The sequence below is a fragment of the Lissotriton helveticus genome, chromosome 7 (assembly GCF_964261635.1).
Source record: "Lissotriton helveticus chromosome 7, aLisHel1.1, whole genome shotgun sequence".
In the NCBI taxonomy this organism is placed as follows: domain Eukaryota; kingdom Metazoa; phylum Chordata; class Amphibia; order Caudata; family Salamandridae; genus Lissotriton; species Lissotriton helveticus.
This window is the reverse complement of record NC_136068.1, coordinates 1918449442-1918571337: the sequence shown is the minus strand read 5'-3', so window position 1 is coordinate 1918571337 and position 121896 is coordinate 1918449442. Positions and strand designations below refer to the sequence as shown.

Sequence of the window (121896 nt, the reverse complement as noted above, 5' to 3'; positions counted from 1 at the left end):
TTTGGTTCACACACTGGTGTTTGAAAAGGTCGGTTATCGCTTATTCACTCTCTTAGCATGCATGCTCACGCATACCTTCTTAAATATAAATTGACGATCTTAACCACTCCATAGAACAAAGGGGCATATTATCAAGGCGGGCAATGAGAGATTAGACAGCTTGCTAATAGGGCGATGAAATACCATCGCTTTGCGGCTGAAAACGGCCGCAAAATCGGCGATAATTTCATTTCGCCTGCCTTGATAATATGCCTCATAGTTCGCCACAAACTTGTATTTTCTTACCGGGACCAAACGAGTCCCCTGACGTGCTCCTTCCTTCTGTCATAACAAAGCAACAATTGGCTGAGGCGGGCTCAGCTCAGTGGTCCTCAGGTGTAGAGCCGACATGAACTCTGGGGACAGCCGAAGCAGCCTCGTCCAAACTACTTATGGTAGTAATAAAGATCTATATTGCATTCGGTGCTCACAGCTGCAACTTTATAACAAGCATGTGCAATGCAATAGGTCTCGCATTTACGAGAGTTTGAGCCTTTGGCATTCCCAATGACAATGCATTTTATTTATGTTTTTTTTAAACAAACAAAGGGCATTGCCATTTACAATGCCAATAGCATGAACTTTCGCATATGCGAGACTATTGCACTACAAATGATAGGAGAGAGCGTGTCCTACCCTTTTCTGTCGGCAAGAGCAGGCAGGACAACGCTCGTTGAGAAAATAGTGCTCGGGGGCTGTAATTAAAAGGTGCCCAGCAACAACACAGGTAACAGGGGGTGTCCTCATGGGAGGTTACAAAATAGGAAAAGGTGCTATTAAGGAGGGACTACTAAGCCTATTGACCAATGAAAAGCCACAGTTTACAATAGACAATGACACAAGCCAATGAAAAAACTGGTCAGAGTAAGCGGAGCTTCACGTCCATACCTTAACACAGCATGCCTTGCTCCCGGGCTAGACCTAAAAAGCTGACCTAAGCGCAGTGGTGTGTTTGCTTTAACAGCCAGTCTCCCGCTTTCTTCCCAACACCCAATCTCGCAAGCGGGCCTTCTAGCCATCTTATTTCACTTCATAACTCACTAAATGGATGGGTCATTACACTGTTGGCATTGTCTCTTCATGTCCTGTACACTGAAAGCTGCTATAAACATGCATTGGCAATGCCAATCCGTCTTGCTTGTACATAAAGGTAAGTGTGACCTATTGGCTTTGCCATTAACTGTTAAGACACTTTGATTTGGGTAATTCAATACTAAGTGCTTTGCTTCACTACATCCTTCAAAGGGTGAGTGAGTGAATTATTTGTAAAGCGCTCTTATGCCGAGGCGTCTTGGCGCTATATCACAGGAAGGAAGTCAGAGGAGATTAAGGCTTTGTGAAAAACCAAGTTTTTAGTCCTTTCCTAAATTTGACTATGCTGCTTTCCCGGCGTAATGCGATGAGACATAAGAACAGTGTGCTCGTGCCTTTCATGGCACGAGGACACCGAGGCCCATGGTTTTTAGCATCATCTTATCTCTGTTTGACTTTCTGAGGGTAGCGGACAGTTTCTAATGACCCAACACCTGTCGATGCGTCTTCTCTTCCTCTGTGTGACCCACCTGCAGCCACTTCGCCCCGCCTGCACCCCAACCTGCACTCACTGGTTCCTCCCAGGTCTGGTCCCTGCTCCAATTCTTTGCAGCAATGTTTGCACTTGATAAATACCCCTACACAGGAGGCTGGAAAGTATGCTAGGCCTATACAGTATGTAGATTCACAGTTTAGGAAAAGGCTTAAAACACATATAAAATAAAACAAACACAAATAAGATAAATATTAAGCACAACAATATAAAATATATAACGTCACTGAAGATGGCGTCACTGGCATAGACCCTCTTCGAGAGCAGCTAAAGGATTCAGTCTCTGTTCCTTTGAAGGGATTCCCATCTGTGCTGTGAAAGTGTATAGCAAGGTGGCTGAACTGACAGATATACATGTGTTGTTGGGCTGTAGGTCAGTGTCCCTCCTTTGTGCAGATCCAGTGCCTTGAAGTCGCGCAGTCCAGCGCGCCGAGCCTTTCCGCGTTCAAGTAGGCGCAGTCCAGGCCGGGGCCGCTGTTCTTCAACTGGATACTGAGGGAAGAACAGAAACACAACATCAGGATTTGGTCTGAGCCATCAGTCGCTCACTGAAGTCCAGTGGATTCGAGATATTTCTGCTTCTTTCACTGTGAAAATGTTCTGTGTGTTCGGGATACACAGAAAAGAAGGCCTAGAGCAGGAAATACAGTGTGAGTGAGCATGAATGCACGTGTAGATAAATGAGTGAATGAATAAGATTTTAAGTAACTACAGGGGATTCTGGTGCCAGGATGCTGGAGGTTGCTACAGCTCACTAGGTGGCTGCAACCCACCCACTACTGCTGCTCACCCCTCAGCCATCCATGTGCCCAGTCATTCACTATTCATCCTTCCATGCACTCAGACACTCATCCCTTTTTCCTTCAATGCACTCACTCACTCCTTCATCCATGGATGCATGCAGACCCTCACCTGTTCATCCACCCGTGGACTCCCGACACCCGCCCTTTCATCCATTCATCCACTGACGCCTTTTCTCATTAACTCATCCTGCGTTCGCTCAACCACGCATACACGTACACATACCTGTGAACCAATGGAAGAGCAGTTCCAGAGATTAAAAGAAGATGGATGAGTTGGCTATGGCAATGCTTGTTTAATAAAGTGGTTCCAGATCCACCTGGATGTCGCAATTGGAAAAAAAAATGGCGATATCAGCAGTTTTGTAAAAAGGCCGCACTTTATACGAAACGGTCGCGAAATTTGGAGAATGCAATCTGATATATATATTTTTTGTTGGCGAGGCTGACAGTGTTGTGAAATAAAATGAACAGATATTTTCGCCTCTCAATTCCCAACTTTTTGGAAATGAGGATATCCAGCTGGCAATGCTGCTCCAGGTAACGAGGCCCTAGAGGACTAGTTGCTGCTTGGTTGGGCATAGTTCTAAATAAACTATTGCCAGAAGCTAGAGGAGCCATCAGCCACACAAAAAGTACATATCTTAGCACAGCATGAAGAAGGGATTTTAGACCAGTGGTTCCCTGTTGACGCCAACTAAAATGGCGGCTCAGAAGGCAATCCCAATGACAAGGCCATGCTCCTGATAAATTGGGCTTCAAGTCCTCTGGATTCAGTATCCTCGTGTTTGACCAGATGCCATGCCTCACAGATGCGGGACGCAGCGGTGCCCGGGCAGGGGTGCACACATGGGCACTAGAACACCCCAGGGACAAACACGCCCCCTCCGACGAGGCTAGGATTGGAGCTGTGCTTCCGTAGAGCTGCAGATTGTTTAAACATGCCTATTTCAAAGTGAAATACTCTGCCAAAACAGGTTCCATTGATTTAAGGCTGAAAAGGAATGATTACAAGTAAAATAAAGTGCCACAATAATGCTGCCAAATTTTCATTTCTGTGCTCAAAAATTTAAATGTTTGTGCCGCAAAATGTGAAAATCCATGACGCAGTATCCTGGGGGCACTGGCTGTCTAAAGATGCACGTCATCTACTCGTATATATTTTTATGTGGGAGCACTATTTAAAGGTTTGAAATATTGCTCTAAGTGCTAAAAATAGGAGACTGATAAATTATTGGTGACCAAGTAATTTAAAGGGGGTCATGTCCCATCCCATGTAGTATTTAAAATCAGACATTGAACCCTATCCCTACGGGGCCCTATATCCACGTCCTTAACTTCCATGGCCAATTCACTGATTGATTTCTTTGAGTATAGAAAGCTTTATTGAACAAGAAAAGAGGACATGCTACAGAGATATAATACTAAGAATAAAGTATAAATCCATCTAGTGACAAATAAAACTACTTATACAGGTAAAAGAGAAAAATCTATTACAGCATATATGACTGGATGACAACCCCTATAAAGGGAAAACATAATCACAGAGTACCATACATAAAATAGCAATTTTTGATTTTGCTTTTTTTGGGGTGAGAAAAAAAGAAAAGGGGAGAGAAAAAAGAAGAGAGGAGAGAAGTAAAAAAAGAGAATAGAAAAAGAATATCATCAATTATATACTGTATATATTATATACTCTAAACATTAGTAAAACTTTCCAGTGACACGTAATATACAGAATACAGAAAACGCAATAGTGAAGCAAGAATCCTAGAACATGCAAAACATATATGTAGGAATAATCAAAACAATTCATTGTAGTTGAAAAACAAAATTACTGGCAATGGCAAATAGTGCAGAGGAAGAAACATAGTTTGTGAGAGGGGACCAAAATGCATCTTTACGAATAAGCTGCTGAGATGTGGGTACAAAGGCTCTATCTAGCCTATGATACTGACATAATAAATTCCACCAAGCCAAGAAGGAGACTTTGGAGGCGTCCTTCCAATTCGAGGTTATGACCTGAAAGGCAATAGCAATGGCTAAATCTATAAAAGGGCAACGTTTTCGTACACCCACCCAGTGTGTGTAAGAACTACCCCAAAAAATTGAAATGATATCGAAAGGGAAAATGAATAGAACACATTGAGGCAATAGACTTGCAGACTTTTGTCCAGAAAATAGAAATGCTAGGGCAAAGGAAAAAGGAATGCAAAAACGTACCAGGAGTTTTTTGGCACGACCAGCAGTTAGGAGACAGGGAAGGATTGAATTTGGAAATGGCCAAAGAAATTAAAAGTCTCTGATAAAAATAAAAAAAAAGTTTGAGTAATATAAGCATTGCATGAAGTGTGATTTATCCATGCCCAGATGGAGTCCCATGTATGTGTAGGAAAGGTGTGCTGCAGATCCGTTTCCCATAAAAGTTAAATGTTACTTTTGGGACGGGGAGATAAGAGGAAAAAAATGAATTTATTGATGTAAGACGCTTTAGCATCAGGAGAAAAAGATAGCGATCAAGTAGACAAATCTGAAACAGAAGAAGAGATATTAGATAGAAGAGAAAGCTGCTGGTTTACAGACAGTCTCAGAGACTCAAATTTTGAAAGAGATGTAACAGGTAAGTTGTATTTAGACGGAAGTTCCTGGAATGATAAAAACTGCTCATTATGCAATAAGTGTCGAACCTGTAAGACACCTTTAATAAATCCAGTCTTCCCAGAAAATAGTATGATTGGAAAGTTTAATAGATTTGTTGTGCCAAATAGAAGAGTCTGGAAATAGCTGAAGCGAAGAGCAAGATTTACTACGAATCGGATAAAGAATAGATATAAGATATGAAATAGTAGGGGATTTAAATGAGCGAGGAGGGTGAACAAAGGTATCAAACGAAGAGAAGGGGAAAGGATAAATAATTGATTCCTCTAATTTATGCCATACTGACATGGGAGGGTATTCACTTGAAGAGAAATAGGGCAGGATTTGACTAAGTGAAAATGCGGAATGATATTGGCGAAAATTGGGGAAATTAACTTTACCTCTGTCTTTAGGAGCGGAAAGAGTAGAAAAAGAAATACGAGCTTTCCGATTGTTCCAAAGAAATTTACTCATTATACTATTTAGGTTTTTGAAGAATTTTAAAGGGAGTTGTATCGGTAACATAGAAAGATAAAAGTTAATTACCGGCAACATCATCATTTTAGATGTATCCAACCTACCCCACAAAGACAGGAATAAAGGAGACCACTTCTCAGTCATGGCGGAAATTTTTGCTAAAACGTCATCCAAGTTCAAATGAACAGTTTTAGCTATGGACGCTGAGTATTTAATCCCTAGACAGGTGATGCAATAAGAATTCCATTTAAAGTCCATCCCCTCAAACATACTTCTCTGGTAATAATTATTGAGTGGAAGAATCTCAGATTTAAAAAAATGTAACTTCTATCCAGAGATGGCAGCATAAGAAGACAGAAGATCAACAAAAGCGGGCAGAGAAGTAGAGGGGTTAGATATATATAAAAGAATGTCATCTGCATAAGCAGTAAACTTTATTTCAATAGATTTATGACTAAAGCCGCGGAAAGTAGAATTTCTAAGAGAATGAAGGAAAGGTTCAAGAGACAGAATAAAAAACAAAGGAGACAAGGGGCAACCTTGACAAGTACCTCGTTGAAGAGTAAAATAAGAAGAAGATTGAGAGCAGTTAACAAAAACCGAAGTGGTGGGCGAAGAATACAACAAACTAAGAGAGGTAGAATAGCAGGACTGAATCCATGCCATTTAAGGGCACGTAACATAAAAAGCCTGTCAACATGGTCAAAAGCTTTCTTCGCATCCTACTGATTTATTTCTGAACAATGAATGTCAAACACGTTCCGGTAAATCAACGGGAGTTGGGGATAAAGGTACAGCGAGTTTCCCACAGTGCTTTCATTGAGTCGGAAAAGTCATGCTCATCCAATCCTTGGCCTCTCTGCAGAGTGCACAGAGCAATATTAATGTATTCCAGATGCAATTGTGATTCGGTGCAAATGTGTTGAAGGAGGTACACAGTTGTCAAAATATTGACACAGGTAAAAGAAAATGCAGTGCTCACAGGTGAGTGTGTGGTGTGTTTGGTAGTGGGACATGAAGGAGATGCAAGGAGGTGCATTCAGGGGAGGGTGAAAAGAGCACTGAAGAGGAAAGAAATGATATGTAAGATATGCAGACGGACGAGAGGTGGGACGTACATAGAGTGAATATACGGGAGTGATTGAGAGACTCTGAACAGCACTCCCCCTTCTACATGCCCCAGTAATGTGTCACTGTCTCGTAATTCCAGAACTAAAACATTCTAAATATTAATTATTTACAACACAATCACTGTTACTCATTTATCTAAACATCTAACAGCCATTGACAATGCCATTAATCCTGGCTGGTTTTAGGTGTATGTCAGCTGTTGTGTTCTATATCTGAATGCAATGACTGCAAATTTAGAAAGGAACTAAGATACCGGTCGAGTGGCACACTATAGGAATCACAGAAATGTAGTTTACGTGTTTAAGCCACACCCTTAACACCAGAGGCCAAGCCCCTTTTACAGACCCACACACACACACACACACCTTTTTCATGGTAATGGCCTCGTCACGATTTACTTACTGCCGTGAAGTTCCAGCTCAACCTCATTTAAAATATACCAGTGCTGCAGAGATAGTCTGCAACTGTCCCAGTAAAAGCACAGCAGACTTGCAAAGAAGTGGCTACCTGTCCTATTAAAAGTATGGCAGTACAGCAGAAGAGCGCCAGGACTGTCCCAATGAACATATACCATCTATGTGGCAATAGCATAGTGTTGCCAATCAATATAATATACAAGTGGCAGCCTTCCTGAAAGTGCAAGTGGTGTCCCACTTTAGGTGTAAATAGCTCCAATGGAAAGTGCTGGTACTCTTCATTCTTCATGTAACAGCTCTGCTGAGAAGTGCTGGTAGTATGCCTGATTAATAGCAAACCAGGTCAGAAGTGCTGCTACTGTGCAGGACAAAGATATCCGTTTTGCTGAGAAGTGCCGGCATTATGTATGATCAATATAGTAAACCTGCCCTAAGTGTTTGTACTATGCATTATAAGGATCGTAGCCCTGCTGAGAAGTGCTGCTAGTAGGTTTGATTAATACTTCATACTTGGTCTGAAGTGCTGCCACTGTGCAGTGCAAAGATATCAGTTCTGCTGAGAATTTCTGGCATTATGTATGATCAGTATAGCAAACCTGGGCGAAGTGCTGGCACTGTGTATTAGAAGGATAGTAGCCGTGCTAAGAAATGCTGGTACTGTGCATTAGAAGGATAGTTGCCATGCTGAGAAGGGCTGGTACTGTGCATTATAAGGATTGTAGCCCTTCTGTGAAGTGCTGCTAGTAGGCTTGATTAATATTTCATACTTGGTCTGAAGTGCTGCCACTGTGCAGTGCAAAGATATCAGTTCTGCTGAGTAGTGCCGGCATTATGTATGATCAATATAGCAAAGCTTGGCGAAGTGCTGGCACTGTGTATTAGAAGGATAGTAGCCGTGCTAAGAAATGCTGGTACTGTGCATTAGAAGGATAGTTGCCATGCTGAGAAGGGCTGGTACTGTGCATTATAAGGATTGTAGCCCTTCTGTGAAGTGCTGCTAGTAGGCTTGATTAATATTTCATACTTGGTCTGAAGTGCTGCCACTGTGCAGTGCAAAGATATCAGTTCTGCTGAGTAGTGCCGGCATTATGTATGATCAATATAGCAAAGCTTGGCGAAGTGCTGGCACTGTGTATTAGAAGGATAGTAGCCGTGCTAAGAAATGCTGGTACTGTGCATTAGAAGGATAGTTGCCATGCTGAGAAGGGCTGGTACTGTGCATTATAAGGATTGTAGCCCTTCTGTGAAGTGCTGCTAGTAGGCTTGATTAATATTTCATACTTGGTCTGAAGTGCTGCCACTGTGCAGTGCAAAGATATCAGTTCTGCTGAGTAGTGCCGGCATTATGTATGATCAATATAGCAACTCTGGGAGAAGTGCTGGTACTGTGCATTAGAAGGATAGTAGCCGTGCTGAGAAGTGCTGGTAGTATGCCTGATTGATATCCAAACCTGATGAGAAGTGCTGGCAGTGTACATGTGAAGTACATAAAGGAGGTACAAGGGAGAAAGACATGCTAAGATGTACTTGTAAATGTGTTAAAGAAACGTGAAGCTACCTTCAGCGATGACCCCACATCCCTGGGCCCCAAATAACAATGCCCCCCTTCCCCCCACACTCCCCCTTACACCGAGATGGTGAGTGCACAAGGGGGCATATTATCAAGGAACGGCGTTAAAATTATTGCCGGCCTTAGCGGCAGTAATCTGCCGCTAAAACGGCGATAATGGGCTTGATAATATGCCCTTGAGAATTCCCATAGAAGCCCAGGTTCACACCAGAACATGGGCTTCTATTGGAATTCTCAAGGTCAAAAGTGTTCTATTTGCAGTTTGATCGCTGAGTGGGATGCTTGTGGTTGTTTACCATCTTTGAGACCTGTCGGTAGGGGACTTTCCTGATGCGGAAGTGGACATCAGCTTTAAAGTTTGCGTACAGAACGTTTAGTGACGATGACTATATGTTCTACTATCAATGACCTGCTGGTGTGATGGAAACACAGTTTTGATTGCAGCTCAAATGAAACACATGTAGAGAACCACCTCGAGCCTGAAGCTACAGACGTGCTCACGCCAGCTGCCGTTTATTTATCTACCTACTTGTTCACCAGTCTGTGGTACGAGAACTGCTCCACTTAGACAATATTTTCTGTCATTTAAAGCTGGAAAACCTGGAAGTTGTCATTTGAAAACTTTGTGACGTGTATGGCCTGATGCAGTGCTTACTTAATTTGAGCTGGTGGCCTCTGGTGCTTGGCACCAGCACTTTATTGTCAACACTGGCTCTTATAAGAGCCTACCACATGGTGGCGCTCTTTGTTTGATTTTGTAACGAGCACAACAACAGTTGTTTAATAATTAAATATACATTAAAATCTCGAATACCTACCACCCAAAGCTATAAGAATAGCTTGGGCGGCATGTGTTAGTCATTTGTAATGTTTGTTAAAGTCTGAATTGTCACACGTGTATGAGTGTGATGCTAAGTTGTGATTCAGAAAGTTGCAGAACCTCTTTTAAGACTCTAAGGGCCACATGTATGAAATAAGTATTTTGCGATTACCAAATAGCGATTTTTACTGAATCACTATTTGGTAATCGCAAAATGCTATGCATATAGGAATCGCCAAAGATTTAGCGATTTCTTTATATTACCTAATATAGATTCGGTAAATAGCAAATCACTATAAGGTAATATGACTCCATTGGTTCCTATGGGCCTACAGGCCCATCGGCACAAATGGTTTTGCTTTAGCTAATTTACGATTACCTAAGTGGTAATCGCAAATTAGCAAATGCAAAGCCAAGCGTGCCCAGGGGCCCAAGGCCCTCCTTAAGCACATCAAAAGAAGAAGGTGTGCACATGTAAAGCACACACATGCCCTAGGGGTATGTGTGCAGTACATGGCACTTGGAAAGGTGCAGTTTTGTGCATTTTTTACAATTTGCATTTAGGAAAGGCTTCTTACATGTGCATTAGGGTGTCGCAAATTGAGATTCCCTGTTTGGTATCGAAATTTAGGTAATCACTAAATATTGCGGTTACCTAAATTGTGAATTCTAAAGCCTTTCAAACATAAGCAAAGGCCATTTTGCATTTGCAAACTGCAGAATTTAGCGATTCGCACAGTTTGCAAATGCAAAATACTTTGATACATGTGGCCCTAAATTACTTTTCTGTTTGTTTTGTACATTGCAAACATTCTTTTGGAGTCGCAAACTGTGTGATTTTGTAAACCGCAAGGTTTACGAATGTAAAACCGTTTGATACAATGAACCAGCGCAGTAATATTTTCAAGTGTCACCCTCACTACACAAGTGTAGTGGAGGAAAATACATTTTACAAAAGAACAAAATGGGAAGATATACAACTTTTTAAGAACAACAAACTTAATTTTGGCAAAATATTGGGAATGAAGGTAAAGTAAAGCAAGCCTTAAGAGAAGGTGAAACTGATCTGAAAATCTCATCTCTCATCAACACAATGTGCCAGACCTTGACTCCTGCAACCCCTTTATATGCAGAAAGGTCAGATGATAGTTTCCTTTTTTCCTATTAGTAATAATTTCCTTGACTCTATGTCAAGGAGAGATATCTCCTGCGCGCGCTCTGCTCCTCTCACTTTTGGTTTCCTCTACATTCCTGCCATGCTGAATCCTAGATTCATCGTATTTCTGCAACCACCCGCTTGCAGGGTCTTGGTTCATATCTGTATATGTTTCTCACGTCGTTCCAAGTCAGAAGAATACCAACTATACAGTTCTAGTCTTCCAATCAAGAAATAGGTGCATTCTGGGACTTGTAGTCTTCAGTTGAGCCAACCGGCCTGGTAAATATTTGTTAAAGAAAACTCAAGAACCGGATACGCGGTGCACTCCTGATAAGGAGTGATCACCACACCCAATATGAAATACTTTTGCCTGACTCTCCGAAAGATTTCAGCCACTTGCCCTAGTCCACTCTTTAAAAAAAACTGGGCAAACATGCAGAGGCGAAACGCAAAATAATGCACCTCCCCCTCTTCAGAATGTGATTAGAGGCCCCCCGAGTCTAACATATCTCACAGATATACATTAGCAGTGAAATAAATTGGCAGTTGGCCTGGTTATTGAGATAAAAATGGCTTATTAAAATTATTAAAATGAGTAAGCAAGGTCCGATGCACACAACAAATAAGTGTGATTTAAATGATCACCAACAAGTAACAAGGATGGAGTCGCACAGATGTGTTCTTTTTGTGTCGTTTTATTGGAATACATGTATTAGGAACATGAGACCAGCCGACACGTGTTTCGTCAAGAAGGGTGATAACCCTTGACTCTTCAGGGCTGTTAAATGATCATGAAGGGCGAGGTCGGGGGACCGGTGATATTTCCAACCCGGTCCTGATCGGGTATTTCGCAAAATATGAGCGTAATAGAGGTACGTCTTATGTGTACCGATTTGGATAATGTCGGATCAAATCCTGAAAACTGGGCTGGCGGCGTGTAAAGCCGTCTTTGGTTGCCGTGGTTATATAAAGCTGGGGTTCGCAGGAGATACGGGTATCGTTGATGGCGGGTCTCGCCCAACTTAGCATGTGTGCAGAACCCTTCCAGTACAAATCCTATGCTAGACTCGCACGCATACCCATGCACTACAGTGCAAATGTTTGTATGAGGCGCACGGCTGCCTGATTGTGTGCCGGCATTAGAGAGAGGAGAGGAGAATGTCATAGATATTACGCTTTCTGCTGCTCTCGCTGTAATGCAGTGAGGTGGGGCAACTTGAGGTGCTGTGGAGCGATGCCTGCAAAAAGAACAATTGATGGACAGAAGGCAGAACAATGTCATACATTCACCCCAGTTCAGAGATCTGGGCCTAAATCCATAGTTTTTTTTCTCACCATGCCATTCCAGTTTGGACCCAGCCATATGCTAATCAGTCTTGACCCTGCGCCCAATGGGAACAGTCCAGTCCAAACTGCCAGGCCATGTCCTCCCTGGACCAGTAACAAGCATCCTAGGACCAGTTTCGGTGATTCACCCCTCATCAGCCAGGCTAGCTTGACTCCAGTGGCACAGTGAGCCCATGACCTATATCTGGGCATACTGGCGCACTTCGGGCAAGAAAGCAAAAGACACACAAATGATGGACGGAATGCAGAACAAATCAAAACATTCATCCCCCGTCAAGAGATCTGGGTTAAATCAATAGTTTTTTTGCTCACCAAACCAGTCCCAGGCATCTTTGTAAATATGGCCCTTTATAACCAAAGCTCACTGAGGGTTCTGACCTATGGCCAGGGCCACTGGAATTGTGATTGTGCAGCTGCGTTAATTTCTGCATAATTATATATTTGCCGCATTTGCCATATGACCCATCATCTTCCTCATAATCTTCAGATTTTAAAAACAACATAAATGTTTTAGCTCAAACGGTTCAAAAGTTACTAAAACTGTGTTGCTACGCAGTGAAAAGGCCCTTTGCAAAGCTGGACTGGCCTCCTTTCTGTTACTTTTTGCTATATTTGGATGTTAAACTGGTACTAACGAGGTTCAACCAACGCCCAGTTACCAAGATTAAAAATGACAAAATAAGGAAGTAATACTATTACAAAATGTGCCACAATATGCTGCATAATTTGCCTTTTCTTGCCGCATAATTTTCTCAACCCCAACACATAATTTGGCCTTCTCCTGTCACATTTTTCCAGTGGTCCTGCCTATGTCCTAGTTGGACTGTATTCAGGTCCTATGTCCACATAATGAGCGTATATGTAAATTCCTGCACTTTTCAGAAACGGTGGACTGCTGAGATTGTCAAACGGTAATGGACAAGTTGGGCTAGTTGAGAGCAGGTCATTGGCCATGGAGTTGGATTGGCCTGGAAAGGACCACAGAGGCTAATTTAGATAGCTTTAGAGGAAAGACCAATGAAGGCATCTTACATGTCGGGCCTTAAACGAGAGCCGTCCGGCCATCTCCATCCCCCGTCCTTATTCCGGAGTCCAACCCAATAATCCTTGGAATCCTTGAAACGGGTAACGATGGCCTGCAACCAAAGATCAGACTGGTTAATGACGGTGGGCACTCAACACAACGGCAGCAGAACAGAGCATTGATACAGCCACCGGCCTGGACAGGAGGGAGGTGCAGGTCTTAAAATCACAAGAAAATCTCCCCGTTCAATACAGATATAGAGGGGTGATTCTTTCTATGACCATGAACTTGCCATGTAAATTTTCCTTCCAGGGCATCCATAGATGGTCTCAACAGTGTTTAGAGTCTGAAGATTCCACCTCCAGGGAGGTGAGACTCTGCCTTCGGGGAGTCGGCGGGGTGATACTCTGCCCCCAAGGTGAGACTGCGACTCCCCGGGGAGGGGGGTGAGACCCTGCCTCCAGTACTGCCTCCATCAACACCAAGAAATGTTTTATCATATAAGGGTCTTTGTTTTTTTTTATCTGCTGCAGCTTTAACAATATGTGTAACATATTGAGAGTTCAAAGGTCAATTATTTTAATTTTTATCCTCCTGGATGTTTTCTCTTTCAAAAAAGTTATTGCATGCTTCAAGATTCTTTTGATAGTCCAAGGTTTTCTGATACAGGGAGTCAACAACCAGCACTACAGATTCATAGTAAAGAGAGGCAAAAAGGCTAAGAGAGCTTTAAAACACTAATTCCTTCTACCAGGAAAAGAGCAGAGACACCTAGATGAGTGATGCTGTGTCAATGCTTACTCATGCCTTGTGGGATGATATAAGGCCCGGTCTGACACCACATACATTGGCCAATCATCTGTTTTTGGGTAAGTGCTATTTAATGGTTCATTTCTGTGGGCTGATTCACAAGGACATTGACATGTGTAAGTTCAATTTTGAGGGCAAATTCACTTTTCCAATTCATACAAAGAGAATTGACACCATTACAGAGATACACTCCTGCACAATATTATCCCAGCATTATGCATGTGTAAATCCACTCCCAGAGATTGTGGCTACTCCAAACTTTATCCCCAACCCAGCTCTGTGCTGAAACAATTGGATATTTACTCTGGCAAGGGCAGGTGTAAATCCATTGCCAGGGTTGGAATTTAAAGAGAAGAAGCCCACATAAGTGCATTGGTGTAGGTGATGGGGTTTATATTGAGGGGGAAAATACTAAAAATAAACACATCATGATATGCCCTGTGGTTTGCACTTACATATCTTACAGCCACAACGCTGGTATCCATCATCATCCTACCTTGTCCTGTAGAGTTGCTATCGTAGACATGTTTGCATTTTGCGAAGCACAGAACGCGTGACTTGCATCCCAGGACTTGGTCTCGTTGGAAAACAGGTAGCACCTTCCTTCGTACCACATCCACTGACGCGGGCAGGGGGGGTCCAGACCTCAGAGGGGATGGAAAGTAGATTATTAGGACCATGAAAGATGGCGCTTTCTTTTCAGTCATGAAAATGTGGAAACATTGATGTAGGAAACCCTCTTCCATGGACCATTTCCTTACAGAGAGATGGAACTGAGGAGCCTGGGGAACAGTGGAGAAGTGCATTGTGGGTAGGGCTGTGGGCAGACAGCAGCAGCAGCTATCAGAGGAGCTATATGAGGGGTGAAAGTAAAGTTCTCTTCTTTTAAAACTGTGAGCGGTAGGGGCTCAAAATAATCTTGTAGTTCAGGAAGGAGGGGGCAATCTCTAAACAGCCATAGCAAATGTAGATTTGGTTTGCGTAGGTATCGATAAAACATAGTTACTTCATAAATCCGAGTAAGAGCAAAATCCGTAGACAGTATATTTGAAAGCCTTGTGTGTATGAAGTGGGCGTTTGGTAGCAAAACATAAGTAGTGGTGGGCGGTGAACTCCGCTCCGTACCAACTCCGCGTTCTTTTTGGGTACACAGAGTTTAGGCAGACTGCTCCTGCACCCACATCCCTTTGGTAAAACAACTTTACCGTTACAAATGTGAACTTTGAAACATTTCAGGCAGTGAGAGAGGTGATGATTTTGGGGCCCCCCTAACCTAGGGAGAGGACCAAGCAGATCTAGAATCTCGTCCATAATGCTTTGCGGGGCCTTTGGTGGGATTGTATTTTTGCCCATTCCTGTGCTTGGGGTGTTCCTAGGAGGATGGGACCACCACCGAATCGTTCAACATCATGTGCTCTTTGTGTTCAAGGCATCTGCTTGGTCCTCTCCCTAGGTTCGGGAGGACCCCAAAATCATCACCCCTCTCACTTCTTGCTATATTTCCAATTTCACTTATGTGAGATAACTAAATGCTCTCTAGCATGTAATGGTAGAGGGGTTTGTTGCTTTACCTAAGGTGTGTGAGGTTTCTGTGTCCGAGGTTTCCATGGAGGGGAGCAACAGAGATTTTATTTTCAATTCTGAGAACGTAGTCGCCAACTCTGCCCACCCTTAAACATAAGTTGGTAGCCTGGCAGCATTCGACAACACTGTGGGCGCTAGGGGAAACTATTAAATATGTATTTATGTACATTAGTTAGGTATGTACACATTTAAGTTGCACAATGGCACTATAGGTCACATGTTTTACTGTTACTTTCGTGACATATTTACAATTTATGTGTAGTTAGTTAAGCGATTTGCCCAGAATCACAAGGCTTTCAGTCAAGTGCTGGAGCTAGGCTGGAATTACAGGTCACGAGGTTCCAAAGTCAGCAGCTCAGCCACTAGACCACACATCTGCCTTAGTAACCCTACAACAGATATTTAGGGATTTGCTCGCATTTGTGAGAATCTACGTATTTATTCAATTAATTTTAAAGTTTCTTTCAGAGACAATATCATGTAAAGGAACCAGAGCTGCAAACAACTGGATTTCAAATAGTAAATCTACCCCTAAACATGCACACTTTTCCCAGTTAAAATCAGGCTGGAGTTAAAATAGTTAATTCTCAACTCCCCCAAATATAAAGCACTTTCTCCAACATTTGAAGACCTGGTTTTAGAATAGTAAATTCTTCCTCACCCAAGAATAGGCACTCCCCCCCCCAATGTTTATGGGACTGGAGTTAGAATGTAATATAATCAATGTTTGGTCAGTGTAAGAAATATATTTTTTTAAGTATATTATTTTTAAAACGTTAATAGGATTTATATGCTATGAATAAATTTTTGTGTTCCATGTTTTTATGTTTAGAAAAGTCAAGATATGTTAAATTAATACACTTACTTTTTGAAAAGATGTTCTTTTCTAAGGAGTTATTTTTAAATATTTAATAGTTTACGTTTGTTAAGGTTTTTAAAATGTTTCTTTGTCCGTTTCATTTAGTCATGCATTTAACGGTAAAGATTTAGGGCCTCATTTCGAAGCCAGTTGGACGAGCGTCCTAACGGCATCGTGTCAGAAACAGGACCGCCTGACAAGGAGTAGGCAGTCCCACTTCCCAAATTACAACACGGCCGCGTTCACGGCGGTCGGAAAGCGTCTATTTCCTATTTCGGCTTGGCTTCAGCACAAGCCGCAATAGGAAAAATACACTTTTAAACATTCATGTTTAGGATGTTTAGGGAGCATAGGTGCCCCCCAAGGTTCATAGCTGAGGGTCGCAGGGACAGGGGCCCAGCTAGGTGCCCCAAAATACCCTTTCCTCCCAGCCTTTTCATAGTTGAAGAACCAACATGAAAAGGCTGACGGAAACATGCATCGTAATCCCCATGGCAGTGCCTCCATTTTGGGGATTACGATCCACGCTCCTCCCAGACAGGCTCCTAGAGCCTGACGGAGGTGGAGCAGATTCCCCCCGCAGGCAGCGGTCGCGCATCCATCATAATACGGCAGTCGGACTGATGCCGCAGATGTCGGGCGGACCTGCACCCATGAGCTGTCAGATGGCCTTCCACCTAAGATTGTAATAAGGCCTTTAGTTTTCACCTTTTGGAAACTGAATTTTAAAATAATATTACAATAAAATGTAATTTTAAATTGAAAGAAGGTATTGTAATTAAAAGTATAGAATATACATTTTTTAAATGCAAGTATGTTTCTATGATAATATTTAAGGTATAAGACATATGATTAGACTGATGGTTTAAATTAAAAATGCATTTCTAAAATATTACTAAAGATATTTTTTATTTAATATTAATTACATAAATACATTTAATTTTATCAACTAGAATCTTTTTCTGCAATATTTTTTCAATATTGTTGTTGAACTGTACATTATTGCAGCCAATATTTTTGAATTTTGTACATTTATATTTCCAACAGTTTCGTTATTTTAATTTTAAACAAGTTGAATCAATATTTTTGTTAACAGTATCTAGAGAATCATATTTTTAATTGCTCCATATGAGTTACGCCAGTGCATCTAATGGCTGTACTCACCTTCTGAGCCAGGTAGTGGATACCCCGGGTGCCAAATCCATTAGCATACCCTTTTCCCAAATCTCTCATGATTCCTGCCTACACTCGGGTGACCCAGTGTTCACCAGTCAGCTTGCCCATTTACCAAGCCAGGGGGCTTACAGCGGAGTTAAAATGACTCCTTATTCAATTACTATTACATCTAAACAGATCTATTAACATTTGCTGGCCTTGATCACTTCACTAATAGACATGAAACAATGGTGGCCATCACAAATTTCAATATTTTTAGAATGTAACTAATTAACTAGATTTCGCCAATTGCCTACATCTGAGTAATTTTCTATCTGCCTATCCTATCCCATCCCCTCTTGGCCCATTAAACTGAATACCCCCTTTTGTTAACCTTGCTCCATTCTTAGATTGTAATACATCTTCTGCATGTTAATGTATCTCTCTGGGCAGTCTGTCTTACTTCTATGAACATGTGCTACAAATAGTGCATTAACTTTTGGCTTGGAGAATCTTCTTTTACCGTCTTAAATAATCCTACACTTTTGCTACTAGTCTTGATACCCAAGCCTCTGAAGAAGGTTTTGGTGTCTCCAGAGACGAGTGGGAATTTTCACAGTAGAGCTAGCCCTACCCCCTTAAGGAAGTCCCAGCCGGGCGTCTCTTTTTAATAAAGGACCTTCCAGTTTGCATTAATGTGATACTTACTGGAAATAGTTTCTGTGATGCGATCTCTCCTTTCTTGTCCAATCTGCTTTACTGTAGTAGCAAAGAAGGCATGTGTTAACTTAAAGTACTCTGAATTATTTCTAATGCAATGCATCACAATATACTGCTTAGTTTATCATATCACCCCACCCGAAGGCCGGTACAATGAAGATATCCGAGGCTACAAACCTCCAGATGGCCACCAACACAGACACTTCTCAATTTACTATCAACATATTGTTACATTAACCCATGTTAGGTAAATTTCTAGGCCAGGGCTGCCCTTTGTCCCTCCCTAATTGCGGATCAGAAAGGTTAATGGCAACCTGGTGCGCATTTGATTGTGCCCAAATTGTGAGGACTCCTGCTTGAAGCCCAGATCTGCCCCATGCTGCTGGTCAATGGAGGATTTTAATGGACTCCAACACTGCAGATCCCAAAAAGCTACATACTATGGCCATATTTGGACAGCTCACAATGACAATCAGACATTGGAACATATTAACAAAGTCCCTCCCAGCAGATCAATCCAATCTTTAGCTTCTTTGCTTTTGCCAATGGTTTTTAGACTCACTGTACAGCATCCCCAATGTACAGGTAGGTGTGCACACCATGTAAGATGTGGATTGGGAAATAAATAAAATAAGTAGTGCTAAAGTGTTTTCTTTATCAGACGTGGGGGACAGCGCGGAGGACTGGGGTGGGCTAAAGCAACACTGAAGGCTGGGGTGAAGGAAAGCAATACGGAGATCCAGTCTGGGGGCAAGCAAAAAGGATGGCAGGATGGGAAAGAAAAGCAACGTGGAGATGGCAGGGAAGAAACAAAAGGGTGACAAAGCAACGGGGGTAGAACATCAGGGCGACTGCTGCATGTAGATTGGCAGGGAGAAGCACAAAGGTGACAGATAGCAACACGGTTTGCAGGAGGAGAGAAGTAACTTGGAATGGGTAAATATGATGTCAACAGCAATACCAATAAATGCGATGTCAATGTATGCCATCACCTGTGCCTGCATACCCATGTCAATACCCATAAATGCAATGCCAATGTATGCCATAAGCTATGCCCGCATAAGAATGTCAAAACCAATAAATGTGTTGATCAACGTAAGCCATAATCTATGCCGGCACAACACCGGCAGTAACTATGTCAATGTATGCCATAATCCTTGCACGGACAACAATGTTTTTATCAGTAAAAACAATGTCGATGTACGCCATGATCTAGGCACAGATAATTATGCTAATATCAGTAAAGACAATGTCAATGTACGCTAAGACAACTGTACGCAAAATGTTCAGAACATCGATAACAAGCATTTGCAATGCAATAGGTCTCGCATTAGGAAAGTTTGAGCTATTGGTATTGTAAATGACAAATATTTTATTTATATGTTGGCTTTGAAAATAGCGAAATTAATAGCTTTGTCATTTACAATGCTAATAGTTTTAACTTTCGCAAATGTGACACCTATAGCATTTGTAATGCAATATGTGTTGTATTTACGTGACTTAGATGTATTGATATTACAAATAACAATGGCTTTTAATTTTTTTAAATGATTAATACTTAAATAAGTTATTGTAATTTATAATGGCAATAGCTTGTGAAGATTATGTTCAGTGTATTTTATTGTGACGAAAATCCAAGAACAGAAGTGAAATATTAACATCTTTTTGTGACATTTGTATTAAAGCTTGAAACATTGAGAGAACATATTTGAACCAGTTTTTATTGATTGGTTGTACAGATTGATGCTGTGGTGGCGCTGAGTGATGTGGTGGCGACGAATGATGCTGTGGCGTTCAGTGATGCTGTGGTAGCGCATAGTGATGTTGTGGTGCCCCTTAGTGATGCTGTGGTGGTGCTGAGTGATGCTGTGGTGATGCGACATAGACTGCGATAGATAGATAGAGGGAGGGGGATAGATAGAGTGAGGGCGATAGATAAAGTGAGGGCGATAGATAAAGCGAGGGCGATAGATAGAGTGAGGGCGATAGATGGAAAGAGTGAGGGCGATAGATGGAAAGAGTGAGGACGATAGATGGATAGAGTGAGGATGATAGTTGGATAGAGTGAGGATGATAGATGGATAGAGTGAGGGCGATAGATAGATAGATGGTTGTGTGTGTGGGGGGGTTGTGTGTGTGGGGGGTTGTGTGTGTGGGGTTGTGTGTGTGGGGTTGTGTGTTTGTGTTTGGGTGTGTGTGTGGAGCATTGGTGTGTGTGTGTGGGGGGGGTTGTGTGTGGGGGCTTTTGTGTGTAGGGGGGATTGTGTGTGTGTGTGTGTGTGGGGGGGTGTTTGGGTGTGTGGGGGGTTGTGTGTGTGCGGTTGTGTGTGGGGGTTGTATGTGTGTGGGGTTATGTGTGTGTGGGGTTATGTGTGTGTGGGGTTATGTGTGTGGGGTTGTGTGTGTGTGGGGGCTGTGTGTGTGTGTGGGGGGCTGTGTGTGTGGGGGGCTGTGTGTGGGGGGGGCTGTGTGTGGGGGGGGGCTGTGTGTGGGGGGGCTGTGTGTGGGGGGGTTGTGTGTGCTGACAGAGGGGCAAGGATCTTCTGAGGCATTCCCCTGAGAAGGGCATAGTCTGGCTGTGGAAGACCAAGTGATAGCTCTGCTGTTTTTAGGACTTCAGATGGCAGAAAGTGTTTGCAGATTTAGATGAATGTACATAGGAACTGTAAAGTGCTGCTGTCTAGGAAGTGATGCCTGAATACAGATGTTTAGTAAGACATGGAGCCTTGAGGCAGCTATGACTCTGGGAACTAGAAGGAAATCTCCCTGGGCTACCAGAAGGCAAGCTGGCCTCCAAGTCCGACAGACCTTTCAGAAGTGAGCACACCTGTATTGTTGCCTTTGCTAGATCAGCAGCTTGGACTTTGTGCCCGTCATGGATCCTGGATTATAAAATGCTGCAGTCTCGGTTATCTCGTGTGTTCTTTAACATAGCCCATTACAAGGAGTCAACCAGTGAGTGACGTCACTTCCGCTTGTCACAAGAGTTTGGTGAGATTACACCACTGGGTGAGCCGCTAGCAAACCATTGACGTTCAGACAGAATCCTCCAGGAAAAATCTGCATAAGCATGGTGCACCGCAGAAGGCATGTGTTAATAAGCGCTACCCTCTGAATCCGACACTCTTCTAGACCACGGTCATGACACACTTTTGCGGCCCTTCACACTTCCGGCAACGAAATAGGCAATGGCTTCACAGCGCCTCATGCTCACATGCCTGGAAGCTAGGCGTATGTACACATTGAATGATTGCTGACGTATGTTCAGTGGCGCAGCCATGGTGTGTGTGTATACGCGCGTTCACAAGTTGTGTGTGTGCGTGTGTTCTAAAATAATGCAATTGCCGGAGGCTGACTTGCCTCGGAAGCGGGACAGGCGATGTGCACAACGCGTGGCTGTACGTGCGCGTACACCTGCGCAAAATCGCCAAAAGCTCTGTGCGTGGCCATCTTCTGTGCCACTTTCGAGGCAAGTCCTTAACAATAAGCCTCGCTGGCGACAGCGCTTCGTGCTGCGTACGCCAGGCTCGACCTAAAAAGTGACACTAGTGCCTGCCATATTATTTTTATCCAGTGAACCCGTATCAATTCTGTCGCATTTACCCATGAACTCTGATTCAGAGATACACGGTTAGGCAGGTCCAGTGACCCACACATGAATATGTAGGTTTACCCCACAGTCTTTCTCCCCGCAGGGAATCACAACGCGGTCGTTACCACGACCGCATTGTGATTCCGCATACCATTACTCCGCAAGTCGGAACAACGACTTGCGGAGTTGGGGCGCTGGATGTTGGAAAAGTATAATTTACTATTCCAACTCTAGTCTGTGCGGACCCTAGGGAAGGTGTTGGATTTAAAATCCAACACCCCCCACCCCCTCTGCAAGTCGTTGTTCCGACTTGCGGAGTAATGGTATGCGGAATCACAATGCGGTCGTGGTAACGACCGCGTTGTGATTCTCTGCGGGGAGAAAGTTTTGGGGTAAACGTTGTTTACCCCACACATACACCTATGAAATGACAGGTCAGAGATGTGGTCTCACTTACCAGAAAGACAAAACCCTGATCGATCCCACAGGCAGCTAGTTGGTCCACAAAGAGGTCCGAGGAAATTGGCCCCAATTAAACAGGTTTAGCCAAAGGCACAGGTTCCCCAAAAAATACCAAAACGCGAGATACCATATCTAGAAAAAAACCCTCAGTGAATCAGGACACGACATGCATACGTAGTGATCACGCGATCCTCATGCCGGACATCTTGACACATACACACTGGCTCACTCTAGCTCACACTAGCTCTTCCTGAGATCGAGAGCCATCTGCGTCCTTAACAGATGACCAAACTTCATTTATGACGGAGATGTTTTTTTAAGCATGCAAAAATTACTTTATTGTAGCTCACAAGAGGTATATAATGTCAGCCAAAACTTTGTACACCGAGAGACTTTCCTCATATGGGTAAATGCGACAGCAGTGATACGGGTTCACTTTCCTCATATGCGTTCTGTTGAGACTCTCCCGGTGCTGTGTTTAATTAAACTAACTTGTTCCTGTTTTGCCAAATGCCTCTTATCTTTTAATTTCTTTATGGTAAATTCATATCAGAGGAAGAAGCACACAAGGGAGACAGCTGAAAAACACATGCACTACCATGGATTGATTAACCCAAAACAAAAACGTAGTGCTTGAAAAGCAAATCAGTGGAAGCATAAAAATCAGCCAATCAAAAGAGACGGTAAAGAGGCTATGTTCGATGGGAGGGACTAATACAAACTTGATAAGCTGGCACAGAAAAAAAAGTAGGCAAATGGCAGTGACAGACATTACTTGGTTTTGAGACAGTGGTTGCTGGTACAGTCCACCTGCACTAATTTTTGGGGACCGACACTTATTCTTCCTCTTCAAACTTTTCCCGAGAGAGAAAACCATACAAAGGGGAAAGATTGAGGAAGAGAAGCTTCGGACTCAGCTAGGGAATCTTTTTCCACCTGTATGAGAACCGTCTTCAACTGGTTGAAAACATTGCAATATAATTCAGAGAAGATGGAAATCTTTCTCTTTGGGCCGATTTGGTCTCCTGGTTGGTTGGGTTGTTGGCCTATGGTTGGCTCCACCCCTCTAACACTCATGGACACTGCAAGAAATTTGTGTGTTTTATTTAACAATTATCTCCCTTTCAAAGGCCAAATTCACTCAGTTGTCAGGGTGTGCTGCTGGTTAATGAAGACCTGAAATGTTTAGTTTCAATTCCCTGGAAGGCCCAGAAAATAGTTGTTCAGGCATCCATTCTTTCTAGATTGGATTACGCCAATGCATTACACTTCGGCCTCCCAATTTTTCTGGCTCAATGCCTGCAGGTACTGCAGAGCATAGCAACGCACCTCTTATTCAATACTTCCAGGCGCACTTCTACACATCTTCTTTCCTAAAAAAGCTTCACTGGCTGCCTGTCAATAGGAAAATTACTTTTAAAGCTGTGCTGCTTGCTCACCATGCTGTGCGGGGTGCTGTTACTCTCTATCTGACTAAAAGAACCTGTTTCAAAGTCATTCTTGTGCCCTGGGTGGCACCCCCCTCCCCCCCACACTTTTTTGCTATCCTAAACTGTACAGAAAAGAAGTTGTCTGTAAGGCCAAATTCAGCCTACCAGTGATCTTTCCTGATTGGTCAGAGTTTAAGTGGATTAGCCAGGCTGCTTTGATGAGGTGATAAGTAGCCCCTGGGGTTAAACAGCTATTCTGGGAGGAGAGGTTTCTGCTCCATATGAATGCCAGAGTCAGGGCGAGGGGGTCATAAACAAATATCTTCAATAGAAGAGGGAGACACGCAGAGAAACCAGTTGGTTTAGCCAGCTCTTGCCTCTCTGCTGGCACTTCACCCATATTGAATTTTGGAATAATAGTGTTTTCTGGGAGACCATAGTTCCACACTTTGGATAGAAAAGTCATGCTCTGGGGTGTTGTCCTGCACCTCATTTTACAGGAGTGCCTACCTGTGTGACCCCAGAGATCACTGAATAAGTTTCCGAGTGGGGCAGTGCCTCAAAACTCGGCTGCTTGAAACTAAGAGAAGGATTGCCAAGTTGGAAACTTGATTTGCACCATCAGGCTCTGCATTCCGTCTGACTGCGCCTGCTACATTATCTGGAAATACAGCCCTGTGGATGTGCCTTGTTGCAAGAGGAATAAAGAGTGGGTTCCCTGCGAGCTACAGGTTAACAGATCTCACCTGCCTCAGCTCCACCAAGAATCCTCTGCCTTGAGTGTATCCAGTGGTCTTTAAAGGGTGTTGTCCAGGTGCATTGTGGGAATTGTGGTCCTAACCATTCAAGGACCATCTTGGAGATTCCAGACCCTTGGGTTCTGTTTTTGACACGTTGGACCCTCAAGAGGAACTTCAGGAAGATATTTCAGAAGTTTGAGAAAGTTTGGTGAACTTTTGTTAGAAAGCTCCAGAGGGTGACCGGGCTCTTACAGAAAGGCACTCCGACGAACCCTCACCAAATCCAGCCTGCTGGAGGAGGGTGCACAACATCTGGTGAAAAATCCTCCAGAAAAGTTTCTAAGTGTAAAGGTAAAATCTTATCCGGTGCCTCCTGCTTAGTGTATTCAACCAGGGCTCCATTGTGGTGAGCCTCAAACTTTGACTTTGTCCTGGTCAGAGGCGACCAAATGTCCAGAAGCGGCACTATTGGTTTCTAAGCACTACCCTACAGTGGATTTGTTTTCCGCTTTGTCGTAATTTTAGATAAAAGTATTTCCTATTTTTATAAATTGGTGTTGGATTTTTATTGTGTGCTGTGTCTTAATTATTTACTGAATTGGTGTTTTTAAATGCTTTACATACCTGTCTCTGAAGTTAAGCCTGCCTGTTCGTAGCGAAGCTACCATGGGTTGAGCATGGGAATCATTTTCTGAGACCTATTCTGAGCCCTGGACTGTTAGTGGACTTATTGCCAGTGGCAGATGCATATTTGTCACTACTGATAACACACTTTCCAACATAATCCTACTGTACTCTCCCGGCAGGATTCTTCATTCTGGGAAAGCCCAATTCATTGCCATCCCAGGTTGTAAGAGATCCAGACTTGGGGGTACCTCTTTTTGTGTGTGTGGCTTTCATCTGGAATCAGCCAACTGTTTGTCTCAGAAATACTTCAGATGAGACTGTTTTCAGTAAACGCCTGAAACATACCTTTTTAGCCTCTCTAGGGCCTACTTTTCCCTGCAAGCACGATGGCGCCGGGAGAGTCGCCAAGAAGCTGTGCACGATACAAGACCCTCCATTCATTCAAGAGCAAGACGGAAAACCCATCACAAAGGGGAAAAGCAGAAACCTGCAATAGGGATATGCAGGGGCAGGGAGTGGGACAGTGGATTAAAGAAGCCTTGGTATATGGTGTTCTGATGTTCAATTGCAGCTACCGCGGGCTTCTGAGCAGAGCTTTGGACAACGGTACTCATTTTACAAATTAAGCACTGGATAGAGAAGCCACTGTATCATACATACCTTATCATAATTGTCAGGCTCCAAGCCCCTGTATGTTTTTGGTAAGCCCACAATGTCTTGCAATAGAGCACGTGAACGGTATAGTAGACTCAACCTAAAAGGACATGTATTGTGGTGAACCTAGTAGGAATCTTTGCTTTACAAAAACATATACGTTCATACGTTTGTATATGTGCTGGAGAAGTGTGATAATACACTCCCACCAACTGTCAGCGAGAGACGTCAGAGCCGACATCTACTGTTAGACACTGTGTTAGAACTTTTGGTCATTGTTAGTGAGGTCTGTGGTTAACAAGTGGTGTAAGGGGGTTACGCAATAGGGACAGACCCCAGTAATGCTTCACGTTGGGCCTCTGTTGCCTCGAATTTCGACTATGTGTAGACCCATATACATTGGAGCGCTCCGTTGTGGACACTCTGGGCATGATTTACAAACTGTGTATATAATATAGATTCCAGCAGTACCATTTACTTGCAACAAAGTGAAACTCACAATCGTTTGGGTGGAGAACTTCACCTCTATCTCTCCCGCCTATTCTGGTAGCAGAGATCTCCACACATGTAGTAAATGTGGGAGGGACCAGTATGAGTGGTGGAAAAATGGAGAATAATTGCTACAAAATGGGTGGGGTGGGGTTAGAATTAAATAAATGTTAAATGTCGTATACTTGTAAAGCGCACAGCTGCCCCAGCAAAGGGGCGTCCCAGCGCTGGATACCGCTGGGGAACCCGTCCCTGTGGGATGGTCCCTTGCTGGGAGTCCCCAAGGTGGAGCCAGGCATCCCCAGCGTTAATGGGGCCGTTGTGGAGATTAGGCAAGCTAATGCCCAGAGTTGCCGAGTGGGATCCCAGGTTAGAGTAGGCACCAAGGCGAGAATTGTCTGCTGACCCTGGTCCACGACCCTGCCGCGTCGGGAATTGAACCCTGGTCCCAGGACGACTTCTGCTCCCGGGTCTGCCGCCTCTAACCAGTGAGCCACACCACTCCACAAAGAGGGATTTTAGGAGAGACATGCAAATACAAAATAAACACCCACAAAAGAGTGAGACAACTGCAAATTAAAAACTACATTTAAACTTGCTGCCACCGTAATAATGTAAAGACAGCTTAAAGAGACTCCAGCCCACCCTTGGAGTAAGTAAAGTATCATTATACAAAACGTGAGGGGCTGAGAGGTGTAATTGGTCCATCCCACACCCTCCCCAGCTGAATATGAAACCGTGAAATGTGAAGTTTCCTTTTCTCTTTGTAACATTTTTTTAAATCGCTGATCTACACATATTATTCATTATATCTGTAGGTGTGTGTGATGAAAAGTGCTATGATCCCCTACACTGGTATGAAGAGCAATAAAACAAATGAAATATATGTGAGAGGGGATATGGAGAGATGAGGCACTGTTGGAAGGGGATAGTAAGGGAATCATTGAAGAACCCCATAAAGATGGCCATAACCTGGTTCACTGCAAGGTCATCATTTAAAAACAAATACAATTGAATATATAATAAAAACTGTGGTAGGGTATGCCATTTTTGCCCAAATGTTCATGGAAGGGGGAAAGAACCCCTCCCTCAGGCTCATTTTCTGAGCTGGCTGAGCACCATATGGGAGCTGGTCTGACAAAGTTTGCCAGGGCTGCTTTGGGTTCCCAGTCCGGCCCTGGTTAGGAGGCCACTGCTGCTTGCGCCAGCGCATTGCTCCGGTCAGTGCTGCCTATGACAGAACCAACTCAACTACTAACCATGAAATCCTTCAGGTGTGACAATTCAGACTATTTCAGGCCACCAAAGCTGTGGGAATGGGTGGGAATGGATTGGAAGGCTGGTAATAGCCATTTTGAGGTATATTGATTTAATTAACTGTTATTGTGCTTGTTTCTATATTAGACAAACAGTGCCACCATGTGGGAGACTGTCATAAACGCCGGTGCTGACAATTAAGTGCTGGTGCTTAGCACCAGAAACTACTGGCTCGAATTAAGCACTGTTGCAGCCCTCTCCTGCAAGACAAATATCCAGACATTGAATGGTTATGGCAAATATTCTCATATGCACTATTTGGTAATTCTACATGTGCCTTGAAAGAACTGGTGACATACTTTACCCAATATTCCTGCGAGGGCGGATACCACCAGAAGGACCCCCAATGGTGCGGCGAGAAGAGCCCAGCGAGGGATGGATACGGTACCGAGCATGTATCGGCAGTATCCTGAAAAGAGAAAGGGGGAAACAGATTAATGACTCACAGTGTGCAGTAAAGGATGTGCATATGGGAAAATTGAGTAATTTATAGCATAGTAGCCAACGTTACAGAGCGCTAGGAGAAGAGTGCAGGACAGCGTCCCATCTACTAAGATATGGTGCTGCGCGCTCCTCCCTAACGCTCCTTAAGGCTGCCGAGCGCCACGCATACACCTTTGCACCAGAGCGCAAGGGTGTATGCATGATATCCAGCATAGGTTTTGCCCTAGAAGGGTACACTTACAGTACAAAATACCATGTTTAGACTAATGTTAAAACTCTCACTACATTGTATGTGTGCAATGTCTGAAAACTTTGAAGAAAACATTTCTTCCAGCTAGCGCCTGCTTCAAGGAGGGGTCATGTTCAGAGACGAAAGCTGCCCTGACTTTCTTAGACTTTATGGGCTTTGCACATAAACCTCTGGATGTCTCGCACATGTCATACCCACATAGCGCTCCCTCGGCGCAAAGCAGAAGAAAGCGCTATTTGTGCTGAGAAAAGGGCACATTTACAGAGCAATCCACTGGACCCTTGAATCCTTACCTTAGCAGCCGCAGTGAGACCCTCGGCCAGTGACCAAGTGTTGCACTGAAGCGTCAGCAGAAGAAAGCACTGAAAGCCTTCTTAGCTGTGCACATGCATGTAACACTTCCTGAGCCCAAGGTTCCGCCTTCCTCCCCATACCCCTTAGAGTGATCCAGTGTAGGAGGGGATCATAGTGAACCCAGAAGCCAGGGTCTTTTTGGCACTGGAGGTTCCCGATAGCCATCAGCTGGTTTGGGGGCACAGCCCCCCTGAAGTCTGTAGCTAGAAAAATATTTATCGCCTTGATCCGAGACGTCGATAGAACCGCCTGGCTTTCTGGGTTGTGTTTTGTTTTTGGAGTCCTGTGGAGCCTTATTGTAAATTAGGATTGATTAGTTCTGGCTGAGACTGTACATTGAATGTACTGTGTGAGATGTCACATTGCATCAGGGTTTCCAAACCTACTCCCACCTCTGGAAGTAAGCCTGGAGTCCTCGCCTCAGGCTACTGATGGGGAGTACAAAGGTAGCACTTCTTTGCCAAAAGGAAAATAATGGTACTCACAGTCACAACCATGGCATACCAGCTGTAAAACACAGCAGGCACAAGAGGTGCAGGCCAGACACTGCTGACTGCCACAGGGCCCACAGAAAAGGCCTCACAACATGTCTACGTGTTGGCCTGTGGCAGTATATGTGGATGCCTGTAGGTCTGTGTGCATGGGGGCCTCTAGGTCAGTAAGCCTGTAGGTCGGTGTGCATGGGGGCCTCTAGGTCAGTAAGCCTGTAGGTCTGTGTGCACGGTGGCCTTTAGGTCTGTAACCCTGTAGGTCTGTGTGCATGGGGGCCTCTAGGTCAGTAAGCCTGTAGGTCTGTGTGCATGGGGGCCTCTAGGTCAGTAACCCTGTAGGTCTGTGTGCATGGGGGCCTCTAGGTCAGTAAGACTGTAGGTCTGTGTGCATGGGGGCCTCTAGGTCAGTAAGCCTGTAGGTCTGTGTGCATGGGGGCCTCTAGGTCTGTATGCCTGTAGGACTGTGTGCATGAGGGCCTTTAGGTCTGTAACCCTGTAGGTCTGTGTGCATGGGGGCCTCTAGGTCAGTAAGCCTGTAGGTCTGTGTGCATGGGGGCCTCTAGGTCAGTAAGCCTGTAGGACTGTGTGCATGGGGGCCTCTAGGTCAGTAAGCCTGTAGGTCTGTGTGCATGGGGGCCTCTAGGTCTGTATGCCTGTAGGACTGTGTGCATGAGGGCCTGTATGTGTGGATGCCTGTAGGTCTGTGTACATTGGGCCGGTAGGTCTGCATGTGTGGAAGTCTGTAGATCAGAGTACATGCTGACCCGTCGGTCTGTTTGCCCGTAGGTCTGTGTGCATGCTGTGGGACAGTGTGTATGGCTGTACGTCGGTGTGCATGGGGGCCTGGAGGTCTGTATGTGTTGGTGATGGAGCAAGGATTCAAGAAAATTAAACTTGCTCGGAAAAATCCCTCATTAATAGTACTAATCGTTAGAAATAGAAAAGAAAACGAAATGAATATGTGCACATTTACATATGCGAAGAAAGCTTTACGCATGCTTAAGTAACAAAGAATTAAATGCAACTCGACTAAAACCCGCTTTAAACTGGAAAACGCTTTTGCGCATGTGCGAACTAGGATTACGTAAATTGTAACGTGACTAACTCGTGTTGAGAGGGAAAACTCTCACACATGAGCAAGTACTATTAACATGAAGTCTTGAAGCACCGCATGCTCGGCATAGGCTTGCTTGAATTTTAAAAGCTATTGCTGCTAATGTTTTTGTCTAAAGAAAGAGATAATAACATGGGATAGAGTAGAAATGGGTGGTGAACAGTAAGAATCATGTATTTGAGAAATAAACAATCTTTTATGATTCCTTTATTAATAGTGTACGTTTGGGCCTATAATCACATGCAGTGAAAGAAAGATGGTGGCAAGCTACGCATGAGCAAAGAAGTTGTGATGTGACCTGTTGCCCGTGTGGCTGAACGGCTGCCAAGATTCGAGGACAGGAGTCGTGTGAAATGTATTCTCGGCTGTGGAACTGTATTGAGAAATTGTATTTGATTTGCAACATTAGATAAATGGGAATGAAATAAAATTAAGTCATGGATGAGCTAAAGGGGAAGGGTTTGTCAAACAAAGGAGAATTATTAAAAAGAAATATGTCGGCACGAGGTGACGACAACTCCCCTGCCCAATCAAAGTCTGTATTCCATTTTATTTGCAACTTTTGAGGGCGTGACATGCAGACAAGAAGACTATAAGTAGGGTAACTTAAAAGAAAGGGAGTAGACTTCGATGCAGAGAGAGAGAGAGAGAGAGAAAGACAGAGAGAGAGAGAGACAGAGAGTGATTCGAGAGAGGCAAAAGCTGCTGCTGAATAATAACCTGATTAGATTGAAGATTCCGGAAAAATATTGAGGAGGGAGAGGGTGTAATAGAGGGATGCGCCCTGGTGCGTCGGGTTTGTAGAGGAGTTTAGTAAGTATTGCCCTGTCCTGATCCTGTCCTATAGTCTTAGTCACCTGATTCTTAATCAGGGGACCTCCACCCGTCCTTTGGCCAGAGGGTTGGTTTTCCATTATCAATATTGGGTAACTATTATTCTGTCTTAAAATTTGCATATCCTTTGCAAATGTAAGATTTATTATGCCTTCTGTCTCTTTATCTATCCACTCTTGATGCATTGATTTGTTGAATGAGCCTGTGAATTGGAATGTTTATTGTTTATTGAATTTTCTCTCCCATGAAATGTGATGGAGTTTGCGCTGTGAATTTGTACTAATGAGCGTTCATGACTGAGATTTGAGATCAAATTCATTGAATCCTAATCAGTCTGTGGTTATTTCTCTGAGACCTGTAAACTAGATAGTTAATTGTTAATATCACCATCAACTACTCAACTAATGGTCCATCGTCCAAAGGAAGAGTGTTGATCTGTGAAGACTAGTTAGGTATTTAAATAATTCCTTAAATGATTTTATGGTCATAGTAAATTAACTAATCAGAAGCTGAAGAGGAATTATAAAACTTGACCCCCCGCGGGGCCTGCAGGTCTGTGCGCGTGGGGGGCCTGCAGGTCTGAGTGCGTGGGGGGCCTGCAGGTCTGAGTGCGTGGAGGGCCTGCAGGGCAACGTGTGTGAGGGCCTGCAGGGCAACGTGCGTGGGGGCCTGCAGGGCAACTTGCGTGGGGGCCTGCAGGGCAACGTGTGTGGGGGCCTGCAGGGCAACGTGCGGGAGGGCCTGCAGGGCAACCTGCGTGGGGGCCTGTAGGGCAGCGTACGTGGGGGCCTGCAGGTCTGTGTGCTTGGGGGCCTGTAGGTCTGTGCGGGTGGGGGCCTGCAGGTGTGTGTGCATGGGGGCCTGCAGGTGTGTGTGCATGGGGGCCTGCAGGTGTGTGTGCATGGGGGCCTGTAGGTCTGTGTGCATGGGGGTCCTGCAGGTCTGCGTGAATGGGGGCCCGTAGGTCTGCGTGAATGGGGGCCCGTAGGTCTGCGTGAATGGGGGCCCGCAGGTCTGTGTGCGTGGGAGCCCGCAGGTCTGTGTGCGTGGGGGCCCGCAGGTCTGTGCGTGTGGGGGCCCGCAGGTCTGTGCGTATGGAGGGGCCTGCAGGTCTGTGCGCATGGGGGGAACATCCATGACAACGCGGTCAAAACACTGCGCTGCCATTACCACGCGTCTTTTATAACGCAAGTCGTTACGACGACTTGCGCTGGAGGGCGCTCTAGACTAAGGAATAGTAGATTTACTATTCCAACACCTTCCCTACTGTACGTAGGCTGGAGTTGAAATAGTAAATCTTACTATTCCTAAGTCCAGCACCCTACAGCGCAAGTCGTGGTATCAACTTGCATTGTAAAAGATGTGTTGTGATGTACCGCGATCTAAAAGATCGCGTTGTAACATCATAAAACCACATGGGGGCCTGCAGGTCTGTGCGCATGGAGGGGCCTGCAGGTCTGTGCGCATTGAGGGGCCTGCAGGTCTGTATGAGTGGGGGCCTGTAGGTCTGCGTGCGTGGAGGCCTGTAGGTCTGCGTGCGTGGGGGCCTGCAGGTCTGCGTGCGTGGGGGCCTGCAGGTCTGCGTGCGTGGGGGCCTGCAGGGCAGCGTGCGTGGGGGCCTGCAGGGCAGCGTGCGTGGGGGCCTGCAGGGCAGCGTGCGTGGGGGCCTGCAGGGCAGCGTGCGTGGGGGCCTGCAGGGCAGCGTGCGTGGGGGCCTGCAGGGCAGCGTGCGTGGGGGCCTGCAGGGCAGCGTGCGTGAGGGCCTGCAGGGCAGCGTGCGTGGGGGCCTGCAGGGCAGCGTGCGTGGGGCCCTGCAGGTCTGCGTGCGTGGGGGCCTGCAGGTCTGCGTACGTGGGGGCCTGCAGGTCTGCGTGCATGGGGGCCTGCAGGTCTGCGTGCGTTGGGGCCTGCAGGTCTGCGTGCGTGGGGGCCTGCAGGTCTGCGTGCGTGGGGGCCTGCAGGTCTGCGTGTGTGGGGGCCTGCAGGTCTGCGTGCGTGGGGGCCTGCAGGTCTGCGTGCGTGGGGGCCTGCAGGTCTGCGTGCGTGGGGGCCTGCAGGTCTGCGTGCGTGGGGGCCTGCAGGTCTGCGTGCGTGGGGGCCTGCAGGTCTGCGTGCGTGGGGGCCTGCAGGTCTGCGTGCGTGGGGGCCTGCAGGTCTGCGTGCGTGGGGGCCTGTAGGTCTGCGTGCGTGGGGGCCTGTAGGTCTGCGTGCGTGGGGGCCTGTAGGTCTGCGTGCGTGGGGGCCTGCAGGGCAGCGTGCGTGGGGGCCTGCAGGGCACGTGGGGGCGTGCATGCTGTTTTATTAACAGAACACGCAATAGGCCATAGGCGGTCGCATAGCTCCGCCCATGGCTTATTGGTGTCTGTTACGCACACCAAAGCCCATATGTCTTCAATTATTGTGCCGACAGGGGCGCGATAATTGAAGACATATGCTGGCAGTGACCTGCACCAATCGTGAGCTTTTTTTTTTTTTGGGATCCATTTCACGGCGAAGCGCTGACGTCTTGTTTCATTTACTTCAACCCCTGGAACGCACTGGGAGAATGGCGAGACTAATGATGCTAAATATTACCTAATTTCCATGAGTAGTGTGCTCGCACTTTTCAGATGTCTAAAATCACTGCAGCTATTACAAGTTTGAAGGTGCATTAATGATCCATTTCAGAAAGGTAAACATAATTGGCACGCCTGCTGGTCCATTCGAAAACACACTTGGAAGAAATGGGTGTCTGCAGTGTTTTAGCAGCAGCGATTTACAGAGCATATTTTATTTACACAATACCTCAAAATGCTTGTCGTGGTTTCGCAAAACATTGCATATATGTTGAGAGACTGTCACTCGAAGTAGCGTAGCGCCTATTCATTCAGCTGCCCTGTCATTTTCCTGCCCCGCCCCCACATTCTGCAGGACCGGGCTGCTGCACCCGTGCGCTGGCTGTGTGGTCTTTAGGGCGCGCGCATTCGGTACCTGTCAGACGCTCTGCGTTCCCAGGAAGTGCCGCGTGCTGTCCAGTTGGCATGCCATGGACCCTGGGCACAATTGTCACACAATGTCCTGAAAGGTAAAAGTTAGTGGACAGTTATGAATAGCATGCACATAGCATTGCTGCAGTGGACAAGAAGGAGATTATTCAAAAAAAATAGTAATCTCCTTCTTGTCCACGGCAGCAATGCTATGTGCATGCTATTCATAATTGTCCACTAACTTTTACCTTTCAGGACATTGTGTGACAATTGTACCTTCCTACCCAGTCCTGACTTGGTCTATGGGTTATACTCCTGTCTTATCTACAACAATGGACCCTGGGCAGCATCTAAATTGCTTCGATCCTAATTAAAGATCCCCAGGGGGAAGCGGTCCTGGCCTGTGTCCGGATGGTCAATGGCTTTTAGTGGCAATGTGTTGGTGTGTTTCTCCAAGGATCGCTGTAATTGAATATAAATAGCAAATGCCAATCAGGCGACGTGCTAGACGGATGGAGGGGCCCTGTGCTTCAATCACGATTAATTCACGCCCCTCTGAAGTTGGGGGCTACTTCGAATGATTCTTTTCAGGAAGGTGGCTAGAGTTGGGGCAATACTTAAACTGTATGCCCCGTACACTTTGAACTCACACTTTACTTATATATTTTTTTTATCAGAGCTGGTATTATCTATGCAAAGCTCCCCTCCCCAAGAAAATTCTGCTAGCCAACTGCTTTTTGTTGGGAGGTTAACACTGCTCTTCTGATGCCAAAATATCAGCTCGACTTTCCTCATTGTGAGGATTACTAAATTCATAGTTTAGTTGTGGAGCTAACTCTGAGAGGCATTGTCACTGTGTCTACCTCAGATTCTATCTTGTCACTTCCAGGTCGCGAAAAGTAAATGGGGGAGCAGGATCTTCACCTTTACCACTACCAGACTCTGGAACTCCATTCCAGTAATACTAAAAAAAGAAACAAATCCGTTAAAATTCAGAAAGGGTCTAAAGACTTGGCTTTTTAGAAGGCGAGTCCTAGTTAACCCTACCCAATCCTATCGATCTGATGGTAGCGCCTGGACACCTCCGGGTATATGCAGCACTGTATAAATGCCTCATTTAATTTCATTTTCATTTCATCATGTGTGATTTCCTGACATGGGGACATTTGTTGAAGCACAGACCACACAAACCTGAGCACACCACACTCAAATCACCAAACCCACCACAGACGTGTAACGTGTTCATCATCTCTTCTATGGTGAGAGATCTGACTGGCGGTTCCCACGAGTGTATTTTTATCCATTAACGTTTAGAACAGTCTATAAGTAATCTGCATGCTACAAGCGAGTTATCCCCTCATCCCACTGCATGTTTGTCTCTCTGTGTGCGTTTGTCTCTATGTGTGTATTGGTGCATGTGTCTCCCTGTATGTTTGTCTCTGTGTATATGTCTACTGTTGGCCTCACTGGCAATGTAAACATGGCATGGGAACGCTATAATACACATACTTACTCCACAGATACATACAAACCTGCCATTCCCTAACACACACAGTACACAAACCACCAAACATATCAAGCTAAATATAAACAATGCCAAATTCTTTAACTTTAGCTGATGTAAGACCTGTTGCATTGCAAATGCTTGTTTTAGCTTTCCTGATGGTTATTGTTAGATATTTCACAATTTGGCTTCCACCCCCCCTCTCGAAGGAGCAACATTGTTACTAGTGTGGAGTGCGGATGCGGTTCAATCCGAGTACACAAACCAGAATACTGTGACGAGACAGCGCAGCGCTACATTGCTTCAGATCAGTCAATGAGCAGCTGTTTACAGCGCTTCGAATGTGACCCCCGCCCTGGGTCAAGCATCCATTTAATGGGGGTCAGTGTGTGACCACTCTCAGCAGAGCGGCCACACCAAGCGCCGCCAGGAGAAAGTTGCCGGGCTTCTGTGCTCTTCACCCTGTATGTGCAGAGACACCCAGTCTACAGGGTATACACCCATTACAACGCATTTTTTACAACGCACTACCATTACAACGGAACTTTTACAACGCAAATACTATTACAACGCATTTATTTACAACGCATGTTTTTACAACGCAGGTACTTTTACAACGCATACCATTACAACGTAAGTATTGGTAAGTATATAATTATATTTAAAATGTTATATGTTAGGTTTTTTTTAAAGGGGTATTTTTAGGGTTCAGGGTCAGTTTTGGGTTTTTGGGTAAAGGGGTATTTTTAGGGTTCAGGGTCAGTTTTGGGTTTTTGGGTAAAGGGGTATTTTTAGGGTTCAGGGTCAGTTTTGGGTTTTTGGGTAAAAGGGTATTTTTAGGGTTCAGGGTCAGTTTTGGGTTTTTGGGTAAAGGGGTATTTTTAGGGTTCAGGGTCAGTTTTGGGTTTTTGGGTAAAGGGGTATTTTTAGGGTTCAGGGTCAGTTTTCAGTTTTTGGGTAAAGGGGTATTTTTAGGGTTTAGGGTCAGTTTTCAGTTTTTGGGTAAAGGGGTATTTTTAGGGTTCAGGGTCAGTTTTCAGTTTTTGGGTAAAGGGGTATTTTTAGGGTTTAGGGTCAGTTTTCAGTTTTTGGGTAAAGGGGTATTTTTAGGGTTCAGGGTCAGTTTTCAGTTTTTGGGTAAAGGGGTATTTTTAGGGTTCAGGGTCAGTTTTCAGTTTTTGGGTAAAGGGGTATTTTTAGGGTTTAGGGTGAGTTTTCAGTTTTTGGGTAAAGGGGTATTTTTTGGGTTCAGGGTCAGTTTTGGGTTTTTGGGTAAAAGGGTATTTTTAGGGTTCAGGGTCAGTTTTGGGTTTTTGGGTAAAGGGGTATTTTTAGGGTTCAGGGTCAGTTTTGGGAATTTTAGATAAAGGGGTACAAGAAAAAAATAAAATAAAAATAAATATAAATTAAATTAATTAAATAAAATTAAATTAAATTAAATACAATTACATTAAATAAAAATAATTTTAAATAATATACAATTAAAAAAAATATATATACTTACCAATACTTACGTTGTAATGGTATGCGTTGTAAAGGTACCTGCGTTGTAAAAAAATGCGTTGTAAATACATGCGTTGTAATAGTATTTGCGTTGTAAAAGTCCCGTTGTAACGGTATGCGTTGTAAAAGTATGCGTTTTAACGTCATACATCCGTCTACAGGCTCAACCCCTAATGCACCTGTATGATCCCCGCCCCCGCTCCACAGCAAACGAAAAGCTGTTGTGTGCGGAATTGTACAATGTGAGAAACAGTGATACGAAGCGGCTTGTCAAGAATCACACGGGTACGAACCAGGATTTTAAATTTGAGTTGACACATGCGAGTTTGATAACATACAGTTTCTTTAATGGGTATTAAACGGGGTTATTAAGCGGTGCCTTTTTGTTTGCCACATGCAGGGCTGGTTCGATGATTTGCGAGGCCCTGGGCCAAAAGTGAATGAGCGAGGCCACTCTAATTTACTTAAGTCACCCTATTCAGAGACACCATTGAGGCAAGAGGCTCATTGTACAGGATTTTAGCGCCCCCACAGTTTTAACTTTCAGCCCACAAACAATTCTCACACCTCCAGCCTGATAGATGTAAGAATTGCTTGAGGGCTGAGAGTTAACACTGTGGGGGGCGCTAAAACCCTGTACAATGAGCCTCCTGCAGTGTCTCTGAATGGGTCTCCTTGCAATTGGGACAAGGGGAAGAGTCTCCCTCTCCTAGACCTACAGACACCATCACTGAGAGGCCCGGGGGGGGGGGGGGAGGAGGCTCCCATAGACTCTAATTGCAAGGAGACAGGGAAACAACAGGGCACACGATCGATGCGGGGCCCCATGCTGGTAGGCTGAGTGCGAGGCCCTGGGCAGCTGCCCACGCCTAGTCCCGACCCTGGTCTCATGCATGCCAGCCTCCAAGGGCACGCTGCACCTTGTGCCAACACCCAGCTGCTGTCAGCCATGTGGCAGACATCGGTGTGTTACAATGCAAACTGGCATGATGTGAAGTGAGGGGGCGGGAACGTGCGGTAAATGAACTCCACCAGGCAGGTCAGTCAAAATAAAATCGGGTCAATAAACCGAGTTTTGGTGATTCTCAGTTATAATAACCAAGCGGGTTGGTGTGAGCGGCTAACCCACCTGTACATGTAGCAATGTAATTCGTTTGACCACATTGCACTTTATATCTTCTTGCCTGTTTTTAAAAGAAGTATTAAACTCCTCTTGAGGGATATCCGATCTTGACTATATTAGGAAGTCTGGAGCAACAGAGATTGTTATCAATTGTCTTTCAATGTAACTTTTTTACCTAGCTCTACTAGGTTGATTTTTAAGAATTGTATACGAATATAATGTTTACTGATACTGTGCTTTTGATATACTGTATTTGTGTTTCTGTTTTTGAACCTTTGGAGATGAAATACCATTTGTGAATTTGTATGTTAAACTGTATACTGTTATGATTCTCTTGAATCGAATAAAGTTATTTATGATGAAACCGGGTCTAGAAACAACCTATTCCCTGAGGTTTGAAAAAGCAGTTGAAGGCACCTGTGGCCAATGAGAAGCCATGTGATGTCAGAGCGGCTTGCCCTGTGCTCCTCGCCACTGATGTATCCTCGTGATGGCACAGACTGCAAGGAGGTCTCTCACACACCGAATGCATGGGTTAGGGGCAGGGTCGGATTGGGATCACAATTTGGCCCGGGCACTGATGAAAAAAGTGGCCCACGTTCAAGGGGCGTGGCCTACAGTTAAGGGGCGTGGCCTACAGTTAAGGGGCGTGGCCCACATTCAAGGGGCATGCCCTTTCATGAAACACTATTTGGTTACTCTTTGAGGTCTAATTCGTAGAGAAATATTTAGTAAATTAAGCCTTTTAAAGCTTACAGAGCAAGTAATATTGGTAAAGACTAGGAGCACTGCAGGTCTGATAACTGAATACTTACATGCAGTCTTAACGTCCTGCACAAGGTCGTTAGATACTCTTTCCCAACCAGCTAATCATCACATAAATCAGAAATCTAGTACAAAGTCAAGGAGAAAGGGTAAGACTGGAATCTCTGGGAACAGAACATGTAATAACAAAAGTAAGAATTCACAAATGAGGAAAAGGCAGTCTGGGGTGTAAAGAATGCTGAAAAAATGTATCTGTACAATCTAGTCATAAATTTATTTCACAGCCAGCAAGTGATGTCTATATACAAAAAACACAGTTTTATTCACATCTGTTGCTGCCTTCAAGTCTGGGCCATGAGGAGACTGAGGATTACTCAATTAACCATGAAAATGATATAAAATCTGCAAAAAGGAATTCTAACCTGAACATGCTAGAAAAGTTAATTCTTCTGCACAGAGAAAGAAGTGCCAAGTTTGCAAATTTTGCTTAGGCCTCGAACAAGGCCTAGCATAGAATGAGGCTAAACAGCTCTCTTTTGAGAAATCACATTACACAAAGTCTTAGACATGTCCTGAAATCAACACACAAGCATGTTGCCACATTCTGGCCTAGGACCTAAAATAGAGTGCAGTCAGACCTACACACTACAAACAAAAACTAATCAAAACTTACTAATTAATATTTTTGGCATATAGAGAAATATGCCCCTTGTCTGCATTTTGGATGAGGCCTTTAAAATAAAGTTACATTATTAACTGGCACACAAATGAATCAGTAAATTGTGCAAAGAAATGGTAAACAAAATGGTTCCTACCGGTTCCTTCTTGCTTCAGAGGAAGGGATCGGCTAGCAACACATTGCATTTCTGGGTGCTGGATGTGGCAAGTCAAGTAAACCTTTGAGGAAGACCTACTGCACTGAGTCTAGTGCAGTATTTTCTGGATTCGGTGGGATGACAATTGAGGCACACTCGATGTAGCTTTGAGTACTGCTTTACTCAGCCTACTTTGGTCAGCCCTGTGGAGAGTGGGATGCCAAGGGGATTAGATGGCCCCTCTTGAGTTAGAGCTTGGCAGTGTGGTGCATCTGGTTACAAGAGTAACCAAATAGAAAAGGCAGGGTGAGCACTCTGTAGTTCTGTATGGGAGTGTCAGGACTAGGGTGACCAACTGGCATGGGTGCAAATTCAGGATGGGGAGTGTAAAAATTCAGGACAAAGGGTTAAAATTCAGAACAAACCTTCTGGACAAAAGGTACGTTTTACAGACCCATCAGAGGAGGTTGCGCATTTTTATGTAAGTAAGTAAATAGACAACCATTTAAGCACTAGTCAAAATAAGTTTATATCAGGTTGAACCAATCGTGTACTTGTTATGTTATGTTATGTTATTTATTTATTTATATAGCGCTCGGCTACTCAAAAAGAGTGTCCCGGCGCTTTATTGGAGAAAGGAAACGCTGCAACATAATAACATAACACCAGATAAAAAGAAAAGAAAACAAAGATGCCAGACAAAAACTCACAATAAACAGGCTACTGAGTAAACAGCCAAGTTTTAAGGCCTTTTCTAAAGGCCAACAAGCTAGTGGCTCCCCGCAGAGCAAGCGGCAAAGAATTCCACAGCCGTGGCGCCAGCAATCCGAAAGAGCGGCCTCCGAGGCGCGCTTTCTTTACACGAGGAACAACTGCCAAGTACAGGGATTCCGACCTCAGAGACTTCACGGTTTTTCAGTATGCACGCAGCTTTGATCAACTGTGCAGGTCTTTTTGTGATATTTCATATGATAATAATCTATATAAATGGTTACAGCACTGGGTTGTCCAGTCTGATATTTTGTTTGCAATTCATGTTTCTGAGCAGGCATGTTTGGTGAGAGAAATGGTCGGGAAGATCTGCTTGGATAGTCATTGTGAGATGTAAAGTGGCAAACATAAGATGCCGCTAATCCAGCTCCAAACATATTCAACCATTTGCAAACTTATTTATCATGTATTCTTCCATCCATCATTTCACTCATCTATCCCTCCATCCAACCTTTTACTCATCCACCCATTATCCACCCATTCATCCACTCTTCCACCCATCCATCCATTCACTCATCCATCCATTTACCCTTTCACCCATCCAGCCACCCTTTCACTTACTCATCCATCCACCCAGTCACTCACCCTTAGACACATTCACCCGTTCAGTCATCCACACATCCATCCTCACTTTTTCTCTCCATCCACCCTTTTACCCAATCCATCTCTTCACTCATCCATCTAGCCATTTGCCCTCTCACCCATCCAGCCATCCTTTCACTTTCTTATCCATCCACCCAGTCACTCATCCTTCCACCTATTCACCCTTTCAGCCATCCATTCTCCCTTTCTCTCTCCATCGACCCTTTCACTTAGCCATCCATCCTTCCTTCCATCCACCCAACTATCCATCTACTCATCCACTCATGCATCCATCCATTGACCCTATCACTCATCCATCCTTTCAATCATCCATCCATCTTTTCTCTCATCCATCCTTTCACTCCTTCACTCATCTATCCAATCTTTTGCCCATGTACCCTCCCTTTCACTCACTCATCCATCCTTACGGCCACCCTTTCACACATCTGTTCATCCATTCACACTTTCACTTATCAATTAATCAATCCATCCATCATTTCACTCATCCATCCACCCATTCTCTCTCATCATCCATCCATTCACCCTTTCATTCATCCATTCACCCTTTCACTGATCCATCCAGCCATCCCTTCACTTACTCTCTCACCCACCTTTTCACAATAATTGTGAGCTGAGCCTTTGTACGCAGAGTTGCAGACAGAAGAGACTCATCAGGAACTCACCCCTCGCTGTAGTTCCTAAAGCAAAGGGAGGCATTCAAGATGCCCCTGCACATAGTCAATCTGAAACCTTGGAAGTCATGAGTCATGCATGATGCACAGTGCCCGGCCCTGAGGTGTCTGTGACATGGTGTTGTTTCCAGGGCTTTAAGTGGGATGACAAAACTGAGGGGTCTCTCCAAAGGGGTGTTCAATGTAATTATGGGCGTAGCTTAAAACACCTAAGCTACAAATCTGTGCTTAGCATAGTGTGCCGCCCGACTGGTATTTTGCTGCTTCTGTCATTGCGTTCAGATATATAATACAGCAAGTAATGTTACACCTACAACAAGCCAGAACTATAGGTTTTGTCAATGGTTGTTAGTTGCATAAAATAGAAAAGCTGCAAACATGACTTCCTTGAATGTAATATTGAAAATGCATCAGTTCTAAAATGATGACACAGAGAAAGAACTATAACCCTTTTTTTTAAAACTTCTTGCACGGGGGGGGGGGGGACGGGGGAGGGGGGGGGGGCTAAGGTGAAGATTGTGCGCTTTCAACACATCACCTGGCCCCCACAGCCAGACCCATTCTTGCTCGCACACTGTCACTGTGCCCTGAATGTGAGGGGCTGTGGGCTAGGTGTTAAGACTATCACTGTTTCCGCGGCGTGGGCCCCAGGGGGGCCGAGGTCAAAATGGCTCAAAAGGCCTGAGAAACACCTGGCCCCCAGGGAGGCCGATTCTTGTGAACAATCACCCCCTCCCCAGCCACCCTCAGCGTGATTGCTTTGCAGGGCAGGGGGTGCAGTAGAGGCCACAGCTGATAATCGCTGTATGGCCTGCACAGTGAAGCGCTTTCATTTCTGTCTCTGTCTCCGTGCTGTGGGCCGTTTTTTTCTCCCATTTCCCAGTCCACAGAGAGCAGACAGCAGAGAGCACTCTCTGTGGACTGGGAAAGGGGAGGAAAAAAACGGCCCACCGAGGGCACTGAAACAGCGGCCCTTCTGCCGATTCCCGAATGCCCGCAGTGCCAATCCGCCCCTGGGTAGGGGAGGAGTGCTGCTCACCTCTCTCACACCGCCCTCGTCCTCCTTGCGGGGGTGCGCTCCGGCCTCCCTCACTTGCGTGACGTCAGAGCTGTATGCCATGTGCTCGTCGCCACTGTTATATCCTCATGACAGCACGGATGGCGGTTACCCTTAAGCATCGAACCCATGGGTAGGGGCTCACCTCTCAAGCCGCCCTCGTGCTCCTCGCGGGGGTGGGCTCCGGACCCCTCACCTGCGAGCTGTATATATTACTCGTCGCCACTCATATACTTATGACAGCACAGATTGCCCGGGGGTCTCAAACATTGACTCCATGAGGTGGCTCACCTCTCACGTGCTCCTCTCGGGGTGGGCTCGGCCCCCTCTTGCTGGGTCTGTTTTGGGGTGACCAGCTCTGCTCCTGGACTCACGGCCACCCTCACGTCTTCACCACTGGCCCCGCGGGAGGGGCCTTTGGGGCTGTTAAAGAGCCTCCGATGCGGCCCCCCAGAGGACGGAGCCTGGAGCAGAGCCCGGAGGGTCCCATCTCCCCCGGGCCGGTCCTGGCTCTCCCCGGTGCCCCCTCTGCGTGCCCCTGTGCCCCCGCGGCATCCTCCACAGCGCCAGGAAGAATTTGAACTGCCCGGGCTTCGCGGGGCGAAATTCACAAAAGCGCGGGCTGAGAGGAAGCGTTGCCAAGCACCCCCCCCCCCCCCCCCCCCGATCACCACAAGCACAAAGAAGCAGCCAGCCACGTGCATCTCCCACTGCATCCAAGGAGCAGCTGGAGGCCCTCTGAGGGGGGCTGACCTTGAACCCCGATCCGTGGGGCGCGGGGCGCACCTGACTGCAGGATGGAGACAGAGCCCCCCTAGTTTGAACAGAGGAAACATTTCACGTCTCTATTTCGAGGTGACTGAGTGCACGTGGACTATGCTATGCCACCTAAAGCACAGATACGGGGAGAGGATGTGGTCTAACGGCTACAGCTGCGAACCGCTGCTCGTGTAAAGCGCTCTAATACCTTCCGGGCGAGTTCGCGCTACATAGAATCTGCAACAACAACAAAAAACAAGCATTGGCATAGCCTTTAGGTCTCGCCTTTTGGATGTGAATGCAATGTTTTGTGCCGATATCGTTTAGCATCAGCAGGTGCGATGTTGCGCGTGCGTGCACAGCTCATTTACAAGCTGGGGAGATGGACGGAAGAGGAACGAGGAAATGCAGCACTTCAAGAAAAAACACAGAGCACATACAGGCGGTTGGCTTTTGGGTTGTCATGTCCATACCTTGTAGCCATGGTCGAGTGGCCTAAACATAAACACACCTTCCAGTGAGAGACGATTGACACATTGAATAGGAGTAATATATAGACTCGTCAGCTCTAAGTTGCATATTCGTGTATTTGGGGTTTAAACTAGTGCTAATAATGAGAACAATTTGTCCAGACAGTGTTACCATAAAATTTACTGTAAATTGCACCGCTTTCCCCTATTTTTTATAAGTTTTTCTGGAACGATACCATATTTTGCTTGCCCTGTGTAATGTGGGGCTGGAATTCATATTTTTCAGGGCATATGTGCATATGTGGCTTATAAGGTCCAAACCATTGCTTTGACTTTATATATTTTCTATTACATGTTTACTTTGGGAAAGTTAGCTGATTTTTTTTGTTTCAAGCAGTGAAATATTCATTGAAAACAATACAAGAAATACTGACAATATTACATTGGTAAAAGAAGACATTGCTGAAGCTGTTCTATGCAAGGTGCAACTAACAAAAGGCACTAATTCATATTACAGTTTTCTTGTACTGGTCACCCTTCATGAGTAGAATGTTGATTGAGCAAAGCACTGTATTGTGATTTAGGTCTGGCAGTCAGTATGATGATAAAGTCCATTATTTTACAGAGATAGCTGAAATACTTCCCATATTTTTCAGTAGTTAGATAGACAGACAGACAGACAGATAGATAAACGGACAGACACATATATTTCAAAATGCTTTCTTAAGCGCGTGCCTCATCTTATCTGTTTTCTTTTTTTAGAAAAATATGTTTAAAAGTGGAAGGATTTTGGCTTGGCTTACCTGGTTTAGACTGTAGATTCATAGCATGTGCTTTGAACATGTGTAAACCCGAACAGAAGCTCTGACTTTTTTTAGTCTAACCCGTAATGTTTTTTGGGTGTTAAACAGCTTAGCAGCTACATACTATTCGAGACGGCTAGACAAAAAAAAAAAAAAGACCCCCAGAAAATATTCTTTGGATATTTTTTCTGATCGAAAAGTACTTTTTGGAAATGTATCGAGTCAGGGAAGTGTTATATATGGTGGCATATGCGTGCAACACTGTAAATAGAATATAACACTAGAAAAAAAGGAAAAGAAATGTGGGGGAGCAGTTTGAGGCTTCACACGACCCGTGGGCTAGATCGACTTACGGTATCCATTTCCAAACAGATGTCTGGAATAATCAAGCAACAGATGCAGGCCAAATTATGGCTCCCTGTGCCTTCGAGCTTTCAATGTTTTCAAAGAAAACCTTGCCTCAAGCAGACCCTTTGCCTTCTCGCCCGCCTGCAAGGAGAAAAGCCTCCTTGCTGGGCTGTAGGATAAAAGGCACATTTCTTCTTCAGGAATATCTATCCATAACCTCAAACAGTTATACTAAATACAAGAGCCAAGGTGTTCACCCTCTTTAAAAAAAACTACTTTACCTTGTGAAGCTCAAGCTTTCACCTGTTCTGAAGTGACCGGAATGTTTGGCGCTTTACAAGAGTCTTACCTAAAAAAATTAATCAAGGCTACCAGTGTCTTAATTTAGGTGGATAAACAAATCATCCGCTTGGGTAAAATTCCTCATCTGATAGTCTCCGGTCTACTCACAACACCAAAACAAGCAATGGCAAAGTCAGCAAGTCAAGCTGGTGCCTGCTGAAATATTAAGCATTGCACCAGTGTTGCTGCAAATGCTGAAAGTTCAGCGCACACACAGGGGCAGGAAGGCAATGAGGAGCAAGCTGCAAAGCTGGCAGAAAAAAAGCAGAGATCGGAAGGGACGTGGCCCCTAAAATTAAAGAGTGCCTAACGTGAACAAAACAAATAAATACATACATATTTAAAGGAGCAACTTGCAAGGAAAAAAAGGGGGCGTGACAGCAATGAGGAGCAAGCTGCCGCGCTGCCTACGGAACAAGACAGTGAGGAAGTGGCCGAGCCAGGAAGGTTTGGAGGGCTGGGTCGGCGACAATGTGGAAATGAAGCACTGCACTCGTGCTTGTGGTGGCATCCAGCTGTGCCATATGTTTGTAATTAACGTGGCTGCGCCACTGCTCGCTCCTGCAAGGTGGATGCTGCTCGCTCCCGCAAGGTGGATGCCACCACAAGCACGAGTGCAGTGCTTCAAAAGTGGAGACCCATTGCTAAAAGCCCTCTCCTAGAGCAGCGCATGTGCGCTGCCTAGGCGAGACCTAAAAAGGACATGGGGAAACGTGCCTTGTGGTCTTTGGAGTAAACCACAAATACAGTGTCCTTGTCTTTACTGAGCACACTACCAATTGCCTGGCCCAGTGTCTCATAACTATAATAGCTGCTCCCTATCCCGCTGTGCTTAGGTGACAATTTGTTTAACTTGACACTTTTTTTATATTACACATTGGCATTCTAATTATGCATAGTTTTGCACATCAGGACCTGCACAGGGGGAAAAACCATGGTCCATTTAGCCTGGTACGCATACCCGCTTTGGTCCTGCAAACAAGCACTTTAACTGCCTATAATGCTTTACTTATGTGAATTCTAACCGTCCATTTTTATCTTTTCTTCTATTCATTTGAAACCTTTTGAATTGTATGTCTGAATCGTGTTTATGGTTTTAATTGACTAATACACTATGTACTAATTAATGAAAAAATCATAACACAGAACAACTGGCGAAGGGGGCACGTCCTCCTACCTGGTCTGCTGTCCCGTGGCTGCCTTCGCTACTGTGCTGCGATTCCCAGGGACAGCCTACCCCATTGGTCTCTCCTTGTTGGCGGTTCCGCCTCATGTGGGCTGACTGCATCCTGGTGACGGCTGCGGAGTGGTTTATCCTGAGGCCCTGCGCTCCTCCTTTTTGGGTTTCGCCTGCCGAAGGCTGCGCTCTGCGCAGCTTTTCAGCGCAGGTGAAATCCTATGTTGACAATAAGCACTTCGGGAACGTCCCCCGGCTCTCATTGGCTAGCTCCATAAATGGAGGCTAGCCATTGAGTGCCGGATCTGTCCGTCAAGGCCGGACCAGATTCGGGGGCGTTCCCGAGATTTTTTCCCAGGGCGGAGTTAAGTTTTTTCCCGTTCCCTCCCCTTTCACTGCAAGTCTGTCCATTCCCGCCCCCTCCGTGTGCCTTTCCGCCCCCCCTCGCTGTCCCGCCCCCTCCCGCCGTCCGTGTCCTCTCCCGCCCCCTCCCGCCGTCCGTGTCCTCTCCCGCCCCCTCCCGCCCTCCGTGTCCTCTCCCGCCCCCTCCCGCCGTCCGTGTCCTCTCCCGCCCCCTGTGTCCTCCTAGGTGCTTGTTAAAGCATTGCTCTGTCTGTTTTAATAAGACATGATTCGGCTAAGCAGCCAGTACTTCAACGTATGCAAACAATCGTGAAGACCCCATGAGCTGAGTCTCTCTTTGTTTCCCTCTGCATACGAAACTGTAATGATCAACGGCTAAACTATACAATATATCCCGCCAACCCAAGAGCAGATGCTTGCGGGACGCCTACGTTATTGCAGTTCCATATAATGTGAGGAAACGTTACGTGATCATTTAACCAATAAAGCCATGTGTTTCTTCAACCAATAGGAAATTGGTTCACATCAACCAATAGAAACACGTTTCCTTTGTTGTGATTGTAGAGAAAGTCGGTTGAAGTTTTGGCATAGCTCTGCAGCATACAAATTCCAGACCGTGTGCAAGTGAGACCACGTTTTTACTTCAACCTATAGGAAAGAGCTTCCTTTACCCAATAGGATGGCAGTGGGCATGGCTTGGACAGCTGACTTGGTCTTCCATGCAGCCAGTGAGGGACTGGTGGCGCGGCATGCTCTGCTCTCAGGGCTCCCTGGAAGGTGCTTCTGACTTCGGATTTTCACTTCTTGGACCGGCAGCGCCGCTTTGCTTCCCCGTTTTTTTTTCACGGTTTCAGAGGATTGACAAACCAGAAACAAAGTGCGAGGCTTTCTCCAGTGCCGCGGACAGAGAGCCCGGGCAGTGCAAGCTTGGTGAGTTGCCTGGTCTGGACAGAGTTGGCAGGATATGTTCTGCCGTTTAAAAAGGTGGGAAGCCGAGTTAGTGCTGGGCGCCGGGCACAGATAAATGGTATTGCGAATCTGCGTCAGGGCTCTTTGTTTCACTTTTAAGAGAGTTTCGGGGACAAGGGCACACATGCTAGTGTTCAGCTTAGTGAGAATGGTATGTATCCCTGCAGCACGGACAGGCTCAGATAAGCATGCACCTGCAGCCCAGTGCCCTTTCCCTTACTCGTGCTTATGCCACATTTGGTAGCGGGATCTATTATGTTTCCTATTGATGCATTTACTGGCTCTCTGACTGTTGCAACCGTCACTGCTCCCCGTCTGCTGCAGCCCTATCTCTACCCCCCCCCGCCTCCCCCCACCTCGGCTGCCCTTTGCTTGTCCTGCAGCAGCCTCATGACCCTGTAGCTTAAGCTCCACTGTGGCTCCAGACCCATTGCATGTCGCTATTCTGGGCCATTTTCCCGTCGCTGTCCCATCACTTGTGCCTGTCGTTGTCCAGCAGGCTGCCACCTTCATCCGTGCCCCTAGTGCTGAATAGAGTTTGCTTCCTGCATGTAGCACCACAGGCCTGTTGTTGACCCAGCCCCCTTGTCTTCTGCATTGGATGCTCCAATCAGCCACCCTACTTTCTGAATCTGCATGCCAAGTGCCTGCCCCCTCCTGCTGCCCAGTACCACCCAGCTTTTTACCTCCCTTGGACCCGTTTCTTACAGCTCCAGCCAAGTCCCCCTGCTCGAAGCTGCACCTGGCTGCTGTAGGCCCCTTGCGTGCACCATGTCCCAATCAGCTAAAGCCCATTGCTTGTGTCTGCTGCAGCCGCTTTACTTTACCTGTGAAATTGAGGGACGGACTCTTCATCCGCTTTGTTTTTAAAGTTGACTTTCTTTTGATAGTACATGTTAATTCTTTACTAATGTATGCTGTAGGTTGGCCATTTTTTGTAGCTTGTATGCATTGGCTGGTTGGTGTGCAGTGGTTGCTGGTTCAGACTGTGAAGTGTGCACATTTCCGAGTATCAACAGATTGGCTGTCAGACTTGTTGAGGTGGTGCTGTACTCTTTCAGCAAACCTACACTGGCCCAACCCCAATTATAGCCCCATGTACCCTGAATCTTGGAGTCTTCCAGTGCAACAAGTTTGGAAGTCTATACATTTGAAGCATTATGTGGGCCATTTTCAGTTCGCAGTAGGAATCGGGCATAGCATACACATTCCTAGCAGTTTTGCTTTTCTTTTTATAGCAAGGCAAGGGCCTAGAGGTACCAGCTTGCAAAGACCTGTTGCCTAAAAAACTAGCGATGGGTGAAGACGTCACACATGACGTTTTAAACACTTGACAGGTAGAGAGCAGATGTGTGCATAGAACTATAAATGGTATTCTGCTGTCAGGCTCCAACTCTGCATATTAGCTCACCGGGCTTAATGTTTCAAAAAGCACCCTGGATTTCTGCGTGTTAGTTGAAATTGCTAGAGTAACATACCTGTAAGGTGAACGATTTGCCGTGTTGTGTGGTAATTTGGGGGCTAGTTACTCACACTTACTAAAGATAAACAGCGCCAAGGGCAGGGTGTCCCTTATGAAGCACATAGGATGAAACATGTTGAGTCTGAGATGTTTTGGGGAAATCTGGAAGAAGCTAATGAACCCATTGGGGTTGACCAGCAGGATCGAGGAACAGTGCTGTCATCTATATGTCGCCTTGACTTGGAATGCATGGAGGCGATAGTTATGCAGAGTCATAGACGACAGCGTTTCTAAAAGCTTCTTTATCCTTCAAGTATGAAACAAGCAGGCCCACATACAATCATCACAGTAAAGCGACCAGTTCTAAAGCATTCCTTCTCCAACACTGACACGAAAATTTTGTGACCTCATATAAATACTGTAATGACATTCTATACGTCAACATATTAATCAACACACGTTGGACAATACAACGCATAAATAAACAATTTGTCATTTACAATGCCAATAGCTCTAACTTTGTCAAAGGCGAAACCGTTGCATTGTAAATGCTTGTTTACGGTGGGGTCGCTGCTGATGCTGCCTTCCGTCTGCCTCCTGTTTACATTCATCGCGGACGGCTCTCCATGCTCGCAGCACCTGTTTTCGCTCTCATGACGTTAGAGGCGTGGCTGTGATCCGCCGCGCATACTGCGAGCTCCTCCTGCTCCCATTTGGTAACCCCGGGGGTGGCGCTCTCCAGCCTATCGTCATATCGGCTGTCCATGAGGTGAGCCCCTCCCGCTGGTTCAGCTTTACGCTCTGTTTGCCAGCAGAACGGCCGGTACATGTGCAGACCACCAGCTGCTCCACGTGGGAGGTCCCAAGAGGACACTGATTTGTCTCTACCTTCTCCATTTGCTTTTTCCTCATTCAAAGCAGTGTTGGCTACCTGAAACTACCTCGTGTTCCTTCATTTCAATTTTAATGGCATTGGTGTTTTACCTCATCGCCTAGATCTGGCTGAACCTTCAATGGGAGATTAATATCATCAGGGGTTAGCAGTCCTGGTTACCAGATCATTCTGTCAGCAGTCACATGTGTCATAAATTAGGAAAGGCACCCAACTCCCCGTAAGGTGAATACAATGGCTAACAATCATTATGACTACCTCCTATGGTATATTCTTTATTGATAAATTAATTAAAATTGTTACAATCTGCTGCCTTTTCGTATGTAGAGTAAAAGACAAGAAGAGGATAAAAAGGGAAAAAAGGATAGAAAAGACAGTTCTAAAATTCATAACCATCATGCGGGTTCCAGCTAAAATGTCTGGATTCGCTAAAGTTTATAAAATTGTTAAAACAGTAATTCAGGCTGAATCTCAAGTGCAAGTGCATTGAAATAGCCACTGCGTCTATAGTTCCTTTAGATCTTGGGACTTTGGACAGGCCCTTTAGCGCAGTAGATTAATGTTCGTTTTAAAGCCCACCTTTAATTTTTCCAGCCTACGGTTAAGAGTGTAAATGGTTAAAGCCAGCATTTGCGGATATTGACCTTGGTTCTGTGGGTTCGGATGGTCTGACATGCATGGTAAATATTCTAAACTTGGTTGATTGTATTTCTTTCGTTATTTCCTTCGTTACTGTGCAAGCCGTGGAATTGCTGTAATTATGACTAGATGGCCAGCTAATTGCTGCTGGTGGCTTGGTTATATTTGTAAGGGTGTCTGTGAATTTTCCTAGTCTGTCTGCGGTTTATGCTGTGTTGGCAGAAGAACACAGGTCTGAGACTTCTCTGCAGTGTCTGAGACCATGGGTCCTGCAAATGGGGATTACCAGGTGATGGCGCTCACTAACCATCTTTGAACTGCAGCACAGTAGGTGAAACCAAGATTTGCTTTGGTAGCTACATAGTCGGCAAGCGATTAAGTTATCCAGCCAGGCCCAAGATGGATTTAAGTCTGCAACAGGTAGTGCAAAAAGCCTCGTGTATTATAATCTCTTCCGAGTTAGAACTATCAAAGCTTGCTCGAATTAAGGCTGGGATTTGCCCAGGATATTCGAGGCATCCAGTTTGGAGAAATTAGAGATGCAGACACTTTCCACACAACCGACCCTATGCCCCACCTCTACACAAGTGTTCACGTCTGGGTCCACTACTCCACTTGCATTGGCTGGAGTGTTCACTACAGAAATCACTCATGAGTCTCGGACCAAGGTGTATGTCACCAGAGGTGGGTCAGGAATGCTACTAAGCTGCCGAACTGCTGAGCTCCTGCAGTTGGTTGCCTTTGCCTTCAGCGTACATCAGGAGAGTGTGGAAGGCCTGCTGGCAGAATTTGGACCTCTATTTGGAGGAATAGAATGCCTGAAAGTTCACGTGATACATTTTCACATCAACAGCTCCATCCAACCTGTTGCCCTGAAACACCAAAAGGTGGCTTTTCATCTGAGGCCAAAGGTGGAGGAAGAGCTGAAGAAATTGGAGCGCGCCGACATTATTGAGCAGGTGGATGGTCCAACTCCATGAGTGTCCCCCATCGTAGTGGCGCGAAAGCCCAAACAGCCGGGAGAAGTGAGAATATGTGTGGACATGAGGGTACCAAACCAAGCCATCAAGAAATAACCTCATTTGACGCCCACAGTGGATGACATTGTGACAGAGGTGAGCGGCTCCCAGTGGCTCTCTAAGATGGACTTGCGACCTGGATATAACCAGCTACTGCTGGACCTGGAGTCGAGGGCCATCACAACCTTCTCCACTCATGTTGGTCTAAGAAGATATAAGGGTCTCAGAGTGTTGAGTGTAGCAGAAGTCTTCCAAGACACCATAAGAGGTTGGATAGCCGGCCTAAAAGGGGTCCTCAAAGTCAGTGATGACATTTTGGTACATGCACCTACGCTGGAGGAACATCTTGATCGCCTAAGAGACACATTTGAGCGCCTGAGAGACAATGGCCTCACACTCCATAGAATTTTTCTAGTGTTCCTTCATGAGGAAATAGAATTCTTTGGATACAAATTTTCCCAGCATGGAGTATTATCTGATACTGTCAAATGGAGGAGGAGCTGGGACAGAGAGTGCAAGTGAGTGCCATGGGTGCTGCTGGTGCTGCGCTCGGTGAACCTGCAGCCTGCACCTGGGACCCCTCCCACCCTCGAGGGTGGGAGCTGCGTCTGGCAGTTCGACAGTTGGCCTACTGTGGTGGAACAGTAGCAGGGGGCAGCAGCTATACTGAAGGCTAGAATCAAAGCTCTGCTCGAACTGGCGGAGGTGGCCGGCATTAGGCCAGTGCGGTGGTAGGGCCCAGCCAGAGACACCAAGGGACCCCCAGGACCCTACACTGCACCTTGTTGGCCTCCCCCGAACCCTGTGGAACAAGACGGGGCGGGGCTGAGGTGGAGAGAGACCGGACCGGTTTGGACCGGACCTGATTTTAGGGATTTCTGGGATTTTAAGGACTATATGCTTAGACAGCTCGGACCGTTTCCACTGGCCTTTTATCCAGCAGCCTGGTCTCCAAACAGCAAGTCCACCCAGATTCTCTGAAGGCCAAAAAGGAATCTCAAAGGAAACAAATAAAAGCCAACAGGCAGGCGCAGTCACACCACAGCTATGCAGATAGCCTGTCAGCTACCAACAGCTCGCTGCAATACATTAAGGCAGGGCAACCTGTCACCATCCACAACCCACTGCGGGAATAGCAAAATCTCCTTCGTGTGATGGCTATATCCACCCCTTCTACCTTCCCCTTGTCTCCTGGTTGTACCCTGGAGCTACCCGGTGCGGCTAATGCAGGTGGCTAAAACTGGTGGGGAACCCAAGCGGACCAGGTGCAACTCTAGCTCCTGGTACAGACACCTCCTAAACTCCAGATTACATTCTGGGAGGCGGAACTCTTCCAACTGCCCTCGGGCCTCCACCTCCCCAAGCACTTAGGACCCAGACAAAGGCATCACCATCACAATAAAAAAAAAGTACACGCCTGCTAGCGGCATGGCCAAAGCAGAAATCTAAATCTGCCTCGGAAGACATGCCATCACATGCAGATGCATGTGGGAGAGCAGCGACCCGGCCTATCAATCCATATGATTTGCGCAGCTGGGTACAGACCTGGGACACTATCTTTGCAGTGTACCCCTGACACCAATAGCCAGGAGGTCGAGTGCCCTAAAGATAACTCCATCAACGTCTCCTCACCTGCAAAAGCGCATGGCACACTCACCACGATGGGCGCAGATACCAACATTGGGACCGGACCAGCATTTGCATCCCCTGGAATAGAAACCTCCCATTCAACAGCTTCAAACACTGCACCAAGCTACTCCATGGAAGCCAGTCCCCTCCAAGGGAAGAAAAGGTCCCACTCTTGCCATAACCTGGGAGCTCATCAAGGCCCAGCATTTGAGCCCCCCAATATGGAGGAAAGAACGCAACAAGGAAGCCCCCATACTGCCACTGCCCTAGCGGGACTAGACGGCATCATCAGCCCGCTTGAAACCTCAAAACCGATCTCTCATATTTTGTGCACGGAAAACAAAGCCACAGTGGGTGAGCCTCATCAAGACCAAACTTCGCATATGCGTAATGAGGGCTCATGCATCATCTTAGACTCCTTCTCAGAGCCAGAATTAAGTTACATTCTGCATAGATCACCTTCGCTACTACCATTTGAGCTCTCATGTATGCAAGATAATTTGCTAAAATCAGTCAACACCTCTTGTGTGCAGCCATAAATGCTCCAATATGGCAATCGGAGAAACTGGAATTACAGATGGATCCCATCCAAATAATGGCACTTGCAATGGACGACATGGCCAAGATAGTTGATAGGATTGCGGCAGCCAGTAGCAGTCCGACCCCTTGTGCGAATGCCGGTGCCCAGAGATATTGGCCAAACTGGCATTCCTTCGCAGGGTACTCACCTTGTTGGTGGAGGAGCTAAAACTTAAAATTAAAATCTGCTCAGGCTCACAGACCTCGGGGGACAAAGTAAATGAGCTTATAGACGCAAGTAGAGATCTAGCCCCCGCTCCCAGCCAACCTCAGCAGCAGGCTACAACGAATGCAACCCGGCTATCTCATTCGGAGTCAATGATAGGGCACAGTAACGTAATAGCTGATTCAACACCTCACAATCTAGGTGCTACAAGCCAGCAGGGGGTGTCTCAAACAGCACTGCCCATGACATGTAGAGAGAAGAAACGCCTCAAAAAGCAACAAAAGCACTTAACGCAACAACTAACGAATACTCTTGGCACAAACCAAGTAACATGACATGAAGAAAAGACCAACTAAAGCGGAATACTGATGTCAGAAACAGTCCACCTCTCTTCCCCATATTTCTTTAAAACGCACATCCGCCGGCCACCCCAGAACCGGGTGCAACAATGACAAAAATGATCACTGCACAGACATATGCACAGGCTACTATGGGTGCCTGCAAGATACAGATAGTGACCACTTGGCAAGGGAATAAAACACCCCAGGCTTGGACTGAAAACCCACAGACAGTCAAAATTCGAAACTCCCATCAATAGGGCAAAAACGCCAATAACAACCAACAGAGCACTCTGGCCAGTGATTCACTCCTCGGCCTCTCAGTTCCACCCAGACACTCATATAAGTCTACCAACTACATCACAAAATGTTCCAGGGTTAGAAACGAACAAACAAGCAAACCTCAGCAACAGAGAAAGTTCAACAGAACAGCCCATTTGGTTCGACATAGCCCTCAGGGATAAAGTACCCACAAGCCCAGTGCAAGAGGCAGAATCAAGCACCCCAGGGCACCGACAAGATCCACGCAGCACTCACGCTCATGCCCTCACAACTTCAGCTACACAAAGGCGCTCTTCTTTGGCCAAATAACTCTGTTCTAGGGGACGGTCAACCATCAAAGACCAGCATGACTCCATTGTATGTCTCAAAAGTCAATATGGACGTCCTCAATAGAGCAACCATCCTTCAACTTCTACACCATATACACTCGCTGACTCATATTACCTCCAGGGATATTGTCAGTGTGTAATTTGTAACCACGACAACGCAGCCTAGAAAGGAACAAACCATCATAACTTGGCGTGACACAAGTGTGCTCAAAGAAAAAGACCAGTTTGCAGAATGGGGGATCGACATCCAGATGGTCGACAAAGAAAAGTATCCATTCATCTTACATGCACACCCCAACAATATCACAACAGCTGCTGTCCTGAAAGGGACCAGCCTAGGGGCAACTCCTCTCCAAAACGCAAATATGAACATCAAGTGTAGGGTGAATGGCCAGGATGGTGGTAGATTTGTCATAGCGACCAACGAAGACTGTCCTCCTCCCGGTCTTCCACCATCTCCAAACTCGGCTTACTGGCGCTGGATCGCCTTCAACATAGTCGACAAGACTCTGCCTCGACCCTAGCATGGATCCCCTCTATTACAAGAGCACTGCAGAAAGCACTCAAATATTTAATATCCTCACTTGGATGTTGAAGGCATGCATTAGACCCCACAAAGCCCGACGGCGATCACGCTCCTTGAAGGGGCAGACCATATTTGCACGCAAGAAACTTGGGCAACTACACCTAATCCCCTTACAGGCTATGCAGATTTTTTTTGTCAATTTAATTTTATTCTTGCTTATAAAGACAGACAATGTTACATACAGATCTTAGACGGTGTGATGTTCGAATACAGTCCGATTGGCCACAAAAGCCAAAACATTGCACCATGCAGAATGTTTTTAACCAGCAATCAGAACCAGTCTATTTGGGAGACCTTCTGGGGACATTTCCCTACACATAAAGCATTCCCAGAAGCCGAGCTATGCAGAAATAAAAAAAACACCTCCAACATGGTTCTAGCGGTATCCTGAAAGGACTCCAGTGCGCGGAAGGACTACTATCTATTCTACTGATCAATGTCTGCTATAACCCCCACGGCCAAGTGGCCAACAACAAGCTCACCTGGCTGATCAGGCAGATTGAAAACTTGACAATACAACACGTATCCCTGGAAGATATCATCCTCTGGGACTTTAATACGCACCACCTTGGGGGATGGATCGTTGGTAGGAGCACCGGGAGATTTAACATCTTCCTACAGACGTACAATCAGCGAACTTCCTATCTACATTGTCTGAGCCGAGTATAGTCCACGCACCCACCTATAGCAACCAGACAACTATTTACTATATCCTATTGAGCCAGTGACTAGGGAAGCTCAGGCTAAGCTATGAAGTGCTCCCTCAGAGTGAAAGCGGCCAGACACCGCTGACTGCCACAGGGCCCACAGAAAAAGGACATGTCTGCATGTTGGCCTGTGGGAGTATATGTGGATGGCTGTAGGTCTGTGTGCGTGGGGGCGTTTATGTGTGGAGGCCTGTAGGTCTGCATGTGTGGAAGCCTGTGGATCTGAGTTCATGTGGACCCGTCGGTTTGTATGCCCGTAGGTCTGTGTGCATGCTGTGGGACATTGTGTGGTTATGCCTGAAGGTCAGGTCAGACTGGGAACCCACAGCAGCCCTGGCAAATGTTGTCAGACCAGGCCCGCACAGTGCGGAGGAAGCACGCGAGGGAACAAATGACTGAAGTTGTGCATTTCACAACACATTTTTCATTATATATTTAATTGTTGGGTGTTAAAACATATTGGAACATTGGAATGTTGGCCGCTCCATTGAAGACAATGGAGTGCCCCGGACTTATAACAGCTTGTAGAAGCCCAGAGCATCCACATTCCAAAGTTTGCTATATTCACAGCTATACCTGTGAAGAAAGGCCTCATAGAGCCTGAGGGGATTTCAACTACCTCGGCTCTGTGAAGCCGTTGTTTTACTATTTAGAACACTCTGTCCTTTAGGGGCGGATTGTTCTGGTAGGCTTAAAGGCCTCCGTAGCGGGCTATACCGGCCATTAAAGGCCCGCTCTCTTGTTAAAGGCCCCCACCTTCGGTACAGGTCTTTAACGCTAGAGCGGGCCTTTAATGGCCAGTGTAGCCTGCTACGTCTGGTTATCAGGCTATAGTAAATAATGACCTTACAGTGCACAATATAGGCAGCAAACTCCTCTTACAATGCAACATGCTGAACTCCCGAGCCTAACCAGCTCTCAAACAGTGTGGAATCCAAACTCAATCAAACAAGGCACATTTTAAATCCAGACTTCATCTGTACCCTTCCAGACTTCCAAGCCTAAAACATTCTGAAAAACTGACAGATAGTAACAATCATACAGTTTTGTTTGCTGATTGATTCTTCCCAGTAGATACCACTTTGAATCACTAGAATCTGGATGCGTCTCTTACGGTCTCTGGATAGTCAATGCTTAACTGTGGTTAAGTTGCGTGAATGTCCATCAAGAACAGTGCGGTCAGGGCCGGACTGGCTGTAGCGGGCACCGGGCAATCCCCCTGTGCGCCGCAAGGGTGGAGGGCCGGTTTGGGACCGCTGGGGGCCGTTTTTGTTACAGGGCCAGTTTTGCAGCATAGCAAATCCCCCAATCCCCACCGTGAGGGGGTGCGGGGGAATTAGGGGCCGGCCGAGCACTTTGCCAAGGCCGGTTTTGGTTCCCAGTCCGGCCCTGAGTGCGGTGCACAGAGGGGGTGTGTGACTGGAAGAGTGAAAGTGGGGGGGGGCAAAGGGCACTGAGATAGCATGTGCGCAGGAGGAATGAGACATACTGAAGGAAGGAAACGGGCATGAAGTGAGGAGACCGAGGAATGAAAGGTAATGTGTGCAAGGGAGCTGGTGTGTGAATGGTTAGTTATGGTCGATCTCTTCCTCTTACCTTTTCAGATTAGAGAGCTCTCGTTAATTTCTGAGACAGCAGAGCTATCTCTCAGATTACACCGCACATACCAACCCATGAGATATTCCATGGGCTATATCGTTCTCTGGTAGGTAGGCCAGCATAGCCCTTACGTTACAGAGCGATCCCTGGGTTCTAAAACAGCAATTTATTCCCCCGGTTAGAGCTGAGCTACCCCTCAGTTAAATAGAACAAACAGGAAACGCTTGTTAGACCAGATTTGAAGGCACTAGTAGTGAGTGAGACCGCACAAATACCCATCAGTTTCCACGGCACTATTATGTCTCCAGTTACACAAACTTCAGTAGTGTATGCATGCACAAACCTTACCCAACCCCAGGGAAGCTTCTCGGGATCCGATCCCAGATGTGGTGAAGGCAATGTCAAGTGGGAAATCACGGGGGAAGATTGCAAACAAACAAATAGCACTCACCTGCGCTGCGGGCGGCAGACAGGGGAGATTAAATTGCGGGGTGTGCAGGGGCGCGGATCTTCTCTTTCCTGGCTGTCCTACTCTGAATGCCTGCCTCGACCTCGCCTCAGCCATGCGCACTTCCCAATGCGCATGAGCATCACTGCACAGACCCCCCCCTAAAAAAAACAGCGGATGCGGTGACATATGCGCGCTGCGCGCGTCTTCAACAACAACAAAGCATCATCATGGTCAGGTGACAGGAGGTGAGGTCAGGTGGTGACGTGTGTGTGTGTAATACTACATTAATGAGTAGGGCCGGCAGTGCTTATTTTGTGCCAGTGCTTTCGGCACTTAATTGACAGGGCCGGGTCTATGCATCTCGCACGTGCGTTACACATTGATTTTTTTTTTTTAATTTATCGTAAGTCTGTACTCGGTGCTTGCAGCCTCAGCGTGTTCAATGTGAGTCAGTCACAGCAGTTAACAGTGACTGGTTGCTGCTGTGTGTGAGACGATTTCTCTTAACACCTTGGCTGCTTGAGATATTCCCCTGCTGTGCTGAAGGTCAATAGAAACGGGTGTGGTCATGATGACAAGCTCAGCCCGTCATCAGCACACGAGCACCGTGCCTCATGACGAGCTGAGCTCGTCATGAGCATGGAAGGAGTTAATTAGCTTCCCTGAGGCTGCCTGCTGTGCTGTCCAAGATAATAAATTATGTTGTGATCATGGCGGCTGCAGGCCGCAGCCCTTAGTTTACTTCACACAGGGATCTTCCCTCAGCCCGACGCTGTTCAACATTTACATGGCCCTGTTCGCACAAATAGACCGACAGCACGACCTCAACATAATCTCCTACGGCGACGACACTCAGCTGATCCTCTCCCTCACAAAAGGACCCCATAACAGTCAAAGCCAACCTCCATGAAGGAATGAAGGCCGTTGCCGACTGGATGAAGACCAGCCGTCTGAAGCTGAACTCGGACAAGACGGAGGTCCTCATCCTCGGCTCCAACCGTACAGCTTGGGATGACTCCTGGTGGCCGACGGCACTGGGGTCAGCCCCGACATCCACCGACCATGCACGCAACCTGGGAATCATCCTCGACTCAATGCTCTCAATGACCAAGCAAGTCAACGCCGTCTCCTTCTCCTGCTTCAACACCCTCCGCATGCTCCGCAAGATCTACAGATGGATTCCGACAGATACAAGAAAGACAGTCACCCAAGCCCTCGTCAGCAGCAGACTCGACTACGGAAACGCCCTCTACGTGGGAGCGCCAACCAAGCTCATTAAATGACTACAACGCATCCAAAACGCCTTGGCACAACTGATCCTCGACGTACCATGCCACGGCCACATCACCCCCCACCTGAGAAACCTGCACTGGCTCCCCGTCAACAAGAGGATGTCCTTCAAGCTCCTCACCCACGCACACAAGGCACTCCACGAGACCGGCCCAGCCTACCTCAACAGACGGCTCTCCTTCTACATCCCCAACCACCAGCTCCGGTCCGCCGACCTCACCAGCGTTCCGCGCATCCGAAGAACAACCACCGGTGAGAGATCCTTCTCCCACCTCGCCGCCAAGAAATGGAACACCCTCCCACTGAGCCTACGACAGACCCAAGACCGTCTGACGTTCAGGAGGATACTGAAGAACTGGCTGTTTGATCAGTAGCGGCTCCACCTCCCCCCAGCGCCTTGAGACCCTCGCGGGTAAGTAGTGCGCTTTACAAATGATTGATTGATTGACACAGTGAGTGGGTGTGTGCAGTTGACTGTGCGTGCGTTGCAGTGTTGCCACTTGCCGGTGGGCGGGCCGCGGGACACAGTACACACACACACACACACACACACGGCAGTACTTCATACAGACAGACAGTGAACCATATAATTGTGAAATATTTGATGAGGCGCAGATCAAGCTGCAAGAAGAAGCAGGAGGCGTGAAGGGGGCATTTTTATTGTAGCCGGAGTATCTCAACCACGCAGAGAGCCTGGGTCAGCAGGGTCAGGGTGGGACCCAATCACAGAAACCAGGATGTGACGAGCAGGAGACGTGGACAAGCCTATGGATCAGAATGATATGGCGGATTCTGATTGAAATATAGACCTGCAGAAATGCTGCATCCATTGTCGCGTGCCCCTATATCACGAAGGGACGCAGATGTGGGGTTAGGACAGTAAATCTGTATTTCCTCAGCTTGCAATGTCCCCGAGACGATGTTTTTGTACACGGATTATTTTGACCACAGTATAATGATGTGAACCCTTTGATCTGACTAGAAAGCAAAGTCAACAGTCGTCTTTTTTTGACATATTTACAATTTGAGGCACATGGCAGAAAAGTGATTTGCTCACAATCACTCATTTTTTTTTATTCAAGTGCGGAAATGTGCCTGGCAGTCCGAGCTAAACTCACCAAAGGGCCCATGCCCAATAGAGTGGCATTTTACATCTTTTGTGGAAAACACCGAGCTGAGCTTCCAACGTATTCCCGCTCTATATTGTACCAAGAAAAAAGTCTTCAATCACGACAGAAATCAGGACGAACCTGCGCGGAGGCAGCGGTTCCAAGGGGGTCATTCTCGGGTGACGCCGCGCGCCTCTGACAGGAAGCGCACCTGTGCAGCACTTAGGGCCCCGGCACTTATCATTTTACGAATTAAGCACTGAGGGCCGGGCGGCGCCGCAGCGGCCTGGCTGCCGCCTGATCAAAATAAAAAAATAATTTATTTGAAATCGGCGAGGCACCGCAGCTCACGCCAGGCCTCTCTGACAACCAGGCGTGTGCTTAATGTACTGCTGCAAGCACTGTGTTCTGCTGTTGGGGCCAACAACAGCACCGGTCCCCTGTCACGAAACCGGCCCCCACCCCATCCGGCCTACAGGCAGGGGCGGATTGGCAAGGCAGGCATTCGGGCATCGGCCGAAGGTTCGGTCTCTCAGTGCCCTCTGTGGGCCGTTTTTTCCTCCCCTTTCCCAGTCCACAGAGAGAGGACTAGGAAAGGGGAGAAAAAAAAACCGGCCCACAGAGTGCACGGAGACAGAGAGAGAGAAAATGAAAGCAGCCTCACTGTGCGGCCGGCAGCGATTGTCAGCTGTGGCCTCTGCTTCACCCCCTGCCCTGCCAAGCAATCAAGCTGAGGCTGGGCTGGGGAGGGATGATTGTTTGCACGAATCAGCCTCCCTGGGGGCCAGGTGTTTCTCAAGTCGTTGAGCCATTTTCACCTCGGCCCCCCTGGCACCCATGCAGCCCAGAAACGGTGTTTGTTCTAACACCTCGCCCTTCACATTCAGGGCATAGTGGGCAAGGAAGAATTGGTCTTAATTAGGGGGCCAGGTGATGTTTAGAACATGCACCATCTTCACCTCAGCCTCCCCCCTGGCTACCTTGGATAACCCAGCAGCTGTGTTTTGTGCTCCCCTGCCAGGACATTTTCCCGAGGCCTGGAGGGCTGATTAATTTACTAATTGCAGGAGCCTTACCTCTGTTCATGTGCTCCTGAGCTGAAGGTCTGGGGAGGGCTAAGTTGGTTAGTAATAGCAGGGGCTTTGCTGCTTTTCAGGTGCTCCTGTGCTGGAGGGCTGGAATAATTTTGTGACAGAAAGGGGCCTTGCTATTTTTTTTGTTGCTCAGCATGTAGGCCATTGTCACCTTGGCCCTGTGTCCTGTGCAAGAACAGTATCCTCCCACTTTCATTCCTTGTCTGTGCAAATGGTGTTTCATGAAAGGACACGCCCCTTGAATATGGGCCACGCCTCTTGAATGTGGGCCACTTTTTTCATCAGTGCCCGGGCCGAATTGTGATCCCAATCCGACCCTGCATACAGTAGGGTGACCAACCGTCCGTAAATTTCACGAACCGTCCGTCATTTTGGTATGATGTCCACAAGGCGTCCGTAATTTGGGGACCCCAAATTACGGACGCCTTACAGACATCATACTAAAATAGAAATGGGAAATTTCAGTAAGGAATGCTGTTTCCCATGCGAGAGGCCCCGTGAGTTTATAAGATTTCCCTCTCGCACTTATCTTTTAAACTGAAGAGGCTGCCTGAAGCGCCCCGCCCGGACCTCCCTCGTGCACACTGTGGTGTGGCCCATTGTCATTCTGAGACTGCAGCTGATTAGCACTTGTAGAATGACAATGGGCCCAGTTGTAGTGACAGCATGTGGGGTGCCTTCTCCTGCATGGGACTAGGGCAGTGATTGCCAAACTGTGCGCCGCGGCACCCCGGTGCGCCGTTATGAGGAGCCAGGGGCGCCGTGGCACGATGTGGACAATTGCAGCACTCGCTGTTGGAGGCCAGCTCACATTTCTTTGAAGTGCTAAAGAGGCTTCAACAGCTCCTCCCAGACCTGCAGTCTGTCAATTAGCCCCATTGTCATTCTGTCTGTGGCGATTCGCTCACACAGAATGACAATGGGCCATACTGCAGTTACAGATGCCTAGCGCACGCACGGCAGGATTGCATTACCTTGGGGAGACATGGAGACTTGTTATTTCGATTTTTCATTATTAAAACTGTTCTTGCTATCCCACTTAATAGTAACATTCTGTCCGGTGTTCAGAAGAATTAATGATAAACAAACTAATTTCAACGTATGTGCCACTGAAACAGGAGCCATGCTTTGGGGTTCAGGGTGCGCAATTTACTTTGAAATACAGGGCTAATGGTAACCACTTCCGAGTTATTTACATGCCTTCAATTATAAGACCATCATAAAAAAAGTTAGTTTAACTCTGGCGATTAATGTATCTCCTTGAGAGATATCTAAACTTTGACTAATCCCAGTTTTGACTCATCATAAAGTAGAGCAGAGGGACATGTGACTCTTGCAAATCACAGAGTGTAACATGCTGCTTAAACAATTGTTTTTATGTAGATGGTTCAATGGGTTGCTTTGGAAAAATAATAAAAAAGTATTAGTAAGGACAACCCCCAACCACAATGTTATGTTTTGAACCCCGAGTTTGTATTTCTCCAGGCTAAAACGCTCTTAACATATAATTACGAATTGAGCACTTATGTGGCTGCAGTTTTTTCCTCACAATTATTGATTTGCCACATAACCCATTATCTGTTGCATAATCTGCAGATTTTAGCAGAAAAAATTAGTTTCTAGCACAAAGGATCAAACGTTTCTAAAAAAGTGGCGAAATGTATTCACGCGCCATGTGAATGGTAGTGTATGTGTGTGTGCTCTCTTGTGCTTTGCTATGATGACTTGAATGTGCTCTGCTGCATTTGCTACTTGGATGCGTGTGCACTCAGCATCTGCAGAATTGATTTGTGCTTTGCTGCAATTGCAGCTACAGCTTGTCTCTGGTCTGCTGTATTTGCATCATTGATGCATGCAGGCATGTGTGAGCTCTGTTATATGTGCTGTATTGGCATGTTTGTGCTCCGTTTAAATTTGCTACATTCATTAATATCCTCCCCTTTGTGATTCAATATGCTTGATCCCCGGCCGAAATGATGATTCTATTTTACCCTGTTTCCAATTAAGAAAGTAAAACATTAATTAGACAACAATTTGAAAAATGAAATAGTCAACAGGAAGTACTCCAGAGGTCGGGCTTCCGGCCCACCGGTAAAAAAATGGTGGGGAGCCATGGCCAACTGCCAATTTGACATGAACTGGGGCGTCGTTTACGCCCCCACCAATCGCACAGCTAAAGCGCCGATTTGGCAATATTTTGTTCCAGGTTCATCCCAGTATTCCACGTAATCCAATTTTTAGACATCTCTTATGGATTAACTTTCTTTTCTTTTTTAATCATCCACACATGAAATGGTATGCCAATTTTCGAGTTTCTAATATTCAAGCTGTGCCCTCCGATCCTCTTTTTCAAGAATACGAATGACGCAAATTCGTCAAAGACAGTGTTTAATTAAAAGCCCAATGCATTTCGGGCAACTAGTGCCCTTCATCAGGGGTCACTACAAATGACAGAAATAGAGTAAAAATTAAAAACTATTGCTGTTTACATAATGATTTGTTATCTTACATTATAAACACTTCCAAAAACATCTTTTTATCAAAGTGCAACGTTACCATGCAATTTACGTATATACCCCCACTTCTCCCCCTCCAACCAACAGCACTAGTGATAACCAACGGTTAACCCATCAAATCAATCCCTGTACTAAGTCCTTCCTCGTCCTCCTTCTCATGCGTTAAAACAATCACCCCTCCATGCTTACTTTCGAAAAACATTCATGTTCTCCCCCTTCAGAATCCCACTTTGCATATGCCCTGCTTTCTCAAATACCTTTCACCACCTGACCAATCACAATCTAAATCGGTTCTTTTAATCTACCAACCATGCATCCATGGACACAGAGAGTCCGCCTCCCCCCGTTCAGGTCAGAAGCCACCAAAGTCATCTGCGGCGTTCCTCAAGGCTCCTCGCTCAGCCCAACCCTCTTCAACGTCTACATGAGCCCCCTCGCACGCCAACACAACCTCAACATCATCTCCTACGCCGACGACACCCAGCTGATCCTCTCCCTCACCAACGACCCCGCCACCGCCAGATCCAGCCTACACGAAGGGATGAAAGACGTCGCCGAGTGGATGACGAACAGCCGCCTGAAACTGAACTCGGACAAGACGGAAGTCCTCATCCTGGGATCTTCACCCTCCGCCTGGGACGACTCCTGGTGGCCCCCCGCCCTGGGCAGCGCACCCAAACCAACAGACCACGCACGCAACCTGGGCTTCATCCTGGACTCCTCCCTCTCCATGACCAGACAAGTCAACGCCGTCTCCTCGTCGTGCTTCAACATCCTGCGCATGCTTCGCAAGATCTTCCGATGGATCCCGACCGAAACCAGGAACACGGTCACCCAGGCCCTCGTCACCAGCCGACTGGACTACGGAAACACCCTCTATGCCTGAACCACAGCCAAGCTACAGAAAAGACTCCAACGAATCCAGAACGCCTCCGCCCGACTCATCCTGGACATCCCCCGACGCAGCCACATCTCCGGCCACCTGAGGGACCTGCACTGGCTCCCCGTCAACAAGAGGATCACCTTCCGTCTCCTCACCCACGCACACAAAGCCCTACACAACCAAGGCCCAGGATACCTCAACAGCCGCCTCAACTTCTACGCTCCCACACGCCAGCTTCGATCGACCGGCCACGCCCTCGCCGCCGTCCCCCGCATCGGAAGAGCCACCACAGGAGGAAGGTCCTTCTCCTACCTGGCCGCCAAGACTTGGAACTCCCTCCCGACCCACCTCCGCCTGACCCAGGACCACCTTGCCTTCAGGAAGCAGCTCAAGACCTGGCTGTTCGAGCAGTAGCGGACCCCCCCTCCCCTAGCGCCATGAGACCCTCCGGGTGAGTAGTGCGCTATATAAATGCTTTGATTGATTGATTGATCTCTCACATTACTTACCTCTACCATGTCCAACCTCCCATTACACATTCATCTCTCTTTATAACTAGTCAAACTGCTCCAGCTCACCATCACACATCACACATCAAACCTAGCGCATGTTCCCATCCCTTCCTCGAATTTTACACTTCAACCCGCCCTGACTGGCTCAGAAGCGGCCGCTCCCTGCACTGGTATCGTAGCGCTCCACTACGTGTGCTCCTCGGACCCCGTAGTGCTTCCCTGATCCAGAATTGCATTGTTAACCCTTCTATTATTGCTGATTGATCTGATCGTAGCGCAGAATTGTTTTTATAACCCTTCACTTATTTCAGCTTGATCTGATCGTAGCGCTTCCCTGCTCGTGCATAGATATATGTAATTGCAGCCTGGTTCCATTGCAGCGCTTCTCTGCCCGTACATAGAAATATTCAAGTGCAGCTTGAGTTGTCTGTAGCGCTTCTCTGATCCCAACTACCCGCTCTGCTTAACGTGTGTTAATAACTGAATTGGATCGTAGCGCTGACTGTATAGACTTAATTGTTTATTCCTGCATAGCCCTGATTGTGTTGTTGTTGACCTGGTCGAGTTTTTGCTGCCACCATTTTGTTGTTCAGCCTCTCAGCCCCTCTTCCCACCCCGCCCCCGCCTCCCAGCTGACCCCACCTCGCCCCTTCCCCTCTTGATCCGCCTATATAAGTCAAACACCTCTACGCGCAGCGTATACGCGCAGCGGTCGCGCCGAAGGTGCGCCAAAGGTAAGCCCGTCTACGCCCGTCCGCGCCTGGACCGCACCCAGCACCAAACCCCCGCAAAATCAACTCCGCCCGCATAACGTACGACGCCGCAACCCTCTCAGCCCTTAACCCCGGTCGTCTCCCCAACTGCGCCCAAGCAGCTCCTGGACGCACACATGGACCCTTCACATGCAACTCCTGCAAGTATGACGGCACCATGACCAACTCCTCATCCACTAACACCAAACAGAGTTCTGACACCAACCACCTAAAATGCATCCTGCTCAACACCCGATCGGTCCACAGACACGCCATCGACCTTTGGAATCTACTAGACACCATCTCTCCTGACGTCGCCTTCCTAACAGAAACATGGATGAATGCTTCATCAGCCCCAGACATCGCCACAGCCATCCCAGACGGCTACAAGATCATCCGTAAGGACCGCGCCAAACAAACAGGAGGAGGCATCGCCATCGTCCATAAGAACACCATCCGCGTCTCAACCAGCTCAGAGGACAACCTCACTACCGCCGAACACCTTCACTTCCAGATCCACACCAACCCCAAGACCACACTCAGAGGCACCCTCCTCTACAGACCACCAGGACCCCGTGCACAATTCAGTGAAGACATCACTGACTTTATCACCCCACACGCCCTCCCCTCCAAGGACTACATTCTATTGGGAGACCTCAATTTTCACCTGGAAAAGAGTAACGACAGCAACGCCACCACCCTTCTGGACAATCTCGCCAACCTCGGACTCAAACAACTTGTTAATACCCCCACTCCTTACGCAGGTCACACACTCGACCCTATCTTCACCTCCAGCAAACACATCTCCTTCAGTCACACTACAGTTCTCCATTGGACGGACCACAGCTGCGTTCACTTTACCTACAAAAAGACCACAACCCACAACCATCCTCAACCTACTCTGCGAAGAAACTGGAACAAAATCAGCATCGGCCAGATCTCCTCATCGCTTCTTCAAAACCCCCCTGCCCACGCTTTGAACCCCAACCAAGCAGCCATTAACCTCACTCAATGGCTAACCAACAGCGCCGACAACCTAGCACCTTTGAAGAAATGTCAAATCAAACTAGGCAGCAAAAACGCCCCCTGGTTCAACGAGGATCTTAAGAAATCCAAGAAACTATGTCGCTCCCTTGAGAAGACCTGGAAAAAAGACCCCAGCACCAGGGACGCCTTCAAAAACGCCACCCGCATACACCACCAACTGATCCGGACTGCCAAGAAAGCCGCATTCAAAGACCGACTAGACAACAACGCCCACAACAGCAAGGAACTATTCAACATCGTCAAAGAGTTCACCAACCCCACTGCCAACTCCAACGACATCACTCCCTCTCGAACCCTTTGCGACTCCCTAGCTTCATTCTTCCACGACAAAATCGCAGACATCCACAACAGCTTCGACAACAAACCCGGATACCAACCCACCCAACCTTCTGCCATACCTTCACCCCCCTTGAACATCCTTAATGACTGGAACCCAATCTCCACTGAGGACACCATCCGCCTGATGAACTCCATCCACTCAGGATCCCCCACAGACCCATGCCCTCACCACATCTACAACAAAGCTGATTCCATCATAGCTCCACACCTCCGAGACGTCATCAACTGCTCCCTTAACTCCGCCACCTTCCCAGAAAGTTGGAAACACGCCGAACTCAGCGCCCTTCTGAAAAAACCCACAGCTGACCCCACCGAACTCAAAAACTACCGCCCCATCTCGCTTCTTCCATTCCCGGCCAAAGTCATCGAGAAAGCTGTCAACAACCAGCTCGCCGCCTTCCTCGAAACCAACAAATCCCTCGACCCCTCACAGTCCGGCTTCCGAGCCAAACACAGCACTGAGACCGCACTCATCGCAGCAACAGATGACATTCGAACTCTACTGGACAACGGAGACACAGTCGCCCTCATCCTCCTCGACCTCTCCGCAGCCTTCGACACAGTCTGTCATAGCACCTTGTTACAACGCCTCAGAAACATCGGAATCCAAGGAAAAGCACTGAAATGGATCACCTCGTTCCTTGACGGAAGAACCCAGAGAGTCCACCTCCCACCTTTCAAATCAGAGGCCACTGAAGTCATTTGCGGCGTGCCACAAGGATCTTCACTCAGCCCCACCCTCTTCAACGTATACATGAGCCCCCTCGCGGCCATCGCGCGCCAACACGACCTCAACATCATCTCCTACGCTGATGACACTCAACTGATCCGCTCACTCACCAAAGACCCTAACACCGCCAAAACCAACCTACATGAAGGAATGAAAGAAGTAGCCGAGTGGATGAAGCACAGCCGTCTGAAACTGAACTCAGACAAAACAGAAGTCCTTATCTTAAGTTCCTCCCCCTCCGCCTGGGACGACTCTTGGTGGCCAGAGGCCCTTGGAAAAGCACCCATCCCGACGGACCACGCACGGAACCTGGGCGTCATCCTGGACTCCTCACTCTCGATGACCAGACAAGTCAACGCCGTTTCATCATCTTGCTTCAACATCCTCCGCATGCTTAAAAAAACATTTCGATGGATCCCCACCGAAACTAGAAAAACGGTCACCCACGCACTGGTTACAAGCCGCCTGGACTACGGAAACACCCTTTACGCCGGTACCACCGCAAAACTTCAGAAAAAACTCCAACGCATCCAGAACGCATCAGCCAGACTCATACTAGACATCCCGCGTAAAGACCACATCTCTGGTCACCTGAAAAACCTCCACTGGCTCCCCGTCAATAAGAGGATAACATTCCGCCTCCTAACCCACACACACAAAGCACTTTACGAACTTGGACCAGAATGCCTCAACACACGACTTTCCTTCTACACCCCCACCCGCCAGCTGCGCTCTTCCAATCAAGCCCTTGCTGCTGTACCTCGCATCAACAAAACCACCATGGGAGGAAGATCCTTCTCCTACCTAGCGGCTAAATCCTGGAACTCACTTCCCATTCACCTTCGCCTCACTCAGAACCACCTAGCATTCAGAAAGCATCTTAAAACATGGATATTCGACAAGTAATTCCCCACCCTTCCTCAAGCGCCTTGAGACCCTCTGGGTATGTAGCGCGCTATATAAATGAATGGAATTGAACTCCCGTGCACTCTCACTCGTTGCTTTCATCCCCTGCAACACTTCTAAATTACTCACTTCCTTTCATACTGTGAACTTCACTAACAACGTCCCACTCCTCACCTCTGCCAGTACTGATGGCTCATGAGAGCGGGAACATTTTGAATAATTAACCAATCGGGAGGATGTAGGGAGGGAGGGAGGATGTAATTGAAATAGGTGTGTGAGAAAGCGAGGAAACAATCATGCTTGAAACGGGAGAGGAGGTCGGAAGCTTCTAACGTGTGAGACAGGTATGAAGAAAGCTTGTAAATGTTGGCATTTAAAACCACTAAGCACACAAAACGGTTTTGCTGTGAATTCAGGGTGAAGGCAATATAAGAAATCGACAGGTTTAAATGCACACATACGACCTGGGTGTGGGGGAGGAGCCAGGAGTCTCTGGGGTGGCACAAGGGGGCGGGGGCAGGCCGTGCAGTAAATGAACACCGCCCAGCACAGGTGTCAGTCAGTAACCAGGTAAAGACACACCTCTTTCCTGAGGTTTGAAAACAGTCGGGCAAGGCACCTGCGGCCAATGAGATGCTGCGTGACGTCACAGCAGTTGGACCTTTCCTCGGCGCAGCTGTTATTTATCGTGAAGGCACAGACTGCATGGGGGTCCCTCAAACTTGAAATCCATGGGGTGGGGGCTCACCTTTCATGCTGCCTTCCTGCTCCTCCCCGGGTGGGCTCCAGCCCCCTCTTGCGTGACGTCACAGCTGTATTTGTCGCCGCCACTATACTCGTGGCAGGCAGCACAGAGTACACGGGGGCCCCTTGAACATCGAATCCAAGGGGTGGGGGCGGAATGCTGCTCACCTTTCACGCCGCCCTCGTGCTCCGGCCCCCTCTTGCGTGACGTCCTGTGCTCGTCGCCACCGTTATAAACTCTTGAAAAGCAGCACAGATTGCATGAGGGCCCCTTAAACATTGCACCCAGGGGGTGAAGACTCACCTTTCACGCCGCCTTCGTGCTCCTCCCAGGGATGGGCTTCGGCCCCCTCTTGCTGCGGGGTCTGTTTTGGGGTGAAGGGCAGCGGGCGGCACCCCAGCTCTGCTCCTGGACTCACGGCCACCCTCACGTCTTCACCACTGGCCCCGCGGGAGGGGCCCCTGGGGCTGTTAAAGAGCCTCCGAATCGGTCCCCCAGAGGACGGAGCCTGGAGCAGAGCCCTGGAGGGTCCCTCCTCCCCCGGCCCGGGGGTAGAGGGGTCCCCGGAGCCGGTCCTGGCACTCCCCGGTGCCCCCTCTGCGTGCCTCTGTGCCCCTGGCATCTTCCACAGAGCCTTGCAAACCTTGCCCGCTCTTCGCAATTTCAAAACTCGCGGGCTCGCCCTCCCCCCGCCTTGTGGAAACCTGAGCGGAGGAGGAGACAGCAGCAGCAGTCGCCCAACCCCGGCAACACCTCCAGCCGCCACTGCCCGAGCAGCACACACCCAGCTGTGTCTTTCCCAACAGGAGCTTTGGGTTCAAGGAAGCAGCTAAACAAGTGCCATGGAGGGGAGCGGCTTTGAACCCCAATCCGTGCAGGCCTGGGGCACAGCTGAACTGCAGCTTGAAGACAGGGAAACGCTATAATTTTTGCTTTAAGGTTCCTTTGTTAAACAGCTGTACGTGGTGTGTGTTGCAGTGGTGGTCTGTGGGGCAAGGCAGCACACATGCCAATAGGTCTCGCTTTTGGGACCTTATAACTCGACCATATTAAACAAGAAGCTGCATTTCACTGGAGGATTGTAACGAGTAGACGTCAAATAAATATATAAGAATCGAATCAATGAATCTGCAGCAGGAACTAATGAAATACAAGCGCAATCTCTCCCGCAAAGAATTGTTGGCCACAGGCTTGATTTAAAGGTATGTGAATGGCTCTGGCTTCTGTCTCTTCAGTGCTCTGCTGGAATAATATTAGATTGATATATGCACATCATTAGGCATCTTATCGATACTAAGCAGGTTACCCTTTCATCTCTCCGCGGTTAATGACGTTGTTATCTGTGTGTGTCACGTTACTGTGGGGATCGCTGACCACCAAGGCCTAGGGGGTCACTACACGTGCGCGCCGCATGCATGCACAGAAGGGATACACACACTCAGAGTGCTGGTCTGGACAGGAAGTGCCGTGCCACTTCAGTCCGTTTATTTATCTCTTTCTGGCCACGCCTGGCCAGAAAGTGTTACATTGTGTGGCAGTGCTTCCGGGGCTCAGGGGAGACCCTCGGAGCACTAGAGCGCTACATCCCTCCCCAACTTGGATTTGAAAGCTTGGGTTTGAAAACTTGGATTTGAAAACAATAGTCAGTGGTAATTCAGCAACTGAAGTCAGCCAGCTTCTGGCTCGGCTTTGGATTAGGTCTGAGGTCATACCTCCATCTGCCTCGGGCTGGTACTTGCTCAGCTCTCGGGCTAGGTGTTGGAGTACTTGCTTCGCCCGGGTCTGTAGTATTCAAAAGCGTGTTCGCATCGTTGGACCTTCCTGCTCTTGTCTCGGTTTCCTCTCCACTTGGTTCCACTTGGTCGGGGTTGCGCTGTCGAGTAGCCGGTATTTGTTTGAACCAGGAGACATTCCTAGTTACTTCTTCTCCGTCCCGGCTAGCTGTGACCGCTGTGCCCCGCGTTTCTTTGACGACCCACGGTTCTGGCTCAAATGCTGTGTTGAATTTCCCTCCAGGCCTTCTGGTCCGGATTAGCACGGTCTCGCCTGGTTTTATATTCCGGGACTGAGCACGCCTCTTGTGGCTTGCTTTTTCATTCGTTCTCTTCCGTCTCTCTTGGGTGCGCCTGGGGGAGTAGGGTGTTGGTGCCCAGTTGTCGGCCATGGGGAGCAGGTCTCTTCTTGGTCCTGCGAACATCAACGCCCATGGAGATTGTTGCGTGGTGCTGTGGGGTGTGCTTCTGTACTCCCGCAGAAATACTTGAAGAGCTTCTTCCGGGTCCTTTCCTTCAGCGGTGGCGATTCGCAGGATCTTGTTGGTTGTCCTCATGAACCGCTCCACCTCACCGTTGGTTTGAGGCCATTGGGGCGTGATTCGGTGATGTCGGATGCCTAGATTGTGCAGGAACTCCCGGAATTCGCTCCCCTGGAATGGGGGTCCATTGTCTGTCTTGATGACGAGAGGAACTCCAAACATGGCAAAGGACTTGCTCAAAAGTGGGCGGATGTTGGCAAAACTAGTGGAGGTTGCAAGATCTACAATCGGGTATTTCGTATAGTTGTCAATCAGCACGACGGTGACTCTCCCATCTGGGAAACTCCCAAAGTCCAAGCTGAGCCATGACCATGGTGATGGGGCATGTTCTTCCGTGATTATTGGCGCGGGAGCGTCAGCTGAGCTAGTTATCTGGCATGCTCGGCACTGGCGTACTACGGTGTCAACAGTTTCTTCAAGGTTGGGAAACCAGACCTTCTCTCGCATCCTAGCCTTCATCCGGCGGGTGCCCTGGTGTCCTTCGTGCGCTAGGATAGTCGCCCTTTCCTGTAGAGTCTTTGGGATGATCACCCGGTGCCCTCTGAGGATGAGACCATTGCTTGCTTGGCTCAGGTCATGTCGCACTCTCCAGAATTGTGTCAGGCGTGTTCGGTCTTCTTCGCCCCAACTGCTAACATTCCGCAGGAAGCTTTCCCAGGATCCTGACTGTATGGCATCCGCCACTCGCTGGACGACCGCGTCGTTCACATACTCAGGTATGATGGTGTCAGCTGTGAGAGCTTGGGGACATGAGGCAGCCGACAGCATGTCCACAAAGTCTTCGGTGGGGCCCTCAAGCTCTGTTTGTCGGCACTCCTCTGGGCTCGGATGTCTGGATAGAAAGTCTGCGGGGTTCTTGGCCCCCGGGCGGTAGGTGAGGTCCATTTGGTATTGTTGCACTTGTATCGCCCAGCGTTCTATCCTCGGGGGCGGATGAGGAGCGGTGCCCTTGAACAAGGGTATCAGCGGCTGGTGGTCTGTTACCATGCGGAAAGGGTGTCCAGAGATGTATAAGTGGAAATGAGCACATGCCCACTTCACTGCCAGGGCCTCTCTCTCGATTTGCGAGTACCTTGATTCAGTCGAGGTTAGTGCTTTGCTTGCAAATGCTAGTGGCGACCATGTTCCGGGTTCGGTTTCCTGTGATATCAAGGCTCCTAGACCAACAGGGCTGGCGTCTACTACTATTTCGGTGGGTTTGGAGGTGTCAAAGTAGGCCATCGTGGTGCTGTCTAGCAGTGCTGTTTTTATTTGGTCGAATGCTCTTGCTTCAGTCTCTGTCCATCGCCATGCGTTCTCCTTCTTCGTCAGGTTCCTCAGCGGTTCTGCGATTGTGGCTAAGTTGGGGATGAATCTCGCACAATATTGCGCCATCCCCAGGAAGCTTCGCACTTCTGACGCCGTGGTTGGTGCAGGGGCATTCTTGATGGCCACCGATTTGCGGGGGTCAACAGCGACTCCTTCCGACCCGAACACATAGCCAAAGAACTATATGGACTTCTTGAAAAACGGACATTTGTCCTTGTGAAGGGTTACGCCATACTGTGCAAGTCTGTGTAGCGTTGCTTTTAGCCTGTTGTGATGTTCTTCGCTTGTTTTGGCATGGATTAAAATGTCGTCGCTGACGTTCAGCACTCCTTGGAGCCCAGAGAGGATTTCTTTGATCGTGTTCTGGAAGATCTCAGCTGCAGATGAGATTCCAAAGTTTAACCTCTTGTAGCGCCTCAACCCAAGGTGTGTCGAGAAAGTTGTTATGTAGCGGCTTTCTTCGGCTAGTCTCAGCTGGTGATAGCCTGCATTGAGGTCCAGTTTAGAAAACCATTGGGCGCCGTTTAGGTCAGTCAGGATGTCGTCGACTGTAGGTGTGAGGTGTCGCTCACGGCGAATGGCCTTGTTTGGGATCCTCATGTCAATGCAAATTCGGATTTTCCCCGGTTGTTTCGGTTTCTCGGCTATGACCATGGGGGACACCCATGGTGTCGGTCCGGACACCTTTTCGATCACTCCTTGTGATTCCAGCAGGTTCAGTTCTTGCTCGACTGCGGCACGTAGGTGGAATGGCACTCTTCGGTGTCGGAGTGCAATCGGTTGTACAGCAGGGTCTATGTGTAGCTTGATGGGTGGGTGCTTGATAGTTCCAAGGCCTGTGAACAGCTTAGGGAACATGAGTAGGATGTCTTCTACCTGCAGCGCTCGTACTGCGTTTGCGAAGGCAATGAGGCCTAGGTCCTCCGCCGTGTTGCTCCCTACCAACAGGTTGGCCTCTTTGTCGATCACATGGAACGTGGTCGTGACTTCCTGGTCATCTGCTCGGACCTGTACTACCATCTTGCCCCGCAGTGGGAGGGGATCCTGACTGCCATAGGTGAAGATCCTGGCTTTGGAGGGAACAAGTGTGGGTTTTGGTTTTAGTGCTTTGTAATGTTGAATGCCCATTACATTCACCGTGGCTCCGGTGTCGATGACTCCAATTGCTGGTGATCCGTGGATTTGTATCTGGCACTTGGGTTGCGGCCGTCGGCTTTTCTTCAGCTCACTAACAAATGATACGAAATAGCACTCGTCTTCGTCGTCTGTAGACGAGTCATCGTACTGCGGTTGCTGTGTTTTGTGTGACCTGGTTGAGCGTGATGTTGTGGGCTCATCTAGCGACAGTTGTTTGACCGCTCCAGCGGCTGACTTTCTTCCCGAAGTGTTCCGTCCACGAGATCCTCCTCTGCACACGCTGGCGAAGTGGTTGGGGATACCGCACTTGGAGCATGTCTTCCCTCGTGCTGGGCAGCCATCTTGGGTGTGTTCTTCTCTGCCGCAGTAGCCACACGGTGTCTGGCGCCGTGTTCGTGTCGGCCCTCGACCTCTGCTTCCTCGGTTCGATACGCGCACTGCGTCCACCCGTTCTGTCTTGATCACCGTTCCTGTTTCATGGTGTGGATTGAGGGCCGCCTCCATCGCGGTGGCGCGGGCGTCAGATAGCTTATGGGACCGTGCAAGGATCAAGATTTCGTCGAGGGATATCCGCGGCTGTCTCAGGATTAATGTTCGTAGGTGTTTGTTGCGACAGCCCTGGATGAGTTGTGCTGTGACTTCTTTCTTTTCGTCGTCCTCAGTGCACGTGCTTATCAGGTCCCTTAATCGCGCGTGAAACGCGTCCATTGTTATCCCTTCCCGTTGTTTTGGCTTGTCGGAATTTGAACCTCTCGTAGTGGGGGTTCAGTTGGGGGTCGAAATGGGCGTTAAGCGCGTTAACAGCAGCATCAAAGTCATTGGCGGCACCTGTGTTGGGGAGGTGTCTGAATAACTTGTACAGTTCTGTGCCTCCGAAGTGGAGCAGTAGAGAACGCTTTACTTCATTGTCTTTCTCTCGGGTGGCTGTGAAGTAATTGTTGAGTTGTCCTAGCCACACTGCCCATCGGGGTGCCGCTGTCCCAGGGTCAATCAGTTCGCTGAAGGGCGGTAGCGCTTGTAACTGTGCATGTGTGGAGGGTGTTGGAGCCTGAGCTGCGGGGGGCGCTGCTACCTGTTGGGCACCTCCGGTGGCCCCTCCTCGGTCTTGAGACATGCTTGCGTGGGTTATGCTCTACTCGCTCTTCTAGTGCTGGTTCAGCTTGTCTAGCGCTTGGTTGTATTGCCTTATGCTTGTTTGGGCTGCTCGCGCTTAGTTGTATTGCCTTGTGTCCCTTCTTTTTTTTTTTTTTTTTTTTTTTGTATTGCCAGGTGCTTGTTGCTGGGTGCACGTTTCTTTATCGCCTCTGTCCCCTGGTGTTGCTGGGCTTGCGCGCTGTTTTTCTCTCACTCGCGTGCTCACGCGGTGAGGGCCTGAAGCCGCGTCGGCCTCTCTCTTCTGCGCATGCGCGCACTGCTCGGCCTGCCGGCTGGGCCTTCCTCCGGCGCTTCCTGCCTCGCTTTAGAACGTCGCCGGTACCGGTCCCTCACGCAGCTTCTTGCATCCGCTGCGTACCGGTAGGCGATCTCTTTCTTTTCTTGCTTCTGGGTCCCTCGTGTCGGCCTCCGGTGCTGGGCCTGTGGGGTCTAGGCCTCTCCGGTGCTTCCGTCAGCTGGTCCGCTTGTGGGTTTGGGCAGATCCCACCCTCGTCGCCAGTGTGGGGATCGCTGACCACCAAGGCCTAGGGGGTCACTACACGTGCGCGCCGTATGCATGCACAGAAGGGATACACACACTCAGAGTGCTGGTCTGGACAGGAAGTGCCGTGCCACTTCAGTCCGTTTATTTATCTCTTTCTGGCCACGCCTGGCCAGAAAGTGTTACATTGTGTGGCAGTGCTTCCGGGGCTCAGGGGAGACCCTCGGAGCACTAGAGCGCTACAGTTACCAGTCCTTTCAGACCATTGTCCTGCATTAAAAAACCTAATGGAATGTTCGAGCCGGCATCCGCTCTGCTCCCATTTGTTACGTCTCCTGCGTCTCTTCGATAAGAAATGGCCGCCATTTGTAAACAAACATTTAACAATCAACCCCCGTGTTTCGCAGCAACGATAACATGCTTTTAGAGGATACAGCCGTAGGCCTGCCAATGAACCCGGTGACTCCTCTTGGACAAGATGCCGCTACCTGTAGCAACATCCATTAGATAACAAGCATTTGCAATGCAATAGGTCTCGCATTATGAAAGTTTGAGCTATTGGTCTTGTAAATGACAATTCTTTTATTTATGTGTTGGTTTTCAAAATAGCTAAATTAATAGCTTTGTCATTTACAATGCCAATAGTTATAACTTTCACAAATGTGACACCTATAGCATTTGTAATGCAACATGTTTTGTATTTACGTGACTTAGATGTATTGATATTACAAATAACAATGGCTTTTAATTTTTTTAAATAATTAATACTTAAATAAAAGTGATTGTAATTTATAATGGAAATAGCTTAAACTTTGTAAATAACTTTTGTGAAGATTATGTTCAGTGTATTTTATTGTGATGAAAATCCAAGAACAGAGGTGAAATATTACCATCTTTTTGTGACATTTGTATTAAAGCGTGAAACATTGAGAGAACATATTTGAACCAGTTGTTGTTAAATGGTTGCACAGATTGATGCTGTGATGGTGCGGATGATGCTGGGGTTGCGCTGAGTGATGCTGTGGTGCTGCAGAGCGATGCTGTGGTGCTGCAGAGCGATGCTGTGGTGCTGCAGAGCGATGCTGTGGTGCTGCAGAGCGATGCTGTGGTGCTGCAGAGCGATGCTGTGGTGCTGCAGAGCGATGCTGTGGTGCTGCAGAGCGATGCTGTGGTGCTGCAGAGCGATGCTGTGGTGCTGCAGAGCGATGCTGTGGTGCTGCAGAGCGATGCTGTGGTGGTGCTGAGTGATGCTGTGGTGGTGCTGAGTGATGCTGTGGTGCTGCAGAGTGATGCTGTGGTGCTGCAGAGTGATGCTGTGGTGCTGCAGAGCGATGCTGTGGTGCTGCAGAGCGATGCTGTGGTGCTGCAGAGCGATGCTGTGGTGCTGCAGAGCGATGCTGTGGTGGTGCTGAGTGATGCTGTGGTGCTGCAGAGTGATGCTGTGGTGCTGCAGAGTGATGCTGTGGTGGTGCTGAGTGATGCTGTGGTGGTGCTGAGTGATGCTGTGGTGCTGCAGAGTGATGCTGTGGTGCTGCAGAGTGATGCTGTGGTGCTGCAGAGTGATGCTGTGGTGCTGCAGAGTGATGCTGTGGTGCTGCAGAGTGATAATGTGGTGGTGCTGAGTGATAATGTGGTGGTGCTGAGTGATAATGTGGTGGTGCTGAGTGGTGCTGGAGTGGCGCTGAGTGATGCTGTGGTGCTGCAGAGTGATGCTGTGGTGCTGCAGAGTGATGCTGTGGTGCTGCAGAGTGATGCTGTGGTGCTGCAGAGTGATGCTGTGGTGCTGCAGAGTGATGCTGTGGTGCTGCAGAGTGATGCTGTGGTGCTGCAGAGTGATGCTGTGGTGCTGCAGAGTGATGCTGCGGTGGTGCTGAGTGATAATGTGGTGGTGCTGAGTGATAATGTGGTGGTGCTGAGTGATAATGTGGTGGTGCTGAGTGATAATGTGGTGGTGCTGTGGTGGTGCTGAGTGGTGCTGTGTTGGCGCTGTGGTGGTGCTGATTGATAATGCGGTGGTGCCGAGTGGCGCTGTGGTGGTGCTGAGTGATAATGTGGTGGTGCTGGAGTGGCGCTGAGTGATGCTGTGGTGCTGCAGGGTGATGCTGTGGTGCTGCAGAGTGATGCTGCTGTGGTGCTGCAGAGTGATGCTGCTGTGGTGCTGCAGAGTGATGCTGCTGTGGTGCTGCAGAGTGATGCTGCTGTGGTGCTGCAGAGTGATGCTGTGGTGCTGCAGAGTGATGCTGTGGTGCTGCAGAGTGATGCTGTGGTGCTGCAGAGTGATGCTGTGGTGCTGCAGAGTGATGCTGTGGTGCTGCAGAGTGGTGCTGTGGTGCTGCAGAGTGGTGCTGTGGTGCTGCAGAGTGGTGCTGTGGTGCTGCAGAGTGGTGCTGTGGTGCTGCAGAGTGGTGCCGTGGTGGTGCTGAGTGATAATGTGGTGGTGCTGTGGTGGTGCTGTGATGGTGCTGAGTGATAATGTGGTGGTGCTGAGTGATAATGTGGTGGTGCTGAGTGATAATGTGGTGGTGCTGAGTGATGCTGTGGTGGTGTTTGGTGGTGTGTGGTGGTGTGTGGGGGTGCTGCTGTGGTGGTGCTGATTGATAATGTGTAGGTGCTGAGTGATGCTGGGGTAGCGCTGAGTGATGATGTGGTGATGCTGGAGTGGCGCTGGGGTGGCGCTGGGCGATGCTGGGGTGGCGCTGGGCGATGCTGGGGTGGCCCTGAGCGATGCTGGGGTGGGGCCGAGCGATGCTGGGGTGGCGCAGAGTGTGGTGCTGAGTGATGCTGTGGTGGTGCTGAGTGATGCTGTGGTGGTGCTGAGTGGTGCTGTTTTATTATGTTTTGCTATGCTATGCTTTGTTATTCTATGCTATGTTTTGTTATTCTATGTTTTGTTGTGTTTTGTTAAACTATGCTTTGTTATGCTAGGTTTTGTTTTGTTATGCAATGCTATGTTTGTTATGCCATGCTATGTTTTGTTTTGCTATGCTATGTTTTGCTATCCTGGTGTGTGATTGTGTCTGATTGTGGTTGTGTGTGTGTGTGTGTGTGTGTGTGTGTGTGTGTGTGTGGTTGTGTGCGTGTGTGGTTGTGCGTGTGTGGTTGTGTGCGTGTGTGGTTGTGTGTGGTTGTGTGTGGTTGTGTGCGTGTGTGGTTGTGTGCGAGTGTGGTTGTGTGCGAGTGTGGTTGTGTGTGGTTGTGTGCGTGTGGTTGTGTGTGTGCGTGTGGTTGTGTGTGGGGTTGTGTGGGGTTGCGTGCGTGTGTGGGGTTGCGTGCGTGTGTGGGGTTGCGTGCGTGTGTGGGGTTGCGTGCGTGTGTGGGGTTGCGTGCGCGTGTGGGGTTGCGTGCGCGTGTGGGGTTGCGTGCGTGTGTGGCGTTGTGTGCGCGTGTGGGGTTGTGTGTGTGTGTGGGGTTGTGTGTGTGTGTGGGGCTGTGTGTGGGGTTGTGTGTGTGGGGTTGTGTGTGTGTGCATGTGTGTGGGGGGTTTTGCGTGTGTGTGTGTGGGGGGGTTTGCGTGTGTGGGGGGTTTTGCGTGCGTGGTTGTGTGTTTGTGTGTGTAGGGGGGTTGTGTCTGTGTGAGGGGGCAGTATGTGAGTAGTCTGTCTGAGGGGGCAGTGTCTGAGGGGGCAGTGTGTGAAGGGACAGTGTGTGTGGGGGCAGTGTGTGTGGGGGCAGTGTCTGAGGGGGCAGTGCGTGGGGGCAGTGTGTGAGGGTGCAGTGTAATGAGAGTGTGTGAGGGTGCGGGGTGTGTGAGGGTACAGTGTGTGTGTGTGGCCTAAACTAGTGTGAGTGCACAATGTGTGAGTGTGCAGTGATTGGGCAGTGTGTGAGGGGGCACAGTGTGTGAGGGGGCACAGTGTGTGAGGGGGCACAGTGTGTGCGGGGGCAGTGTAATGAGAGAGCAATATACTTATATACTGGATATAAAAAACAGGGAACCTAATTAAAATGTAGAAAGCAAAATATATCAACAGACACAGCATTAACTATAAAGTTCCTCACAATTTCTGAAACTCGATTAGCGCCAATGCGTTTTGAGAACGCACCGTTCACGTGAGGTTTGTTGATTCTTAAACAAGTAAACTGCATTCAAATTTAAATGGCACAGACTGACATTGTCCAAATAAAAACAGGATTACTGCTGAAACGTTTTGGAAACACATTGTTCATGTGAGGTTTGTGTCTTGGTATTTAAGTAACTAGTCACACCTAGGAAACTTGGCAACTATGTTGTTGGATGTTTGCGTGGCAATTCTTGGTGTTTCTTGTAGTTAGGGGTATTATAAGAAACAAACACGCGTCATATCAGAACTGTTATGTTTCGGTCAACAGTATTACACATGTTTAACATACCCTTTACAACCATAGGCCCAAAAGTCCCACCGTGCTCACTGCTGTTGGCCGAAAAACCTGATTCTGCTCAGTCACACATGACTCACTGCATGTGGTGAGCTATACTGTTCTGGTCTTAGAGAAAAACTAAAATCAAGGCTGTGTCAAGATTGTTGGCTCTAAATATGCACAAACAATATGGTGCACATGGGGAGCGGGGGGGGGCAGAGAATGTATGCAGAACTCTCGAATTCCCATGCAGTCCAGGTTATTGCTTTGCATTCTGGGACCTGTAGTTTGGTGTATCCCATTATAAAATCACAAACTCGGAATCTTGGGAGCTCTGTGGCTGCTGTTTTGTTTTCAAGATAAAGTTGCATGCAAAGTACCCCCTAGGGAGTTAGCGCAATTGTCCAACCACCTACAGCTGTATTTCTGCCTGTCTGCAATCTTGTAGGAATTTTGTTAGGCTGAACTGTTGGTTCCGACAAAGAATACAGCGTTATTTTTTTTATTATTCAATGTATTATTGTTTAAGCGCTCTGGGGGCATGGAAAGGCTCCTTACAGTTCTAAGCCGGTTTGGGGTTGCTTCATAATGGCGGGTTACTTTGTGTCTTCTCGTGATTGCTTTAGAATGTATTCAGTTTCAATGGACCCGTTGCAAAGGTGCACATTGTGTGTCATGCACAAACCCAATTAAGAGAATTACGCTTAATGGCTTCTCCGGCCTCGCTGGCTAGAGACTGTCTGCCCCAAATGTCTGCCTGGATGCTGAACAGCTGGCGAGGAATCAGCCCAGACAAAACCTAGGCGCTGCTGAAGGAGGCAGTGAGTAAACAAACAAGCATTGTCAAAGTCAAACGCTCTGACACATCATTGTTATCTGGTGAATCTTACAAAATTAAAGTCACGATCCATACATACTGATTAGTACAAAAAAAATGCATAAATACATAAATAAATTAATACCGCCTTCGGGTAAAGTCCGCGCTAATAAAAATGCATAAATAACTAAATAAATAAGTACCGCAAATCACCGCCGTCACTCTGCCGGCCTGCGACCAGGAAGTCAGGCAGGCCGGCGCGACAACCGGAAGAGCCGCGATTGGAGCCGTGTTTGGAGGGGGGCACCGGAGCAGGCAGGAGCCTACCCTGCGCCCCGGTGCCGAAGGAGGGAAGAAGAGTCCTGCTGCCGGGCCCTGCAGCTGAGGAGAGCCGCCGCACGAAGGAAGCCGGTGAGTGGGTTGCTGAGCGGGGCGAGGGGGGAGCATGTGTGCGCGCGCGCGAGTGGCGGGCTGTGTGTGTGGTGTGTGCGTGCGTGTGTGTATGTGTCTTGGAGTGCGTGTGTGTGACTGTGGGGGAGGGGTATAAAATAATGTCTTGAGTTTTTTTGTCCTTTCAATGCTGGCAACTTGTATATGCCTGTCCCAATGGTTGCTTGTTGTGTTTTTTTTGTTTGTTATTGAGGGGTGCATAAATAACAGGAGAGTAAAGAGAGAGAGAGCGAGAGCGATTAGTCAGTCAGTCAGTGAGAGTGAGATGGAGAGAGTCAGTCAGCGAGAGAGTCAATCAGTCAGTGAGAGAGAGTGAGTGAGAGTCAGCCAGTGAGAGAGAGAGAGAGCAATTAGTCAGTCAGTGAGAGAGAGAGAGATTAGTCAGTCAGTGAGAGAGAGATGGAGAGAGTCAGTCAGTGAGAGAGAGAGAGTGAGAGTCAGTCAGTGAGAGAGAGCGATTAGTCAGTCAGTGAGATGGAGAGAGTCAGTCAGCCAGTGAGAGTCAGTCAGCCAGCCAGTGAGAGAGAGTCAGTGAGAGAGAGAGTGACAGTCAGTCAGTGAGAGACAGATTGAGAGAGTCAGTCAGTAAGTGAGATTCAGTCAGTGACAGTCAGTCAGTCAGTGAGAGTGAGAGAGTCAGTGAGAGAGAGATTGAATCAGTCAGTCAGTGAGAAAGAGGGAGAGTCAGTCAGTCTTTGAGCGAGTCAGTCAGTCAAGTGAGACCGAGCGAGTCAGTCAGTGAGAGTCAGTAAGAGACAGTCATTCAGTGAGAGAGATAGTGAGAGTCAGTCAGTGCGAGAGAGTCAGTCAGTGAGAGACAGTCATTCAGTGAGCGAGTCAGTCAGTGAGAGAGTCAGTGAGTGAGTGAGAGTCAGTGAGAGAGAGTGAGAGTCAGTCATTGAGAGTGAGAGCTAGTCAGTCAGTCAGTGAGAGAGTCAGTGAGAGAGTCAGAGTCTGTGAGGGAGAGTCAGACAGTGAGAGAGTCAGTGAGAGAGCGAAAGTCAGTTAGTGAGGAAGGAAGTCAGGCAGTCAGTGAGTGAGTCAGTCAGTCAGTGAGAGAGTCAGTCAGCGAGAGAGAGATTGATACAGTTAGTCAGTGACAGAGAGTAGGAGAATCAGTAGATGAGTGAGAGAGTCAGTCAGTTGGTGAGTCAGTCAGTGAGAGAGACGGTGAGTCAGTTAGTGAGAGAGAGGGAGTCAGTCAGTGAGTGAGAGAGTCAGTGAGTCAGTCAGTGACAGAGTTAGTGAGAGAGACTTAAGTCAGGCCTGTTTCTGGTTGTTTTTTTCAAGACAATAGCAAATATATTCTGGGATGTGGAAGTAATGTTGACTAAAAGGCGAGGACTGTGAGTCGCACACACACAATTTGCAGTACTTTCGGACGCAACAGGAAACAACGACGGCAGAAGATAGTAGCATCATTTCTACTGCAAGAGCTGCCACATTTTCCTACCTCCTTGTAGATTGTTCACAGGATTACGTGTGAACAAAACTCAAGTGTACACATATATCGTAGGAAGCAGCGTCAAGGCGTGGAGTGGTGTGGCTCACTGTTCAGAGGCTGCAGACCCGGAACAGCAGACCCGGAACGGCCCGGGACCAGGGTTCAATTCCTGACGCGGCAGGGTCGTAGACCGGGGTCAGTGGACTCAACAATTCTCGCCTCGTGCCTACTCTAACCAGGGATCACACTCGGCAACTCTGGGCATTAAGCTTGCCTCATCTCTACAACGGCCCCCCACATTCGCCGGGGATGCCTGGTTTCACCCTGGAGATACCCAGAAGGGACCATCTCACAGGGATAGCCAGGACGGGTTCCCCAGCGGTCTACAGCGCCATGACGCCTCAGGGCAGCTGTGCGCTTTACAAGTCCAACACACAACACACATTTACAAGGCCTTCTAATTAAAACACAAGCTTAAACCCACCCAAAATAATTAAACAATTACCTAACACTGGCCAGGTTCTCAAATTCAACACACCCCGGTACAGTCTTTTATTCCTTCACTTCATCACTTAAAATATTTACACATTACTCCCTGCTTCCACCTCGCAGCACGGTGCGTTTTAACCACAGTGTGGTCAGTAATAGTAACACATTCTGCACTCACTTGTCAGATCACATTATATAGTCTCCCAAGCCACCAATCCAGTCCTTCCGGAGAAAGGTATAGTGCCACCTCCCCTGCAGTAAGTATGACTGCTGAGTGCTGACTACGGGTTTGTGCACCAGGTGCAAGGTTTTGCGGAGCTCAGAGATTGCCACGTCTGATTACCATAATGCCAAACGCTCTAATTCCTTCTGGATGGAAGTATTTTGTAAGTAGTTATGCTTGACAGTGGACTGATGCAGACTGTTGCGATCGGACTTGTTGATTTTCCATAGAGTCAGGTAGTTCTCAAGCTACAGAGCTACACGAAGGAGGTGCTTGTGGGCGCATTTAACCCCTTCGCTGCAGGGGTAATTCCCCCACGATGCGGGGGGAGGGTGCCGCGGCGCCCCGGTGCTCATGACGAGCCCAGCTCGTCTTGAGTCACAGTGGAGCTGTGCTCATCACGATTCCGCTCACTGAATAATTCGCCAGCACAGGCGGGGAATCAATCGCGCGTGGGCGCACCACGCCGTTATGACAAGCCCAGCTCGTCATGAGCACAGCTCCACTGTGACTCATGACGAGCTGGGCTCGATATGAGCATGGAAGAGGTTAAAGTGGAGCCCTGAAAGACTTTAGCTCTCCCACGCCCAGCATGCCCTCTAGGGCAAAGTCATCCGGCTTTGGGGAGCACTCTGAATTGAGGGGATCTCTTGAAAGGAGAACCAGCCTTTTTTGCGAACAAAGGGGTGGGTTGTACATTCAAATTACATATATTTATTTTATTTATTTATTTTGAAAGTTTTATATAGCGCGAACAAGATCTTTGCAGATATCAGAGCGCTTTACAGACGAAAGGAGCAACCTGAGAGTAAATATATGTTCTTAATCTCACCACCCCAGGCTTGCAAGGGATGAACCAGAGGGCCTGATAGTTTGAGATATGCTCACAAACCTCGCGGTCTTGGAGAGTTGTATTTAGTAACATTTCGCTCTTCAGAAATAGCAGCTTGTGAATAAAGTTCCTGAATGCATCACCCAGCCACATATGCACTTGTGATTAATTTACTAAGTAAGACTCAAAGAGGCTTTCCTTGAATCGCTTACCAGGATGGAGATACTATAGGTGTTCTTTTAGGAGAATGCTTTTCTTCTCAATCCTACACATTATGGGGCAGATTAACAACCGACTTATCGCCACGTTTCCGGCGCTATGCTCCGGAAAAGCGGCGATTATACATTTGCGATATTTGCAATGCGCTGCTAACATGCATTAGCGCATGTTAGCAGCAGTTTTCCTAATGCCTCACATCGCTAATTAAATGCAAGGTAGGCGTTCCTGAGGAAAACAGCATTGAAATACACGCTAACCCGGCTTCATCATATTAACATGACGGCAGCGGACCTGCAAAGTGATGTCTAAACTCGCGCTAAGCCCCCATTATCGCCGATTCTAACGTCTGTGTCCCGGGGGTGCCGGGTTTACAGGGATATCGACCACCTGAGGGGGTTCTGGAGGGTCAAATAGAAATACCGGTGCTTTCAAGAGAGGTTTTAAGGAAGGTTTTATTGGGATGAAAGTTCTTTTCATGGATGTCACAGTAATGTCTATTGATAGGTCCCGTCGCGATGCCTTGTGGTCTTGGTAGTCCCGCTTCCGGAAGGTTTCGCTCCAGGCGTCTCACGGTGGACCCGGAAAGAAAAGGAAAGCAACGAGTTATATTCTAAACTCGGGGAAAGTCCACAAGGGCCGGGAGTGAGGGAACGGAACGCACCCAGTGCACAGTGCTCTAAATACAGGTGGTGGGGTGCTTGTGCTCGGGGAAGGGTTCGTTGCGGGAGATGTCTACGGGGGTGGCTGCCTCCGCCTCCCAACCCAACCCGCGACCCGGCCCGTACCTCTCTCAGCCACGCTCCTCCCGTGGGCGCGTGGCAGGGCGAAGCGTCCAACCGGTGGCCTCCTGGCTTGTCGTCTCCGTCTGCTTCTCGTCCTCGTTCTCGACCTGCGTCCTCCTCCGCTGCCTGGGAATCACCGTCCGTCTTCGTGTCGGTACTTCCTGCTTTTGACGTCATCAGGGGTGGAGTCCCGGGCTCAAGGTCCCATGCCTTAAAGGAACCGCACTCATTTTCCTCGGACCAGTCCTTCGTGAGGTCATCGGGGTTTCCATACCATGTACCGATGTGTGGCTGTGGGGAAAAGGTGCAGGGTGTAAGGGGGGTGGCGGACCACCAGTCTTCCGTAACAGGCTCCTGGGGGCTGGACCCGTTCGGGGAGAGGGAACACGCGGGAAAGGAAGTCCGCATTCGCATTGTCCTTCCCCTTTCGGTGATGTATCGTAAAGGAATATGGTTGTAAGGACAAGAACCACCTCAAAACCCGGGGGTTATGACCGCTATTTTGATGTATCCATTTCAGAGGGGCGTGATCCGTATATAGGATGAATGGTTTTCCCTCCAAGTAATACTTTAGTTTGTCAATGGCCCATTTTATGGCTAGGGCCTCCCTTTCAATAGTAGAGTACCTACACTCCCTGGGGAAGAGCTTCCTACTGACAAATAGCACAGGATGTTCAACCCCCTCTCTGATCTGAGACAGTACGGCCCCTATCCCCTGATTGGAAGCGTCTGTGGCTAGGATGAACGGCTTCCTATGGTCAGGCGAAGCTAGAACGGGAGCGGTGGTCATGGTAGTCTTCAGGGTTTGGAACGCCTGTAAGGACTCCTCAGAGGGTTGACTGAAGTCCTTACTCCTGGTTTCTTTTCTGAGCAAGTTGGTCAACGGGGCCGCCAGTTCAGCAAAACCGGGTATGAATCTTCGGTAGTATCCGACCAATCCCAGGAATGCTCGAAGGTCTCTCCTAGAGCTAGGAAACGGGACTGCTGCTATTGCTCTCACTTTTTCACTCTGTGGTGCGATGGTTCCCTCGCCGAGGACGTACCCCAGGTATTTACAGCTCTGGAATGCTGCTCGCGATTTCTTCGCGTTGATGTGGAGACCTGCTCTGCGAAGAGCTGAAAGGATGGTTTGCAGATGAAGGAGATGTTTGTCCCACTCTCTACTATAGATGACGATGTCATCCAAGTAAGCCGAGCTAAAGCCGTTGTAGGGCTGTAAGACCTGGTTCATCAGACGCTGAAACGTCGCTGGAGCTCCATGCAGACCGAAAGGAAGAACAGTGAATTCGAACACCCCGTCGTCTGTCACAAAGGCCGTTTTCTTCCTATCTTCCTCACGGAGGGGAACTTGCCAATACCCCTTCGTGAGGTCGATGGTGGTGATGTATTTAGCCTCGCCGATCTTCTCAATTAAATCATCGACCCTAGGGATGGGGTAGGTGTCAAAATTGGAGACGGCATTCAGGGCACGAAAATCCATACAGAATCTTTTGGTTCCGTCCGGTTTGGGAATCATGACAATCGGGGAGGACCAATGGCTCTGGGAGGGCCGGATGACTCCCATTTTGAGCATCTCTTGGACTTCCTGGCGTACAGCTTCTTTCCGTGCAGTGGGGATTCTGTAGGGCCTCAGTTTCACCACTTCTCCTGGTCGCGTTTCGATGCGGTGTTCTGCTAGCTTCGTTTTACCCGGCACATCTGAGAACACGTCTGCATAAGGCTTCAAGGTTTCAGTTAAGTCCTTCTTTTCTTTGGCGCTTAACTCAGGGTTCACAACCAGCTGTTCCAGAGTGGAGGTGCTCGGGACGTCGTTCAGTCCCACAAAACGGCCTGCTCGGGGAACGGCACCCAACCACTCCTTCAAAAGGTTGATGTGATAGGTCTGGGTTTTGGAAGGCGAGAGACGTAGGCGATAGGTGGTGTTTCCTATCGTCTCTATGACCTGATAGGGCCCTTGCCACTCGTTTTTGGTTTTAGAAGTGATAGAGGGCAACAACACAAGGGCCCATTTACCCACCGCTAAGGTCCCTTGTCGTAGGCCTTTTTGTACCGTTCCTGGTGGTGCTCCATGGAGGTATACGCCAATTCCCGGAGTTAGCCTAGTCTGGTTCGTAGATGCGATGTGTATTCCAGCATGCTCTTCTGGTCTTGGGATGCCTCGTTTTCCCACATCTCTTTGGTGATGTCGAGGAGACTCCTGGGTAGTCTCCCATACAGAAGCTCGAAGGAAGAGCACCCTAAGCTGCTTTGCTTCTGTGCCCGTATAACATATAGGGCAATGGGTAGGAGACGATCCCAGGTGGGTCCCTCGGTAGTCAGCATTTTCTTCAATGTATGTTTTGGCGTTTGGTTGTAATAATAATAATAATAATCCACATTTGTAAAGCGCACAATCACCCGTAAGGGTCTCTAGGCGCTGGGGGCCGTCGGGAAGATTAAGCAAGCTATTGCCCAGAGTCACATGGTGCTGGGCTAACCTGCCGCCGGAGCCGGGGATCGAACCGTGATCCCCAGATTCCAGCGTCAGTCGCCCTGGCCGTGGCGCCACACCTCTCCCTTGTACCTTTCCACCAAGCCATCCGTTTGGGGATGATACACTGAGGTCTTCAGGTGTTTGATGTCCAAAGAGGCACATACCTCTTTCATCAGTTTTGACGTAAAAGGTGTCCCCTGGTCAGTCAGCACTTCTTTGGGAAACCCAACGCGCGAAAACAGTTCCACGAATTTTTCGGCAATGGCAGCTGTCGTGGGGTTTCTCAATGGAAAGGCTTCCACGAAACGGGTCGCGTAGTCCACTATGACCAAGGCATACATAAATCCCCGCCCTGTCTTAGGCAAGGGCCCGATGAGGTCCATGCCGACACGTTCGAACGGCACTCCTATGAGGGGCATCCTTTGTAAGGGCGCAGCCGGGGGTCTCTGGGTATTTCTTCGTTGGCAAACCTCACACTGGGCGCAGAACTCCTGAACGTCTTTATAGAGACCTGGCCAATAGAAGTTTCTCACAATGCTGTCAGTGGTCTTTTCCTTGCCTGCATGTCCGGCCGTTAAGTGGGCATGTGCAAAAAAAAGGACTTGTTCTCGAAACGACTGGGGGACTAACAGTTGCAGGTCACTCTCGGATCTGGCTTGTCTGTACAATAATTCGTTTTTAATCAGAAACCGAGGGTAGGTAGGGGTGGGCAGGCCTACGGAATGGTGGGCGGCTTCCCATGCGTGGAACAGGGTTCTATCTTCACTCTGTGCAAAGCGAAAGCTCCGGTCTATAACCCAGGGTTCTGATGACAAGTAAGCAGGGACATGCCCCCTATTCTCTGGTTTGTATAGGTGTTCCCTAGAGAGGGACCGGAACTCAGAATTGTCAGTTCCTAGGATCATATCCTCAGGTAGGGAATCCACCACCCCCACCCTTACTGTATAGGGTTCTCGGTCTGGTAGTGTGATGGATATAGAAGCTACTGGGTAGGGTTTTACGTCCCCGTGAACACACCTAATGTATACCGGAACCTGGGGAATGATCTGTTCAGCGGTGACAAACCGAGTCTGTACAACGGATTGTCGACACCCTGAGTCTAAGAGTGCTTTTAACTTGTAACCATTCATCCACATACTCACGTAGAACGTGCTGCCCATTTCCGCGGAATACATCACTGTCCTGGGAAGATAACCAACTTCCATGGGTTCCTCTGGACTCTTTCGTTTGGGACACATTCGGGCTATGTGGCCCCATTCGCCACACATTCGAAGCACTGTGGGCCTTTTGTCATAGGAGCCATCAGTCCGGGTGGTTTGTAAATCCGGGGTATCTCCGGGGGGGCTTTCGGTCTCCTGTCCGTTTTGGAGGGGAGTGGAACCGTCTTGGAGGTTTTCTCTGTTTCCCACATGGGGGTCTTTGGCTGAGCTCTGGCATACTGCGAAGCCATTTCGATGGCTTGTTCAACAGTCAGGCCAGCATGTTGTTTCAGCCACCTCTGGGTGGCATACGGTAAGGCCTCCATGAACTGTTCCAAATATATTTTCTTCATAATGTCCTCCTTGGTGCTCATTTCCGGACGTAGCCATTTGTCGGCCGACATCTTTAATCGAAAGAATAATGTTTTAGGGTTTTCCCCTTGGACTCCCCTTTCCTTACGGAAGCGTACCCGGTAGGCCTCCTGATCGAGACCTAAATGGTCCAGGATCACCAACTTTATGGTTGTATAGGGGGTTGTCCCTAGGGGGTTAGCAGCCTGATAGGCGGCTTGAGCGTCGGCGGTGAGAAGTGGAGCCAAGAAAAACGGCCATTTTTCTTCGGGCCAGCTCATTGCCCGGGCCGCCCTTTCAAAATTTAACAAAAAAGCGTCAGGGTCTTCGCCTGGCACATACTTCTGGAGCGCCATCCCTGGGGGGTGTGGGGTGTGTACCCGTACTTCTCCGGTAGTTCCATGGCACACCACAGGCAGCGCTTTGAGTCCTTCTACGTGGGCAGTCATGGTCTTAGTGAACATCTCTCTGTCCGCCTGGGCGATCGTTATCTGATTACCAACAGCCCATTCTAGCTTTTCCTGTCCCTTGATGAGTTGGTCGATAAGGGTCTCCATCTTAGCCTGGCAGATGGATGATGTAGGGGATCCCACTTCTGACACCAGTTGTCCCGGGGGTGCCGGGTTTACAGGGATATCGACCACCTGAGGGGGTTCTGGAGGGTCAAATAGAAATACCGGTGCTTTCAAGAGAGGTTTTAAGGAAGGTTTTATTGGGATGAAAGTTCTTTTCATGGATGTCACAGTAATGTCTATTGATAGGTCCCGTCGCGATGCCTTGTGGTCTTGGTAGTCCCGCTTCCGGAAGGTGTTGCTCCAGGCGTCTCGCGGTGGACCCGGAAAGAAAAGGAAAGCAACGAGTTATATTCTAAACTCGGGGAAAGTCCACAAGGGCCGGGAGTGAGGGAACGGAACGCACCCAGTGCACAGTGCTCTAAATACAGGTGGTGGGGTGCTTGTGCTCGGGGAAGGGTTCGTTGCGGGAGATGTCTACCGGGGTGGCTGCCTCCGCCTCCCAACCCAACCCGCGACCCGGCCCCGTACCTCTCTCAGCCACGCTCCTCCCGTGGGCGCGTGGCAGGGCGAAGCGTCCAACCGGTGGCCTCCTGGCTTGTCGTCTCCGTCTGCTTCTCGTCCTCGTTCTCGACCTGCGTCCTCCTCCGCTGCCTGGGAATCACCGTCCGTCTTCGTGTCGGTACTTCCTGCTTTTGACGTCATCAGGGGTGGAGTCCCGGGCTCAAGGTCCCATGCCTTAAAGGAACCGCACTCATTTTCCTCGGACCAGTCCTTCGTGAGGTCATCGGGGTTTCCATACCATGTACTGATGTGTGGCTGTGGGGAAAAGGTGCAGGGTGTAAGGGGGGTGGCGGACCACCAGTCTTCCGTAACAGGCTCCTGGGGGCCGGACCCGTGACAGTCTGCCAAAAAGCAGACTTACCCTTGTGTCATATGGGAGGTGGATTATAAAGTTGAAACCACACTTCATTTTCAGCGAGCTCTACACTTATCGCTGATAATTCATCTCCGGATTTTTAGAATTAATGGGGTTCTTAGCCGCTATCACTGAATTTCTTATTGCCGTTGTGATAAGTGTTGATGATACAGCGCTATCACGGCGATGAAATCCATCGATAGCCGGCGATAAGATAAACATCGCAAAACGCACTTAGCGATGTTTATCGATATTCGTTGTTAATATGCCCATCAGTTTGGGACACAACCATGCTATACAGGCTATAACATGGATTAGTGAAACCACAAATCAATCTCTCACCAGTATGAGGGCTTCACATGGCTCAACCGAACACACACCCAGCGTTAGACTTCAAAAGATCAACAGATAGACCACAGGTGGTAACAAACCCAGCGTACTCAATCATAGCATCAGATAGTTAAATGGCGGCAATCACTCCAGCTGTTACCGGAAAGAGGGGACACCTCGTTTGGAAGAAGTAACCCATTCATCCATTAACTGGCCTAATCCGGCCACACAGCAAAGGTCGTGAATGCATACCCAACGTATAAGTGTCCCACCATATCTAATGTATGCCAACTGTAACCCCAACGGCGTTATAACGACACCAGTACTGCCTTCACTACCTCTGTACTGCATATGTAAGATTTCTCTAATAAAATCTTTTGAAATCAAAAAAGAAAGATTATCCCTCACATGCTTGGTGCGAAAAAATGGCGTTGTTTGAAAATTAGGCGTCAGGGTATTTACTGCCCACAGAAGAAAGTTTTGTTGAATGGCTGAGAAACGATGTTCATGACACACGCCACCCCGTTTAATTTCTCTGCTAACACTATTATTTCCAAGTTGTTGAATGCTGAAAATACCTGGGCTGGCAACCGTTCAACAACCTATGACACACTCTTAGCGAGCACAGGTAACGGAAACTCGTTTACATAAATCCTCAGAGAATATACCATTGAGTGTTTTTCGCTACTGTTCGAGGGAGGGGCGCCAAAACAAATACAATCCCTTCTTCACAAAGAGAACCTTCCTGACGGGCTGCCTTCAATCAGCCTTAAAGCAGCAAAAACAGCGATTACACTGGGGCTTGAATCTAGGGGAAGGCCAGATGGGTCCCGTTCTCTAGAGATATTTGTCCTGCCCCGTACCTCACTACCACAGAAGCTTAATGTATTAGGAGGCCACACAGATTATAAAAAAGCATTAAAAATGCAATAGGTCTCACCTTTTATTAAGTTAACCCCTTTCCTGCGGGTGTAATTCCCCCATGGTGAGAGGGGGCAGGGGGTGAGTGTGGCGCCGCGGTGCTCGTGACGAGACCAGCTCATCATAAGTCACGGTGGAGCTGTGCTCATGACGAGTTGGTCTCATCACAGCCCTGCCCACTGATAAATTTGCCCGCACAGGCGGGGAATTAATCGCACGTGGGTGGAGCGGCGCCGTTATGACGAGACCAGCTCGTCATGAGCACAGCTCCACCGTGACTGATGACGAGCTGGTCTCGTCATGAGCACCGATGAGGTTAAAGCCATTTGCTTGGCTATACAATACCATTAGCAAAGCAAATGGCTTTAACTTAATCAAAGGCGAGACCTATTGCATTTTAAATGCTTGTTTTACATTGGTAACTCAGATTTTGGGGAAGGACTTAATATCTGTTCCACGCATTGTGAAATAACATTTAACGTCTCTGGTTACGGAAACAAGCTGTATGAACTGACGAGTGGGTGGAGCAAAAAAAAGTCCTTAGCGGCTAATTAAGAGACACTGTCTCCCGCTGCAAGTAAAAGATCCAATCCTGGTAGGTGGGGCCAAAAGTGGACAGGGTGGTAACCAGGAGGGACTCAAAACACTCCTGGACAATCATAACACCCGGTTTTGCATAACTGGTGACGCAAAATGCTGGGCACCAATGGAAAAAACAGGCAGAGCAGAAAGCGAGCTTCAGAAATCATATTGATTACAAGAAGCCCTCGCATGACACTGCTCACTTCTCACTAGTGGCGAAGTTACGTCATGACGTCATGCCAGGTGAGCGTTGTAGGGGAAGGGAAATCCTTTAAAAAGGGTCAATTTCTCTCTGGATTTCCCTTCTTTTTTTAAACGGAGGAGCAGCAACATTGTCGTAGTGTCACCGTGGCTGTAAGTGAAAGCTTTTTCAATATTATCTACAACAGGCCACAGTTTCTGCCTATTTATCTTATGCAACGAGCAACCATTGACAAAGCCAATTGTCCAGAGTTGTTGTAGGTATGATGTTATTTGTTGTATCATATATCTGGATGCAGTGACCGAAACAGCAAAAATACAAGTTGGGCGGCACACTATGCTAAACACAGATTTTTAGCTTATGTGTTTTAAAGCCACGCCCTGCATTACATTGGCCACACCCCTATATGAAACCCCCAGTTTTTTCATCCCACTTAAATCCCTGCACATAGGTGCTAGATTTCTATTCTATATGGAACAAAAGTGTAGTTTATTAACTCAAACAAGAGTTTTTTGTACAGTAGACATGCGAAACTTACGTATTTGAAGGTGCTCTGATATGTGATAATGAAAACAAGCATTTGCAAATGCCATAGGTCCCGCATTATTGGAAATGTGAGCCATTGCCGTTGCAAATGCTAATGTTTTTTTCGTTTAAAAATTATGGCAGCAGTAGCATAATAAGCAAAGAAATTCCTTTCACGAAGGAAAGGACCTTGTAACAGTTTATGGTACGGCACCCTTTCATCAATAATGGAATTTCTTTTCTTATTATGCTACTGCTGGCATCATTTTAAACGAAAAAACACCATCAGCATCTGCAATGCCAATAGCTCACATTTTCACTAATGCGAGACCTATTGCATTGATGAAAACTTTACAACGTAGAGATTGGAGAGGTGAAGGGCTTCCGGAACAATCAGGGACGAGCAGAGAACCAGACTTAACAACAGACCTATAAAGCACCCGAAACTCCGGCAAATGTTACCTATCGCTTGGTTGTCATGTCTTTAACAATGCAAGCCAATAATGGCCACTTTTATTTTGGTGCCCAGGCCAAATACCTGCCCCAAAAACAGTGGACAGGGACAAAACAGAAATTCTATTTGTTGTGTCAGAACCACGTCATTGGTCTTCAGTTGATTGGGAACCCAGTCTTTTAAACTTTTAAAAACTTTTAAACTTTTAAAAACAGAAACTTTTAAAAACCCACCTATTTCCTTAATTCTTCTGCTCTCATCTCTCTGGTTTCCGCTCCGGTCTCTCTGTTTTGGTTTAGCGCTGGGATGCTTCCGGGTAACTATGCGCTCTATAAATCTATATTCATTCAGTCATTCATTCAGTCTCCCACTGATAAGGTACTCTCTGGTATTATATTGTAAGACTTACTGCCTTGTTGATGCTCTCGAGCCTCGAGCTCAGGCTGGAGGGTGAACCAATCTATTCTGAGAATCTTTCTGTGCAATAGGGAGAGTCCGGGGTACTTCTTATGGAGGTGGTGGGGTACCCACCGCCACTCACACATACTATGCCTTCAGGCTTGACCAGTCCTGGAGGTCTTCTCAGCGCTTTGCAGCTCTCCAGGTGTGAACTCCCACTGTACTGCAGCACCTGGCGATGTCCTGCCAAATCTCATTCCCCACTGCATTCTCATCTGTCTGCGGAGCCCCATAGAGGTTAGGATAATTCCTAACCACCAATTTCTCCTATGAGAAATAAAGCACCAGCTCTTCTCCAAACGCAGGATTTTGGGGGATTTGTAGTAAAAAAAAAAACAACGCAATGACGGTGAATTGTGTGGAGGTCCTTGGATGGCTTGGAAGTCCCCTATTCCAGTATGTCACATTCTGTTTGTCAAATTGTAAAAAAAAACCTCTCCTTTGTAGTTTTCTGTCATCATTACAGAGTTGTCCACCTACTTTAGCAGAGGTGTAAGTTTGCCACATATGTGAAATACATGGGTATATATAGAACATAACGGGGAAAGCATGTCTCAGGTTGTAAACTTCTCCTGAGTCGTACCGTACAGCAAAATATAACGCCCTTAATGTTAGGATATATAAGTAGATGTATGTGAACATGTATATGTGTAGGTGTAGGTGTACTCCTATGTGTGTTCTGTGTGTTTTCAGCACAACACGTGGGGAATATTGATGTGATATTATTTCATATTTTACATTGTCCTTATGACATGTACTCTCTTTCATTGAACCATGATGGGCTGGTGTTTCACGCTTCTTTTTTGACGAATGAATGATATTTTATTGTTTTTATTCCATATGTTTTCATTTTTTATATAATACCATGCTTTTATGACATGTATTGTCGAAATAAAGCTGATGGATTCATCGATATTCATGCACTTATTCATCTTTGCACACACTCAGCCAGCCAACTATTCACTGATGATCACATCCACCTGCTCACCCATCCACCCAAACATGCCAATCAATAAAGAATCACTGTCACTTGTAAAAGAGACAGACCTATCGGCTTTGCCAATGCTGCTATCCATATGCCTATGCCGCGTTACTGTCCCTTTCTCATCATAGGCACTACTTTTACTACACGAGACATTTTCACTGCATTGCCCAAGTTGTCAGCTGCCCTCCTTCAGCAAGATGACTGAAAAAGCAGCCACTGTCCCACTGACAGAGCAAATACCAACACCTCCTGCATGGCTTCCAGGCTGGCTTTAGAACTCACTGCAGCACGTTTGTCTTCACGCGTTGCTCATCGCCAACAATGGGTGCCATGTCCTCCTGGCCTCTCCGCAGTCTTAACCCCTTCAGTGCTAATGACAAGGGTAACTCGTCATGGAGTTTCCATTGATTTCAATGGAAAGTCAATGGGAAGAGGGGGATGTACCTTAGCAGCCAAGTGGTTAAATACCAGGGATCATGAAGCGTTAATCAACACTTTGAAACACGCAGGGGACTCTCAGATACCATATTCCAGTGGTTCTTATTGCATCTTTCTGACTGAAATCAGCTTCTCCAGAACTTTGCTGGTCCCCATGTCTGAGGGATCCATCCTCTCTCCTATCACCTTCAATCTCTACGCTCAGCCATTACGGTGTCCCTGCCAGTCATGGAACCAGGGTCTATCAATGTCAAACTCACCCACTGACTCAAGGACCACCTCCAAATCATCCCCACTAGGGCCATTATTAGTGCCACCTCAAGTTCAACTTCAAAACCAAATTTAGGCTCACTGCCAAAAATTCCAGACACCTGCTGGTTCAGGAATGACATTCCCACACGGAGGTGAACACAGTCACCCTGAGGATTCCCACACATGTGGAATGACTTGGAGTCACCATTGACAGATACTGTCTTACAAAACTCACCTTGCCCCAAAATCCTGGGCACACTGGCATCAGCTTTCACTGCCCGGCAACACCCTGTCTTCTAGAGGTGGATATCTGTCAAAGTCCAGATCTTGTCTCGTGTGGATGCAGGCAATACTCTAATCTCTATGTCTTAATTCCTCAATGTGACCACTGAATTATAGTCTAATTGTAGTGCCTTGACTCATTAAGGCACTATCAAAATATAGTGTTACGGGCATGCAACAGCACTCCCTTCCCCAAGTCTTGCAATAACTTTTAAAGCCAGCAGCATACATTAGCATAACTAGCAAAAGTGCTCATTGCAAGAGATGTGAAGACATCACAAGACTGAAAATAAATAAATATAAAGGGATGTATAGAGTAGAAGAAAAAGGAAAAAAGTGCATGGCACAGTAGGTAAGTGAAATACTTTAATACGGCCTTTAATAATAATAATAATAATCCACATTTGTAAAGCGCACAATCACCCGTTAGGGTCTCTAGGCGCTGGGGGCCGTCGGGAAGATTAAGCGAGCTATTGCCCAGAGTCACATGGTGCTGGGCTAACCTGCTGCCGGAGCCGGGGATCGAACCCTGATCCCCATATTCCAGCGTCAGTCGCCCTGGCCGCGGCGCCACAAGAGAACGTGCCCTTACCCCAAACCCCTCAAAAGTCTTAAAGCCATGTCAACCACAGCCTTCTAGATATAGAGTAATTTCTCCACCCAGGCAAGACCTGATTGAAAAAATAAGGCACGGCAATAGACCCTCTCACTGTACGCACCACAGAGCTAGAACCACAACAGAGTGGTGTAAGGAGACCTTAGGTGGCCCCCCGCAAGGCAAGAATGAGATTTTTTAAATTAAATGACGCATAACACAACAAAAATCCTAAAAGGGGAGCCTGATCTATGAATTTTTAAAGTTTCATGTAGAAATCATCAAACCGCATATGTTAGCCAGTGTTCGCAGTAGCCTGGGGCCTATGTGCAATTTGAGGCTGACGGACTGTGATGAAGTGCGGGTCAGATAAACCAACCAAACTGGTTCTGATCAAAGATTTTACCTTCTGATTTAGTCTTTTAAATTTAAATCCTCCATAGAAGTACACTTCTATCGTGCCCCAGGAGGACCACAAAGGAGGTGCTTAGAGACTCAGAGGGTGTCAACTAGAGGCCAACAACAGAGTCCAGTCCAGGTCCATTTGTCACTGGTCATCTGGGTCCTTCCAGGAAGAGTCCTCTTGTAGCTCCCTCTAGCCACACAGGAGGTTTTCCTATTGACCTGCGGAGTCCACTTCTTTGTCCTAGGTAGAAGTGGGAGCAAGTCCAATTCTTTAGGGCTTCTTTCAGGTCACAAGCACACGTCAAGTCCTCTTCTGATCTTCTGCAGGTCCAGAAAGTGCAGGTCAACTTATTTGTCTACACACACTCCAATGAGGGGGTGGATCCTCCTACGAATGAGTTTACAGGTGTACCGTTACTATTAGTACCTTTCCACCTGTTGGTGAAGATCTCCACTGGGGCACCAATGTTGCTATGGGAAAATATAGGAGATTTATGAAGGTTTTATATATTTTTTTAAATAATGAAAACGATATTAATTTATAAGAGGAAAATAATTACAACCAGTTAATATTATCCTGGAACTAATAAAATAGGACGTTATCACATTAACTCCCCAAGTAAAAATTGTATTAAATTATAAAATAATCTAAGCAGAATAATTTAATTTCCAAATATTAATTTTTAATGCAAAATAAAATTGCCCTCAATTTATTTTACTTTAATTTATTGTAAACATAATTAAGTTATGTATTTAAAAACATTTTTCATCTTTTTAAAAATGAGTGAATAATTATGCTTATAATATTTAAATGTAAATATATAATTTAGTTTTTAAACAAATTTAACATGAATTCCCATGAGATGCTGGTTTAATTCCGTTTCTATTGTATTTTTTGGGTGTGTGTGTGGCAGTCCCAATGGTTGGCCATGATTAATGGTTGACTTACAAAATCGTGAAATGTAAAGTACCGGAGAGACCAGAGATTTTGTATGGTATCATCTATGGTTTGACTGGCCCCACAGTAAGGCAAGGAAGAAATTCTTGGTGGGGAGGGGGGGTGGGCTGACACTATTCTTAAATAAATTTAGGAGAATCAAACAAATAAGTTCATTTCAGATCTCTCCGGAACATCACAATTCACAACATCATCTTCAGCTGGGGATGGTGTGGGACTGACCGTTAACACCCCCCAGCCCCTCACATTTTGTTTATTGATGCTTGCCTTACTCCAAGGGTGGGCTGGAGCCTATTAAGCTTTTTTTACACTATTACGGTGGCAGCAAATTTAAATGTGTAGTTTATGACTTGCAGTTGTTACACTTTTGTGGGTGTTTATTCTGTATTTGCATGTCCCTCCCAAACCCCTCCTTAATTCTACCTCCACTCCATCCATTTTGTAGTAATCATTCTCAATTTTTCCACCACTCAACCTGGCCCCTCCCACGTGTTCTACATGTGTGGAGAACTCTGCTACCGGAACTAGGCAGGAGAGGTAGAAGTGGAGATCGCCATCCATAGGTTTGTGAGTTTTACTTGGTAGCAAGTAAATGGTACTACTGGAGCCTATATAATATACATAGCTTGTAAATCATGCCCAGAGTGGCCACACTGAACTCTGATATGTATATGGGACCACACATGGTCGAAATTAGAGGCAACAGAGAGGCTCAATGTGACGCGTTATCGGGGTCTGTCCCTGTTACACAGTACCCGCATACACCTCTTGTTAACCACAGACCTCACTAACAATGGCCAGAAGGTCTAACAAGGTATCTCTGGGAGGGAGTAGACGTGTGCTGAGACGTTTCTCGCTAACAATTGGTGCAAGTGTATTGTAAGACTGTAGTCAAGCACACATACAAACCTATGAACGTATATTTGTTTGTAAAGCAAAGATTCCTAGACTCTGTATGCATAGCCCAAATGCGACAGGTCAACAAATGTCATTTACCAATTTGCTGATTGGCTGACACTTACAATCAGTATTATTAATATTCTTACTTCTAATTGTGATAGACTCTCTTCCTTAGGTACAAAGTTCTCCTCCAGATTAACCCATTTCTTTAGGATGGAACGTTTTCAAATTATTTATTTGCTAACCTGGCAACAACGAGTAAGAGTCTGCAGCCTTGCAGTATCAAATCTCTGCAAATATTAGATTGCTGCCCAATTGGTATGATGGAGCGAGGTGGCAAACGCAAAATGTTGGTTTCCCTCGCAAAGTTAATGTCCCATAACGTTAATATTTACTGATTGCATGTTTTGCGAAATTAACCAACCATAGAGTAAAGTGCACACATTATTTTATTATTACACATGGGGAAAACTAACTTTGCTTGCATGTTGCAATAAACCCAGCTAATATGTATTGTTATTGTGTTATGAACTAATGTGCAGCTTAATTGTAAACAAAAGCAATTTAATGTTCTTATTTTACACGTTTCTGTGTGGTGGAGAGGTCGAAAATGTAAGTATAAAATGCATTTATGTGGCCTATTTGCTAGGTAACAACTAACTGGGAAACATTAGTTAGGTGGGAGGTAAACAGAATGGGGTTAAATTCAATAATTAACATAAATCTGTGTTTGTTTTTACGATAGTTCCAAAAGTGGCCTCTGAGGCCTGTGCAAAGATGGCGTTTTGGGTAAACTGTGAGCAAGAGCTGGGCAGCGCAGGCGCACCAAAACCTGCAAGTCAGAGGGAACTGCCTGTGCTCGAGGAGGTTCAAGGCTGCTGTGGCCCGGAACCTAGGATGGGTGCCAAGCATCGACGATGTAATGCTTAGAGCCTGGGAGAGTTTATGCATGTTTCAAATGCAAGGAAGCGCCTAGGCCACGGACTGATTTAAACAAAGACCCTTTCTTTTTTTACTGACACGTTGTGAAAATGATGCTGTAATGGTGAAGAGATGTTCACCCACCCCAATTTTGTCCAATAGGAGACCAAATAAGTGATAGTATTTACAATTTAGATAGATTAAGTTAGGGAAATAGGGTATAAAAACCCCTGGTTTTAGCTAGAAGGGGGCGCTCTTTCCGATTTCTACTGGAGATGCTGCCCGATTGCTGACTGATTCCTGGATGTAAGAATCTAATGACTTTTTACTTGTTTGCTTTGCAGGATTGAAGGATAAGATAAGGGTGTGTGTTAGGGTTGTTAGGAGAGAATGACTTTGGAACTATCTGTTCTTTGCTAAACTTTAACTGTTTTCTAAAATAAAGCAATTTTCTTCAGCTCTAAATAAAATGATCATTTTGAAATAAAGTTTAAGATTTAACTGAATAAAGATTTACTAATGCATAAATTGTCAGACATGATAAGGTTTTGCTTTGAATAAAAATTAGATAAATGAAGAAGTAATAGCTGGTCTTGGATTCTTCCTACGCCTAATTTTCATTCTAGTAGATCCATTGCCACTATGGTGGTGTGTCTGAATAATTAAAGTCTGAATAAACCTATGGTAAAATGTTTAAATCTGCAGGTGTAAATAATAAATAGTTAAATAGGTTTAGACGCTCCACCAAATGTTACAGCACTTCTCCATTTCGATTCACCAAAGCCTTGAAGCCAAGTGTAAGTGAACATGGTAAATGCGCAGTGTTATGGGCCCCACTGAAGAACCGGGTTTTAGAACCCAGCGGCACGCCCAAAGTCTTCGGGTTCACCTGTCTTAGAATACAGAGACAGAGGGTACTTCTGAGTGGCATCAAAGATCAAATTTATTGGCTGCAGCCAGTAACAGAAGTCCTAGAAATCATCACGGTATGAGTTCTCAGGAGACTGCTCAACTTTACAAAGCAAGTCACCTCTTTTTATGCCAAACATTATGCTTCAGGCAAACCTTCCTTGTTTACAGTTTAACCAATCACATGTTTCCACAACAAAAAGTATTGCATGACGACAAATCCATTTTACAGTTGTCCGGCCCATAATCAATCATTGAACAAACCCAACATTCTTCTTTAGACAAGCCGGACAAACCCATAATAAAAAGGACCACAACCCATATCGTAAATAGACCATAAAAGAAGAAACAGAAACAGATAGAAGTAGGATAAGGCATGTTTGTGTGCAGTAAAACTTTATGATGTCCTGTGCTCTGATCCATAATCTTGATCAGCTAAAGGGCAGGAACTGGTTTAACAAGGTCAGCTTCAGGCAACAGGGTCAGTTCACTCAGGTCAAACAGAAGTCAGCACAAACTCGAGCTAAGGTGTACATGTCCTTTAAAAGACTAGTTCAGCCACAGTCATCGGCCTATGTGAGGGCAACCACAAAATGGCTGCCATACACAAAATGGAACCCATGGTTCAGAACGAAATCTCCACATACGTAGTGAATCTGTAAGTCTAGCGTGACGAGATCACTCGTACTTGCCGAACTCACTAGTTACGGTTTGCTATTATCAAATTCGTAACGAAACCATGCCATTTATAAAACGGGTTCAGAATTCATGAACCACACCACTGATGCATGATTTGTGTGTTTTTAAGGTTTCAGGGAAATGGTGAGTATTGATTAGAAATGATTTCTGGAGCCGCGCTGTAGCAGGTACATATGATGTACTGGGGAGAGGGGGAGAAAGGGGTCAACGATGAACGAAATCAAATGGCAAAATGCAAATTTTTCAAAATTGGGAAAAGCACATCAACATCTGGCTTGAGTGTTATGCTCTGAAAAGCACAATTTCTCACAGAGAACAAAAGGTGCACCACAATAGATGTCCTTTTAGGTTGAGTCTATGTTGAGTGAGAAGGAACGATGCAGGAGACACTCGTGGATGTAAGTTTTTGAGTTTTATTCTGAAATTAGCAGGAGTCCTCTGGCCGCAGGTCTGCTCTCCATGAAATTCCGACAGTATCTGTAAACACGGTCGGGGATACCACGGAGAAGGAATGCGGCCATGAGCTCAATGTTATTCATAACAAAGCAAAAGTAAACAGTAAGCGAGATCACGCTCGTGGTGTACAAGTACCAACACTTGCGTGATCACGCCTGCGATGAATATGTGATGTAACAACGCAAACAAAATGATCCCGGTATGTGACATCACAGTTTTTACAACGCAAGTCATTACAACGACTTGGTCTGGAGGGCGCTGGACTTAGGAATAGTAAGATTTACTATTCCAATACCAGTCTACATACAGTGGGGAAAGTGTTGGAATAGTAAATCTTACTATTCCTTAGGTTATAGCGCCATCCAGCGCAAGTTGATGTAACGACTTGCGTTGTAACGGCTGCTTTGCAACTGCATCGCGGTGTACTCACCGCAATGTAAAGGATGTTTCCCGCCTGCGATCACACAATATACAATGTGAGAGACTACATACTACAGTCTACTACACCTGTCCACGTGCTCTATTACAAGACATTGTGGGCATACCAAAAACATACAATGGCTTGGAGCCGGCCAATTACGTATGACTCTGTGGCTTTCCTGTCCACTCTATGGCTTTTCCTGTCCAGTGCTTAATTTGTAAAATAATGAGTATCTGTTGTATCTGGTTTATGTTATTATTCATCTTTCCTGATTTCCTCCCCTTGATGCTCAGTCAGTGTGGATGTTCTGTGTGGAATGTTGCTATGCATGGGGATGTAAAGGAATGTGAGGGTGCCTGTGATGTGTAGTTTCAATTGGAGTATGGACTGAGAAGCATGGACGCTGCTCCTGGCGGGGCTGACCACAGAACTTACTAGAAGACCATCTTATTATCTAAGAACAATAAATACTTCATATATAACCTAACCTCTGCGACTGGATTTCCTTCCATACATCATAACAGTACCATTGTCCAAAGCTCTGCTCAGAAGCCCGTGGTGAGGGCAGTTAAACGTCGGAACAGCGAATGCCAAGGCTTCTTTAATCCACTGTAATGACACTCCCTGCTGCTTTATCTCACATGAACACTGCCCCAGACAACCATTGAAAGGAACAAAACACCACCTACCTAGGGTGCCAGCAGGGTTAGATTGGGATTCAAAATCGGCCCGGGCATGCAAAAAGTGGCCCACATTTGCATATTGCCTTTCCTCAAAACAATGCTTCAGCAACATTTTATTTTGAAAATGTAATACATAAAAATGCACGGATTAGTTTACACTGGTGACTAAAAACTAGTGAGGGCACTTCTGCTCAGGCCCCCTGCCCCGCTAGGTATGCATACATTAATGGGCTGCCCCTGAGAGAGAAAAAAAGTGACACCCCTGCCTGTTGCTAAACGGGAGGTAATGAGCGCCCATCTGCCTCCAGAAAGGTCACTCAGACACCCACTGGGCCACTGGCTGTATCCGAACAACAGCGACACCATCCAGCCGCGGTCGGTAATGGGTGTATCTGCAGGGCGGTGACGTGGGGAGGGGGAGGGGTAGGGTGGGGGGGTAGTAATCTATGGATTACGGAGCTTTACAGGTAAGTAAACATTTAAATAAATAAAATGAATTTCGTTGTGTGCACTGCATCTGCAAATGCGATGCAGTGCGCGCAACGAAATTTGTTTAATTTATTTAAATGTTTCATTTAATATTAATTCATTTAATATGTTGGGCCAGCAGAAAGTAACTTGGAGGGGGTGAGTCCCAGCAGCTTTGAAGATACTGGAGGCGGCTAGAAGCCGAGCATCTGGACGCGGTATCTCACCTGGATCCCTTTAATAGGACGATGGTGCGTCTGCGACAAAACATTATTATCTTTGCTGTTTGTCAGGGCTGTCTTTGCTGTTTGTCCTGCTTGTCCTGTGGAATCGCGGGCTCCCTGGCGTAAAAAAACCGGCCGAATCAACACCCGCATTTGGCCCAAGGACTCCAGTACCCAGGCTGCACCGGGACCTACTCACCTGCCGCGAGTGAGGGGGAGGCGTTGCCATCGCGCTCAAAAGCGCTGCCTCTCCTTCTGCGGAGCGGGACGCGATGCAGGACGACAACCAGGACGAAGCCCGGACAAAGGGCGGGCCTGTCTGTGCCTGTGCGTGACTGGTAGAGACTGGTCTGGGCCCCCCCACCTGACTTTGGTAACAGATCAAACTTGTGTTTGTACTGCCATTTGCTGTGGGACATAGCGGTGGGGCCTGCTCTGGGAGTTATTGCTGGGGCTTGTAATACTTCCGTCAAGTGGCACCTCCTTTCAGGCTGCCTATTACACACGCTAGAGCACTCTAGTTTCTAATAGTAGCACAGTCCTTGGCTAACAATGGGCAAATCCTCACTCTCAAAATTCTCGACCCATGACAAGGCAGAAATCTAAATTACCCGCCTTGGTCACCCATCCCACTGCCATTGATAAAATGCTCCAACAAGCTATTGGTGCCGTATCCAGCGCCATTGAAAGCACAGAGAGGCACCTGTCGCTTACCCCCCTGATTGTATCTGATTCAGCGAACCAAGGGTCAGAGGTTTCTCACATCTCTAACATCTGTACTACTGCGATTGAATCCTCTATCGCAGAGATATAGATGTGCGCAATCTCTACCCTTGGAAACTTTAATAACCACGCCTGAACACGCTAAGGGTCCCAAAAACAACAAAAAAGTTAGCTTGAAACAAACGAAAGTGAGGAGAGGCAAGACAACTAAGAAATCGCAAAAAGTTGCCAATGAGAAAAGTGTGGGAGCCCAGGAGGGCATTGACACAGCCCAGAACTATAGTGTCTCTGTTAATAATAGATTTAGTTCCCTTGAATTAGTGGATTGACTGCAACCTCCGTTAGTAACATACACAGAGACGCATTCACACTCCCTTGGCATTCGTCCAGAGGTGACCAACAATGATAATAGATACATTGGGAGGGAGGTATTGAGTGTTTCTCTTGTTTTGCAATCACCCCCAGAAAATATAGAAACTGATGGGTATTTCTCTACTCGAGCTGAGCTAGCCCGGAGCTCCACCCCTGCCCCTAACACCTTGGTATTCGAGTGCCCCAATATCAGGATCATATCCTGGAATATCGCAGGAATTAGCTCAAACCTGGACATCCCTGACTGGGGGGAATATATAAACACGTTTGACCTGTGCCTATTCCAGGAAACTTGGGCCTTGACAGCCCCCCATAGAGCGGGATTCACCACATTTGCAAACCCCGCTTCCCAGGGTGCTAGGGGGAGACTGTTTGGAGGTCTCTGCATCTGGGTGGGCACCCATTTAGGCTGCCTCGTGAAAGTGATTGACACTCAATCTCCAGATATTTTGTGTATACTTTTATCTTTTGCGGATGGTCCAAAGGTAGCCCTCACTAATGTGTATTCTCGCCCTATTTCAATCACGCAGACATCACACACTTTGACCTTGCTTGACACCCTGCTCTCTTCCCTTTCCACCTCTGTATATAAAGTCATAGGGGGAGATTTCAATTGCCATTATGAACCACTGCCTGCCATTAATTCTATTAGCCACGATGAAGATTTGGTATGGTCCATCCCAGAATGTAATATGTATCCTGCTCGTGGTTGGACCCCCCTAGGGGTGCAGCTCTATAAGCTCACAGTCTTGCATTCACTTAGAGCATGTAATGGTAGATTCCCTTTGGATATTCCTGGTAACTTTACTTACAACAGGCCTGGAAGCAACTCCACCATAGATCACATTATGGTTAGTGTCGAATTTTGGAGCTGCATAAAAAACTTCACCTTAAGCTCTAGGTCCGACAGTGATCATAATTCACTGGTTTTGGAATTGAAATCCCTTGTGGGTCATACTAAAAAACATCCCTTTGAGGAGCTTGCCCCCCACTCTAATTTAACAGCTATTAATGGAGGGAGAAGAGTTAGATGGACCAAATGTGTACAGGCAGAGGATAAGGTTACCGCATTATACCACCTTGCCACTCCTTCTCTAGAGAATGCTTTTAGCTTACCAAATGACAGCTTTAGCCAGGTTTACCTTTCTTCTTTCCAGAACATCCATCAAGAATTATGTGGTAAACTAGCGGGTTTCTTTTATACCACCGCAGACTTTAAGGCACGACCTCTCACCAATAATCAATGGCATAACAAATCATGCGCTCTAGCAAAACGTGCCCTACTTGCGGAAATTAGAAGGGGAACAGCCTCGAGTATAAGAGCTGCTACGGCCCAATATAAGAAAATTATTGCCGAGGCAAAGCGGGAATGGGAGGCGGACAGATGGGAGAACATCAAATCGGTCCTCGATAACCGTGACTTAAGGACTTTCTGGAATCTTGTCAAATCCGGCAATATTGAAGGAGTACCAGCAATCGAGCCTAATGTTAGTGAAGCTGTTTGGAGCCTCCACTTAAAAAAAATATATTCTATAGGCATCGAAGATACTTCTTCAGACTCTCTAGCTGCTCCTGCGATCCCCAGTGTTACATCTGATCCCAGTAGTATAGACAATAGTATTTTTCCTTGTACTATCCAAGAAGTGGACGTGGCTCTGGATACTTTACTGCCAGGGAAGGCTCCGGGTTTGGACAAAATCCCTGGCGATTTGTACCGTAGCGAATGTAAGGTTTGGGCACCCTATCTATTGGTATACTTCAATGCCCTTCTTCAGGGCATGAAGTTACCTCCAACCTGTCTGGGAGCGGAAATTGTGCCCATATTTAAAAGGGCTCTCCCTTAGATACGGCGAATTATCGCCCAATTAGCTTAATAGATGTCTCCCAGAAACTATATGCACGCTTTTTATTGGCGAGATTGCAGGCTTGGATGGAGGATCATCAGATCCTCACACTGTTACAAGGTGGATTCCGGTCGAAGGTTTCTACCATTGACCAGGTATTTAAACTGCTAACGATTCACTGGAAGACTGTCATTATGGAAGGGGGTAGCTTGTACCTTACTTTTGCCGATTTAAGATCTGCGTTCGACATGGTCCAGCTTGATAAGCTCTGGGCCATAATGAGAGCCATGGGTGTGCCATCTTATCTATGCGACCAATTTGAACGCCTGCACAAAGAAACATTGGCAAGGGTACGCTTTGGGAAGAAAGGGGAATTAACAGCCCCCTTTTCGGTGGAAAAGGGGGTTAGGCAGGGCTGTGTCCTTGCTCCCACACTCTTTTCTCTTTTCTCTCTTCCTTCAATCAATCAATCGCTGCATTTATAAAGCGCGCTACATACCCGTGAGGGTCTCAAGGTGCTGGGGGGGGTGTAGGGGAGGGGGCGCTGCTACTGATCGAAGAGCCAGGTCTTGAGAAGTCTTCTGAAGGCCAGCAGGTCCTGGGTGTGTTGTAGGCTGCTAGGGAGAGCGTTCCAGGTCTTAGCGGCGAGGTAGGAGAAGGATCTGCTGCCGGCGGTGGTCTTCCGGATACGTGGAACTGAGGCGAGGGCGAGGCTGGCCGAGCGGAGGCTGCGGGTGGGGGTGTGGAAGCTGAGTCGGTCGTTGAGGTATGCGGGTCCGGTGTTGTGTAGCGCTTGGTGTGCGTGGATGAGGAGTTTGAAGGTGATCCTCTTGTTGATGGGGAGCCAGTGTAGGCCTCTCAGGTGGGGTGTGATGTGGCTGCGTCGGGGGACGTCGAGGATCAGTTGTGCCGAGGCGTTCTGGATTCGTTTTAGTCGTCTCAGTAGCTTGGTTGTTGTTCCTGAGTAAAGGGCGTTCCCGTAGTCGAGTCTGTTGGTGACGAGGGCTGGGTGACGGTTTTCTCGTGTCGGGGGGGATCCATTTGAAGATCCTGCGGAGCATTCGGAGGGTGTTGAAGCAGGACGCGGAGACGGCATTGACTTGCTTGGTCATGGAGAGGGTGGAGTCGGGGATGACCCCCAGGTTGCGTGCGTGGTTGGTGGGTTCTGGGGCGGTGCCTAGCAATGCGGGCCACCAGGAGTCGTCCCAGGCTGATGGGGTGGGTCCGAGGATGAGGACCTCCGTCTTGTCTGAGTTCAGCTTCAGTCTGCTGTCCTTCATCCAGTCAGCGACGGCCTTCATTCCTCTGTGGAGGTTGGCTTTGGCGGTGTGGGGGTCTTCGGTTAGGGAGATGATCAGCTGGGTGTCGTCGGCGTAGGAGATGATGTTGAGGCTATGTTGTCGTGCGACGTGGGCGAGTGGAGCCATGTAGACATTGAACAGCGCCGGGCTGAGGGAGGATACCTGAGGCACGCCGCAGATGATCTCACTGTTTTTTGAGCGGAAGGGTGGGAGGCGGACGCTCTGGGTTCTGCCGTAGAGGAAGAATGTGGTCCAGGCCAGGGCCTTCTCTTGGATTCCGGCATCTTGGAGGCGTGCTGCTAAGGTGCGGTGGCAGACCGTGACGAAGGCTGCTGATAGGTCAAGGAGGATGAGGGCGGCTGTTTCTCCCTTGTCCATCAGGATCCTGATGTCGTCGGTGGCGGCAATGAGGGCGGTCTTGGTGCTGTGGTTGCTGTGAAAAGCGGATTGGGAAGGGTCCAGGATGTTGTTGTCTTCGAGGTATCGGGTAAGCTGTTTGTTGACGATCTTCTCTGTCACTTTTGCCGGGAAAGGAAGCAGGGAGATAGGCCGGAAGTTCTTGAGGTCCTTGGGGTCTGCCTTGGGTTTCTTCAGTAAGGCTCAATGGCTTGATTGCTGATCTATTGGTTACAAAAGATTTAGACCCCCCCCCCCAAGCTGGCGAACCACAAGATACCTGCACTTATGTTTGCGGACAACACACTCTTATTATCCAAGTCCCCTATGGGAATGCAAAGGACTTTGATAGAGTTTTGCAACTTTTGTAAAAATAGAAACCTTGAGATTAATCAAATATACTTATGAATTTGGGCAGACTCTGGACAACATCCAGCCCTTCATGGCAAAGAAACTCTACCTGCAATTCAGGCATGGAACGCTCACATTAAGGGCTTTAACTAATAAATGGAGAGGCATTCCTACCACTCCTTTGGGTTGTTCGGGTTCCACAGAAAAGGATGAATTGGACCTCCACGTTGTGTTATTCTGCGTCCTTCACAAAAAAGCCAGAGCAAGGTGGATTTGGCAATTATGTACCAACCTGGGCCTCACGAACTACTTAGCAGTATATAGGATCCTGAAATATGACTCCATTGATTGCCTTTGCCACCTCAAGGTTTCTGTTCTCAATGTGGTGCATCCGTAGAGCTAGGATTAGGTTATAGAAGGTCTGTGTAGTTAGGTTGCAGACAACCAACTGTTATGAATGATAAGTATCCCTTGCTCTTATATATCTTTGTAAAATGGTGCTTGCTGTACGCTTCCTCCCCTATTTTTATTGTCATTTTAATATTTTATAATATGTCATATTTGTATTTTGACTCCATTCACACTTTTAATCTGGTCTTATGTAAAGCTTTATATTACCCATGTATCAATAGTTTTACATTTTTAGATTTTATACTGTGTTTTGTACTTTGTTTTTATGGTTGAAAACTGCCGAAATAAAGCTTTATTGACTGACTGAAAACAATGAGGGGCACTTTTTTGGGTGTTCTAAAGCTTTGCTAGTTAGCAGCTGTTATAAGTAAGCAATTTAATTCATTGGGGTGATTATGGTTGTAGAAACTACATTTTATTTACTTTCTTTATGCATCTTCTGTGATCGCATGTTGATGACAGCTGTCAATCTGTGACATGGGGGGGGGCGGTAGGGCTTGAAGGGGGGATGAAAAATTGTAGTCCTTCTTCTAATTTTCCCAACTTTCTCGGTTTTTGGTTCTGTAGATCTGTCCACCCTACACCTACCACCACCACTTACATCTGTTACAACAAAGAAACTTTAAAACTACAAAAGTGGCCTTTCCCTAGCTTCTTGTTGCAGTCAGGCGCTCCACAACTGCAGATCTGCAATAAAACACAAACTCGAAATCTCCGATACCATCACCCTTCACAATATTGACCTGTTCTTAACAGAGACCTGGTTCAATGATACCTCTCATTCCATGTTTGATCTCCTCCTACCCACTGGCTACTCTATTTTCAGGAATGACAGACCTATCAAAGTTGGGGGAGGGGTTGCAGTTATCTTTAGAAACTCCCTTCAACTCAAGGCTTTTCCCATCAGCGCATTCCACACTTTTGAATGTGTATCTCTTGAGCTTCAACTACACCACCGCTCACCCCTTAGATTCCATGTCATATACCGCCCTCTGTGGTTCTAAAAATCTGGACCCTGGTGTTTCCCCGATATCGAGGTCCAATACCCGTGTCACAAAACCTCAACGTACCAAGACGATTTTGGTATCTATGAACCGATAATAATTAGGACATCATTCCTATGTATTTGCGTCACAATCGAGGGTTGCCAACACCCCAAAATCGTAGTTTCCGTCCCCATCCCTTAAACTCCATTTTGTGAACGGCATCCATCTTGCATCTTGCCCTCATGTTAAGTCAATTAAAGGTCGAGCTTGATCAAAAGGGACACGTCCACCTTTCGTGACTTCCCCCTGACCTGTCCCAACTGACTCCTTTGCCTTAGGCCAAACCTGTTTGGGCAGCTCCTCGCCCAGTGGCCGAATACGATAGCATCAATACATAACATTCCACAAACCATTCACTACATACAGACCATGCTTTCTGCAAACATGCACCTGTCCACATTCCTTGTTTATGACCAGTTTTATGACTGGGTTGTACCTTTCTTTATTAAGGTTTCATCGATATCTGATGGGAGTTCCAGGCCTAACTGGGTAATCTATCCACAAACTGGACATCTAAAATATGGGCTTGCTTACATGACTCCGCTCTTTGTATTATTGTAGAAATATGTGTATAGCCATATCATAAATTCAGGAATTCTTGCTTGCAGCTATTATTTTTGTATATAAGGAGACGGCTGGTTCTGTAAAAACGAACAGTCTCCCGAGAACCTACTCTCCGTGTGGTGTACTTCTGGGACACGTGTTACTTGGTAGCTACCAATAAAACTTGATCTTTGACGGTAACTAGAAGACTCAGTGTTTCTGTGGTCCGGAACAAGGGAGAACTCATAGGTCTTCGGGTGCTACCCCCTGGCACCACCGGGTTCCTAAAAACCCGGCACCTCAGTTGGCGCCCAACTCGGGGCGATATCAAGCGGTGACGGTCCAAGCTAGATGTTCGTGAGGAGCTTCGTGTGAAAATTCCGGAGGACGGCCAGCCACTTCAGCGACCCCTGTATGTCGACGTGGTTCCGAAGGTCTTTGCTGCGAGGTTCCCCGCGTCCCGACGGCTACGAAGGACTGCTGCCCTGACTATCGCCTTGTTTTGGACCCAGTGATCCTTGGTAGAGCGAAACGATAGACGAGTCTTCTAGCGACGTCACAGATCTTCAAATACTTCAGTTAAGTATAAGTGGAGCGTCTCCCAGTCCTTAGTTTGTCCTTAGTTTTTGGTATCCTTGAGATACGCTTTGATTTGGTACTTGCAAGCCCCAAAGCCGAAGGACTCGTGTATTCACGAGATATATCGTAACAGATAATCCTTTGAAGTTTGAAGCTAGACTAGTGAGCGAAGATGCCTGGTTTTAGCAGACTTGGAAACTTGTTTTGTCTTGGTTGTAGTAAGGACTCCCGATTAGAGGAATCTTGTCCGGTTCCTCCAATTGGAACTCCAACGTATGAGCTCTATGTAAAGCACGGCGTAGGTCCTATAACGTATAACGAAGTATGGATAAAATACACCCGCAAGGATGGTGTTTTAAAATGGCCCCAATATGGTAGTTTCGACTCAGAAGTTTTAGATAACCTAGAGGTCAAACTGTTCAAGAAGAAAGCCCGACCGGCGATGTTTGACTCTTTCCGCTTATGGCGTAAAGAGGCCAAACAGAAGGAAATTAAATTAGAAAAGAAGAATAAGAGGGAAAGAGGTATTTCAGTAATGCAAGCCGTGATAAAATTTAAAGACAACGAAGAGGATCGAATAAGTGAGCAGTTGCACAGGCAACGTAAAATGGCAATAGATAAATGCTATCCTGTTTTGCCATCTCTTCAGCGAGAGACAGTAAAAGAGCGTGAAAAAGATCCATTAATGGCTCATTTGCTAAGTTCGCCACCACCCTATGCACAAAATGCCACAGCACCTCCGCAACCTTTAGTTGCACCTCTGGTAGCTGTTATACAGGCTCCTTTACCGCACTCACCGGCTACTCTTCAGCTGGCTCCTGTTTCTCTGGCGCAGCCTCCTCAAGGCTCACCGATCACATCTACTTCTCCTACTGTTCCTTCTAAAATTTCGCCTAGCACACCTTCTAGTCTCTCTGATACTCGTTCTATGAACATTTCTGTTTCTACTTTGCGTGACTCTGTTCTACCACCAGTTATTCCCCCACTTTCACCTTCCGTCTGGCATAAAATGGCTAGCATTGTTACTAACTTTCCTTCACCACTTTTTCGGTCGCCTAAAACGACCCCTAACACGGAACGAAGACAATTACGAAGCCAAATGCCCGATTATCAGGAAAGGGAATCATTGAATAAGTTAGCACGAAATTGGGCTATGGACACAGCAAGATATGATGTAGAGTCTGTCATGAACGTTTTCCGTCAATGGGATGAACCAACGCAAAGATACGTCTTTGAGCAGATGTGTGTTTTCCTGTGTGAGGATTTGGTAGATAATGGTCAGAAGACCAACGAGCAAGAGTTGTGTAGTGTACGATTTAAATTTGGGGAGGGTATGATTGTGGGTCCCGACGTTGAAAAAGCAGTTGAGATATTATTATCACATCGAAGTACGGGTGGTAATTCTGGGTCATCCTCTGACAGTGGTACATCTAGCAGGAAAAGAGCGAGACAGTACCCCATGAGAGAGGTTCCTCCGGTCTGGAGGGAAGGTGACGCAACTGCAGTTCCACCGGTTCTGCCTCATTTCCAGCGTGTATGGGTACATGTCCCCTGGAAAAGATCCGAAGTTTTAGCACTCAAGCAGACACTACTCGATCCCCGTAAAAACCCGACTGGGTATTATAAGGAGTTGTCCCAAACGGCCAGCTCATGTATAATGAATTTAGCGGATATAGACATGTTGTTTGGGAACGTTGTTCCACATCCTTTATGGAGTAAGATACGTCATACAGATCATGACCAAGAATTAGGTGACTCGTGGGCGAACATTGCGACTACAGATGCTAGACAAGTCGGTGGTTTCAAGCCTGAGCCGTTAATAGCTGAACTTCCCGGTAGAAATATTGCGTACATGAAGACAATTATGCCTGAAGTACGCGTAAACTGGGACAAGCTATCCGCGTGCAAGCAGAAGAAAGACGAGAATGTGTCTGACTTTTTCACGAGATTTGAGGAAACTTTCACTGACCATAGTGGTCAGGATATGGCTACCGAGGGTGGCCAAAGATTGTTTGTAGACAAGTTTGTACACAATCTGCTTCCCGAACTGTGTGCTAAACTAAAAGATTCAGAGAGTGCTTGGGCTGTCTCTACGTCAGCGCAGATTCTAGCAACAGCTCAGTACTACGAAAACAGGCACAAAGACGAGCTAGACAAGGCAGACAAAAAGACAAAAGATTTAAAAACTAAAGTTCTTCTCCAACAGGCCTATCCGCCTCGTATGGCTAGCCAGCCCAATTATCAACAGAATAAGCAGTATTCTAGAGACGCGCAAGGAAACGAGTCTTCCCATCAGCGTGTTCCGTATGGCCCGAGTCAATGTGCGTATTGCAAGGAAGAGGGTCATTTTAAAAGTAATTGTCCGGCTCTTGCGCAACGCTTAAATGGTGTTTCAGGTGTAAGAGGGAGAGGTGTTCAACATGCCCCCAGAGGTAGGGGCCGTGGAAATTTCTCCCAGAACACAGTTTCTTTTCCGCCTCAGAATTCCATGAATAGCTTTGACCAACAGAATAACGCATCGTCTAGGTCAGCTCAGTACTATGCTGACGACTATTACACCGAACACGACAATGAGGGTAACGATCGCTAGGACAGCCATGGCCAAAGAGAGGGAGTTGTTTCAGTTCCAGTAGACCAGGATGGACCTTATGTCGAGGTAATTACCTCAGGAGTGTCAGAGCCATTTCTGCTGGATACTGGTGCTACAAAAAGTTCTATTATGCACTCAAAACTTCCTGGCGCACCTTTGTCTGGCGAAATGAATGTCTCAGTAGTCTTCTCTGGCGCCCCTGTTAGAAACCCGATCTCTAGTCCTATATCCCTTTCTGTTGGCCCCTGTGAATTGGAAGCACCCCTCATTCTTACAACAGGTTGCAGTGAAAATTTGTTAGGATTGGATTTGCTAAAAAGGTTGTATGCGACTTTGTACTGTTCTCCCTCGGGAGTACAACTTACCTTAGGGAAAAAAGTCATTTCTCCAATGTATTTGTCAAAAGAAGGTATTCCAACCGAATTGTCATCACTTCCTGATATACTGTGGGCTAATGGTTCCAATGATGTAGGTCGTTTGGAGATAGCACCGTATGTCATAACTTTGAAAGCTAACGTCTGATTGCCACGTATTCCCCAATACAAAATATCTAACGAATGCGAGAAGGCGTTGTTAACGATCATTTATGATTTGATCGATAAAGATGTTATTGAAGAAACAACAGGGAACGTTTGTAACAGTCCAGTTTTACCGGTCTTAAAACGTACTGATCCTTCACAGCCTCCTGTGTATAGGTTTGTGATTGACCTCAGAGAGGTAAATAAGGTAGTTATCCCACAGTTTCCAGTTGTCCCCGACATTACTGCTTTATTGACAATGGTTCCAGCTTCAGCAGACTGGTTCTCGGTGATTGACCTGAAGAACGCTTTCTTCAGCATCCCGATCGCCGAAGAGAGTAGAGACCTTTTCGGCTTCAATTTAGGAGGACGAAGCTTTCGCTTCAAATGCGCTCCTCAAGGCTACTGCGAAAGCCCATCTATATTCAGTCAGGCTCTGAAAACACAACTAGACACAATTGTGCTGCCAGATGGGTCAACTTTGATCCAGTACGTAGACGATCTACTGATCGCTGCATACACTGAAGAGATTTGCAAGGAAGCTACGTTGTCGCTATTGCGTCACTTATGTGACATGAAGCACAAAGTCTCCCTTTCAAAACTGCAATTTTGTCGACAAGAAGTAACCTACCTAGGTCACATCTTATCGAAGGAGGGAAGGAGACTGACACCAGAAAGAATACAGGCAATTACAGAACTAAGTGCCCCAAGGACACAGAGAGAGGTTCGAGCCTTCTTGGGCATTACATCGTACTGTAGACAATGGATACCGAATTTCTCACTACTAGCCAAGCCCTTGCTGGCACTACTCCGCAAAGACACGCCTAATCCTATGCCTTGGTCTGAAGATTGTCAGACGAGTTTCCACGAGTTGCGTGATGCATTGTGTTCGGCCCCTGTGTTGGGAAACCCCAACTACAGTAAACCTTTTACATTGTATGTCCACGAAAAGGAAGGTTGTGCATTATCAGTCTTAACGCAACACTTTGGGGACAAACAGCGCCCATGCGCGTATTTTCCGGCAACTCTGGATCCAGTGGCTAAGGCACTGCCAAGTTGTCTAAGAGCAACCGCCGCAGCAGCTGTCTGCATTCGACAGTCTGCTGGATTAGTCATGAATAACACTCTGATCGTTATGGTTCCGCATGCAGTAGACATTTTGCTAAATAGGACCAAGACACAACATCTTACTAGCGCTCGACTATCCAGTTACGAACTTACCCTGCTAGCAAGTCACATCCACATAAAGAGGTGTGATACACTCAACCCCGCTACGTTATTACCCATCCCGACAGAGACAGACAAGATTGACAAACATGACTGCTGTTTCAGGATAGAAGAAGAGACAAAAGGGAGAGTAGACTTACAGGACACTCCCCTTCCCGAATGCAATGATACTTTATGGGTTGATGGTTCATGTTTCAAGTTGCCGAATGGTGATACGACCACAGCATATGCCGTAACGACATTACACACCATTGTAGAGACTGCACGCATTTCCCACAATTCTGCACAAGCTGCAGAGCTGATTGTGCTTACTAGAGCATGTGTGTTGGCGAAAGGAAAGCGAGTGAATGTGTACACTGACAGCCAATATGCCTTTGGTGTGGCTCACAGTTTTGGGAGATTGTGGCGTGAACGTGGGTTCCTTACGTCCCATGGTGCAAAGATACAACATGGCCAGCTAGTCAATGAGCTCCTTGAGTCACTCACCTTGCCCCTACAAGTCGCCATTATAAAATGCAGTGCACACAAAAAGATTCAGGATGATGTTGGCCGCGGAAATGCATTGGCAGATGAGGTTGCGAAAGAAACTGCAAGGAACACAATGAGTCGGATGTATGTTATGGGTCCCGCTAGATGGACTGCTGATGTGGGAATGTGTGAGGACACCATTGAAAGCGTAAAATCGATACAAGCCGAGGCCACTGAGAACGAGGTGAATGAATGGAGAGAAAGCACAGGTAGATTGGATGCGAATGGTTGTTGGGTCGAACTATCAGAACACCAGCGATGGCTATTACCTAATGCATACGTACTTGCAGTAGTAACGATGGCTCACGGAATTGCGCACATCAGTTCGAAAGGAATCTGTAAACTATTGGCCCCAGTATGGCAGAATAGCAATATCCCAAAATATGCAAAGAATGTGGTCAAAAAGTGTATGGTGCGTTTGAAGTACAATCCCGGTAGGGGAACCCCAACTCCAGCTAGTCATTTTGCGCCTCCAACGTACCCGTTCGAGGTTTTGCAGCTCGACTTCATCCACATGGAGAGGTGCAACAACCTAAAGTATGTGCTCGTTGTTGTCTGCGCCTTTTCAAGGTGGGTGGAAGCGTACCCCCTTAAGGACAATACCGCTTTATCAACTGCCAAAGCACTCGTCAAAGAGTTCTTTCCGAGGTTCGGTATGCCTAGAATTGTCTGGAGTGATAACGGAAGTGAATTCGTAGGATGCGTGATGAAGAGAGTGTGTGAGTGTTTAGGCATCCACCAAAAATTCCACGCTGCAAATCACCCCCAATCAGCTGGATTAGTAGAGTGCTACAATGGCACTCTAAAACTCAAACTAGCCAAGATCCAAGCCAGTACAGGTCTTAAATGGCCTGACGCCCTGCCTCTAGCGCTTTTGTCAACCAGGATGACTGTCCACTCCAGATTAGGACTTAGCCCCCATGAGATCGTGTTTGGCCGCCCAGCCAACGTCTGGGGCGTGCCAAGACCCAAGAAACTAAGTGAGATAGAACACCCCGTACTACTTGACTATTTGTGCGAATTGACAACTAAATTGCGTGTTTTACACCAACAGGTTCACAGTTCCTCTCCACCAGCCTCTGACGATCCAGGTCACCTCATCGAACCCGGCTCGTGGATTTTGGTGCGAAATTTCCAGCGCACCAACAACGGACAGCCGAGGTGGACCGGACCGCACCTAGTGCTGCTTTCAACGAGATCTGCTGTTCGGGTGGAAGGCAAGAAGAACTGGGTACATGGGACCCACTGCAAACGGGTCCCTCTACCCCTTCCATACGACCGGTGGGTCAACAAAGGACTTGCCGACTCTGAGACAGAATCCGTACCTCGCTTCATCCCTTTCAGCGATGCACGTTTGAAAGAAACTAGTACCGAAAAGGAGAGTGATCATATTTTACAAGGACTTGTGTCGCCGTCTATGCAATTGGACACTACCGAACCTGAGACGCTGTTTGAAGACCACACCATACCTGGGAAACGACGGTACGACCTGCGGTCTAAACAAAGAGACTAATAAACGATTGACCTAATGTGATTTCCCTTTTCCCCTAAGAACTATTTTTTGGATTTTTCAGCTCTCTCGTCCCAGGGGAACTAGCTCATTTTTGATTTTTCGAACCGCCATCCGGTTCTGCTGCTAGGGTCGCGGTTGAAGTCTGGGGAGTGCAACTGGGAAGTTCTAGGTCCACGGTTCTGATTGGTCCACGGGAGTTACCCCGGACTGAGCAGAGCGCGCTCCCTGGGAGAATCAATCAACCACCGCGGGCAGCAACTAGAGGATGGAGTTTCCAAGGGTAGAGAGACCTATCAGACTCACGAACTTCGGAAAACAGTTATGCACGATACTGTCCAAAAGAAGATTCCTGATACTATGTGTTTTAATGTTATGTAGCATACTTGTGTTTTTTACTGGTTATACTCTATTCGTATTTAAAGTTACCTTTTCGAATGACACCCAGCCACCATCTCCTCCCACTATTTCTCCACACTACTTTCACCCTCTACCTGAACACGAGTCTGCCCGAAGACTCGAATTTGTAAACAATTCTTTCATTCAGCTCCTACACCAACACCAGTCCGTAATGAACACATCAAACTGTTGGATATGCGGACTTATGCCACACACAATCGATAAGGGGATCCCATACTTCATTTTGCCATTCAGCTACTATGGTTCTCTGTGGGCTTTCCAGACCATGTTCCTATTCGCCCTAGAACCATACCCGACCCGTTCCACTGCGAGCGATTCCAATAACAAGGCACTAATTGCAGAGATAAGAAATATGAGTAGGGATATCGACACATATCTGACAATCCCCAAGGATGAACTCAGTCCCTACACCCGTTGGAACGTGACTAAACATGGGGTTTACCTGGTCAAGAGCCAGGCAGCAAAGAAATCCCGCCCAGTTTGGATAGTGCCCCACCGAGGTCACTTATGCTTACAGGGTATTGGTAGGGACCCCACAGCACAGTTAGGAAAGAGCATTTGCACGGAAACATATGTATTTGCTTCCCGAACTTCCCTTATACTTTTGGCAGCCAAAGGCACGTATTTCGTTTGCCACGACCAAGCCTACACGTGGTTGCCCCCTGACTTCTCAGGTACATGTTTTATCTCATTTCTGCTGCCTCCCACCTACACGGCCAGAGCAGATTACCATCGGACAAGGACAGCTAGGGGTGTCATGAGTAAAGACGACACCGCGGGTCAGGAATTCGCTGACTTCGCAAAGGGTTTTCTGCCATTTTGGGGGCCTATGGTGAACAGCAGAAATATTCGCCAGTTATCGAGGATAGTTGAATCCGCCGTGACTACGACGGCCGGAGCACTTGGCAATCTGACAACCGAGCTTCAGTCGGATCGACTTATGACCCTTCAGAACCGAATTGCCTTAGACATCATACTCGCCGATCGTGGTGGTGTGTGTAGAGTCATCCAATCCAGTTGTTGCATATTCATCCCTGATAACGCACCGACAGTATACCAGGCCATCTCCAAACTACACGAAATATCTGGTTCCCTTCACGTTGAGAAAGGGGATTGGTCCCTGCTGGGGTGGTTCTGGGAGCTGATCACTGCCTGGGGATGGAAAACTTTGATCTTCATTGGGATGATCTTGGCACTTCTGTTCATGTTTTGCCTATGTATACAGTGTGCTCCTGCACTATGTGGCCTCTGTGCTACCTCGTGTGTACGGAAGCCTGTGTCACAGGACGAGCTGAGTAACAGAATGATGCTACAGCAACATCTCCACGAATTTCTTCATACCGATTTGGACTCAGATTTGCATGAGTTATTGCCTTATATGAGGGCAAAAGGAGGCTCTGTGGTTCTAAAAATCCGGACCCTGGTGTTTCCCCGATATCGAGGTCCAATACCCGTGTCACAAAACCTCAACGTACCAAGACGATTTTGGTATCTATGAACCGATAATAATTAGGACATCATTCCTATGTATTTGCGTCACAATCGAGGGTTGCCAACACCCCAAAATCGTAGTTTCCGTCCCCATCCCTTAAACTCCATTTTGTGAACGGCATCCATCTTGCATCTTGCCCTCATGTTAAGTCAATTAAAGGTCGAGCTTGATCAAAAGGGACACGTCCACCTTTCGTGACTTCCCCCTGACCTGTCCCAACTGACTCCATTGCCTTAGGCAAAACCTGTTTGGGCAGCTCCTCGCCCAGTGGCCGAATACGATAGCATCAATACATAACATTCCACAAACCATTCACTACATACAGACCATGCTTTCTGCAAACATGCACCTGTCCACATTCCTTGTTTATGGCCAGTTTTATGACTGGGTTGTACCTTTCTATATTTAAGGTTTCGTCGATATCTGATGGGAGTTCCAGGCCTAACTGGGTAATCTATCAACAAACTGGACATCTAAAATATGGGCTTGCTTACATGACTCCGCTCTTTGTATTATTGTAGAAATATGTGTATAGCCATATCATAAACTCAGGAATTCTTGCTTGCAGCTATTATTTTTGTATATAAGGAGACGGCTGGTTCTGTAAAAACGAACAGTCTCCCGAGAACCTACTCTCCGTGTGGTGTACTTCTGGGACACGTGTTACTTGGTAGCTACCAATAAAACTTGATCTTTGACGGTAACTAGAAGACTCAGTGTTTCTGTGGTCCGGAACAAGGGAGAACTCAGAGGTCTTCGGGTGCTACCCCCTGGCACCACCGGGTTCCTAAAAACCCGGCACCTCACCACCTGGCAGTGGCCCTTCGTTTATGGAGGAACTCACTGACTTCATCAGCGACCAATACGCACAAAGTGACAATCAGACCTTCGTGGGTGACTTCAATCTCCACTGGGGCTCCCTGCAAGACTCTTTCGCGAACAGGCTGGCGTCCTTTCTCTCTACAAATGATCTTACCCAACACTGCACAGAA

General features: G+C 47.3%; 1 protein-coding gene across 1 annotated transcript; it reads right to left on the bottom strand.

Annotated features, from left to right (window-relative positions):
* Positions 1 to 1307: 1307 nt before the first annotated feature.
* LOC144769967 (early activation antigen CD69-like) lies at positions 1308 to 71163 on the bottom strand. The gene is made up of 6 exons (XM_078654164.1): positions 70845 to 71163; positions 27749 to 27853; positions 18122 to 18172; positions 14312 to 14460; positions 13014 to 13117; positions 1308 to 2116 (listed from the first exon to the last, which is right to left on the bottom strand). Exons 1-6 carry the CDS (start codon positions 71161 to 71163, stop codon positions 1999 to 2001), a joined length of 846 nt encoding a protein of 281 aa, XP_078510290.1. The 3' UTR covers positions 1308 to 1998.
* Between the last annotated feature and the right edge of the window lie 50733 nt (positions 71164 to 121896).

Coding starts and splice junctions, on each gene's coding strand:
- LOC144769967 (XM_078654164.1), bottom strand. CDS start 71,163: ATGCCAGGGGCACAGAGGCACGCAGAGGGGGCACCGGGGAGTGCCAGG. Junction 18,173..27,748: donor CGCCCTCGCAGGAATATTGG/GTAAAGTATGTC, acceptor TTGCTACTACAG/TAAAGCAGATTGGACAAGAA. Junction 2,117..13,013: donor TCTCGTTTAAGGCCCGACAT/GTAAGATGCCTT, acceptor TTCTTCCCTCAG/TATCCAGTTGAAGAACAGCG.